Raw genomic sequence first — 123,766 nt, forward strand, 5'->3', positions numbered from 1 at the left:
AGGGTTTCTTTTCCATGCAGCATTTTACCACAATAGGTTAGAGTAGCAACAGAGCAGAAGAAGTCTACAAATCATAGCTTATCGGGCATAATGCCAGTCATTGTGACAGCCTTTTGCCGAGTTCAAAACAAGCCTTCCAGACCGGCCTGGTTGGCTTGTTTTCTTGTGGAAAGCCTGATATGTTTGTTGCATCCTGTCTCAGTGGGTAGCCGGTATGCTCCAGCGTCTTGTGGCCATGTTTATTTATCGCTTGCATATTTCACGGATAAGCTGCATTTTCTTTGCAAAATCCACAAATTGTTTTAAGCAATGTCAGCAAGGAAAAAAAATCATATTATCCAGCTAATGTGATATCACTAAGTTCATCAAAAACTTGATGAGGATTGGAATGCTGAACACATTTTTGGCTGGAAATGCAGTCACACATTCTCTCGCAAACTATAGGCCTTGTGGAACTGATTTCATTCCTTTGTGTCCAGGAGACAGATAAAACATTATCATGTTTTCCTCCACAACATGATTGCACCGGGCCAACCACAATAGACCCAAAACAATCCCTTCAAATCAGATAATGCTGCCATTTTCACAGAGAGAAACTCTTTTCTACCCACAATGCACTGGTCCTGATTATTCTCCGTCCCATACAAACATCTCGGAGTCTCAAGGAACAAGATCAACTCTGAATTTCCACTAAAATGATGTGATCAGTTTAAGGGAAATCAGTTCTTATGCTTTATATACAGGAAGGTTGACAGTTCTATTTCTGGCCATCCAGAACCGTGTTTATTGATGTGCGTCAAGTTAAGCACTTTAAACTTTTGCACGGAGATGCTGTCATTTGAGTCCACACCCTTTTCTTGTCTCCTCTGGATTTCTGGCAGAAGCTTTGCCTTCAGAATTCTCATTTGATTATTTGGGGAAAGTAAAATGGGAGGACAGGAAACATCACTATTGACAGAACACTTGTTCAAATATTAGGATAACACTCTGCTGAACTCAAAATAAGGAAGGTATGGGCTTCATGTTATTTCAACTCAGTATCCTGCCATTGAAAGATGGGATGGGAACAAAACTATTAAAATCACAAATCATGATTTAAATGCCCTGTATTCGGTAATAGCGTATTACAGGATTTCCATTCTTGTAAAACACACACAGCAAGGACATCCCAATGAACACTGATAAACCTGTGATCATCTGAGAGTAAAAGACAGCCCTGTGATCATTGGCAGCTTCGTGTAGATTCGAGCTTGACCCCCAAGTAACAGCTTTAACGATCTCTGCGGTCATTAAGTGTAAATATATACCTTGCATAAAGAATACGGACATTCAAAAGAGCCTTTAGAGGTTTCCTCAGAGGTCAGGAGGTCCATATAGTGATCACCCTATCTTTGTTGGTATCAGGACATACCTTGCATTCACCAGAGGCCCCCACTAGGCCACCTACACAGCTCATATTAGTGGAATTTTGTCGTTTGTTAATGTGCAAGAAGCCGCTTCACATGAATGACGTTTATCATTCATTTGTGCATAAGCTGAACTGGAAAAGCTCAGTCGTCGCCCTCTAGTTTGATGAGCTAGACTTGGCTTTTAAAAAGAGTGAGAACAGAGGAAGAAGATGTCCTTGTTGTTCTCTGGCAGTTTCCTACATCTGAGGTGAATTTGTTTTTTTTAAAATCCTGTTAGCATTTCTGCCTTGATGAAATGGACAATGCCTTTCTTAGGTGAGAACAGGAAAATGGACAACGCCGTGCATTTCACCAGTGCAGATAAAACAAATTCTACGCCTGAAAGAAATCTGAGTGATGAGGATGAGGGAAGAAAAATAATATAGTCAAAAAGAAGGCGATTGTGCAGACAAACATGAAATGCAAGCTTACACAGAACATTTGGGTAAGATATGACAAATAGACAATGTTGTCAAAATTCAATAGGCCTCCTTAATTCCACTAGTTGTGTGTGATATTAAACATGGTGGGAGTATGGGTTGAACATGAAATTTGTTTCCAGCTCTAAATACCTCTCTAGCATGGTCAGATTACCCTGACAAAATTTACTTTTTGTACTGTGTTCTGATATGTTGAAACTTGAACCTTTTCCACTGCTTTTAATGAGCAATGTCATCTGCTAGTACTAGAGCTGGAAGAAGCCTTATGCTGGCTTTGATTGCTATCTTGTGGGAGTCGCTGTGTAATGAATGTGCTCTCCTAACTTATATCTCTCACTGCCCGCATATCTGTCCATGTTTTGGTTTATAAAAGCAAAGTCAGTTGGATTATTAGGGAGTGATGCATAAAATTCTCTTTTGATTTGTTTATTTCTGAGCCTGGAGGAAATGTACAGTTCCTTGACCTTCTGAAATGGCACACTGGGGAATAAGCAGGAGGGATTTGTTCCCCCACCAGATGGTGTAGCCATTGGAGTGTGTGGGGACATTTATAACAACAAGGTGGGGTCTAATGTGCAAACTGCATGGGACTGTTGGGATACAATACTGGTGAAGTCACATACTCGCTCCATGTGACACGGGTCAGATTGACTCCCGTCACCAGTGAAATCAACATAATGCCCCAAACAATTTCTCCTGAATGGATCTTATTGTTTTCTGCAGAGCAAAAACTTTAAATAGCAATGTGCTTGAACTTCCTCTGCATTATGCTTTGTGATTGCATCCGACTTCAAAATATGTCCATGGATAATTGCCAACAGGCTTTTCTTCAATGGGGACAACCCAGTGTAGCAATCACAAGACTCGCTGATTTGAATTCTGCACATTCCAGATATATTCCAAGATTTTAGGATGTGCAGTTTGTTTCTCCAACAGGATTTTAAGGATCAGCGCTTGAACTTCTGGATAGCTGAATCTCATCTTCTAACCTCAGCATTGCCCTCTAGTGAACACGTTTCATCAGTTTGTATGCATTCTAACTCCACAGAAAATGCACACTGCATCTATTCATGCTCAATTTCACCTACTTTTCCCCCCTTATCTTCTCGCTACATGCTCCTGCATTTTCTCGCATTTTTGTAGTTTTGACTTGTGGCCACAGGGGCCACTGTTCAGAAACAAATTACTAAACCTTTTAGGTCTCAGAGTGCCTTCACCCGAGGGCTCTAAAAACTCACTGAGCCACTGAGAGCAAAGATAAAGAAAAGCCCCAGTCATAATTTTATTCTGAATAGCAACTACTTAAAGTCCTAGTCTGGACAGTTCTTCTCCCTTAATGCCCTTCACAGTGCTTCAACAGGTGACACAAATGATAGATATATTTAAGCAAGATTTAAGGTTTTCAATACTTTTTTTTACAAGCATCCATGTTAGTCCTACCACTGTATTGCCTTATTTATTCACCACTGATTGGCCAGTGCACTACAGATTCTGCCCATAATTCTAAAATGCTCATTTCTTTTACACCACATTGTTATGAAATGATCCAATAACTAAACAGATGGGAGAAAATAGATTATGGAATCGCTCATCTCTGCACAGCGCTCAATTCCAGTTTATTTCTCTGTCACAAGTTGAGTCGAATCATTCCAGCAGCACTGCCTTGTGTTGGCTCACTGTGAAATTGATTTCACTTGACTTCAGTCCGTCTGTATAGATTCTAAGTGACTGGGCCTTCGTGTTGTAATGAGACAGAAGGGCTGTGTGGCAGCTGGTGACATGGGGAGCATAAAACAAACAAGCAAAGTGAGATCAGTTTGGGAACCAAAATGTGTGAGCTGCTTGCTGATCCATGATTGCTAAAAACAGTGTTTCGAATGTGTAGCAGTTCACTAACTGTTCAATCTGTCCCAGCACTATCAAAATGTTTTTCAGGGGAGTAATGCTGTGCTGAAGCTCTACATCTCTCAACTGACATTTAATACAATCACTGACTGTAAATAAGGAGGAGAATTGAAACACAACACTTGGTCTAAATGTGAAGTCCATTGAAAGGAATAAAACAATAAATAGGTATACAATCCACTTGGAAATCTTCAGAACTTAAGTATGCAGCTGCATTTGCTGACTGTGAGAGACTGTGATGTTGCCTTTCATGGAGGCTGAGACCATGGTCCAGCAGAGGGCAATAATGGATCAACATTGCCTTTTTGCTAGTCCTTACAGCATTCGAAAAGTCTTTCATACACTTTGCATGAGCTTTGCATGAATGCGCTGCATGCAGCTGTTCTAATTAAACTGTTGCCTGACTGGGAGAAGGAGTTTGAACCTGCCAGTCTGGTTCTGGCTCTCTGTGGAGGTTACAGGTTCTGTCTGTGCCTGTGTGGGCTCCCTTTGGATGCTCCTGCAGTCCTCATACAGGCCAAGAACACACATGTTAGCTTATTTGTGATTCTACTGGCAAACTGTCCAGGTTGTACTTCACCTTTCTCTCAATGTCAGATAGTAGAGGCTCCAGTCCCCCAATGACCCTGAGTGGATGGATGGGCAGAATTATCCCCGTTATTCGTACATTGTTGCATGCCTTTTTGTCTTATACCTGCCTCCTACTTTGTTGTCTTTGTTCCCCAGTTGTTTAAAGGAACCTGCAAGCATTTTTGTCTCTGCTTTTGCTAAGTTTCCCTCCTTAGTTAGGATCTTTTGGTACTTTCAATGAGAACAAAATGTACTATTTAATTGACTTACTTGTTTGAAATGGAGGTTAGATGCACAGTTTTACTCTTCTCTCTGGGATGTAGTAGTCCGAATTTATACAAATATCTTCATACCAACCAATCTCAATATTATGACAGTACAATGATTGATCCAAATCTAATCAACAAGTCTTGGGTCAAGGATTTCTTGAAGGCTTAAATGGGAATCAGCATTTTTGTGTCTTTTGTATAAAAATGAAAGCAAAGTTTCTTGCACTGTAAGCAAATGAAATCTGTCTTTCCAATATGCAGTCCAGACCTGCTTTATCGTATCCTCACTTTAATACCCATATAACCCCACTGTGAAACTGAAGAAGTGGGAGAGCATAAAGTATCAGCCGGAAAATTTGTGAAAAACCTGTGACTATCCAAAAGCAGAAAGAAGTAGATAAACAGCTTGGCTCTCCCTCACCCCTCAAAATGCTATTTAATCTGCTTTTCAGAGCTGAAATGATGCAAAACATTTCCCAAGCTGCGATGCTTCAGCTTTTAATACGGGTCTAAACTATTTTAAATGAAAATAATGTTTATTCATCAGGCTGTCTGAGATCACAGGTGTTGTTGAGGCATGCTGGGTGAACTCGCAATTACTCCAAGCAAAGCAGTGTGTGGCTAATCTGCAAAGGAGAGTGTGAAAATTGTGACATTATAACATGTTGTTACTGCATGAGCACATATGGATGTTCATGCATCTATAAATGTCTTTCATGTGCAGATTGTCACACATCAGCCATTTTTTTCGTTGGTTTTCTGTATGATGGTAATATGTGCTATTGTTATCTAGATTACAGTGGCTTTGCAATAGACTCGGGATCCTTCAAAATGCCAAGTGGGCATCAGGTAAAAGGTTCAGACCAGAGTGCAGTCGGCCTGGCCTCAGTCTGAGGAAGCAAAGGTTAAGTAACGAACTTCTGTGGACGAGGGCAGCAGCAATATGTGTTTTAGTCAAGTAATTAAAACTCCACCTCAAAAAAATGTCAGTATCAGTTAAGTGCACAGCATTTATAACATTTTCTTTGCTTTACATTTCCAGCAGAAAGCCCATTGCAACGAGGAACTGATGGCGTTATATCGCTCTCTTCAAAGACACCACATTCCTCTGACAAAAACAGTATTTTTATCTCACTTAATGCAGGAGTTGCTGGTCTACTGCTGCCTTGATCAGGTAGCTTGAGCCACATAATGGCTTCAGTTGCACGTCAGAAAGGGTTGTTTGATGCCAAGATAGAGCAGTGAATATATTATAAATATAGTATAAAGTGGCACTGATGTTGAGGTTTTGATGTTGATGGGGCTGTTTTAGGTGGCTGCATTACTTACTTTGCTGTTACTGGTACTCATCCATCCATCCATCCATCCATCCATCCATCCATCCATCCATCCATCCATCCATCCATCCATCCATCCATCCATCCATCCATCCATCCATCCATCCATCCATCCATCCATCCATCCATCCATCCATCCATCCATCCATCCATCCATCCATCCATCCATCCATCCATCCATCCATCCATCCATCCATCCATCCATCCATCCATCCATCCATCCATCCATCCATCCATCCATCCATCCCTCCCTCCCTTGGGGGCGGCATGGATCAGTGGGTAGAGTGGCCATCTTGCAACCAGAAGGTTGCCGGTTCGATCCTCGGCCCGTCGTGCTCATGTCGAGGTGTCCCTAAGCAACACACCTAACCCCTAATTGCTCCTGATGGATTGTGGTTAGCGCCTTGGATGGCAGCTTCTGCCATCAGTGGGTGAATGTGATGTATCTTGTAAAGTGCTTTGGGTACCTTGCAGGTATAGTAAATCACTATATAAATACAGACCATTTACCATTTTGTCCTTGCAGTGATTTGTAATTCTTCCTGAGAGATTACACCCGATTAGATATGTGTCTCCAAAAGCAAGTTCCTGGTCTACCCTAGCATCTCCTCACAGCTACCTGAAAACCTCCAAAAGAGGGCACCGAGGAGACATTGGAATCAGATACCCGAATCACCTCATTTGGTTTCGTTTGACGCGAAGGAGCAGCAACTCTACTCCAAGTTCTTCACCCTATCTCTAATACTGAGCCAGCTGCCCTATGGAAGAAACCCATTTCGACCACTTATACGCACAGTCTCATTCTTTCTGATGCTGTCCACAGCTCATGACTATAAATGAGGGTTAGAACATACATCCACTGGTAAATTGAAATCTTTGTCTTCCGGCTCAACTCCTTCTTCACCACAGTGGTCCGGTACAATGCTCACATTACTGCTGGAGCTACAGTAATCTGTCTTTCCCTCTCAAGCTCCGTTTGTCTCTCACTTGTGTACAGGATCCCGAGGCACTACTTTGCTTAGAGCAACAGCTAACCCCTAACAAAGTGGAAGCAATCCACTGGTATCCAGCAGAGAACTATGGCATCAGACTTGAAAGTGCTCATTCTCATCCGCTGCTTCACACTTGGCAGCAAACCGTCCCAGTGCGTGCTGGAGGTCATGATGAAGCCAACAGAACCACATTATCTGCAAAAAGCAGAAGAGCAACGCAAAGAATCCCAAACCTCACACCATCCTCACAACCCCCCCTCAAAAAACCTGGACTAAGTCTTTAAATTACGAGATGTTTCATACATGTGATCTGATGCACCAGCTGGATTACAGTGTCACTAATCTGAGCCCTAACTGTTTAACACTAGAGGAAACACTTCTATTGTGATCATGGGGATAATCTGCAGCACATGTTAATCCAGCTGCCGCCCACTGTTACTCCCCAAGTGTTGCAGGGCGTAGCTAAGCTTTAAAGTTCAATCCCACAGCGTGGGTGCAGTTTGTTGCAGTTCAGCTCTGGTTTATTGTGCCTCTAATCAGTTTGAAATATGTCTGACTCCATCAAACCGTCTGTTGGGTTCTGTCTGCGTGTCAAACATTTTTACACCTTTATGCCTTTGGGGATGACTGGATAATCTGCATCAAATGCTGATCCATATTTTTTTGTGTCATACTTGATGTATTGTACACTACACAGCCAAACAGATGATTTTTCACTACACTTGGCAAATTGCAGGAATGAGACACACACTTGCAAGCACATGCACACAAACGCATTCCCTACAGAATACAAAAACAAATACAAAATCTCAGTTCCTCTGATGGGCAGCAGCAAAATTCTGCACCATCTCTAGAAGATGTGGAGGACAAATACAAAAACAACAATTTTCTTGATGAAACTGCAGGGCATCATTTATTTCGATTCTACTCTCATCGGGAACCTGACTTACCGTCCAGGCAGTTGGAATGATCTCAAAGTCAGATATCTGTACAGACAAAGACATCACACATTGGTTAGCAGAGGTTGCTCAGATATAAAGCATGCAATGTTTGTATTATAAATACAAAAGAACCTGCTCATTCTGAAAAAAAGGGAAAATCACTGCATATGTGTTATGTAATCTGTCAAAATGCAAACATTTCCAGTGAGTTAATGGAAATGTTTTTTTAACATCATTACTTCTTGCCTCTGTCTTTGTTTAGATGTCCTAGTTTCCACTGTAGCCAGTGTCACTAGTGCAGTTGCTAAATAGATCGCTGTCCAGGCTCTCATGGAATGAGTCCAAATGCTTCAGTCCTAATGATCTCCTGACACTGTCACTTTAGTGTCATCATCAGGTCAAAACTTTTGAATATGAATGTAAACTAATGAGATTTCCAATGAGCCTTGGCAGCACACTTTGATGTAGCACAACTGTGTCTAAATGCAGCCTGACTATACAGTATACATATTCACAGTATTGCTGTGAATAATCATTGTCTGTGTACGGGAAGATCCTAAATAAAAGATCACATTATATTGGGACATCCATCCATCCTCTATACACCCTATACACCGCTTTATCCTCACTAGGGTCGCGGGGGTTGCTGGAGCCTATCTCAGCTGACTCGGGTGAAGGCAGGGGACACCCTGGACAGATCGCCAGTCTGTCACAGGGCTACATATACAGACAAACAATCACTCTCACATTCACACCTACGGGCAATTTAGAATCATCAATGAACCTCAGCATACTTTTGGACTGTGGGAGGAAGCCGGAGTACCCAGAGAAAACCCACGCATGCACAGGGAGAACATGCAAACTCCATGCAGAAAGATCCCAGGCCCAGGCCGAGATTCGAACCAGGGATTTTCTTGCTGCAAGGCAAAAGTGCTAGCTACTGTGCAGCCCGATATTGGGACAGTCTTTATCTATTTATCTATTTATTTTCATCTTTATTAAGTTCAGTGTTTTATGTAAAGTAATCGGGTTGGAGTTAACTTTAGAAACAGGGTTTGTAGTTGTGTGCAGTTCTGTCTGTGTCCTAAGTGAATTTCATGGCTGTGAGAGAACACTAAAAAGGTTCCCCAGGTATGTTTTTAAAGGGGACATATTATGCAAACCTCACTTTGTGAAAGTGTTCTTACAGTAATGTGTGTTGCAGTAGCCTCATTATGAGGTTCGAATTTGAAAACTGTCTGTTTCCTCCCTGCCTTGCTACACCACATTTTGTGAAAATGCCTGCTCAAACGTCCGATTTTGATTTGGGTCCACTTATGATTTAACTCCTCCCCCTTACTGCGCACCCCCCACCCCCGCACTGTCCTACCAGCGTGCATTGTCCTGGGTGAGGGAGGGGGTTCTGGAGTGGCAGTTCCCTCACAGCACCACTCTTCTCTTGTTTCCCGGAGCTCGGCTTCTCGGTGCGGGCGCTGGGCAGTCTCGTGCGAAGTGACTAGGCTCATGGCACCGGTAGCAGCTGTCTGGAGAGCGGCGGTGACGTAGGCGGCTCGGTCTCTCGCCCGTCATCTTCCCCGGGCCCGCACTCAGCCATCCTGATGTGCGGCTTGAAGGCGGAAGTCGTGGGGGGCCGGGACGTCTGCTCTCTCGGCTTCTCGTAGTGCCTCGCTGAGTGTTTGTTTTCCGCACAGCAGCAGCGACAGCGGCGCCGAGCGGCTCCCCACTCTTGGCTGGTGGTGGCCGCCGGCTGGCTGCCGGCGGCTGGGGAGATGCTCCGGCAGCTGGGGAGATGCTCCGGCAGCTGGCTGCTGGCAGCCAGCCGACGAGGCACTACGAGAAGCCGAGAGAGCAGAACGCGCGCTCACGTCCTGGCCCCCTACGACTTCCGCGTTCAAGCCGCACATCAGGGATGGCTGAGTGCGGGCCCAGGGAAGAAGGGGAGCGAGAGACCGAGCCGCCTACGTTGCCGCCGCTCTCCAGACGGCTGCTACCGGTGCCATGAGCCTAGTCACTTCGCACGAGACTGCCTGGCGCCCGCACCGAGAAGCCGAGCTCCAGGAAACGAGAGAAGAGTGGCGCTGTGAGGGAACCGCCACTCCAGAACCCCCGAGCTGGCTGCCGGCGACTGGCGAGATGCTCCGGCAGCTGGGGAGATGCTCTGGCAGCTGCCGGAGCATCTCTCCTGCTAGAGGCTGCTGCCTGTGGCGGCCCACCAGTTCTTGGTGTGGTGGAGCTGTTGGGGATTACGGGAGCGAACTCTCCGCTGGCCGGCTCTTTTCCTCTTGGGTTTGCTCCCAAGAGGCGGCTCAGTCCCTCGGTGACAACTTGTTGGAGCTCCCTCAGTTCTTCCTCCATCTGCAGTCGGGTAAGCGCCATCCCACTTCTGACACCAATGTAGCACTGTGCGCGTCCTCTCCCAGAGAGGGGAGGAGGAGTGGACGCAGACAGATGCGTTCATTTGCATACCTGGAAGCAGGCCCAGAAACAGCCTGTTCTGAGGAGAGCTGGTGAGAGTGAATTTTTCGACCGCTGAAACTCCAAACAAAGGATGATTTTGGGGTGAACAAACTTAAATACTATGTTTTTGGGCTTCTGAGACCTATATGACGTGACTGAAAAATAGCATAATATGGGACCTTTAATAGTGAAAATACAATAATTCCCAAATAACTGAAATGGTGCAGCAACAAGTTTGCTGAATTCTGTCCAATCTGACACCGACCGACCCAACAAATATATTCAGACCATCAACATTATTATTAACAAAATGCTACTGAATATCAGAAAAGGGAGTGTTAGCAACATTGAAAAGCTTTCTGTTAAATCTGAACAACACGGTCCCTCTTGTTTTGCATGGAGTTGTACTGCAGGGTTTTATGACAGCCATTCATTGCTGGAAATTATTTCTAATGCTCTCGAAAGAAGCTTTAAAATGGCACTTCAAAGACACATTGGATGTATCCGGTGACGCTAAACAGATGCATAAGAGGTTCTTCACTTACCACGCTGGCGTCAGAAAACACAAGTGGCAGGCATGTTGAATGGTAAATTATCACACATTCATCAAACATTCAACATTAGTCCACAATATGACAGCGAAGATACAGCTATTGTTATGTAAAACCCCTTCTGTTCTTGAGATTTCATATCAGGTCCTTGTTTTGGTAATTGGACTTGTAGAGTAGTCGATAACTGCACAATGACAAAAAAAGCTGACCGGAAGTCGATTATTTATTTTACACCTACAAAGACCAGCTAGCTCACATATATTAGTCATTTACATGTATTACACATCACAGTCAGAGGGGACCACATAGATAACACAAGCTCAATGAAAACAGAAATCCTTTTGTGTGACTGCACCAAAACAGAAAAAGCATATCCTATTTTATTTGCTTAATTATATTGCAAATTGCATCAAAAACAAACATATAGAAAGTTACATTTGAGTGAACTGGTGGGTGAATGCAGGTGGAGAGGAGAATAAATCCTGCAGAGAGAACTGAAAGGGAGTAATTGTAACCCTCAGCTTTGTCCTGAAACCCACATGAACTTGCACTTCTGGCTTTCACCAGTTTTGTAATTATTGTTTTTATCTGCTCTGCATGATTGGACAATCTACATGCAGTGTTGGAGAGGAGGATGTTGTCAAAAATCGTCTCCATCATGGACAGTGCCTCCCACCCTCCTCACAGTGTTCAGGCTGACCAGAGCAGCACATTCAGCCAGAGACCAATAATGACTGAACGGTCCACTGAGCATCACAGGAGGCCCCTAATTCCTGTGGTCATCTAGTTACATAATTTCTCTTCTTTATGCTGATTTGAACTTCATAAAGTCGAATCTAATCTGTATTTTCTACATATTATTTTGCAGTGTCCACAGTGTTAAGCAACCATTACAAAACTGTTTACCTTTAAGGATTAATAACGTTCTTCTGATTCTGATCAGAGATTTGTATTGCGTGGTCACAAAAAGCTTGCATTACATATGCATTAAAGCAATTTATATTCTTAGTCTGCACTTTTTACCATGATAAAAGCAGATTGCTGATTATTAAATGCACAGTAATGGGCATGGGATTAAATAATCATTATTGCATATCCAAAGAAGATTGAGACATCATTTTACATTAGATCAAATTGGGTGATGAAACTCCACTACCTTTATTACTTTTTTTTTTTCACAACACCTCCATAATTGAAAATCAACCTTCTGGCAATTACTTGAAGTGCTATTTGAAATCACACTGAAGCGGATTTTTTAACAGCCTATGCAACTCATCCCTACAGTCAAAAGCAGGTCATAGTTACAGAAATAATTGAAACCATATCTCAACAACAAATTCTCCTTGAACTCACAATGGGCTCAGCTATAGTACTTTTATTATTTTTCTGGGCAAACACATGTATTAGGAAACACAACACAGATAGATCAAAGTAAGTAATTAAAATGAAAGAAGCCAGTGGCAGCTACTGGGTTGGATGGCCTGATCTTGTTCAACAGGTTGTTCCAAAGCCTCAGGGGGCCTTGATGGAGGAATTACATCACAGTTATTATTAACTTCACTTTACTTTACTACAACAATCACTCAGCTGGGCTCGCTGCAGTTTAATTTTGGTACAGCATGGAATAATTAGACTCATTTTACAGTGTCAGCAACTGTAGTTTCACTCATGTACCAGCTTATTTGGAACACTTTACTAAAATACCTTGCAATACCTCAGTGAAGGTTATAAAATTCAGCTCATGTTTTAACTGTTACAGAGAGTAGTTTATTTAACTACTTTAAAAAATATTTTGGAAGATGCTGTTCTGCATTATACACAGTTTTTCTTTTGCAATTAAGTCTACCCTCTCTGATATAAATTAGGTTTAACTAACAGCAGTGTACAAATATAATATACCGTTTTCACAATATTCACGCTGTGTTGACCAGAAGAGCACTGTCAAAGCCTCAAATGTAAAGAGAAGCAGCAGAATGCAGCTTTAAAACATGACCTGATTGTCTAACAAGAGATACAGCCTGTATATGGCCATCCTCAGACACATCAATGGTTGTCTCATTATGTCTCAGCTAGCATCCACTGCCAAACAGCGCGCTGATATTCAGCAGGCTGCTTTTCTTGCTGACAGTTCTTGAGATATTTCATTTAAATTGATGCTAAATTGAAAGCATTATGATTGGTATAAATAGAAATAGTGACTCTTGGATGCTAAAATTATTCCTCCCAAACACGAGTCCCATGAATAATTCCAAAAAGTAGCATGGCAACAATGTAAGCAGGTGAATAATTGAACCTGCTCACTCACTCACATTTAGTGCTCTTGTTGAATCTCAAGTGGAATACATGTGGCCAAAGGGCAAAGCTAATCAGCTGAAGTGTGCTGCACTGTCATCTCCTGGCTGAGCCACAGATTTTTTGTGCTCTGATCAAACACAATCCTGTCTTTGAAGAAACATACAGTACCAGTCAAAGGTTTGGAGACATCTTCTCATTCAATGGTTTTTATTTATTTTCATTTTTTACTACATTGTAGGTTGATGCTGAAGACATCCAAACTATGAAAGAACACATCTGGAATTATGTTATGAACAAAAAGTTTTTAAAAAATCAGAATGTTTTATATTTTAGATTCTTAAAAAAAAAAGCTCCTTTTAGGTTTTGACACTCTTGGACTTCTCTCATTCAGTTTTATGACATCTCCTGAAATGGTTTTCCAACAGTCTTCAAGGAGTTCTCAGAGATGCTGAGCACTTGTTGGCTCTTTTGCCTTCACTCTGTGGTCCATCTCACCCCAAATCATCTGGATTGGGTTTAGGTCAGGTGACTTTGGAGGCAAGGTCACCTGACGCAGCACTCCATCACTCTCCTTCTTGGTCTAATAGCCCTTACACAGCCTGGAGGTGTGTTTGGAGTCATTATCCTGTTGAAAAATAAATGACGGTCCAACTAAACGCAAACTTGATGGCATGTCGCTGCAGGATGTTGTGGTAGACATGTTGGTTCAGTATGCCTTCAATTTTGAATAAATCTCCAGCAGTGTCGCCAGCAAAGCACCCATACACCATCACACCTCCCATTCATCTTTTCTGTGTACCACAAAGCCCCAGTGAGTGGAACCAAAGATCTCAAATTTAGTCATGAGACCAAAGCACAGATTTCCACTGGGCTAATGTCCATTCCTTGTGTTTCTTGGACCAAACAAATCTTTTCTGCTTGTTGCTTTTCCTTAGTAGTGGCTTCTTAGCAGCTATTTGACCATAAAGGCCTGACTGGTCAGTCTCCTCTGAACAGTTGATGTAGAGATGTGTCCGCTACTAGAACTCAGTGTGGCATTTAACTGGGCTCTAATCTGGAGTCCTGGTAACTTGTGATTTCTGAAACTTGTTCTCAGCAGCAGCAGTGACTCTTGGTCTTCCTTTCCTGGGGCAGTCCTCGTGGGAGCCTGTTACGTCATAGTGTTCGATGTTTTTTCTGACTGCACTTGAGGATACATTTAAAGTTTTTGAAATTTTCCAGACTGACTGACCTTTATGTCTTAAAGTAATGATGGGTTGTTGTTTCTCTTTACTTAGTTCATTGTTTCTTGCCATAATACAGATTCTAATAGTTGTCAAACAGAGCTGTCAACTGTGAACCAACCTGACTTCTGCACAAAACAACTGATGGTCCTAACCCCATTAAAGAGGCAGGAAATTCCACAAATTAACCTTGACAAGACACACTTATGAAGTGAACAACATTTCAGGTGACTGCCTCATGAAGCTCATTCAGAGAATGCCAAGAGTGTGCAAAGTAGTAATCAAAGCAAAGGGTGGCTACTTTGAAGAATCTAAAATAGAAAACAATTTAATTTGTTTAACACTTTTTTGTTTACTACATAATTTCGGATGTGTTCATTCATAGTTTTGATGTATATAAGTGTTAATCTACAATGTAGAAAATCATTAAAATAAACCATTGACTGAGAAAGTGTGTCCAGACTTTTGACTGGTACTGTATAGGTACATCCCCAATATAGAATCTAAAGAGTTGAGACGATTGAATGAAATGCAGCTGGTACATTTGCTACCAAATCATCCTGTGGAGTAAACAAAGCAGCTTTATTTGACAAATTAACAGTGATGTTTCAGATCAGCTCCACCAGATCAGCAGGCCTCAGCGCTCATGGGAATTGTAGAAAGCAGTCTTCAGCTGAGGGATCATTTGTCAGAAAGGCTGATTGCTTAACATGAGCTCTGATTATCTCAGAATGAAAACATGCAACATGATTACACATGGTCAGAGGTAATTGCACTCCTGTGATCTAATTTGAAAAGGAAGATAATTAAATGGATCATAACCAGCATCTAATAAAAGATGCGTTTTCTCTAGTGATTGTGCTGACAATAGATTGATAATTGCTTGACACTAGCCAATCTTTCATTTAGAAATCCAATAAAGTCCTTAACAGTACTGCAGAGCTCAAACAGAATCAAAGACTCATCAAGTTTTTCATAAACTGATATGAAACAAGGTGGAAAACATCAGAAAGAATGAAAATATATTTTACAAACAATGTTGTAAAATGCAGTTTGTAGGATAAGTGTGTGTGAATTCCCCTGGATAAAATACAATAATGATAAAATCAAATGCAGTGAAGTCAGTTGGTATGAAAAATTGCCTTGTTTCCAATAAAAATACATTTGAAAAAGTGACAACAAGATGAGATAGAACTCTCACAGTGCAAATTAAAGTTGAATTTGCAAAGCCACCTAGAAAATAAAGATAAATGCGCAATAATAATTTCAGATTTAATCAAGTTAAACCCGATCATCTGCGTATTGCATGTACAAACATGAGGTATCCAAATGGTTGATTTATACGTTTTTGATGCATAGAAAACATGTAAGCTTATTTGAATATGAGAAGACTATTGTACGGAAGATATTACACTCTTCAAACTCATAAGGTAACTGATGTAACAAACTATGAGTATATGAAATCAAGACTAAAACAATGAGGACAGAAAGACACTCTGCTGGATAATGACAAAATCCCACTTCACTACCATCTTACTATAATATGGAGCTTTCAACTGCATCTAACAGTCTTTCTCAGCACATAAATTAAGTAGCTGCTTCTTACAGTTAATATATGGAGCTGAAACAACCTGAAACCCTTTGGTTTCCACTATCAGCGCAGCCCATAAAGAGATAGATTTTCTAATCAAAGCCTGTTAGAATATTAATTAGAGATAAAGCTTATGGAGAAGTGAAGCTTTATTGGGTTTTTAATGCATTTTCACTTTCTCCCTGGCAAAGATATCTCAAACAGCATAATCTCCGGTCATGTCTTCACATACCAGTGCAGCTATAAGGCCAATGTTATCACGCAGGGAGTGAATTATTAGAGAGAATGTCATTATGCTTATCCCCTCATAGTAGTTTTGTTTGGTCTTTGACTATGACAGTGGAATGAGAAGGGTGGTAATGAACTGGCTGCATAATGAAATAGATACGCAGACACACAGGTTTAAAACACTTCCACTAGTCGCACACAGCCAAATATATCATTTACTAATGAGATATTTATTTCTCATTGGGACACATTTCACTGCACCTTCTGTTTCATGTCAAAACTCTGGCTGCAGAGACCTGAAAACACATTGATAATGAAAAAATGCCCACAAGATGTGAGAATTTTAACATTGTGACAGACCTCTGACTGAACCCACTGTCCTATCAGCAAGCATCTAAATAGGAAGTGGAGGAAAATGTATTAGAGGCCACACACAACTCTACTTGGAGAGGTTTATTTTAGCTTTAAAGAGTTCATCTGTTCCATTTTTTTTTCTTTTGGTGGAAGGGAAGATCCATGCCAATCATAGTTGACTCTGGACCGCACAAGAACTCCATCAAGATGTCTGAAAATGTGCTGTCCAGTCACGACATCTTGCAGCTGATGTCTCTAACCTGGCAGACTGACGATGAAGAGCTACAGTATGTGCAAGTTCTCTTCAGTTTCCGCAAATTCCAGTCAGCTTCTGAAGTTTTTACTTGGCTCAAAGTTTGTATATAGTGTGCAGAAAATCTATAATAACCTTCTGGTAAATAAGCAACGCACAAAATTAGTGGTCCAGTGATCCCCTGTGGCTTTCCTTCTGGTTCACCCTCGTGACTCATCTCTGCTTAATTGAATTCAGAAAAGAAATCTGATTGACATGTTGTCTCTTCGAGGCACAAAGATGATTAACAACTCACTTGTGACTTCTACAATCATAGATTTAGCTTATAGAAGCCTGTGCTCTTAATTGAATTGCTGGCGCGAAGTGCGTCTTTGCATACAAAACACGGTCTGGAGGTTTCAAGGGCATCGCTCGTGAATGCATCATCGTGAATGCAAAGCACAATGCACGCTGGTACACATAGGACCAACAAGCTGACAAGATAAATCCGGTTAAACTGTCGCATTGTGTAGAATGTTACTGCAGATATTGTTACAGTGGAATTAGTTTGAGCGAGAAGATCCTCTGAGGAAGGAGCTCGTTTGTGAGAAACAGGCAGCAGGGAGTGACTCGCTTCCTGCTCAACGGGATGCATGCACACGTTGAAGCAAAGTTTTCAGCGGTACAACGAAGGAAAAGGCTGCTTGCCAAGCTGAGTGATAAGTGTAAATAGCCTATGCAAATCAAGCAGCATGTCTACTGATCAAGGCAAACAGGAAACACAAAGCGCTCTCCATTCACCAGCCATATCAGCGAAAGTGGTCCATTTTTTTTAGAACCGGCAAAACAAAATTGATTAAGGTGGATCCATATGTTAAAATTAAAGCCTGCCACTGCAAGGTTCATTGAAATGCACAATAAAGCCGGATGACTGAAAATAATTGGATTTATGTTGCAGTGTGATTAAAGCTTTTACATGGTTTCCAGCAAGCCAATTTTCCCAGTAAGCTTACGTGCTCTGACTTCAAGCAAGAGCACAAGGATGCATAGAGGCCCACAGGAAACATCGTCATCTAATTCTATTAGAAAACAAGATAAAATATGTTGTCAAAATTACTTTAGCACTATTTTGCATCTGATAAGTGTAATCTAATTGGCTGCCCCACTCCTGCATGAGTCACTCTGAATGTCTTTCTTCTTGCTGATTTCTTCTTCTCTGCCACTATCACCTGTCTCCTTTCAGGAAATCACAGTAAAGCAAGGTGACGAAGAGAAGGAGACACAAGGAACAGAACTGGGACAGTTGTTTGCCTACATCTTTGTAAAAGTCCACATCATTCAACGACTAAATGTCTCTAATCTTAGCTTTCGAGATTCTCACATTTGCCAATTTAACATTAAACAGTGAATGAAGCTGCAAAGAAAGAGAAGTAATTTAGACGATAAAGAAACTGATTTGGAATTGAAATTAGATGTTAAGCTGATATTAGCATTCACAGGTTTTGTTTTGTTTTTTTTTTTTTACTGTATCTAATTTCTTGACTTTTTTCTGAAAGTATTCAAATTGGACAGTTAGTCAGCCAGGATCCTCTTACGGCCAAAGAGTAAGGAGTAATTCCTGATCAGCAATTTAGTAAAAGATGCTGCACACATGGAAATAATCCATGTAAAAAAGAATTATGTGAGCTCCTAGTGCATCTAAATGGGTGATTTAGAAATGAAGAAAGAAGTGTATTCCAGGCACTATCACCTTATGAGACAAGCCAACTCAAAACTTAAAACTGTACAGCTGCATGAAGAAATAATATGAACAACTTAGAATTGAGGGATTGTCTCAGTTGTTCAGCAGCCTGCCAGCACTGAAAGTCTGTCATTAAAGACAGGAAAGTCATCGTTTATTTGACTGATTTTGGATGTGATTTCTCGAAATCAGCCAGTGAATCCAACCTGGGAACAGACTTTTTTTTATAATCTTTTTTTGTACCATCAAGTTAGAATACTGAATGAAGCCAATTTCTAAGACATGGGTTTAGATGTGGCGCTTTATAATTTAATCTAGTTTTTCTAGCAGTTTGGAGCTGTTTCGAGCTGAAACCGTGGAAAAACACATTACAGCGCTGTTGAAAACTGCAACCAAATCATTTTACATTCACTCCAGGCATTGCAATCAAAGTCAAAATCTTGTTTTACTCAGTACGATTTTTTCTATAATCAACTTTAGGCATCAGTATCATGGCTCATCATTAATTAATTTAATTCATTATTAATTATATTGGACTGCACATGGCTTGGTGGTTAGCACAATCGCCTTGCACTTAGAAGATCCCTGGTTCACGTTCCGGCCTTCCCAGGATTTTTCTGCATGGAATTTGCATGTTCTCCCTGAGCATGTGTGGGTTTTCTTGCTTCCTCCCACAGTCCAAAAACATGCTCAAGGTTAATTGGTGACCCTAAATTGTCCGTGGGTGTGATTGTTCACCTCTATATGTAGCCCTGTGATAGACTGGTGACCTGTCCAGGGTGTCTCCTGCCTTCACCCTAAGTCAGCTGGGATAGACTCCAGCCCCGCCACAACCCTGATGAGGATTAAGCGGTGTATAGAGAATGGATGGATTAATTATATCATAGCTTCAACAGCAAAATTACAGCAGTTTAATGTCTGTGACGTAGAGCATTAGTACTCTGGATTTGTTACCAGTTTTGACATGAATTATTGGACTAAACTTTAAAAAAATATATACATTTGGGTACATTTTCAAGGGTCATCTCACCATGTGGGATTAAAACAAGTGGCAGCAAATGAAAGGTCTCATTTCACCTATTTTTTCACATTACTTTCATCCTCAAGGCATGACTCCCACTGCGACAAAATCATTTTGTTATTCAGGCATATGTTAGCACTCAATAATGTAGCTTAAGGCTGTGATAAAAGAGAAACATCATTGCTGTTCACCTGTTTTACATAATAATTTGGACAAATGGCGCTGATCAGACAGGTTTGGAACATTCAGTGCTTGTTTGAGAATTTTTCAAATTCTACTCTGACAATTTCCAGTTATTGTTCTTCATTTTCTTCTGGCAGCTTGTTTCCATTGTCGAATTGTGAACAATGTGATAATGTGTAATCTTTGTGTCCAGTGCTTGTATGACAAAGTTGTTTTCACTCAGAAGAATTCATGACTAGAAGATGAAACTGGTATCAAAATGGAGGCAAAATGAGACATTTCCTTTGCTGTAACTTGTTTTTTTCCAACCACATGATGATATGACCCCTCACAAATTTCCGCAAAATTGACTTTCAAAGTTTTCTCTAGTGAATTGTCAAAAACAACTAAGAACTAATAACAAATAGAGAGCCCGGGCTTGTTTTTATTACTCTGTCTGTCAAAGACATTAAAGTGATGCAGTTTTGCTATTGAAGCTAAATATATCCCATAATATTCATGCTCAAAGCTGGTTATAGCAAAAATCATGCTGAACAAAAGCAAGATTTTGGCTTTAAATCATGACACTAATATATTTTCCATCAAAGAAAATGTCATGTGGTGATATCCTGAAAAGTATGAAGTTCTGAGAGCTCAAAAATACTGGAAAAAAATAATAACAGGAAATAAAAAGCGCCAAATTTTGACCCATCTTTATATACTTTTCTTTTATGACCTTGTACCTCTGAAAATATCTCGGAACTTATTCTCATTTCATTCTCTTCAAATGCTGCTGCTCACCATCTCCCAACAAAGAGGCATTGGCCTTTGCGACCACTTCATTATTTCTAAAGTCAGCCATTTCAGAAACTCAAGTTTCTAATTCGCTTTTCAAATCTCTCAGTATTCTGGTTGCATTTTTCTCTACACAGCACCATGTTACTGTTAGTGAAAACAGCACTTTCATTGTGGTTCAGTCCATCAGTTCATCTCAGCAGGGTCAGTAATTGCCACTGCAGGTATTCTACATGACAAACTTCTCTGTGCATATTTGAATGTTAATAATTTGTGTTGTGCTTTGCATATGTGATGGATGGAGGAGGTTCCTCCAAGCCCTGGTGCTGCAGAAAATCATCGGGCAGGATTGCTCGCACCTGGAAAGAAGTGGGTGTGGCCACTGGGCTGGGTCTGCAAAGTGCTGCTCAGGGCAGTCAGTCTGTCTCTGGCTTCCCACCTGGTGTTAGTTTGGGCTTTTTCTTTTGTTTAGAGGAATATGTTTGGTTTTTCTTTCGTTTAGTGGACTATGTTTGATCAATTCTTAATTCTTTGTTTTGTTATATTCATTTATTTGGTTAAATAAATTACTTTATATTCTATTCAGCATAGTCATCCACATGTTGTGTTCTTTGCCACAGAACGTAACAAAATGGGGGCTCGTCCAAAGCCAGTTTGTTGTAGCACTGGTTTTTGTGATAGTGTGATTATTGGTGGAGAGTCACAGATATATGGTAGGACCAGAGTTCATTATATTGTAGATTTGTCTAAATTGGAGACAGACTGGTTGATGTACTGTCGTGAACTTTTCTCTGGTAGGTGTAGCAGCAGTCGGTAATAGAGGGGCTGCTGTAGTTTTTTTTTTTTTTTTTGCCTGCTATGGCTTTGGGTGGTACTCCGGGAGGGCCCCTGGTGAACTCAGCAATGCCACTGAAGACTAGGGTTGAGTTTACTTGGTGTCTTGGATAGGCAGTTAGTAGGGGGGACCCAGTATTTCAGTGACTTGCATTTTTTATCTCCATTGAGTGTTTGAATTACCGGGTTCGGGTTAAGTTATGGCTACTGTTGTTGATGAGTTTGCTGAAGCTCCATCCCATGAAGCTTTAGAATTACTTCCAAAGAAACAGTTGCTCAAACTAGCACAACATTATGCAACTGATGTGGATGCCAGACGCACAAAGCCCACCATCAAAAGCATTCTGAAAGCAAACCTACAAGAGGAAGGAGTTCTGGAAACAGAGGAAGGTAAGAGTGATATTTCTTCACCTGGTTTAACCTTTGAATAACAAAAGGAATTGTTATTGTTAAGGTTAGAAATGAACAAAAGTTGGAGAGAATAAAATTGAAAGTGGAAGAAATGAAATTAGAAGTTGAGCAACAGAAACAGGGGCTGATTAAAGCAGGGGCATTGCCTACTGATACAGGTGAGTGTTTAACACCTACTCATTTTGATGTTACAAAAAAAATGTAAGGTTGATGCCTCAATTTGATGAAAGATGTTGATACTTTTTTTTTGGACTGTTTGAATGTGTGGTTAATGCTAGAGGTTGGCCTGATGAAGAACGAACATTAATGCTAGTGTGTAGTTACAGGAAAAGCACAAGAGGTTTATTCTTCTATGCCAGCAAAGGAATGCAAAAGCTACATAAAGGTAAAAGACGCTATTCTGAAAGCTTATGAGCTTGTCGCTGAAGCGTATCGACAAAAGTTCAGAGGCTGGAAGAAAACAGGAAAATAAACATATGTGGAATTTGCAAGAGATTTGGAACTGCATTTTATTCATTGGTGTAAGGCAGCTGAAGTAGATACCTTTCCAAAGTTATCTTATCTGATGCTGGTAGAACAGTTTAAACAGGCTGTACCAGATAACATTGTCACTTGCATCACTGAAGGTAAGGTTACCACTCTGGGTGAAGCACAGGGCTGGGCGTTATTCAGACATCCTCGAAGATATATAGTGAAATGCAGGATTCTTTCATGCTCACCACTCCAGCCTCGCTTTCTTCACATCGATCTGCATCCTCATCCTCACTTGCTGGCTCAGCCTCTTCATCAACAGGTGGCCCCTGTGCCTGTGATGGACTGGCAGCGGCTACAGCAAACATTTCTGTTATTGTTTTACTTTGTCCGGCCGACGCTTCGAGAGCTTTTCTTCTCTTTTCTCTGAGCTTTTCAGCCCCTCCTTTACGTTTTTTGACGTTCTTCTCCATCTCCAACTGCCTAGCTGGGCTTTACTGTACACACTGCGAAATCAAGTCTAAACTCTACTCAGCCCAGAGCAGGCGTGAACTAACCGTGACGTCACCCATTGGTTTCAATGCCGAGAAAATGAAGCCCAGATATTGCTACTTCCTGGTTGCCATTTTAGATTTTTTTGGAGCCAGTGACGTAAAAAGCGTCATCAAACAGGCTGGACCGGAGAGCAACTAGGGGCAGGACCAGTCTATGGGCAGGCCAGACTGAGAGCTGAAGACTCTCTTACTTGATAGACAAGACTGTCTATCAAGTATAACCACGCCCCCTGGCTCCGCCAACTTTAACGATTTATTTAAAATTGAGTATTGATTTATTTTAAGATTGGCCAGCTGATCTCTCATTTTGACCATGAAAACTAACGGGGGAAAAAATCCTGAGCTGTAGAAAATCAGTCTATCAAATTTTATTTTTTCCGGTGATGAATTGGGGTCTGTGGAGCAAAAGCTTTTTGGAGCCAACCCTAGCGGACGGCGTGATATTGCAAGTTTTTGACACTTCTGGGTAGGCTTCATTTTTGGAGCCAGATGCTACGTCCATCTTTATACACAGTCTATGGCCCAGAGCTGTCACCTGAGGGCGGGGCTGAGCGTGCGTGTGGTGTGACGCATGTGGGCCTGCGGGCCTGCACAGGGCTGATGAATGGTTTGACGCTCATCCCATTCAGCCGCATATGGATAAATAAACAAAATTATTATTTTTTGCCTTTTTATGGTGTTAGTCGCAGTGAAGACTGACAGGAAATGGGGAGAAGACATGCAGCAAAGGGCCACGGGCAGGAATCGAACCCCAGCCCCTGTCCATGGGTCGCCTGCTTAACCCGATGAGCTATACAGGCACTGGGTACCCTATATACAAAATTGTTTAATAAATACCAGCGCACCGGCCCAGATGTGGACCGGCCCTTCGGTCAAACGACCGAATGAAATAACGTTCAATCCGCCCCTGGCGAAGCAGCAGTATTAGCTGAGTATTTATTAACTCACAAGCTTGTCTTTGGGGAGCACTCTCACTGGGACAAACCTCACTCTAATGGGGATAAGAGTCAGAGACAGGGTGGGCCCACAGTTTCCCAGTAAAGATGGGTCTGGTGTGTCATTACTGTCACCAAAAGGGCCACTGGAGAAAAAATTGTCCTGTGCTGGCTGGGAAAGGCAAATTGGTGCAGGTTAAATCCACTTGTTTAGTTGCACCAGTACGCAAAAATGTGCCTTCAGACTTAGTTGAGCCCTTTGAAGTTACAAGCCAATCAAAGAGCATCCCTGAGATTGATTCATGCTATCAGAGCTTCATCTCTGATGGAGTTGTAAGATTAAGGGATGGAGACCAGCAAACCTCAGTCAAAATTCTGAGGGATTCAGGAGCCAATGCACTCTTTTTTAAGGGCAGCTGTTTTGCCTTTTTCTTCACAGTCAGGCACCGGGGGCTGTGTGCCCTGTAGAGGTTTGGCGCTCCAAACGGTGCATAAAGTGTTTTACCATGTGTCAGAAAGACATGGAGATTGCTGTTCAGGAAGAACTTCCAGTCTGGGGAGTTCTTAGGTAATGATCTGGTACCTGATGGTTGTATTTGGCCCGATGATAAATAAATTACTTTATATTCTATTCAGCATAGTCTCCACATGTTGTGTTCTTTGCCACAGAACGTGGCAACAGCATAAATTTGCATTTATTTTCAATTTTTGCATATTTTATTGTTAATATCAGTTAATGCAGTTATCCACATGAAAAGTATTTTTTCCACATTTTCTTGTTGTTCTTATTTAATTCATAGATTTCTATTCATATGTTCCTGCAGATTAGGTTTATCACTTGAATTATGTTCAGTGCTATTCATTTTCCATATTACTGCTTATATTACTTTTGCCGTGCTCTGTCACTAAATTAAAACTCCATCAATTCAGCATCCCTGCAGGGAACATTAAAAATGCATCCTCTCAGTATGTTAATCCAGGATTTGAATGTATATGCACTAATGTCAGGTCTGTGTTGCTGTAGCTACTGTACATGCATACCTATATATTACTGGGGCCTTCATCACTCTGACCCTAAAACAAACAATATATGGGAGGGAAACTTATTACAAGAAACAACAAGTAAGATTTAGAATTACTGATGTTTGTGGGTGTGCATACATGCATGTTTGAGTTGCAGGGGCAGGCCGCACTTGACCCACACAGTAATATCCAGATTAATGTCAGGACCTCTGAGGCATCTGTTGCTAAGGCTGCATGTCAGAGATTAATACAGGATATTAGAGGAGGTGGACTGGTGAAACGGTAATGTTGAAAAGACCTTTTTGCAAATGAAAGGAGATGGCAGTGGGCCAGGGACATAATAAATTGGTGATTCAGTGTGAAGCAGATTAGCTCAAAGACAAACATTTCACATTCGGGGACAGAAGTCTATTGGTAGACGGGGAACAAAAGGGAATTTTAAAACCCGCATGATAAAATTCCAATTAAAACTTTCCACCTTTTTCTTTGGAACACAGTCTTTGTATGCTGTACAAAAGAGATCTTAAATGAATTTAAACTTGCTGAAGTGAAGCCATGGCTGCAAATTGAGCATCTTTCTTTTTTTTGCTGCTCACTGAGAGCCCAGCAGGGATTTCACTTTTCACTCCAAGGAAAGTGCCAGAACAATGCCTGCTGATGTTCGAGACTCTCAGAAATCCTTCCAAAGTGTATTTGTGAACTACTAGAATGCTGTTGCACCCATGGACTGGCAAAGAGACATCCAATTACTGACCCTTTTAAATTTCTTCTTCAAGCTTCACTCAAGGAGAAGTAGCAACTGAAACAGGTGTTGAGATACATCGGAGGGACGACTGCTGAGTGTTAATGGACTCAGGCTCACTCGTAGATCATCCTGGGAGTGTGGGAAGTGCAGGGAGACAGACAGTCTTAAGCATGAGAGTGACATGCAATCGATGTCTAGGGCAAAGTGAAGAATTTCATGGATGTCAAAGCTAAGTTGTGGTGTTACAGAGGGAGGCGGGAAACACTGAGTGCTTCACGTCGTTTAAACTAGTGCCAGGAGCAGCGCAGCATCTAATACTAGCAGACATGCTGGTGGGGTGAATGAGAAAATACATATTTGATTGCAGTATGTTGTCCTTGTGAGGTGAACAACCATGAGAATATGAGGTGTACATAGTACCATACATGCTGATTATATGCCCATACAATGTGATCCATCCCAGGTGCAAAGGAATTAGGAGGTTTCTAAAAGCTGAACTTAAATAAAATATTTTCAGTAGAGGGCTGCACTGTTGCTCAGTGGTTAGCACTTTCGCCTTGCAGCTAGAAGATCCCTGGTTCATGTCCCAGCCTTCAAGGGATGCTTCTGCATGGAGTTGTTCTGCCTGTACATGTGGGTGTTCTCTATTTCCTCCCACAGTCCAAAAGCATGCTCAGGTTAATTGGTGATTCTAAATTGCCTATAGGTGAGATGTTTAATGCTCCACAGGAGAGATGATGTCATACATGTGATGTGTGATTTATTCTTCGTGGAATCAGTGTCTGCCTTTTTGTTCCTTTCTTGACTTAGCTCAGGTCAAATTCAAACTGTCTCAAAATGAAAATCCTTTTTGCACTCAGGTCCAACAATTTCAATGACACAAATAACCTATTTTCTTTTTACACAGCTAACATTTTCATTGCGTTTATAAGGGAAACTGTTGACGGAAAGGGGAAAAAATGTACCAAATGCGGTGCCTTTTTCCTTTATGCAACATTTTCCTTTGCTGTCATTTGAATGTGGTGTCTGTCAGAGGGGAATGGATACGGATGTGTGTAATCTGAGCACACTTTAAATGGGGAAAACCAATTAAAAATGCTCTTTTTAATCTTTCTGATGTTTGTCTCTGTATGTAGTCCTGTGATAGTCTGGTGACCTGTCAAGAGTGTCCCCTGCCTTCACATTAAGTCAGCTGGGATAGACTCCAGCCCCTGCACGACCCTAACAAGGATTACGCGGTGTATAGATAATGGATGGATGGATTTTCAGTAGATTTTATACATTTATGCAACAAAGCACAATGCATGCCGGAGCTTCTTAGGATGCTGTTCTATCAAGTTCGGGATTAATAAGGAAATCTGAATTCTTGGCATTTCTTAACATGAAACCTGCATTACTGGCTTTTGCACTCATTAATTTTGCTTGTTACCAACAGTTTCCTTCACATTTCGTCAGACAAAGGACATTAGCAGTCATCTCAGTCCAATAATTATTCCCTCTGTTCTCCATCAATGACTCTTTAGCCACTAAGAGCTCCACTGCGTTCTCTATCTGGTTGCTAACTGAGTCTATCATTTAGTGCTGAGCAGATTTTTGTTTGAAATAGTTACCTCAGGTGGCTGGAAACAAGACTTGAGAGCATTGAGAGTTAACCAGCTGTTGGTAGTAAAAGCAAAACAAAGAGCTAAATGAAGGAGAAACCTGAGAGGTTCTTGGCACAGCAGGTTTTTAACAATATAGACAAAATGAAAATGGCGTTTATGTTCATTTTAAAAGCATCCAATCAACTGAATATTTAATGTGCTTCTGTACAGATATTCCTCAGAGAAAAGCAACGCAAAAACACTGGTAAACAATAAAAGCACTCAGAGTGCAGTACTCCACCAAGGCTGCGCAGTCATTGTATCATTTCCAATGGATGGCATCTTTAATAAAAAGTTACCTTGCGGTGAGCACAGGCGTGTGTTTTGCATGTGTACATTATGTATGGATGCTGAATTGTGACCTAAATATGTAATGGGCGACTGGAATTGATGGGACTCAGAAACACCTCCACTGTTGAATCAAGTGTTTCTTGTATCACTTCTCACGGAGAAGTCCCAATAAGTTTGCAGCGGTGGATTTCTAGTAGGATCACCATCATGTGATCATCAGCAGACAGCTGACGTAGTGTTCACTTGTCATAGTTACAGTGACGCCGTGCTGCTATCTCACAATGACGCAGAAATCTATAAAAAAAATCCATGGATCCAGACTATAAGCTGCATCACTGCCAAAATCTAATCACTTGGTCCTTGTGTCATTTCTGACCTTCCCTGAAAATTTCATCCAAATCAGTTCATCCGTTTTTGAGTAATATTGCTAACAGACAGACAGACGGGCAAACGTATGAATATTGTCACATAACTTCGCCGCGTTCCTTGGCTGAGCAATGATGCGAATTAAGTTCAGATTATGTTGAATTTAATGGACATGGAAGACTTATGCCCTTCCATCTATTCATCCAGTAATGAAACGCAGACACACGTGGCATGTTACGAAAACAAAAGGTGACCATTTATCAATAATTTTGCAATTGGTATGGTAATGAATTGATGCAAAATTATACAAATACCATTGTGAATAATCTGAATTTTTGTGCTGGCATTCCCAATTTAGGAAATCTTAAAAGCTAGTTTGTAAAATGACAGAATGTATCCCATGTCCTTCAGATTTACCATAAAGATTTAATGGCATTGCAAAGCAGTTTACGCAAATTTTACTACAGATAGTACAGTTATGTATCTTAAATTCTTTAGATTGGATTGAAGCTGCATAAATTTACAACAAAGCACTTTTTTTAAGTGAGTAAATTATTCCTGGAAAGCATTTTACCAGTAATCTCTTTGTGATATGAACTTGACATGACAGGGAGACATTGAGCTTACACTGCAGACAGCAGATTCTCAAAACCCACTGGTATCATGGAGAATAATCTCTATGAAAAATGAGTGCTGGAGTGTATTTGCACAAATTAAAAGAATCAGTCAAAAGCATATATTTTATTTATATCAGCATTTAGAGTTTGAAGTAACTTACTGCCCAACAACTGTTGGACATACATTTTTAAAAGAATGTGACCGTATTTCAGGTTTGCTGAGTATTAACAGAGTCGGATCGTAGATGGCAAAAAAGAGTGTGTACAACAATAGGTTAATGGAGAATTTATTGCAAATGCCCATAAAAATGTGACCGGTCATGGGTTAGGTGAAGCTCTGTGAGATAACCTCCTTTCCGCAGCGAGGAGGGACACTGATTAATGCTTCACTGATGCATCTTTTGATATTACATAACAGAATGTACTGTAAATCTGACGTACTCTATAACCTTGGTTATCACTGGTTCTACCTCTGGTTATTTTTGCAGTGCAGATGATTTCCTGCATCACATGAGGCTACAGCTTTGTGATTTCATTTCAGAAGAAAGACAAAACAGGAAATTAAAGTGTAAAGCTAACAACAAAGGAGGCTACTGTGTATGCGCCCTCAGGATATTGATTCATATTTGACAGACTAATGTTTTCACAAAGGCTGCACAGTGGCATACTGGTTAGCACCTTCACCTCGCAGCAAGAAGATTCCCGGCCTGGGCCTGGGATCTTTCTGCATGGAGTTTGCATGTTCTCCCTGAGCATGCGTGGGTTTTCTCTGGGCACTCCGGCTTCCTCCCACAGTCCAAAAATATGCTGAGGTTAATTGGTAACTCTAAATTGCCCGTAGATGTGAATGTGAATGTGATTGTTTGTCTGTGTATGTGGCCCTGCGACAGACTGGCGACCTGTCCAGGGTGTCCCCTGCCTTCGCCCGAGTCAGCTGGGATAGGCTCCAGCCCCCCCGCGACCCTAATGAGGACAAAGCGGTGTATAGCGAATGGATGGATGGTGCAATTGAAGCAGATCTGAAAAAAAAAAAACTTTCCTTGTGACTGAAATATTTGGGTTGCGATGCAAAATGCAGAATTCCACTTATCAGCTGGCTGCAGTGGCTCATCACAGGTGCAAGCACTGGATGCTAAATTGCTAAATTATGAATCTGAGCAGGGGACCAAAGGCTATTGTGGCTGTCTCCTGTCTTGGAGATGAATCAGTGCTATTACTGCAGTGAGAGGTACAGGAAGACAAATAGAGAGAAAACGAAGAGCATCCTGGCTTGTATAAGTCATCCCAGGCAACATTCCGCCTGCTGTTGAGTCACATTTCTTTAGAAAGCAAAATCCTTTAATTACCATCATTTGGGTGTATAATGTAAAACGTGTAATCCCACTCATAAATAAAGATCTGTGTCATATTACATCTTTTAGCACTTCTGCGCTTATAAATGGGTCTTATAAATATTTGTTCACAGAGCGTCAGGTATCATCATTTAAATGTGAAATATCCAAGAGGTTTGCATTTAGCTACAGGGCATAAAGCTTTAACAACTTAGTATTAATAAACTCCTAAATGCCTTTCCAAGTTCATTTTCAGTTTCTTTGTACACCTTATAATATGCATCCATCTGTTACAACAATTTGTTTCTTTACTGCTCAGAGGTTGATTTCTCGTTCATTGGTACATGCAGACTTAATGGATGGCAATTTGCAGAAGCAGATAACTGCATCGACACTAACAGTCATCCATTAGAGTTGCAGCAGAGGCTGTCGGACACGGCAGTTATCTGGAACTTTTCTCACTTTCCATCAAATAAAATTGTGGCACTGGCAGGTAAATGCAAAGTTGAAGATGAAAGTTAAAAGCAAACACTACGATTACATGATTGCATAACTGTCATGTGCAGAGTCTCGTGAAATTTTAAAACATCCAGAATGTCTCTACTGAGCTAATAGTGTCTCCAGAAATATATTATGGTCTCAATGCCTATTTCCAACTTCACTAATGGGCATTTTTAAGATCTGAAAATAAGTTTTAATTACCAGCTGGAGCGGTATTTTGTTCTGAGAAGAGAATGCGGCATAATAAATTGGCATTTTCATCAATTCTGTCAGTTGGCAAATGATTGAATGGAAGGATCAGAGAGGTTGCGTTGCTGTATGATACAGCAGCTTCAGGCATTTGGTAACTCAGAGGGAACAATGCTACAAACAGCTGTGAGCAACACACTGAACTTCAGCTCATATTAATGTTACAGCAAAAACTGGATTACATGCAGAGGCAGAAGGAGTCACTTCTGATAAGCCTCATTAATCTAACCAGTTACTAAAACTGTCTTCCAAACACATTAAAGCTGTGTTGTCTTATTAGCTTTGTCTGTTTTGTTCTTCATACTGATGCCACATGGAGAAATACCTGATTTTGTCCTGTGTGTCCAGGAGGCCTGTTCAACCCATGCGTTTTTCATGAGGCTGTAGGTTCCTCTGATTTGGTTTGAGATTCGTTCGGGCTGTGTCAGACCATGTGACACAACTTGAGAGCACATCTTGCACCTTTCCCACAACTGTGTAGATATGAAAGTTGGCAGCCCTGCTGAAAAGATATTCCAAGTTGTGACATTTTGGGAAAAAGCGTGTCACTTCCTCGTTGAGAGCTCAGTGAGAAGATTGATCACTCGTGTGTCTGTGAGTCATTAATGGAGCCGCAGCCACGACGGTTAACACGGTTTAGCCTTAGGACTGAGGTAACAGAGTTAGTTTGACAGCTGCCTGCCAGCTCCTCTGAAGTTTGCTAATTAACACGCGGTTGCTTATTTGTTTAATCCACACCAAAAAAAGGGACTGCAGCTGCTACCGCTGTTTCCAGCCTTTATGCTGAGCAAGGTTAACTGTCTCCGGGCTGCAACCTTAAAATAGACAAAGAGAAGAGTGTTCTAGTTTTTTGCTTGACTGACAGCAGTCCTTGTCTTGCATAGCAGATTGAGGTTACCCCCTGCTGCGTTGTTTAGCCATACTTTGAATACTTACCTCTATAGTACCACAGTGCAAACCCACAATAAATATGCAAAATGTCCCCCCAGAACCTCACAAGGAATGTGTTTCTCTACAGTCTGCTCATTGCAATGGATGTTCTACTATTTGTTCAATGCATTTTCAGTTTTCAATGCAGATCACACATAGTAGTATATCAACATTTAATTTTTTCTCATTTTAAAACAAATCTGAAATCCAAGTTCATGCTTAATTTTTGGCCGTTGGCAGAGCGGTTGGTAACACTCCCAATGCAAACTGAATGAAATTAAAGTTAAATGAGAACTTCTGCGAGGTATAGACAGCATGTTTGAATGTTTTCACAGTTGCCCCATGTTGTGCTAAAGTGGTTGTTCACCCCAAAGACAATAAATAGTAATGGACTGTTAAACAAAAAATGTGTTTGGTGTCTAGAACAGCCCCAGGAGCAACTCAAGTCCTGAGAGGATGTCTTATACTATCTTTCTCTTTGAAATGCAGATGAGAAAATTCAAACGCATTACGCCACTAAAGTGGGAAGTCCAAACCATGAATAAAGCTGTCTTTGAAACACTGCCCTGCACTTCCCTCAGACTGCAGATTTGGCACATCTTTGGCACCGTCGTTCCCACAGTCACACATCACTGTTTCTTCAGAGGAAGGATTAGGTTGGACATTTTTCCTATTGTTGTTGTCTTATGTGAAGAAGATTTCTGGTCAGAATAAAAACACTAGCTACAACAAACAGGATTTTCCGCTGCACAGACCAGAACATTTAAGCTAGCTGTTTTAATTTTAAAAATAGAACGGCAGAGCCTGGAAAGGAAAAGAGTTTCAAGTCAACAAATAGATACAAACTTTTGTGTCATCACTTTAGGCTCCTCAGATCGTATTGATTTATAAACATATTCACCAAAAAGTTGTTATTCATTATTAATTATTGACTTAACAGTAATCGTGTTATTCAGTTTATGGGTTAGGGTTAATTTCTAGCTAAATGTGTAGTATGAAAATGTGCACTTTTTAAATGTTTGCTAAAAACAGATCTGATGAGACACATAAAAAGCTTCCTGCCTTGTTGTTCTGTTTAATCAGCGCCAGTATAAATGTGTGGTATATAAGATTGCATTTTCAAGGACACAGTGTGACATGTGGATGTGAATATGGATGTGAAACTGAATCTAAATGTGCTCTGCCGACACTGTATGTGCCTCTGGGAGGGAGAACCTTCTGCTGTCTCTGACTTGTGCCATTCACAAACTGATGACACATTCTTGGTAAAACTCCACTTCTTGTCAGCTAGAGAGAGCAGCTGCCTTGAAAATTGCAAGATCTTCCAGAAAATTTTCTAAAATCAAACGAAAAAATAATAATTTAAATATCACATTAGAAGCGGAATCAGCATAGGCCAGAATGGACGATGAGATGATGTTGAATGTCTACTAATTAGTAAACTTGCAAGAAAAATTACAGATCCTCACTTACTCTTCCAAGGATGTGAGGATAAATACCCCTCAGTGATTTTTGCAGAGCCCCTCAGCTATTTATGATTCATTTCTTATGTACTCTGTGCTTGTTCCAGCTACCATATCAGTAGTATAGTGATGTCTTGGAAGAAGGTCCACTGTGGGTCCAAAGAAAACCCTCACCACCCTGACCCTCCACCACCAGCCACCCTTCTGTGTTTAACCCTAGGATGCATAGGTGGGGTCAAAATTGACCCCAGAGGTTGTTATTCCTTAATATCTTTAAGATTAAAAGTTTTGATATTTTCATATTCCAGGTATTCCTCATAAAACATGTTTGTGACATGATTCCATTTGCATTTTTATTCATTTTTTCATTAATTAAAAAAAAATTCAGTTTTTGTATCAGTACCCCACTCTTCCATGGGCGGGGTCAAAATGACCCCAAGTATTTCCAATGGGATATTTCACTTAACATTGGTTCTTGGCAACTGTTAGTGTAAATAAACATTTACTGTCCCTCATACAACTGATGTCAGCAGTCCCACCACCTAGGAGGTCATTTTTGCACAGCATTATACATGTAAGTATTATCTCCATTTATGAACTTAATTTTCATTGACAGAATATGTGAATTTGATGTGAATGTCTGTGAAATTTGCCTAGTTTGTGGTTAGCTAGCAATACTGCTAGCTAACAATACTGTTAGCTAACATTATTATTAGCAAACAGTATTGTTAGCTAACACAATCACACACACACACACACACGCATGCACGCACGCACGCACGCATACACATACACTCATACACTGTTGTTGCACTGTTATTACACAGTATCTTAGCTAACAGGATTGATAGCTAAAGTATTGTTAGCTAACGCAAACACACACACTCTCTCTCTCTCTCTCTCTCTCTCTCTCACACACACACACACACACACACACACACACACACACACACACACACACATACACCATTGAATAATCGATGATCACATAATAGGCTACCTAATGGGTTAGTGTGTGTGTGTGTGTGCGAAGACCGCAAAGCCACCAACTTCTGTTGGAAATGCAAAAGCCCTGTCTGCAATGGTCACAGCCACAAGAAAATAGTCTGTGAAAGCTGTGAAGAGTGAGAAGAGACATGTTTGTGTCTGAACATGAATGTTGAATGAATGTTATTGAATGTTATGATTGTTATGAATATTATTGATTATTGTTACTGAATGTTAATTTATGTGTCCCTCTGTCTGTTTTAAAATACAGACGAAGATTAAACATGTTTTGATACCGTTTCAGTGATTGTTATGTGATAAAATTTGAATTAAAAGTGAAGAAAGAACATATCAAAACTGAAAATACTCTTTTGTTGAACAAAATATATAATGTCTAACCAACATGAAAGAAATGTCTCAAGTTTATTGCAAAAATGCATTGATTTCAATTGGGGTCATTTTTGACCCCACCCATGGAAGAGTGTAGGTATTGGCTGGCCATGCGTCCAAGGGTTAATTAATATAATGCATTGTTGAATGCAGTTGAGGACGTTTACCAATGCACTGCACTTCTGCTGTATTACGAATTGCTTCCCCACTCTACTTCTTCTTGTATTTTATTGTGGCCAACTTCTGCATCAAAAAAATATTGCATTTTTTATTCAACTACTCTATTTTAAAGCTCTAGTTAGAATTTTCTTCATAGATTAAGATTTTACTGACAAAAACATACAATAAGCTCATAAAATATAAAGCACTCCTATCGATAAGATTGTGTCAGAGTGGATGAAATCTGTAAAACTAGCTCCTTCTTGACCAACTAAAACAGTGAAATGCTGCCTCTAAGGTAAGCAATGTTTAAAGTAGTTTTGTTGACATTTTCAGGTCTTGTAAAGGTGCGTTTTTATGCTGTTGTGTTGCTACTTTCTGATTCAGAATTCTTTGCATTGTCTCCTTTAGTCGATTTATCTTCCTCGAGCTCAAAGCAATGTGTTGGCAGCTGTTCTTTTCTTGAAAACAAAGCAAAGAGGTCCATGTATATGTTTGCATTTTATTTCTTTGAGCTATGCTATTCGGGGGGGGCAACAAGAATAGAGACCCTTGTTCTGTGAGTTTGTCCCTAAGACAGTGCTTGTCACCGGACTTTGTGTATTTGTACCAAAGTACATTGTTTGAGCAGTTACACTGCCATGAAGGCTGAATTCAAGGGACACAAGTGTCTTTCTGCAGTATTAGATAAAAGACTGACTGCAGCTTTATTTTGCAGGTTGCATACTGATATGTATGTGTGACTGTTTTTAGATGAAAACAGGGTAAATGCTCCTGCCTAGAAGCACCGTGTACCTGCATACAGTTTATGCAGCGCCTCAAATCTGTATGCTATTATAGAAGACTGTCTTTTAATGTTTTTGTGCAAGTCATGGCAACGGCAACCCCTGAGGCCAGTGCTGTCTTTCAGCAGGACAGCGTTCCCTACCACACTGTAAACACTGTTCAGGAATGGTTTGAAAAACATGATAAATATGACGCCTGAACAATGACAGAATAGTTTAACATTGAAAATAAAACGTAGCTTTACAAAACCAAAGTTGGCACTGAGAAAAGTTTCTCTGAGAGATAACGCAAAGATATTCAAAGTAGTAATGATTTCATTTTTTCTTCACATTTATCTCTTTATTTTTTGCACTCAATGTGTATTTTGTTTTATTGTCAGTGCTTTCAATTTTAACTTTAAACTTACCGTAGGGCAGATTCTCATATACAGTGCATCCGGAAAGTATTCACAGCGCGTTACCTTTTCCACATTTTGTTATGTTATAGTCTTATACCAAATCGGATTCAATTCATTTTTTCCCTTAAAATTCTACACACAACACCCCATAATGACAACATGAAAAAAGTTTTTTTGAGATTCTTGAAAATTTATTAAAATAAAAAAACTAAGAGACCACATGTACATAAGTATTCACAGCCTTTGCTTAATACTTTGTTGATGCACCTTTGGCAGCAATTACAGCCTCAAGTCTTTTTGAATATGATGCCACAAGCTTGGCACACCTATCTTTGGGCAGTTTTGCCCATTCCTCTTTGCAACACCTCTCAAGCTCCATCAAGTTGGATGGGGAGCGCCGGTGCACAGCCATTTTCAGATCTCTCCAGAGATGCTCAATTGGATTCAAGTCCGGGCTCTGGCTGGGCCACTCAAGGACATTCACAGAGTTGTCCTGAAGCCACTTCTTTGCTATCTTGGCTGTGTGCTTAGGGTCGTTGTCCTGCTGAAAGATGAACCGCCGCCCCAGTTTGAGGTCAAGAGCGCTCTGGAGCAGGTTTTCATCCAGGATGTCTCTGTACATTGCTGCATTCATCTTCCCCTCTATCTTGACTAGTTTCCCAGTTCCTGCTGCTGAAAAACATCCCCACAGCATGATGCTACCGCCACCATGCTTCACTGTAGGGATGGTATTGGCCTGGTGATGAGCAGTGCCTGGTTTCCTCCAAACAAAACGCCTAGCATTCACACCAAAGAGTTCAATCTTTGTCTCATCAGACCAGAGAATTTTTTTGCTGATGGTCTGAGAGTCCTTCAGGTGCCTTTTGGCAAACTCCAGGCGGGCTGCCATGTGCCTTTTACTAAGAAGTGGCTTCCGTCTGGCCACTCTACCAAACAGGCCTGATTTGTGGATTGTTGCAGAGATGGTTGTCCTTCTGGAAGGTTCTCCTCTCTCCACAGAGGAACGCTGGAGCTCTGACAAAGTGACCATGGGGTTCTTAGTCACCTCTCTGACTAAGGCCCTTCTCCCCCGATTGCTCAGTTTAGATGGCCGGCCGGCTCTAGGAAGAGTCCTGGTGGTTCCAAATGTCTTCCATTTACGGATGATGGAGGCCACCGTGCTCATTGGGACCTTCAAAGCAGCAGAAATTTTTCTGTACCCTTCCCCAGACTTGTGCCTCGTCACAATCCTGTTTCGGAGGTCTACAGACAATTCCTTTGACTTCATGCTTGGTTTATGCTCTGACATGCACTGCCAACTGTGGAACCTTATATAGACAGGTGTGTGCCTTTCCAAATCATGTCCAATCAACTGAATTTGCCACAGGTGGACTCCAATTAAGCAGTAGAAGCGTCTCAAGGATGATCAGTGGAAACAGGATGCACATGAGCTCAATTTAGAGCTTCATGGCAAAGGCTGTGAATACTTATGTACATGTAATTTCTTTGTTTTTTATTTTTAATAAATTTGCAAGACTCTCAAAAAAACTTTTTTCATTTTGTCATTATGGGGTGTTGTGTAGAATTTTAAGGGGAAAAAATAATTGAATCCGATTTGGAATAAGGCTGTAACATAACAAAATGTGGAAAAAGTGAAACGCTGTGAATACTTTCTGGATGCACTGTAATTTGTGAACCAAGAAGCCAGTTCTTTTTCTTCTTCTGCCAGTCGGAATTGGACATGAGCAACAAGTGCTTTATTTTACAAACTACAGAATTATACATTGCCGTACGACATTGTTTTCCACTATGGAAAACTAAAGAGGACTAGCTGCTTGGGGTGCAAATTATACGTAAATCACCTTCGCCTTCGTAGACCTCTGCTCTATACCAAAACAATGACACAAAGATGAAACTGAAACCAGTGACATTGGGAAAAAAAACCCATAAATATTAAATATAAATAATAGAATTTTTAAAAATCGCTGTAAAAAGACAGACATGAAGAACAATTCTGACGTTTGGGTTTAAAACTACCAATAAACAAATAAATACATTTTAATTAACAATTAAATAAATACAAAAAAATAATAAGAATACATTTATATCTGGGTTTTAACCTCAGTGCAAATCAAATAATTCTTCAATGCCAGTACAACTTGTTCAAATACAAATACTTCTATTCCAAAGTTTTGTTTGTCATTTCAGGTTTTGTTTTCAATGTCACATTTTATTTTTCATGCCAAACTATACTTTCACTGTGCCCCATAGAAAAAAAAGAAGTTCAGACTGTTGCCTTGGCCTTCAAGTCCCCAATTTGTGACATTTGCTGGAAACGCAAGTCCGATCTCTGGACATTACACCCTGAAACTTCCAGGACTTAAAGGATCTGCAGCTAACATCCCGGTGCCTGATTCCAGAGGACACCTTCAGAGGTCTGAGGAGTCCAGGCCTCATGAGTCAGAGCTGCCATAGAAACACAAAGGGAGCTTACACAATATTTATCAGGTGATTTTAATATCGTGGCTAAATATGAAGTGGTGCATGAATAACTGCAGGAAAATGTCCATGTCTGCTGCCTTATACCCTGAGGTGAGTAATTCAGACTATGTGTCCTTTGCTGCATTCTGTTCACATTTCTCCTCAACATGAGCCTGACATCTCTAGAGGAAACTGGGACCTGAAGGCAGAGAAGTTTCTCCTTCTTCTTTTACCTACAATACATTTAAAACTGCACAGGGCAGCTGGGAAGGGATCGCAATCTAACACACAGAGCGTATCCAAGTCTATTTTGGCTTCCTTTTATGATGTGTTAAAAACGGCTTAACTGAGATATGAGCAGTTTTACAGCCAAACAGAGCCAGGCTAGGTCAATTTCACTGTCCTCGTAGACCACAGTGGTGTTTGTGGGTTTTTTTCTAGCTTGAACTTTACAATGATAAATCTTTGTGGAAATAAATAACACAAACTGCTCCTATCATAAATCTTTAAGGGTGGAAAAGCTTCACTGAAATGCCATCCACGTCCCACACTGAGCCACACCGCGGATTAAGTCCCAGCTGAGAGGTAAAATCAGCTTTGTTAACACGAGGGCTGTCACAGCTTCTTAGAGGGGTTCTGTCAAAACCAGTAATCCAGTGGTGACGTTTAAATGATGTGTCAGATGATCAAACTTGTGCATTGATAACGCTGCACTAAATTTAGCTGCACGTTTGTGTGACAAAGATAATACATTTGGGATGTGGGGTGTGTATTTTATTCAGAAAAGCACCATCCACCGAACGGTCTGAAGGCTGACGGATGAACTATTTCACCATGAATTCCCTGCAGTCTTGGGGCTTTTAAATAAATTAAACAATACCGCAGAGGATGGGACGTAGGGAGCAGGGTATTGACTGAGAGGTATTGTCTGATTCACCCTGAGGATGCAAGAGGAACTATTGAATGAAGCCTCTTTCTGCATGCTTTAAGTGTCATGCATGGCAATCTGGAGAATACTCCTTAAATTGAACACTTAAGAGGACAAAAGCCGGTTAATCAAAGGTCCAACGGCATCAACACAACGAAATTAGGAACACAATGAAAATCACTTACCTGCTCATCAAGTTTGATCACACAATTGTAGTGTAGGAAAGTGAGGACATGTGGCGTCTGAAAGTCGGAGGAAATTCTACGATTTTTACTCTAAACACGTGCTACGTGTGAAATGACTGTGACTTACTGAAGATGTGTTTTTCCTCATTTTTGTGTTTTGGTGGGCTAGAAATCACGCCACTATGCTGCACCGGAGCCGTACTTAGGATGACCCCTTCTCCCAACCCTATAATGGCATAAAAACCGGAGTGCTACAGTGATTCTCCTGCTTGATCGTGAGCTACTAGATCTATTACAGTCAACAGTTTGAGAGCAATGAAAAAGCATCTTAACTGGATGGCAGAATTTGCAGCCACAGCCACGTCTCCTTATCTAAATTTTCTATGACTGATGGGATGAACAGTGTGCAGACTGATTTTGTGAAGGGCCAGGGCCACACTGATGGAGAGCTGAGGACCATTACACACACTTGCCTTTGCAGTTACCATTTTATACTGGGCAGTTTCAAAATCTCATCTTGCTTCCAGGGCTGATCTGTGATTTTGTACCCGACAATAGTGAGAGTAAACACAGCTACTGAAATACTGTCTATTTAACGGGCAACTGTGTTTAGAAATTGCAGCGTGGAAAATACATACACAGTTATATTTTGTGTGAGCATGGCCAAAATTAAACTTTCCGGCCGCAACCTCCACACTTAAAGGTGTGTTGGCACTCCTGACAGGTGCACAAAATTTAAAATTAGGCAGTAATTATCTAGTCTCTCACTTAGGGTTTAGCTTTAGCTCTGGATCAACGTAAGATCGAAAGCAAAGGATTTTAGGTTTACTTCATCTAAGATCAGGTGTGATTATGTCACAAAACCAATTGATTCACATGGGTCACGTAAGCAGAACTTTGCTTGTGGCTCCACAGAAGTCAGAACTAGTCAGCCCAGTCCTTGTTGCACTGACATTTTAAAGCCAGCAGTTGCCTTGCGGTGATTTTAGGATTCACTGTGCAGCCTCGTCTAAAGGTAAGAAGCATGTGGAAAGTGGGGGTGGTGGGATGGCCAGAGGAGGGACGACAGTGACCTTATTTTCAAATCCGTACTTTGACAGGTATTCTGGTGTGCTTTGTTTAATATAGTAATATAGTGTGCTTAGTTTACAGCTGCAAAATGACAAAAACGGTCACCATTGACAGTTTGTATTTGTGATTTTTATATCACACCTGAAAATGTCAGGGAGTGCACATGCCCCCGCAATTTTTATGGTTTTTCAAAAATTTGAAACCCAATTTTATATTACTGTTTAATCATTCAAATTTTTACTGTTTTCTGCAGTGAGGAAAAACTCAGAACATACAACATTTTTACTGCTTCCTGCTGGCTTTAAATTCTGGTCAGATGGCACTTCTGTGTTTTTGTTCTTCCACTTCTTCAGTCTCTCAAATACCCAGAACGGTTTCCATGCACAATCCTCTTTAATCTGCCTCTGCACCCTCACCTGCATGATTTCAATTCTGAGACAAGTGCAAGGAGAAACCTCCTGGATAATGACATCTGGTCAAAAGTATCAGGAACACAGAATTGCTTTGCCTGTCATGCGACAGCTCGTGGCGGAAGGATCACCTCTATTATCCAGTACTCAGATTGTGAAGACCTCCACTTCAGTCTGTCAGCTCTTAATTAAGGTGCTGAAGTAAACCCAGTTGATGAAGAAGACTACGAGTTAAGATTGCATTTTCGTTGTGTACTGTAATTTATATTTCAAAGTGACTGCACTAAATTGTTCCTGCATTTAGTCCGAAGCAATAATTGGTTCATTCAACACAGATACAGCTTTGCCTTATAGAGGTTCCATGTACTGAAAATCCATTTTTGTCGTTTCTTGTGGTTGTTATAAACTCATAGGAAGACAATGTCTTATAAATTCACCATACACATATAGTACCAGTCAAGTGTAGTCGAGAGAAGGCCAAGAGTGTGCAAAGCAGTAATCAGAGCAAAGGGTGGCTATTTTGAAGAAACTAAAATATAAAACAGGTTTGATTTATTTCACACTTTTTGGTTTGCTTCATAATTCAAAATGTGTTCATTCATAGTTCCGATGCCTTCGGTGAGACTCTACAATGTAAACAGTCATGAAAATGAAGAAAAACCATTAAATGAGAAGGTGAGTCCAAACTTTTCACTGGTAGTGTATATTAAAAACAATGACGTTAATTCAGAGATATTTCCATGACAAATAATCGCTCAGAGAGAAAGTTAGGGCTCTCAGTGTCAGCCATGCTGGTTTGCTCTGAGCAACAGATGCAGAGAAAATGTTCTTCCTGGAGGGAGGTGGGGACAGCAGCATCTCATTGGTTTTCCAAGTGAAACAGCCTGTTTAGAACAGCCCTACATAAAGGAGTTTTACAGTCATGGTAAAATGTCTTTGCAGTATTTAGAGCTGAAAATGTAAAAAACACACTGTGGGGACATGTGTGACTGGCATTTATTTGCTGAAGAGGGGCACAATATGGTGCTGTTGAAGCGTTAATTAACTAATTACAGCCAGCAGGTTACACTGTACCCAAATTATTTACCCGGATAATGTACTAGCAAAACTGCAGACAGAGAGACCACGGGCTAGCTGGTGAATACAATGGAGAGTTTAGCAGGGCTTAATGAAGACCAATACAGAGCTGAAATGAGAGAGTGACACTGGGTTCGGGTTCAGCTGGAGGCCAGTGGGAGGTTGCAGTGTGTCTGCTGGGTCTGTAAACCAAAAACAGTTTGCCTACATGCTTACCATGTCAGCTTTACAAAGTAAAATCAATTCAATGTTGCATAGCTTGTTATAGCATGGTTCACTTTCCCCAAGAGGCCAAAACATCAAGTAATGCAACTAAACAATAACGCATCCAACACAAAATACCCTTACATTCCCATAATCACACTTTTACCGCTATTGTGTTTCACAAAATCGTTATGATTCCTTTGTGTTTACGAATCCGCAGAGCAGTTCAGAAAAGAATGACTGCCAAAAGATCATCCTGGTGGCAAATATTTATCATTCATATTTCACTGGTGAGGCATACGCACTATCGTTCAAAAGTTTGGGGTCACTCAGGCAAGTTCATGTTTTCCATGAAAACTCACACTTTTATTCATGTGCTAACATAACTGCACAAGGGTTTTCTAATCATCAATTAGCCTTTCAACACCACTAGCTAACACAATGTAGCATTAGAACACAGGAGTGATGGTTACTGGAAATGTTCCTCTGTACCCCGAGGTAGATATTCCATTAAAAACCAGCTGTTTCCAGCTAGAACAGTCATTTACCACATTAACAATGTCTAGACTGTATTTCTGATTAATTTCATGTTATTGTCATTGCAAAATAAAGCTTTTCTTTTATAAATAAGGACATTTCTAAGTGACCCCGAATTTTTGAACAGTGGCATATAGTCAACTTGACCACGACAAAACATTCTTTTGGAGTTCCCAAGCTACACAGTCTTTAAAAAGAGTATTAATATATCAAACAAGCCAGACTTCTAACTTCGAAAGATGAGCCTAAAATTCACCTCTCCAGTAAAAGCCATGTGAAAATATTCTGCTCTAAAGAATGCTGTTTTATTGCTATAATTATATTTGAAATGCTTTCACTTGCACCCAGGAGCACCACATGACCAGTATCTCCTGGAAACAGAGGTAATTGTTCATGAAAATATTTACATTAGGCATAATTACACAGTTTCACCTCAAACTGCAAAGTGATGAGCAGCGATTATCCGAGGTCCCTGGAGGTCTGAATGAGAGCGCTCTTAGCATTATGGTTTAATCTCGTAGCTTCATGGATCTTGAGCCCCCACGTAGCATCATTAGTTGAACTTCATCTTGAACCTGGGTGGGGTGAGGCAACGCAGTGCTGCTGCGCTGGCACTGAGATCTGCCTGAAAGTGTCTAAATCTGACATCTTATACAACACCTCAGAAAAATGTCAAGCAGTGTGGTGTATATAGTGCAGAACACTGCCTAAAATAAGCCTGAGAAGCATGTCACACAAGGTTAATTTGAGGCAGTGGGAGTCATATCCCGTAAGGCTGTCTTCTTTGTCAAGCGATTACACAAAGGCAACCCGTGCCTGCCCGTCTAGCATGCAATAATATGATGAGAGTCATGGAAGGAATCAGCCTGTGGGAAATAAAGTGGCTGTGATCAACATATTTCTCCTTCTCTATGGGTAGATGCAGTGTCTGACATGCCATCTCTCACAAGCAACCTCACAGAATGACACTTATTCTGTATTATTCTATATGAGGTTTTCCTCACACAGCATCATATCCAGTCAGGGAGGATTTGTTTATTCAGTTACATACTTTAAGACAAGCAAAGAAATATATTTCCCTCACCATGCTGTGTCTCCTCTCGAATTTTAAAAGACACATAGAGGACTCCGTACACAAAATGTCTAATTGCTGTGAAATTAGAAAGCACTGAGTAGCACTCTGCAAATGAGACGGAGCTCTGTTTGTGCTGCCAGCTATGCTTTTAACTTTGTTTGAATATTATTTCTTGAACAAAATTAATTTTGTTGTTCATTCAGGGAAGCTCACCCACTAAACCTGCCTTTTTTATTCTAGTGTTGGGTTGTATTCTCTGCTTCCTTGAGTCTGTAGAAACCATCAGCAGAGCAGCGGCGAACACCAATTTAAATTAACCCTGAAACTAAATGTGTTCACCTTAGCCGTGTGGGTAAAATTTATGAGCAGGTGAAGTCAGATAGGTCTTAAAAAAGTAGAGCGTGTAGCTTCCAGGCATCCTTTCACAAACAAATATAGCAAATTTAGCATGGTGTGAAGTCTATATTAGTATAATAGATATTTCAATATAAAGCTAACCAAATCTGAAAGACGTTCTCACCTGACATCCTGAGAGTCACCTGACTTTTTAATGTACAATAATTGTAGTATATTGAACGAACTCATGCACAATTGTCCCTTTATACCATGAATATTTCTTGACAAGGCACATCTTCTAATCATGATTCTTTCTACATGCCAAAACAGTTTTCTGTTATAGACATATCTTAACAATGATAAGATGTAAAATTTGAGAATCTATCTCCTCAAGGAATTAAAATCATTATTATTCTAAAAGGATGTCTTTTTGGCCCTTTAGAAAAGACACATGTTGGATAACAAGACTACATATTATAAAGGTGGTTCACAATCTGATGACAGAAACAGGCCCACAGAACAAACTGAACAAGAAAAAATAAAACTAAAATCTACCACAGTAGAACCTGAAAAACCCTCAGACAAGCTCTGAATGTTTCAAAGTTGCTTGTTCAATGCAATTTGACCTAACTATTATACAAAACATGCAAATACCAGTTCATTTGTTTTTTTCATTTTAAAGCCCTAAACTACATTCACTACAACAGTGGTAGACCTACACCGAGGGAAAAGCCAAAAAATCCACATTGACCATGATTCAGTGTTAAAATGCAGTGTACTATGACTTATACAAACATTGGATCATCTTTAAACTCTTTTTTAAATTAAAGGACATGATATTTAGGTGTTAGGTAGTCATGATTTTCTTTGACTGAGGGGGAAAAAAACACCATTCATCACGTTGCTTTCATGCAACCCTGTAAAAGGGTCTTTTCAGTGAGCTGATCAGGACTCCTGCTCCACATCACATTCATTCACATCTTCAGCTGGGTTTGCTTTTCACTCCCAGTGTGAAACCTCCAGGCAGATATTCCTGCACAGCTTATAGCCTGACAGCCTTTCTGAAAGGATGACATCATCATGGGCGCTAATTGCCAAAGACTTATTGCACATTTCTACAATTTCCCTGCTATGCTTACATCATCAAATAAACTCTATCAATTACTCCTACAGTCCTTCTTGCTCTCATCTCTCCTGAATGGAACAGATTTGGGGTGACCTTGGCTTGCAAAATGTTCAGCTTTCTTTACTAACCACTTAGTAGCAGAGGAAGCGGTGCACATTTGGCTTTTGTGAGTGCCTGCGTTCCCTGTTCTGTTAGATAAGGAGTTCCGCTAGCGCTATCTGGATTGAGTGGTCTTGAAAACCAAAACAATGAGCAGAAAGCTTCCTCTGGGCTCCTTTTGATTCAGTGCTAATACCAAATATATTTCAGGGACACAGCAAAGATTTCGTTCAAACACCATATTCTACTGTGAAAATGCTTCTTAAACCATGACTTTGCAAAACAAACAAGTGACAAATTCAAGAAAAAAGCAACATAACAAGTGTTTCAGTACAGTGTTGGGCCTCCATGTACCACTAGAACCATTGAGTCGACTCTCCAAGTATGTGGAACTCTACTGGAGGGATGCAACATCAATCTTCCAATAGATATTCTCTCATTTGATGTTTTGATTATGGTAGTTGAGAGTGCTGTCTATACCAATAGATTTCCACCTGGGTTGAGATCTGATGACTGTCGCCATTTTTGTGCTCATCAACCATTCAGTGACCCTTTGTGCCCTATGGGTGGGAGTATTGTCATTCTGGAGGAGACCACTCCCATCGGCTCAGAGATGTTCCATCATATGATTAAGGTGATCAATCAGAACAAATCTGTATTGATTTGCAGTGACCCTTACCTCTGTGGAAACAAGTGAACATGCCACATGCCGGCCAAACAGCCCCTGCAGCATAACCAAGATAACACTAGAGTCCTTTATTGTAGGGGTTAAGAGTTCAGATTCCTACTTTCATTGTCACCAGTGCCTTAGAGACCAGAGCCTTAACTGGAAATGGCAAACTGTGCACTTGGAGGTCTGATAAAATTTGTGTAAGATTTATTCTAAAAAAAAAATTAACAAAAAAAACAGAGTACTGACACGCAAAATGTATTTATTTTGGAAGTACATTCCTGTAAGATGTGCTGTGTACTCCTTGTTCCAAACAGAAAGGAGAAAAATGACCTAATGGAATCCAAAAGATTTAGAAAAGCAAAGACTGTGATTCCCTTTTCTCTTGTACACCTTAATGACTCACTCTTCAGATTCCTCAGAGTCCTGGTAGTAACACAAACTACACGTAGTCATTTCAAATCATTCACTTGAGCTCCATTTTGCAAAAAATGAAAGGATTATCCTCACAGCTGCAAAGGAAAAAGAAACAGATGTGAACAGTGAAACAAAACACATACACAAACAACACGAACACATCTACTTGGATAAAAAAAATTCAAGGCTTGAGCTGAGCTTGAGTGTAAGCATTTGTTACTGTGAAAGCTGAAAGGATATTTTCTCTCCACCTCCAGCTGAAATGGTCTCACAGAGGCTGTTATACCGCGGTGATGTGGACCTACCTGCATTGTTTTCCTTCTTCTTTTGTTCCTTTTCTGTTCTATAAACAGAACTACCTCAGGGTAGTTTCTATTCATTGTATTTTTCTGCTTTTAGGATTGTGATAATGTTTCAGACTTAACAAGAATGCGCTCCCCTTTTATTTTGCACTATACCCTCAAACCCCACATCCACACAACCAGACACACGTTGACACATACTTATGTTGTCAACAACCACAGAATAACGTACCAATTCCACCTCTCCACTTTTCACTCTTTTACTGTATTTCCTAACCTTGTTTTGTTGCCTTTATTGCACCAGTAAAATAGGGATTTTGTAAAACTGTTAACAATTATTGTTCCATTGAATGTAATTCGGCATTCGGTTACTATGGTCCCCGTTTGTGGAACAGTCGTCCGGAGAACCTCAGGGCTGCAGAGACTGTTGATATTTAAAAGAGGCTCAAGACTCATCTTTTTCTTAACCCTTCTTCTTATGCTTTTTATTATTATTATTATTATTATTATTATTATTATTACTCAATTTTTGAACTTTTAGGATTTTATGGTTTTACATATTTTTTTTACATTATTTATTTTACTCTATTTATTTATTTCAGTTCTAGTGTTCCTCGGTGCCTCGACATGTCTTGATGATATCATGTTGTGTGGGTGTGTGAGTCTGTGCATGTGTGTGTGTGTGCTTGCGTGGGAGTGCGCATGTGAATGGCTGTCTATATGTAGGGAGGGTGGAAAGTTGTTTTTTTTAAAATTTATTTTATTTCTAGTTTTAATTGTATTTATTGTTTTATTTTAAATGTATTTATTTATTGCCTTCTTTGTTTTTAATTCCTGTAAAGCACTTTGTGTTGTTCTGCATGAAAAGTGCTATACAAATAAATAAAGTTTGAAGTTTGAAGTTTAATTCTTCTTGTATTCTAACCTCAGAATGAATCCAGCAGTTTAACACAGCCATCCACAATGATTTATTCAGTACTTATCATTCAGAGTCAAGATGAGTGACACACTTTAAAGAAAAATGACATACCACAATGCTTAGGACACGTCAACATTTAAAGCTGCGCTCTTACCCACAGCATGGTAGGTGGAAATTCACGCTACAACAAAGTGATGTGACGCACAAAGCCAATATAAATAGCATATCGCTCTGTGTTGTGCAGCAGTATCTCCGTTTGAGCCTGGCTCACTCTGATGATTTGCGCTTGTAAACAATGTCGAAAAGATCCAGGAGTTCCATTCCCCCTTCATATTGCATGGACAGTTCTCGTGATAATACACAGCATTCGTCACGGCTCTACTTTGATGCAGTGTTTATGGTGCAGTGTAGGCAGATATTTACAAAGATACCAGTGACAGCAACTCATTTAGCTTGGCATATTAACTGTGGTACAGTTGCCTGCCTCAGCCCCCAGGGAGATCATAAAGCATTTTAACATCAAAGTCTTTTTAAATTGTGAACTGAACTGGAGGGTTTAACTGTCGCTTTACGCAGGCGCTGCCACTCAGTTCAGACAGAGAGTGGTCAAAGGTTGTCCTCCGCCAGGCATGTGTTCAACCTGCCGTTCTAGTGTTTTGTGGCACAATGAGTCTGTGTCATGGCTGGGAGCAGCAGGGCATTAAAAAAAAAACCTGGAGTCGACACTGCTCACATCCTCAGCAAAACGAACTGGGAATCAAATAGCTACAACAAGCACTACTCATCACTTATGGCACCTGAGCAGGGCTCAGTATGTGAGTGGTGAGCTGAGCTGTCAAATGGCTTTAAGCTTTGATTGAGTCACCTTAAAGCCAGTACTGTCGTGGATAAGGATATTTATTTAACAGCTATCACTTCTTAGAGTGCAGTAAGTGGTTCATAGTAAACCCTGCAGTCATGGAAAGCTCCTCAGCCTGACTCATGAGTTCAATTTGCCCATTCGTTGTGTGGGGAGTTTGCTAAACTCAATTAAATCCTGCTAGTGCTCTGTATAACCTCCTGAGACCTGGTCCATTCATTTCTGTCCTCTGTAGTGGACATTAGTTTTCGATGTATATCGTTTGAGTCATTTGAGCTACCCTACTAAATAGTGGTGTGCTCAACAGAGGACACCCTGGTCTTTCCAATGGTATCTCAGATGATTGGGTGGGATGAGGGAACTTTGTTTTCATGTTGAGACAAAATGGAGACTGCATCAAAACGCAGGCTTCCTGACTGTTGAGCGTTTGATTCATGTTCATGTTCAGTTTAATTTAGTTTCTTAAAGTTTCACCTGAAAATGGATTGATTTTTACACTGAATGATATCACTTTGACCTTTTGCTGCATTTAGATAACGGTAATGTTTTGTTGTGTCTAACTTCCAATTGTTCTGAACTCAGAAGATTAAGTAGGGGCTCCAAAGTGCACTTTGTGTTCCCCCCTGCTGTTCTCTTTCTGCAGTCGATTTCTCCGTGCCACGTCCTTGCTCTGAGCTATACTTGAACATAGTCAGCCTGTACATTCTGCCATTCACTCTTACATGCTGTAGAATAACATCAATTAGACTTAAAGAGTAACTGACAGCAAACAAAGAGATTTTAAAGTGATTAGTTTGGATTGTAAGCATATTAATAGCCTCAAAAAGCAGATGTGAATGCTAATAATAATCACAAGATGCATCCCTGTAACACAGTCCACTGTACATCTGATTAGTCATCCCCAGCCAGATGAAAAAGGCTTCTTATCTGTTGCCTATGCTTATATCACCAAGTGAAAGCCTGAGTCATCGAACACCCTAAGGCTCAGAATGGCCTGTGAAATCCCACATAAAATCAACAACCTTTTATAAATCAGCACAGAAACTGTGGTAGAGTTGAGTTATGTGGGATTAGGCTTAAATGCCTTTGGGTCTTGAGATACTCAGGCTCCCAGATCTGAGGCTCACAGATGGAAGCAGGGATCCACACAACACTCATGAAATATCCTTCTTCTGCACTCATAGCGAATGCTCTGTTGTTCACAGAAGGATGCCTGAAAACATTTAACATCCTGCATACAGTGATCAGCCACAACATTAAGACTGCCTGCCTAAATTTTTTTAAGACACCATCGGGCTGCCAAAAGAAATTCATCAGGACCCAGACATGAGATTTTGTGTGAGGATGTTGGCAAAGGATCCTTTGAATCCTTTAGTTTCTGGGATTGGACTTCCGTGTGTCAAGCTTGTTCAGTTCGTTGCTTGAACAGATTGGGATCTGTGGAGTCAGAAGGTCTGTCCAACACCTTGCACCCTTTGTAGCGTTTTTACTTTGGTGGAGCTCATTTTCCTGCTGTCAAAGAATGCTGTTCCCATGAGACTGTGCTTTGTCCGGCACAAGATTTGGGCTGGTGGTACATGTCAAAGTGACATCACCATGAATGCCAGGACCCAAGGGTTCTCAGCAGAAAATTGCCTGACAACGAGGTGATTAGTATTATTCACTTCAAAGGTCAATGGCTTTGATGCTGTGGCTTAATGGTGCATAAGCTCTCTTTCTTCTTCAGGCAAATATCTTTGCTGAGCTAAAATCTTAGGCAACATAGCATGTTATATGCAATTTAAATAATGCATTCTTGAAACAGATGCTCATCATTATTCTAATTTAAAATGGAATCGCTTCAGACAGTAATGAAGGTGCAGCTTTGCTAATTTTGCAAAATGAATTTATTAATCAGGACAGATCTATTTAATCACTTGAAGTATGCAGCATCTTTAATGTACATGAATTTTAAATTTGTCGTCAGCGTACTTGAAAACTTGGAAATAATGCAATGAACATTTTGAACTGAATGAGTCAGACATAGAGAAAGATGACATACTTTTTCTTTTTGCTAAAGGGAAACGGTTTGCCTTTTGTGGGCGAACAGGGGAGGTTCTTTTAGCATTTTACCGAGAGGACAACTTTGCAGTTAGTTCCAAGATAATATCGGATTAATAAAATAACAAAACTATGCTGGATCCCAAATGGACATGATGTTTATTACTACTATAGTAGTGATGATTGTTAGTATTTTACTCAGTGTCCTCAAGTGACAAAATTTTGTTCTGCTGCAGTTTGCATAGTTAGGTCTTAATCTTAGACACGTGTGACCACATTCGAGAGGATTAAATATGCAAAGATTTTAATGCTATTACTTGTTTATTCCTCGTCCCATTGCTGAAAGCTGCACAGTGCAGCGTGGGTGCTGTGAGAGAATTAATTAACTTTTTGGACTACTATTAATAGCTGAGCAATTATAACAGTGTTCATCACATGGTTAAGTCAACATTCAGATGCTGGGCTGATCCGTGAATACGTTGATCTGAAAGCACCGGTTGCTAAAATGAGATGGAGCACTGCACGTGGAAGCTTAGAGGGAGCTTAGAGAGAAAGCCTCATGGCGATGAAAAGGTCACATCTCAGATTTAACAGGTAAACAGCCAAGATATTAGATTCGGTTATGAGACACATTTCCTGTCTAGACACTTTTCATTGGACAGGTTTAAATTTTTGAAGACACAACACATTTGACTTTTAGAGTTCTAAATTTATCATGAGCTGCAACATGTGAGGGGGCTGCACAGTGGGTCGGGGGTTAACATTGTCGCCTTGCAGCTAGAAGATTGCAGGTTCGCGTCCCCGCCTTCCCAGGATCTTTCTTCATGGAGTTTGCATGTTCTCACTGTGACTTGCATGTGTTTTCTCTGGGTTCTCTGGCTTTCTCCCACAGTCCAAAAACATGCTTAGGTTAACTGGTGATTCTAAATTGCTGATAGGTGTGAATCCGAGTGGGATCGTTCATCTCTGTGTAGGAAATCAAATGCTTAACAGGAAAGGCGTGGGACTGCAACCTTGTGCCAAATGTAAAGATATTCAATGAAAAAACAGTTTGATATCACCTCCTGCATCAAAATGAAGGAACTGACTCTTACACTCCTTGTGTAACCCAATAACCATAAGGGGGGAATTAAAGATTGTATTACAAAAGTAACTTTGTGCAAAAAAATCAATGTAAAAAAGCATCTTAAAAGAGAATTTCCTATTTTAGTGAAACAAGTATTGCACACGTATTGACCAAACTGTCAAAAATTAATACTGTTTAAGGTGGTTGTCTTTCACATTGTGATTTCATTGGAATCCGGCCCCCTCCGTGACTGTAATGAGGATTAATTGATGTATAAATAATGTTGGATGTGACATGTGAGCTAAAATGTAAGCTAACTAATGCCAAATTATTTAAGACAGGTTTCAACAGAAAAGGCTGTAATAGTGTGAATCCATCAGTTTCTCTGCCATCCTGGATTCAGGACAATTTATTTGTTTATTTTTCAAATAGAACTAGAAAGAACTGGAAGCTATTTCAGAAGGACTGAGCAAAGGTCACTGCTGATGTCATAAAATTCATGGACTGAACCTCCAGTTTAAGCAGCAGATACCTGCCTATGTGTATACTGACCAGCAGTCATGCATTTGATAAACTGACTGATGCCGTGCACATTTTTGAGGTTTCATGTGCTACATATCCCAGCCGTTTAGCTGACATATCTGCACAAATGTCAACACAGCACTCAGTTGTTAGGGAGGAGAGCCACTCAACCTTAATGCAGGGCTTTTTTTGGAGGAAAATGTTAAGTGTTGGGAGTTTTGATTTACATGCTAATTTTAATTGCGTTCATAATTATTTTCACATTTACTAATAGCGCTGTTAAAGAGGAAAGCCAGCAACTCTCACTCTTTCAAAAACTACACTCACCGAAGCGTCAAATCCGGCTCTGCTCCGTGAAAAGTTTAAACAATTTCTATGGAAATTATGTCAAAGAAATTATCTGTTCCACTACAATCAAAGCTATTTTTAAATTTTCCAGTCAGCGAACTGAGACTGATGTTGCTAGATATCCTGAACTGAATGCGAAGAAAAGTATCAAGTCAGTTTTTACATAGTTATCTCAGCTTGAATTTACTTTTAAATCAATTAACTCAGAAATCTTAGTTTAAGTTACACACAATATCAAGTTGATGCAACGTTGTTTTGTCAACAAATTAATGTTTTCAACTTACATAGTTAAATCAGTAAAGTGGAATTTTATTTTGCAAGCACATATTTACATAAGTGGTTGGAACAAATCGCTTTTTAGAGCATAGATTCTGGATTTTTTCAGTAGGGGAAAATACATACATGCCATTTTAAGAATTTTAAATCACACAATTATGATTTATTCATTTTTTAAATAGCTTAACACCATCAAGACAAGTTCATAACCCTTCAACACATGAGTGATTGGACCCTACACTCTTCCACAAATGTCTGAAAAATGAGCCATATAAGAATCAGTGTGTTTCTATACTATTTTTTGTCATTTTGGTTAACAACAATAATTTGTATTATTGCTTGTATTATATTTTTGATCATGCAAGAATGATCTAATTTTTTAAATATGTATATTTTTCACTTTATAACAGATTTTAAACATTTTGATAATTGATAAATATCACACAGAAGAGCAATAGAAGAATGTCTACATCCATTTTGTTGACATTTTCCCACTGGTTTCCTCCAGCTGTTGCTGCTCTCCGTCCCTCATCACCTCTTGTATGATATCATCAGTGATAAAGAGCTTGGGGTAGTAATACAAATATTACAATTTCTTTAAAAGTATTAAAGACAACTTAAAAAATTTAAATGGAATACATCAAAAACATGTTTTATTGAGGAATAACTGGAATATGAAATGATAAAAACATTTCATTAGTAAGACATTGTAAGAAAACGACCTTTTTGACCCACTTATGCATGTGAGGGTTAAGAATTATTTTTGTACACATTTTCTAATTGAAAATGAACCATTTTTTGGGCTCCTTGCTTTTCTCATAGCTGATCTGCTCCATCTAATATCAACCATCAACAGGTATGTGCACGTGTGATTCCGCATCTCTCACCCACACTTCAGACTTTCTGTGTCCCTGCATTGAATTCGACTTTCTCGCCAGAAATAAGACACAGGTGGGGCAGGTGTGAAGTGTCAGAGTGTGACACAGTCCGTGATGTGATCATGTCCGTGTCGACCGTCTCTCATGCGGACGGAGCAGCGGATCCTCGGCTCTGATTGGTCAGCGGAGCTCCCGCACGGAGCGCCGGGCTCTCCGCCTGTCAGTGCTGCTGCTCTTCCTCACATGCCCATGGACACCGCGGGGCGCACGGTGCCCTCCTCCTCCTCTCGCACCTGAATTCATTCTCTGAAATCTGGTCGCACCATGGACGCTACTATTTACGAGATCATTTTTGGAGAGCTCGGGGACGTGAATTGTAGTTTGGTGGAGGCTTTCCAGGACACTTTTTGGAAAACGCTTCAGTGTCGTTGCTGAGCGCTGACGGTAAGATGGAACTGCTGTTGTAAAATTTTGTTCAGCATTTGAAAGATGTTTTTGGTGCGTCTTGGAAAAGGGAAGCTGTTGACGTGTGCATTTTTTCTTTAGCTACTTGTTTTTTTTTTTCTTTTTCTTTTTCTTAACCCAAGGTTTATATTGCAATGCCACCACGGATGAGATTGGAACCTGCTGGCCACGGAGCAGCAGCGGCAGGATGGTGGAGAGACCCTGCCCGGAGTACATCAATGGAGTGAAGTACAACACAACCAGTAAGACATTTTCTCTCGATGGCAAAAGTTTCATAACGCACACTGATTTGGATTATGGTGAGGAATTCTGTTCAAAATTGTTTAATCAATTGTGAAAAAGAAGGAACGTGCCTCTTTAGCAAATGTGCACTGTAATGTGTTGCCAGATTTCAAATAATGGAAAAAAAGGTGAACATATAAGAAGTGCCTCTTCAGTAGGCTATAAGCAGCCACTAACTAATCCATATCTACAATAACCTCACAGTGACTACCCTATGAATTCTCATTTGCAGTGAGTAATTTTCAGCCCTCTGCTTGGTCTGTTGACCCTCCTTCTGTTCTGATCCACAGCAGCAGTGGCTGTGGATCTCAGTGATCATCACACCTCATGTCACTGGAGCAGCTGCAGCAGCATGAGCATGTAGCTGTTCATGCAATACAAAAGCACAAATACAGCTGAAGTCATTTAAACTATTACTTGTGATAATGCTACTTGTGATGTGATGACAGTTCTTGGCTTTATTTATTGCTTGAATCTTGTTTTGTTCCTATAAATAACTTAGCCGATGTGACGATGCACTGAAATTGCGGGGCAGCTACAATAGAGGAGGAGAAAAAAGATGTTTCTGTCAATAAAACTGAGGCTCCTAAGGTATAAAAGCAACCTCAGAGGTGTTTTGTTCAAGTGGCTGGTGGTTACTGTAATGGCACAGTGACTGTAGTGGCCATAGTAGTTACAGGAGGAACAAGGGAGGAGGTGAGGGGATTATTCTGTACTATATGAAGGAGGTGGGGGTGGATGGATGGGTCAGCGAAACATTGGACCTCAACACAGGAGGCTGTTGTTTTGTTTCAAAACGCTGATAGTCGGTGATACTTTAAATCATTTTTGCGATCTTAACCAGGCTGCACAATGACTTGGTGGTCTTTGGGATCTTTCTGCATTGAGTCTGCATGTTCTCCCTGTGTATGCGTGGTTTTTCTGGTACTCCAGCTTCCTCCCACACTCCATAAACATGCTGAGGTTAATTGGTAATTCTAAATTGTTTGTAGTGTGAAGGTGAGTGTGATTGTTTGTCTATCCCTGTAATAGACTGGTGACTTGTCCAGGGTGTCCCCTTCCTTTGTCATAAGTCAGCTGGGATAGACTCCAGTTCCCCGTGACCCTAATGAGGATTATGTGGTGTATAGATGATGGATGGATGGATGGATGGATGGATGATCTTAACCACATGTTTATTTTTGGAACTATAACACTGGTTTCTCCGTGATCTTTCAGGTCAAACAAATTGTTTCTGTGCCTAAACTGTGCTGCTTTGTATTTTCCTCACTACTTAGAGTGAAGGGAGTGTGTGGTCTGTCAGGCTGGAGGACTTGTCAAAATAACTGTTAGTGTTGCACCCCTGTAGCTCACTTGGATGAGCTTGTGTAGTGGCTGTGGCGCTGGCGCAGTGTTTTCAATTACAGTTCATGGTGATTTGCTGCATGTCCTCCCCTCCCTGCATGTCACTATCAATAAAGGCAAAAAATGTCAACAAATAATGCTTGAACTCCCTGTTTGTGGAGTTTTGCACATTGCTCAACATACAACGGGCCACTGTTATAATTTGTAAGTTAACAATACTGATCACTGCAACCCAGTGAAGCTCCCAGTGTGTTTAAAACTTTGTCATTTGACGTCAGTAAGCAGGCGTTTCTGTTATTGTCAGATTCAAACTCAAATTTTCCATCTGTAGTGACAATGAAAACACTTTTCACATGCTTGTTAGCTTCAGCAATATGCTAAAAGGACGGTTTTAATCTGCTGCCTTGAGAGGCTGAGCTATTTAAGAGCCAAACTGCATCAGCCAAAAGTTTTAGTCAGAGCTGAGAACATCATATCACAACTCTGTACAACACCAACACTGTCACATTATGTAACTCCTGTTTTAATCATAATACTGATAAAATTATTGCCACAGTCAGAAAAATATGCATCAATTTCCCAAAGCAGCACTATGTGTTCCCTACTGTAACTCACTGGACATGAGGGTTTATGACGTTGAAGCCTGGATATTTCACCTGACACAGGTGTGTATGATAGTCTCACATGCAGTGTCACCCTCCACACACACCCCTACACTGCCTCTGCTGCTTGCTCAGTCACCTCTTGGTGCATTGATTCACCTTTTGCCCTGCTGGTGCTTTATTTTCGTTAAGTATGCATGGTGGTTTGATGGACGCATGTAGCTATGACAACGGACCTCCTCTCATGTATACCTTCATTTCATCACACTCTTGTCCATCAATATGACACTTTTGCCAGGCGGAGGACCAGATATTACGGCTAAATTGTAGATATTGATTGTAGTATGTGAATATTTTCGCAACACTGATCAAATTGTAGGTCTGCCAGGTGCACTGGAGTATAATGGGATTTTGTAGGGACAGGAGGTTATAATATAAATGCACAAAGAACCGTACTTCTTCTGTTGCTTACTGCTGTTTTACTAGAGAAAATGAGCACATGAATCAAATCAAATCTAAAATCATTTAGGGAAATTAAGTTGTCTTACTGAGCACAATGAAGATCAGGGGTGAAATGAAAAAAAGGTGTGTTTTTTTTTTTTTTTTTTTTGCTGTTGCTACTGGAGTCAATGAATAATTTCATTACAAAAACAGGTTGTTCTAACTGCAGACTGCAGGTTTATTTCTTGTAATTAAAAGAGTCAGTTTTCCACTCGTCTGGCTCTAGATTAGTGCTGATTTAATGTGACTCACCGGATGTAGCATGCAGGTAAAAGCCACCGCTGATTTCAGCTACCATTCTCCCCCCCTACCATTATCTGTGTGTGACTGTTTCCTTCACAACGGGGAATAACAACAAGAAAAAAAAAAAACTCCATCCAGCCACTTACCACACAGACAATTTCAAGTTTTGCAGAGGACATGACTGCTGAGATTGATTTAAAGAAATGCAGACAAGCCAGAATATTCTGATGGCATAATGATAAGATGGTGCAGCAGACCATTATGTACTCCACTACAGAATGGGCTGGCACACTGACACTAGTGTTGATTTGTTACATGTCTATGCTGTCATATGTGTGTAAAAGCTTATGAGTACTTACATGTTTTCAGTGATATGTGAAAAAAATCCTTTTATTTTGTGATTCCATTAGTGTTTCCAATTACGTACACTAATGAACATTATATAAATAGTTTCAGAAGTAAGAGAATATAAGGACATTTCTATTTGCAGCCATAAAACATAAGACAATAAGCATTTTTGGCTTGTGTATTACTTTCATGTGTCCCCCATCGTAAGACCAAACGCAGAGGAAGCGTAGACTCATGGCTCAATAAATTTGTTGTGGCAGGCTTGATCGATTTGGCTCTCTGTGATGAGCTGTTGTGCAAAAACACAGAAATCACACAGGAATCTAATAGGCTGTGAAGAATTCACTGTATGGAGTCATGTAACACAATTTTGATCATGTCAAATTATGGCAGTCGTGCATATGAGCGTGGAATCTTTGCAGGCGGTTGATGGGACTGGAGTGTGACATATCTAAACACCACCTGCTTAACCTTAACTTGTACTTTTGAAGGATCAAAACGGATCTAATTGCGCATTATTTCTGGAGCTCTTCTGCAGGCTATGCAGTTTTGCTTCTTTTATTTTTTGCAATTGAAGTTATTTTTAAATCGTATGGGACATTTTCAAGCGTTCACATCTCCACTTCTCCTCTGTTTGCCACTGAGCGTTTCCACAGTTAAATGGATGAAGTGGATGAAAGTGGTATTATAGCAGTCACCGAGGTAGGATTGATTTTAAAAGCCAATCTGACATCTTGACAAAGATGTTTATCCAGTTTCTTGGCATGACTTGGATGAGGAGATTTCTACCACTTGGATCTCTGTCCAAAGTTAGTTTAACTCGGAGTCAAATGCCGCAAATTAGGGATAAACAGCTTGCCTGGCTCGTTTCTCAAGGGGCTGTGCATCGGAGCGCATCTTGGCCGGCAGCAGTCAATTCTCAACATAACAGGACCCCAGGAAGCCACAGCTCCTGCAAAGCTTGTGCTTGTTAAACTAAGCACCTCCTGGTAGTTATATAATTAATGTCTGACTCCTGACTGAGTCATAGAAGTTTTTTTTTTTTTTTTTAACTTTTGCGTCACCTCTTCTCATGCATCCATGGGCAGTAGCTTTGTATTTATTGTACAGAATATAGAAAAAATTGAGAGTGGACTAACTCACCAAGTAAGTGTAACAAGCCTTTTCTTTATTCTGGAGCCTTCAGATGTTGTTAAGGCAAATGCATGGTTTTCCTATCCCTCAGGGCAGACAGATGTAGATATTGAAAGCAGAAAGGTGACACTCATGCAGTTCTTTTCACTGCAGTCACATTGCCCCTCATATCAACCCAGAAATAGACACAGGTCTTCTATGACTTGGCTGTGACTTTGCATTCTTGTAGATTATAGCAGGTTCTTACAGATTGGTCTGTAGCATGGTAATAATAATTCCATTATTAGTAAGGCATGTAGGGCACAGTGGGCATGCATAGCACAGGATTTCTGGAGAACTTTGGACTTCTTACTGTGTTTGAGCTCCGTCAATGGAAGGTCTGTACAGATCAAAGCACTTCCAAAGTTCTGTGGCAATCACTTCAATTACAGCTCTTTCAACAATTAATTCTAGATATGGATGATGGCACATACCTCACACAGCCTCTCCTCAAGACTAGCATCTGTCTTGATTATGGTTTGTTTTACTGACACATGCAGGCTCTGTTCACTGGTAGAGTTCAGAGTCGGTGTGGTCAAACGTTTTAGGCTGTAAATGGATGTCATGGACTTTAAGTGATGACAAAATGTATCCCATGCTGACACGTGCAGACACTTGAATACAAAAACCACAAATTAGCCTGTATGCCAAAACGTTCAATGCAGATCTGTAGGATTCTGATACAAATCATGAAGGCAAACTACTTAATGGATTTCCCATTCCTCTTCATTGTGTTGTTCCGTGACTTTTGGAATATTTTCAGAAGTTAGAACATTGTAAAGGGCTGCACAGTGACGCCTTGGTTAGTACTTTTGCCTTGCAGCTAGAAGATCTCCTGGCCTTCCTGGGATCTTTCTGCTTGGAGTTTGCATGTTCTCCCTGTGCATGTGTGGGTTTTCTCCGAGTACTCCCACAGTCCAAAAAATACGCTGAGATTGATTATTCTAAATTGCCCGTAGGTGTGAATGCGAGTGTGATTGTTTTTTTCTGTATATGTAGCCCTGTTCGCTGTAGTGCAAAAAGATGGTCTCATAAAACCATTATTGCTATAAAGCTCCTAATTTCATAATTGATAGATGCTGCATGTTTTTACAACAAAGTGACATGCCATTGGAGTATTTTGGTCCCATTAGCAGAACTCATTTGAAATCAGGGATAAATAAAAATTTAAACTCACAAAATAGGTCAGACTAAGAATAGAAGCTCGCCCTAAAATCCCAGAAGCAGGTGGTAATTAACACAATGCAGTAACACAGAGAGGTTGAAAGAAAAAAATGAATTGATATGAAGCTACGCCTCAACATTTTGCAAAACAAAGCTGAGTGAGATCTGTTTTTAAGTCAGTCATTTTGGCAACTTATTCGGTAGCTGGCCTGTGAGACTAACATGAGATTCTCTTCCATTTGCCTGGAATGTCTCTGGGCCAAACATCTTATGCTACTGGACTGTGCATTAGAAATGCATGACCAAGGATGGACTATTGTTGTATTTTAAATGCAGTACCTTGTGCTTTGTACTCCCAGTACAACACTGCTGAACACTGGATAATATAAATGTAGCATTGTATGTGAAACCTTTTAGGTTTTCTGTAGTATTTTCAGTTGAACAGCTGACTATGTCTAATATCAGCAAAATGTTGCTAATCTTTTTGAAAAATTTAAGACTTTCACAGACTTAAGTCTCGCTCAGGTAAGTGGTTGTAAACTCTTTTAAATATTAATGTCTGCACAGAGTGGCTTAAGAGCTTTATGCATTTTTAAACCTTCATGTGTCCTTTTTTTGTGATGCTTTTATTTAACTCTAGTGACATGAAATGAACATCATCCCTGTTGAAGTGTTGTTAGACGTGGTTTAAAGTCATTCACCGTCTCTGTTTTGTCACTTTCACGTGATGTGCGTCCTGTCGTGCCTCAAGCAAGACAAGATGTTCGCAGTGGTATAGATGAATAATATCAATACTGAGGTGTCAGCTTTGCAATTTCGAATCATCTCTCTGTAACCTGTGTGCATTGTCTGTTGAGTGGACCCCAGAAAATAACTCTAATTATATAATGAATAAAAATGAATCATGAATCATGTCCTCTTTTGGTAACTTCACTTTACACTCGTGTGTCTTTGTTCATTGTCACAGAGGAGACAACTTGTCAGCACAGAATTTACTTTTCTAGTCCACACAAGTCAAAGTCAAGACCGCTGTCCCTACAATAGAACTTTATTGATTCCCTTATCAGGATTAATAAAATCTGAGACGTATCAGTGCCACAGTGCGTATCAGATTCAGAGAGGAGAGTGAAGCTAATGCAGTGCTGCATGTCGGGGACACAGCTTGTCGCTTTATTTTAAATCAGAGACAAGTCTGTACAACTTCACCTCGCCTTTCAGAAGCAAACATGGCACCGAAATAAAGCAATGAATAAACAAAGACGAGCATCATCATTAAACATGAAAATGTTAGTTTTGTGCTGCTCTGGCAGTTCACAATAATGCTTTAAAAGGATGCTATGTCTATTTTTGTTGTTTTTTTTCCCTATTCTGTTTGAAAAAGCATCTACACAAAACGGTCATCTCTTTCTAAAAGGGATGCAATAGTTGGAATAATTTAGATGCTAAGAAAACTTTCAGAGATTATTGAAGAGCCACCGGTGTCACAGGAGGACAGGCCTTTGGGCACAAATCTCAAAATGCAATCTAGAGTCTTCAGAGGTGTGGTTGTGTCACTGATTTTTAGAATTTAAAAATATTTACAAGTAGTCTAAAAATGTCCTTACATTTACTGATGACTCCCTGATTACCCCTCAAGTTTAATGATGGTCTGAGTGTAGCACTGCTTCACATAGTCTTGTCAGTGAGCCATCATGTCCCCAGAAATGCACGAATCTGAAACTAATATTTCTACCTTTAAGAAAGCTGTGAAAAAGACTTATGAATGCCTGCATGTCGATGGTCTGGAGTTGTAATTGTATTTATTGATTTGGAAATTTCCGAGCCACAGAACATCTCATTTTAGACATTCGTCCTACTGATGCCGTTGACTTCCCATGTGTAGTTTCTCATGCATAGAATGATGCACTTCTGGCTGCCACAGTTTATTTTTGTCTGCTGAATCCATTGACGGCACTGCAGGTCTCTGTCAAAGAGCTCTCCTGCCGTGAATCTAACCCCTTGAAACCTTTGATCCACTTCTCCACGGTGAGGCTGGGTAAGAGGTTATTCAGTCAGCACATTCTGGTCAGAATGTGTAACAAACATTTCACCAGCTAATGCAAACCAGGTACTGGAGGGGGTCCAGTCAGCACCAGCCTCCTTATTACTGGCCCAGCATCCACATGTGTCACGCGACAGTACAAGAGCTGGACTGACATTTTTACACCAACGTACAATTCACACATCTAGATGGTCACTATTGTTGACATGGGAGCTCTTTTTATTTTTCTTGTGTTATGTTTTTAAGGAAGAGGCGTTTGTCATTTCCCAGCCTGATTGTCTCACTTAACCATTCATCACTAATCTATCCAGCATTGTGCCTTATTTTCCGAGGATTCATATCACCATTAAAATTGTTACACTTCATTTACTTCCTACTTTTTTTTTCATCTCATCATATCAAACATAATCTCTCATTTAGAGCTCCAATGACACTTGATTGCCACATTTATTTCCTAAAAGCTACACTTCTATGGGAGGTGTGTTATGGTAGATGAGTTTGTGTCTTACCTCCCACCTTTTGGATTGTTTTTGGGGCATTTTGAGCCTTTATTGCAATGCAGTTGATTAGAGACAGGAAAGGTGGGGAAATTAAAGGGGAACCAATACAATCTTGCCATGGAATCAATCCACAGCCACAGGGACTAAGCTGGGGCACCCTCACCTCCTTTTTTCCACCCTCACCTCCTTTGTCCACCCTCTCTTCCCCACTCCATCTAGAATTGGCATTTTTACACATCAGAACTAAGAGGATGGAACAGCTTGCTTGTTAAGGAAGCCTTAAAATCGCAGTACCTATGAAGAAAGGTAACAGTTCTCTTGGTCGGATACTACTTAGCCTGCTGTGGTACCGTGATCGCACATGTAATGCTGTCATTTGTCTCTGGAGATGAATGTGCGTCTTGCTCATGACTGTTGTCTGTGTTTTCACTGTCAGCCAGTTTTTAATTCTTGACCAAAGCTACTTCATATTTATAATTGTGCATGCAGATAAGCAAGCGTTAGTGCCTAGTCAGGCTAGCATGCGTATCAATGTTTTTTATTCACCTCCATGAAACTTTTCTTTGCTTTTGTTGCCTGAGATAAAACACTGCCCTGGTGTCTAAAGTCAAGGCGCAGAAGTCTTGTATACCCAGCCACCACAATGTTAAACTCACCTGGCTAATACTGTGCTACCACAACAGCTCTGACCCATCAGGGCATAAACATGGGACCTCAGTGGATCCTGTGGGTTGCTGGGTGGTTCTTCCATGTTCTGAACTTGTTCTGTAACATCTCACAGATGCTTGATTGTATTGTGGGGGTGTCCTTGATCTGCAACAATGATTTGGTGGGGCGGCACATGTAAAACTAACATCTGGATGAATGACAGGACTCAGGTTTTCCCAGCAGAACATTGCATTCCTGTGAAATCCACCCATCCATTTTCTCCAATTACAAGTGTGTCCCCAGCGGCATTTTCCAGTTTTCCTATTCCAAAAGTGATAAGCTATGCAATCCCTTCAGGAACTTTTTGATTTATACCAGGGTCTCCTCCCTGAAACGAATCCAAAATAAGGTACCCAAGAGGCATCCTGATGCCCAAAACACCCCACCTGTTTGGACACTACGCAGCAGTGACTCCAGAGTCTGTTGGGTTCAATCATACCCACTGAACAGAGAAGCCCTTTGGTTGTCCTACAGAGTAAACCCATTATATTCACTTCGGTGCCAAGATGATCAGTGTTCTTTTCGTCACCTGTTGCTGATTTTAATGTTGTGACTGGTCAATATGTGTAGGACAGTAGTTGAGACTTTTGCAATATTTTAGAAAAACCATGACCCTCATAAACCATAACTAGGTATTTTAACCTTTAGCCTTTACGACACTTCACTGCTCTACATCACATGTCTTATGCAACAGTGTTTCCTCCAAAAAAACAATATTTTGGTAGTGAAAAATGGGATTAGGTATAAAGTCAAACAATACAGACCCAATACAAATGAATTCTTAGAGTTTAATAACAATAATTAGACTGAAAAGGGCTTATTGTTGTTGCAGTGACCAACTATAAATTTGAGTAGGTTAAAGTGCTTATGAAGTATGACAATATGTGCATGTTTTTCTGTTGTGCATGTCAGATAATATATTTTCATCATTACCCAGACATGCTATCCTTCATATTTGGTTGCTTGTTGGTTTCGCTGAAGGCTACAGACTTAGCACATGGCCTCTTGCTCATTTTCTCTCAGCAAGTGACTTCGGTATGGCTGTGAGGGGTGAGAGTTTGACAGCAAACATGCAGTCAAATGTTTGCCTCTGCAGTTGTACCTAATATGTCACGAGGGCATGGAGAGAAACGGGAAAGCTTTAGAGACGCAGCTGTGAGCAAAAGATTGCACAGCATCTCTTCCTCAGGCTCCGTTGGCCTGTCTGCTTCACTGGTCATTACTCAAAGCCTTTAAAGAGAGATTCATGTTCTCTGCTAAACAGGAGGAGATAGACTGACAACTACGCACGCTCTCTTTATCATAGCAGTTGCTCATGGTACGATTCTTAAGACATGTGCAGTGAAGCTACTACTTTTACTTTTATCTGAATCTCTGTTTGTTCAACCAAATAGTCCAAATGGATGGAGCGATTCAGACAGTCTGTCGATCTAAATAAAATTCTTGCACATATGACCATATGGCGATTTGATAATTTGGTCCAATTTCTCAGCAACTTGTTAACTTAGACTGGTGTCCTGATGTGCTAATTCGTTATTATTGCATTGCAGTCTTTGCCATGGCATTTGTACATCTTCGGGATGCCTGTCTCTTGCTTTTCTTTTGTAGTGCCACCATCTGAAGCATCTTCTACATGGATTGCCAGAAAATGTATACACGCATCCAAATTAGCAAGCAAGATAGAACTCTAAACTAATATGATAAATGGCAGACATAACTTCTGCTTAGCCTGGTTTCAGTGTTACAGTGAATTTGTCTGTTTCCAGATGTAGTATTTAGATTATTATTTAAGGAATGAGCAGTTGTACGTAAATCTCATTTGGCTAAAAAAAATATGGTGATCCTACACTTAATTTCATGCCAACATTCTGAATGTGCATATTGAGTTCAGAAAAACAAAAGAAAATCTTCACTTGGAGGAATAATAGTGTTTGTATGCTGCTGTCTCCTTCTATTTCCCTTCTTGCATATGTTCAGCTGTTCCAGCCAACTGGCTCTGCAGCCCAAACAAAACCTGCCCCATTCCTTCAAGTTCAACTGAGAAAAGCTGCCTTCCTGCCGCTTTAAATTCTTTTCTTTAAAATACTCAGACATAACGACTAACATATTCATCTCAGGTTTAGTGATGTTTTACTAGAGGGGATTTCCTGATATATAAATGTCTCTAATGAATATACAATGCCAGAGGGCATAACCAAGTAAGATATTAATACTTATGTCACGTACATACATCCTTCTCATTAGTTCGTTTCTTGAAATCAATGAACCATCTAATTTAAAATGAGGGTGTCAATCATAGCTCTCCCTCCCTCCCTTCCTCCCTTAATGGGGATTTATAATTCTTCAATTCTGTCTGTACAATTCATATGTTAAGAGACAGAGAAATAAAATATCCTCAGCAGAAGAGAGAGAGAGAGAGAGAGAGAGATATCTCAGAGAGATGTTTAGTAACCTCCAGCTGTCTGCTGATGTCCTACTCCAAGGTGTTTTTAAATTTGGCCTAAAAACTGGAGGACATATTCTTTGTGCCATAATTACATCCACAGTCTGGATTTTGTCTTTGAAAACAGTGGCCCCTGACCAGATCACTGAGTCACACAGGCAAGTTCTTTGTTCCAAACATCTCAGAAAATATAATATGCTTCTGTCTACACTATGATGTGTGACAGCCCACACAGTCAAAAATAAGTAGCCTATTTGTTCATCCAGTTATTTTATTGATCTCTGAGAAGCTGATTTTAAATGTCAGGGTACCGAGCAATCCTCTGGAGTGCAGGTTAATTTGTAGAATACATTTTAACCTATTGACAAGGAGCAAAAATATCAATAACATCTAATTGCACTTGAGAGAACACTCTGAATTTTGACAAAATTACTGCTCCAGTCAATTTAATTGTAAACAGACTGGCCTTTACTAACAAGACAAAGTTCCTATTGCAGGGATACTGAGCTTTCTTTGCTCAGGGGCTGATCTTGCAAAATGACAGGAGGCCAGGGGCCACCTAAATAATATACACTAGCAGTCAAAAGTTTGGACACACCTTCTCATTTAATGAATTTTCTTCTTTTTCATGACTATTTGCATTGTAAATCCTCACTGAAAGCATCACAACTATGAATGAACTCATATGGAATTATATAGTAAACAAAAAATATGAAATGAATCAAAACATGTTTTATATTTTAGATTCCTCAAAGTAGCCATCCTTTGCTTTGATTACTGCTTTGCACACTTTTGGCAATTTGGCGTTCTCTCTATCATCTATCTATCATCTATCATCCATCTATCTTCTATCATCTATCCATCGAGAGAGAGCCTGTAAGACTGTACTCAGAGATAAATGCTAACTTAAACTTGCTGATTTTCTCACAAAGACAAATACTTATTTGTGGAAAATAAAGAAAAAAATGAAGTTATCACTGTCATAATTAGGTTTTGTCCTCTGGAGTCCATGAATGTCTGCACAAATTCCATAATCATCCATTTAATACTTCATGTTTCGGTTCAGTCAGACATTGTTAACTAACGTCTTTAAAAATGAATGAATTTGAACTTTCTGCTTGCATTTCTGTATTTAATTTTTATTTCATTTTACTGTAAGTCAAAATGAAAAACTGAGACAAAGCGGGGCTACTTTTCATTCTGTCATGGACACTGTAGTAATGGATTACCACAAGTAATTCCATGCTTGACCCACGAGAACACCACTTCAGAACAGCAGTTGAGAATGACTGGCATGCAGCGTGTACTTCAGACTAAGCGTTTTCTACCAATTTATGTTATCTGGACTATAATGAAGCCTATTTTTCAAATTGCTGAAACAAATGGCCTGTGGTTGTACAGACCTTTTGATTTGACTACTTTCCTGTGGCTTGAAGTGATGCAGGTGAAGAAAAAGGCAAATCTGCAGAACATCACTCTTTGTAGCAGACTTTTGAATTTCTTGTTTCGTGTTCCAGGAACATCTCATGACCCCTAACATTCATTTCACAACACACTGTGGGTGTCCAAACTCCAGGTGGGAAGCCTCTGCTCTCCTAAGTCTATGTTAAAAGTGTACAAGTTAAATTTTTCATTTATTTTTGTCAGTTTGCCGTGGAAGATGCTCCTGCACTGTGCATGCAGCATGGATGATGTAGTGAGCCAGCTGCTGCTTGGGTGAGCAACTCTCTCTGCCAAAGCTTTTAGACTAACCTCATGTGTCTTTTGTTGATTGGCTCAGTGGAGGTCCACCAGCGCTTTTGAGGTTAGGTGGTCCATGAGGCTGTTCTAGGACGCAGTCATGCTGGGAATTTTCTCTCTTTAAACCCAGCACAGCTTTTCTTTTTTTTTTACAGCCACATCTCCTACTGCCACCACAATTGTCAGGTGTAGGAGGAAGAGCATGACACCGAGGCTCACAGTCACTCTGAGAAAACATTGAAGGTGCAGTGGGATTTTCTACTCTGGCAGATTTCTTGCTCTAAATACCACCTTCTGTGTTGCTGGCTTTAGTACAAACTATATCTTGTTTGTTATCCAACTAAAAGCAGCGCCCACATTAGTTATGCTCCCAAGATACTGCATATTTTAAACTAACCGAGGCATCTTCGGTGAAAGCGGGTGACTAATTTTGTCTGCAGAAATAAACCAGGAACATTTCTGCAGAAGGCTCTATGCAGAATGACAGTGTCTGACAGAGAAAGAGGCGTGTCTTCCTTTCAAGTTTTACCCTCTGGCTGCTCTTGTCATTGACATCATTAGTGTGAACTGAATTAATGCGGGGGTCAGATTACAGAATAGAGATATTTAGTCCAGTTTGTTGTTCCGCCAAGGAGGTAGAGCCTGGTCAGAGTTATGCAACGACTGGTGTTGGTTTGTCTGTCTGTCCATCTGTTTGTCTGTCTGTTAGCAACATTACTCAAAAATGGAATAACGGATTTTGGATGAAATTTTCAGGGAATGTTAGAAATAACACAAAGACCAAGTGATTAAATTTTGGCAGTGATGCGGCTCATAATCTGAATCCATGGATTTGTTCAAGGTTTCTGTATCATTGCGAGATAGTAGCAAGTCATCACTGTAACTAGGACTTAGGGCTGGGCGATATGGCCAAAAAATAAAATCTCATTTTTTTTTTTTTAGTCATCTTGGATGATTACGATTTTAATTGATTTTTGTTGTTTCTCTGCGGTCTGTGTGCTATGGCTAGTGCTAGCCATGCCGCACTCCCGTAGCTGCGAGCACTCTTCCCATTCTTTAGGATGCCTCTGCTGGAGGTGCTGAAAGAGGTTAGTTGTGCTGCTACTCTTTGTTTTCACAGTACTTTTGCAAACCTTGCACACGACTGTAGTTTGCTCTGTGTCAGTCTTGTCAAAGCCGAACCACTTCCATATAATCGATGTAACATGAGGCCCTTTTCTCGTGACCAACTCTTCGTCTGCTTTTGTGTCCGCCATGACGGGGGCATGAGTGTTTTGGCGGAAGGAGATGAGAGGCGCAAGCAAACGCCAGTGCACAAGTCGTGAAAGGCAGAAGAAGAAACTGTATTGTTATATATTTAAGCTCACCTAAATTTTACGATTTGGCAAATTTTCAAATCGTCGGGTTTTAAAAAGGAGAATTAATCGAATGAATTCGATTTATCGCCCAGCCCTACTAGGACTACAAGTGAACAGTACATTAATGACCTGCTGACAATCACATGATTGTGATCCTACTACAAACTGACCTAGTCCGAGTCACATCAATTCCCTCCGCAAGCTACATATTCAGGTCACGCGATTCGGTATCCGTACATAACGTACACATGCAAACACAGGCTTGTGCTCAACACAAGGTCATTTTGTTTGTGGGTACATCTATATTAAATGGCCACATTCTATAGTGCCGTAATTTCTGATCATCAATAACTGATAAACAAATGCTGCATTTCTGAAAAAAATGGCACATTTCTGACAATGCCGTATGGGGGGAATGAACAGCCTTGGTGGAGTACAGCGCTCTCTGACTGCTTTTCTTGTTTGATTTCTGAACCTTTCTAGATTAAATTTCATGTTGCAGCAACTGTGACAAAATACAGCTCAAATAATATTTGAAAACAACCAGACTCATTTTTATGAAAGAGGTGGCAGGACTTTTTGTATTTTCTGCTAATGTGGTGTCTACAGTACATGTCTGCTGTCAAATATATACAACATATGTGCAAATATCCAAAGCTAGTAGCAGGAACAGTTTCTTTACTTTGTGATGTATGTGTGACTTGTCATCGAACCAGGTTTGGGCTTACAGTATTAACTCGTAATGAACCACCCAGGGATTTGCTTAATGTAATCCAGTCACAGCATGTGCGTTTGATGCCAGAGAGTCAGGGACACTGTTTGCTTTGAAAAGGATTAGCACCTCTGACGCAATGTATAACGGAATGAATGTGACAAGGATGGGACAGTATTATTTTTTTAGTTGTGTAGCTGTCATGTTGTATTTGATCAAACTTGGGTCAATCAAGGTCTTGGGAGCAGTTGCATATTGGTGCGGTCACACTGACATTTTAGTGTTGTCAGGTAGGGCTAACTGGAGACTAATTTTTATGACCTGAACCACAGGTCATCTGGGTTGGAAATACATGATTTCTGGAAACTGGAGGCAGAGATTATCTCTTTCACTTTTCATTCTACTTTCATATGTGGTTAACTTCTGTCTAAGTCAGTCAGTCACAAATGTCCTCTGTTAGGTGTTTTGGGCTCATATATCATCGAGAGCATTTCTTTTAAGGAGACACGTGAGGAAAAGGGAAAAGATTTGCCCTTTGAAAAGGACACTTTTTCATATAAATGAAAAGCGGCAAGGTCAGTCACTGACATATTCAAAACAGCAAGAAGAATAGACTTGAAGATGAGATGTTGGCCCGAAAATGGAACCATTCTGACTGAGTAAAAAGCATAAGCCAAAAACCTACATTATTATAAAACAGCTCCAGACTAATGTCAAAGACTCAGTGCTTCCCATTGAAGTCTCAACTTGAAGAAGAGCTAAATTAAATGGTTGAACTCATTATCTGGGAGACATATTCTCCATTACTGTCTTTTACTGAAAAAGGATTCAAGACAAATAATGACTTTCAGTAAGCAGGGATAGAAGTTTTGTTTTGTGTGAATTCAATTCAAATTGAAAGCCAAAATAATTTAATGAGATGATATGAAACAAAATCAGGACTAAATTTCTTGAGATTTTTCTTGGATATTAGAAGCTAACAGTATTTTTTAACAGGCGTTTCTACTCACATTTCCCAAGACAGCTCTAACGGTAAGGGTGTACATGACATTTGGAGCTTCTTATGGCTGCCTGACATGGCCAAGTGAACGCTGAACGCAAGTAGCTCTAAAGAACATGTCACAAAGTGTAGATGTAAACGTCACAAAGACCACCATACTTGGAATTCCTGAGTGAGAAAATAAGTCTTAGAAAGGGATTCCACTGATTTACCATTGCACTCCACTGGCCTCATAATAGGCAGTCTGGATGGAATTGGATTCAGTGCAGCAGAACCTGCCATATAGCATTTGCACGAAAGGTTAAAAACAAAGCAGTTGCACTCAGTGTTGGTCTGAAGGAGAGATTAGGAGGAGTGTACAGATGTCTGGTTAGCTCACTAAGTCCACGTGCCCAAATAGTTTTTTTTCATTTCCAGACTGTTTTCACCCCAGCTGACACTGCTTCAAGTAAAATCACTTCAGGTAATTTTTCTTATTTTTCACATACACAGTTGTTCCCCCTGAGACCTGCAAACAAACATTCACAAACATTTCACAGATGGTGGTTAAGACTTTCCTCTATGATTCATTACTGGGATGAGGAAGAAAGCCACAATCAATGGCTCCACTGCATGTATGTGGACTGTATATGTGCAGTGGATGCTGAGACTCTATGCTTCTATTATAATCAGTGACTACAGCGGACGTGTGAGCAGCGCGCAATGGTTCATGTCCACAGGGTTGTTTTTGGACGCGAGTTTGTGCTGCTTCCCAACATCGGATGATTGATAGGTGTACAATGAGGCAATGTCACAACGGATGATTGACAGGTGCTCTTCAACAGTTTTTAACAATGAATTTACAACATAGCGACTGGTTTAGAAACTTTTGCTCATATTACATTTGAGGTGAGAAATAGGCCATACAGCTGCTGATATGTAAGATCTTGATCATGAGATGTTCCATCTTGACAGACTTCAAGCTATGAGATCCACAGCTGGTCAGCTCAGTCATAGTCTTAACTAGAAAAGCACTGAGTGCAGTACTCCACCAAGGCTATTTATTCCCCCATATGGCATTGTCAGAAGTGCAGCATTTGTTTATTAGTTATTGATGATCACAAATCACGGCACCATAAAGTGTGGCCATTTAATATAGATGTACTTGCAAACAAAATGGCCTTGCAGTGAGCACAGGCGTGTGTTATGCATGTGTACATTATGTGCGGACACTGAATCGCATGACCTAAATACGTAGTGGGCAGCAATTAATGGGACTTGGAAATGCCCCCACAGTTTAATCACAATTGTTTCTTGTATCATCTCCGACGGATAAATCCCAATAAGTCCACAGCGGTTGATTTGTAGTAGGATTGCAATCATGTGATCATCAGCAGGCAGCTGATGTAGTGTTCACTTGTTGTCATAGTTACAGTGACGCCTTGCTGCTATCTCACAATGGTACAGAAATCTTAGACAAATCCGTGGATCCACACTATAAGCTGCATCATTGCCACAATCTAATCACTTGGTCATTGTCATTTCTGACCTTCCCTGAAAATTTCATCCAAATCTGTCATTCCGTTTTTGAGTAATGTTGCTAACAGACAGACAAACGTACGTCGATCGTCACACTTTCCTTGGCAGAGTAGTAATGTCAGCTACAGGTGTGTTTTAGACATGACTGACAGATGGTTCCTCTCTGGTCAGGTTCAGTAGGAGGCACTCTTTTAAGAGCTTCTTGAATTACAAAGCTTTTGGGGAGCACATCTTTTTCCTACTTGTATCCAAATATCATTCATTTTGATTTTGTGGTTGAATAATTTATTTATTATTGGAATATCCTCTTAATTTTCTACCTTCATGCCTCCCGGTGCCTCCTAACATAGGTGTATGTAAATTGGCAGTTTTTCTCCAGTACCTGCTGTCTAAATGAAGTATGCCACTGCAATTCCCATTTTATGATACTATTTAGTTCTTTATGTCCCCAGCTGGTGAAATTAAATTTCTTATGGCTTGAAGGAAACAGTGTCGTCAGTGGTACAGGTGTGTGGTTCACATCAGTTGCTTTGATCACTCAATATTGAGATAATACAGCCTTTCACCTTTACTACAGTTTGAAACTCATCCAGACAAAAGATTGAAGTTTTACTGGTTATTTCATCAACGAACTGAAACAAGTGGATGATCTGTGATAAGCAGCAGCTTGGTCCTTTGAGGAGGTGTAGCTGTCATGTCATATTTTTTCTCTTTTGTTTGAGCCCCTCCCTCAGGAAACCAGCCTCCTGACACAAAAAAACACACAACTAAAAATAGGCAAGATGACAAAATAAATCCGAGAACAATCAAATACGAGAAAGGGAAAGTCAAGCTTACACAACCTTTAAGTGAAAAGTGTTGTACTGTAATGTTCCTGTTGTGTTATATGCCTCACGGTTGGCATAACAATCAGCTAAGAGAAACGGGTCAAGTTTAGCAGCAATGAAGACAGACGGTCTGGTTTGTTTTTCAGATTACTTCTGAGAATTTACAGATTTAATTCACAGCAGATAACTTCATCTTTAATGTTTTAGATCTTCTAATCTGCCACTTAGGAATAAACAATCCAACAAAAACTCAAATTAAATTCAAAGCTTTCCTCATTTCTCTCAACAGCCTTCAAGTTATAAAACCCATGAGCAATCATATGGTGTTTGTGTGCAAATGTAAATTTGTGCATCCAAGAAAAGCAGGAAAGTTGGCCCAGTGGCTGGCAGAAGAGGTGGGCAATGTTGGCACAGAATAGACCAGTTGGGAATTGCACATTTTTTCTTCCATCTTCGAATGTGTCTTTACATCAGTGGAGTGTGGTCAGCGCTGGGCTGTTTACAGCATTGTTAGCACCTCACATGGCAGCTTTGTTCCTCACCTAAACTTGGAATGAGTCATGAAGTGATTTTATTTTACACAGTAACAATATAATACAGGGAAACTGCACTGAGAATAACCTTATCATGCACAGTGTGCAGATGGTTCATCAGGGATGTGCACTGCCTGCACCACTGCTTTGAATTAGTCCTGCCTCAGTGGAATCGCTCACAGGGGCAAACCTCACGACCTGCTCCCTTCCTTCTGCTCCTGCGCCATCACTGCTTATTTCACAAACACAGTCTGATAATTGCCTGAAGAGACTGAGACCTTTATCTGGAAATGGCTTTGTTCTGCTGCTGTATTATTAGCACTGATTACTTAAACACACACACATACTCACACACAGCATTACAATTAATTATCATTATAAATGAATCAGAAATGCAGTCTAGACATTGGTAATGTGGTAAATGACTATTCTAGCTGGAAATACTTGATTTTTAATGGCATATCTACATATTTCCAGCAACCATTACTCCTGTGCTCTAATGGTACATTGTGTTAGCTAATCATGTCAGGCTAAGTGATGATTAGAGAAGTCTTGTGCAATTATATTAGCACATGAATAAAAGTGTGAGTTCTCATGGAAAACATTAAATTGCCGAGGTGACCCTAAACTTTTGAACGGTAGTTTATATGTATGTGTTTGTAAATGCCAGAATTAATTTGGTGGTGTCATATTAATAACACCAGCTCTATTCCTCAGACCAGTTACAGGGAAACCTCTGCTTGGTATGCTGAAAAAAATCACAATATGATGAAGTGACATAACAGAAACAGTTAACTTAAGAAATGGCAGATACATCCTGTTTACTTGCCGTAAAGATGTCTGAATTATTTCAAGCATGCTGAAGAGAAATACCAAATCGAAAATGCACTTTTGCGTCACTCAATGGACGTTCATGGAACCGCATGCACCTCTGTGTTCTACATTCTCAGTACATTTTGTTGTTTGGTGTTTGTGTGAGAGTTCCCATATGGACACATGTATAGAAACATGATGCCTGGTTGAAATACAGTACATTTAGTACAGTGTATGTGGCATTTAATAAGACAAGGATTTCAAGGATTAGTATTATCCTGAATTTCCCAACTCGCTTATCATTTCAGAAATGAATAAAAGTGACTTTGTCCTGCAAACACAATCAAATTTAAGGCCTTCTCCAGAAACTGTTGATTGCATGAAGAAGTAAAGCAAAAGTCTCATAAAATCTTCACTTTATAGTCAAATCCAAACAAAACAATGCCTAGTCATGTTGAATTCTGTGTATTTAGTTTATAAACGGTATCATTTCCAATTCTGATCTGACGCTTAGTAAATATTGCTTGTTTCTTCAGTAAAGTGGAAGTTAACCTGAAAGTGCCGCATTCAACATTTATCGAAGATATCTGCTGTTGTTAATGCCAATAATATATATCAACAACAGAATGTGAATCCCTTTGGTTTATTCTGTTGTTGTGACAAAGAACTAACGATTCAACTAATTATTTATGTTGTAATCATAGGTAGACAGCAGTTGCTTCAGATTTGTACCCAGCTTTGTAAACAAAGTCCTAAAGAACTGCAGCTTAAAAAAGACCTTCGGCTCATTACCATAGAGTTGAGTCAAGACTTTGCTGATTGTTGTATTGAATTCCCTGCAATTGTACAAGCAATTCTTCTTTCTCCTGTCACTTGGTGTTCACTGCAATCAATGCATAAATGAATCCAATTTGTCACTATTATGAAGTGAGAAGCAGCCGTGCCCCTCTTGATGCCCTTACTGATGGTACAAACAAAGTAGAGCCTGGGTTTCCAGGTTGATTTGCCTTGAAAATCAAAGCATTTGAAATTATCCATTCTATTAAGGCTGCCTTTAACTGCACAGGGACTCTGTGGATGCCACCTGATCAATATGAACATGCTGAGGCAGTTTTTAGACTTGCAGACGTACATTGCGTTTTCAAATTGATTACAATTGGCCGTCTGTGTCTTGGGACATACGCTAATTTAAACGCTTAAGTGACTGAACTGACTTTGATTTATCTTTATGCTTGTGCAAACAACTCTGTCTCAAACAGCTGAGCTAAAAAAAATCACAAGACAGATGTGTTGCCATAAGTCAAATGAAAATCGTAATCGCTTATTTTTTTCCCCTTCCTATTTATTTCTGGCTGCCACAAGCAGTTTTCTGCTCTCAAACAACAAAATGTCACATTATATAACAGTAATGTGAATGCTAAGGATATTACTCGGCTGCTGCCATCGCAGCAAAAGTTGCTGTAGGCATTTCTGAGGTGAATGGTTTCCTCACTTTTTGCCATATTGTTTTGTTGCTTAAAAGAATATTTTATTTCAGAATGTAAGTAAGTATGAACATTGCAGTCTGAGGTTGTGTGAAATTTGTCCAAACCGTTAATCCTCAAGGGGAGGAAAAGCATTATACAACTTTCTGAACACTGGAAGAAACCTATTTATTCATTCATCCATTCATGTTTTTACAAAAAGATCACAGTGGCCTCAGGGGTCAGCTGCTCACAGGAAATATAATTTGATCATTTATTAATAACAACAATAACTCGAGGTGCAAATGAAGAGTGCAGTCTCTTGCCAAGACCAATTTTAAAGAAGGTAATCACAGTTTGCACAAAAACTGAATGTGTCCTTTCTTTGAACACGATCCACTTCTCAACCAACCTTCATGAAAGCTAGTTTGGTTGTTTTTGGGTAATCCAGATATCATACTTCCACTTAGGCAGAGGACTAATTATTGTAAGTGGGAAAGTTATTCTATTCTTTCAGCACCTTTAGAAACAGTTGATGAATCAACGTAAGCATAAGTTTAACAGATTTGGAACTAAACTAATCATACCGTGAGTTAAGGTTAATCTGAGAGGCATTTATTTAAAGTTGAATACACAGTAAATCAACGAGAGTGCTGGAAGTGACAGAGGCAGAATCTGAGTTTTCATTCACAATATGAAAAAACCTAAATGAATTAAGTGTAACTTGGCAGTATGGTAGTTCAGATGATCACCTTAAATGCCAGCCATAAAAAGGAGAAGAAAATAACCTTTACACATTTATTGCTGCTATGTTTCCACCCAGCTCTTTGTACATTTTCCGGTGTTAGAGATAAAGGGCTTGCTGAATGTACACAGGAACTTCAAAATGAAAAATTCAGTTCAAAGTTGATTGTAGAAAGTGGGGTTTTTAAAGATATGCAAATACACTGACAGAGTAAGAGGCTTTGCATTTCCCTCTCGTGAATAAGAATTTGTGTTGCGGAATTGGTATTCTGTGTTTGAGTCCGACAGATAGTGCTCAACTTTGTACTGAGCTCTAAAGAAATATCATGGATGTTTAGCTTACCCACTTGGCAAACACTTCACTAAAACATTGCCACAACAAATTACTGGCTCACACCAGCACTGACGCAGCTGAAGGCAGCGTTGAATGTAGATTTTATAGTCTTTAAAACTCAACTTGTGTTTTAAAACATTAACAATGTTGCAGTTTCCCTGTTTTTTTCAGCTGTGTTCATAACTTTTTTTTCTTGCAGGGAGCGCTTACAGAGAATGCATGGACAATGGGACATGGGCGTTGAAGAGCAATTACTCCAATTGTGAACCCATTCTGGAGGAGAAGGTTAGTGTGGTGATGCAGGAGCAATCCTGCTGCCCTTCATTGTCAGCTTTCCATTCACCATCCCAGATAAATGCTCAACACAGTCTCTTATTATTACCCTCATGCCACACAGAGACATCGCTTTCGGAGCTGAAAATGTGTTATTTTTATAACGCTGAATGTATCTTAGACTGCAATTTTTTAATACGAATGGCGGTTTAACACACAGTTAAACTAAGCATTTGTTTCCTGATGACAAATCCATGAATACAATCTTGTCTGTGTCCCTTAAAGCACAGCCTGAGGCCAAACTGTAACACTGATGTACTGTATGCAATGTGATTTGGCCTGATTGCTCCACATCATGTCTCCTGGTCATGTGTATTTCTGGATCTTGCTCTATTTTCTCAGATAGTTTTAAGCCAAGACAACTGAAGTATGTCAATGCCATTTGCTTTCTTGACTTGCTTTCTCTCACTTTAACTAAACTTCAGAACAATGACCCCTTGATAGATGGAGAACATAAGCAGAGGAGCAGCTGAAAAGATGCAGAAACAGCCCAATTGCACACACATTGATATGTTGTTGTTATCATTGTCTTTCCATTTCAAGTATCCTGGATAGTATTGTGTTGTTAATGCTGTTGCTTTCAACTACAAACAGCTCGAGACAACTGAAAATATATCAAATCTTTTATATTATGTGATTGCAGCCCAAGAAAAATGTGTTTTACAATCTCATCCAAACACAGAATATGTTACTGATTGCTCCATTACAGGCCAGAGTTTAAATGCATTGATAAAGTAAGAGCTTATCTTGAAAACCCTCTGCACGCTTCTGCCTCTTAATTGTTGTACAGAAGCGATGTTGTCATGACCTAAGTATATAATTACTCGTGATGATCCATTAGTTCACTGAATATGTATTAGAATAGAAAATGTGCAAGTAAAAGCAGCTGCTGGCCGTACATTAGATAGGTCCTTTTGAATTAGTGATGTATTTCTACCTGTGTCTCTCTGTTCTATTATCCAACTGTAACATTAAAGACATTATTAATGTGTTATCTTTTCAGAGGAAATATCCAATGCATTATAAAATAGCGCTGATCATCAACTACCTAGGCCACTGTATCTCTGTGGGAGCCCTTGTCGTGGCCTTCATTCTCTTCTTGTGCTTAAGGCAAGTACAGAAATAGTACCTATCTAAAAGTGTCCTGTATTCATGAGACCGCAAAGAAGACAATCAGTGAAATTCATGTCATATCCTCAGACTGCATATCATTAACTTGCTTATGTCAGATGAATACATCTCTGCAGCCCAGTGCAGCTTCAGAAAAGCCTATTATGTATTTCCCAACACTTCTTACTTCTAGGCAGTTGTACTTCTTTTAATGTCCTGGTTTAGATAAACTCACACACACCTACATCTGTTATGACAGAACAGGGCAAATCCCCAAAAAGCCTCAGCTGCTTTGTGTACTGAGGTGTGACTGTCGTGGGTTTCTGAAAGCAAGTACTGATGTTCAGGTTCAAGCCCAAAATAGTTGCTGTTCTGTTCTGAGATTAAATCTCAGCAGATTTCAACAAAAAAAATCTGTAATTGCTGACAATTGGCTGTTGCTTTGAAAACACATTTTGATGAACACCTGCACCCAAAAGTCAATGTTAAAACTTGTATAAATTAAATGATTAGACTTTAGTAGGTCTTTAAATGTGGAGCACCCATCGTGTCTATTTTTTTTAGAAAGTAAAATTTGCATGAACACCTGTCACAACTGATTAAGATGTAAACGCAGAAATACTTTTCTATTCTGACTTACATTTCACATCGATACCTGTTTCTTTGGTGCTTAGAATTTTTCTCAGTATTAAAGCATCATTTGGTCAGTGCTTCCCTCCTGCCCACCTCAGGATCAGCTGATACCTTTAGTATAAAACCATGCAAAACTTAACCTTTTTCAGCATTATTGAGCCCTCGCAACTTCGTATGTAACAGAAGAGCCACACGGAGCTTTAGAGCCGAGAAACAATCTGAGCTCTATTGAAAAATGCACTCGCATCAATTTTACATCCACACTGGTTGCCAATCGAAAGAAAAAAATCTCTTCAGCACTTTTTTCATATGATCAACTTTGAGCATCGATATCATAGTTTCAGTGGCGAAATTGCACCAGTTTAATGCTTATGACAGTATATTATGACAGTCACAGTCATTGGTGCCCTGGATGTGTTTGTGCTTTCTAATATTTCACTGGAGAAAACTGCATTATGGTGATATGATCAAGGAGGATGATATCACCATGTGGGATAGCTAGTTGATCAAAACAAGTTCAAGCAAGTGATGAAAGGTCTCATATTTACTGACATTTTGGTGCCTGGCTCATCTTCTAGTCATGATTCCTTCTGTGTCAAAATGCTGTTTTGTTATTATGAGAAAACCGATATCAGCTCCAAACGCTGGTTATAGAAAAAACATGCTCATAAAATGCAAGATTTGGATTTAGATTGACTTCTAGTACTTAAATGACCTGCACCTTGAATGCACACTAAACATCTGCTGATTCTGAGAGGAGGTTTTTGTAGATTTGGTTGATTTTATAGGTAATCTGGTAATAATTGTCTGTACACCTATGCGCAAAATACAATCTAGCAGCTCATTTGACGTGCCGTTAGTCGTGATAAACAAACTGATTGGTTTAAGATGACTGTATGTCACGTTTTTACAGACTATCAGCACGAACTACTGGAGTCTCAGTCTGAAGTGACACAGCTACCCAAAAACTGATGAACAGCATCAATGCCAATAAGTTAGCAAACAATGACTCAATAAGATGTACTGTAGTTTTAAAACGCCATAATAAAGCATCTCTATCATGATGGTTTAGGAGCATACGATGTCTACGAAACATCATCCACTGGAATCTGATCACCACCTTCATACTGAGGAATGTTATGTGGTTTTTGCTTCAGCTGATTGACCACAATATCCATGAGAGCAATGAGGTAACTGTCATATTGTAGAGTTTACAAAATCTTACTGATTTCTTATGACACAGATTGTTTCTTGACTTTTTGTTTATGTTGAATGATTTAGTCTTTTCTTGTTTCTCTTTCAGCCGTGGTGTCGATTAATTACGACAATATACAACTACTTTGTGGTGACAAACTTTTTCTGGATGTTTGTTGAAGGGTGCTACCTTCACACAGCCATCGTAATGACTTATTCAACTGATAAGTTGAGAAAGTGGGTCTTCCTTTTCATCGGCTGGTGTAAGTATGTAGAAATTAACGCTGCACATGTAATGCTACACACAGTGTGTATCCACAGATTTTTAGAGTTGAATTCTCCCGATTTTGACAGTTTAGAGACAGTTTAACATCACTCAACTATAATTTGATAGTAATAATTAACCACATTGGACCCACTATGGCACCTATCGGAGATATAAAAGTTTCATGGTCTTTCCCACATTGTGATCTGTTAATAGTAATAATAAAAATATATGTTTTATATGTGTAGCACTTTTCAAAATACTCAGACACTTTACATAGTTACGTGATAAAATCAGCAAACATTAAAACAGAGGAACATCATAAAATAAACGAGAGGGAGAGAAGATTTGTGAGAGTTTTATGGGTCAGAAGGAGGACTCTGAACAGGATGGGTTGTGGGACAGGGAGGCAGTGGAGGTTTTGGGGTGACATGTTCGCGGGGGGGTGAGGAGTCTGGATATACTGAAGTTTATTAAGGACTTTTGAAGATGAATCACAGAGAATGCTGTTGCAGTAGTCAATACAGGATGTGATGAATGCGGGGATGAGGGTTTCAGCTGCAGGGACGGAGAGTGAGTTGCAGAGGCAAGCAATGTTTTGAGGTGAAAGAAGGCGGTCCAGGTGATCTGGTTGATGTGTTGTTTGAAGGTGAGGTTGCTGTCAAGAATGATTCCCAGATTATGGATGTTCTGTGATGGGGCCAGAGTGGAGTTGGCAATGGTCAGGGTGAAGCTGTCAGTGTTTGTTTGTTTTTTTTGTGTGAGGAATTTGGGGCTGATGAGTATTATATCCGATTTGTTGCAGTTTATTTGCAGAAAGTTATTTTGCATCCATGTTTTTATTTCAGTTGGTCAGGGTGGAGAAGGTTGTTGGGGTGATGGATTTGGTTGAAGTGTAGATCTGTATGTCATCGGCATAGCAGTGGAGATGGAGACTATGTTGACGTATATTAACAAGAGGGGAGGATGCATTAGATGAACAGGAGAGGTCCAAGCAACGAACCCTGGGTTAAAAAGAAAGCTTTCAAAATGGTAGACTGTGTTTTTTGATAAACCAGTAACTGGATGAGTTTTGCAACTCTGATGAATCTGAAAAACACAGAGAAGCCATTTTTTATTTTTCCAATCACCACCTTTATAAGTGTTTTTTTCAAATAAAACCACAATGACACAAGTCTTTAGACTGATCACACACAAGACTTATTGCAACAAGAAAGAATTTGGAAAATGAGCTGTAATGTGAATGTATTTTACCTAAGTAATATAACAGTACATGGCACGATGGACACCATCATACATTCAAAAGTGTATATATCTGGAGGACACAAATCATATGTCTGCCCAGAGCCTATCGGGTTTTTTAAAATTTGTTGTATCACACACATAATCGTAGGAGCTTCAGTAGAAATCAGCTAGACTTGTCTTGTAGGTTCTTGAAGATGTTTCACCTTCATCCAAGAGACTTCTTCTGTTTTAACTGACTTATGGAGAGTTACAGAATTTATAGTCTCTCCAGCTCACATGGCTGATGGTCCATTGATGACCAGGACTCACAGCCTCAAAGTGTGAATTGTTGTGAAACCAGGTGTTCCACTAACAACAACAACAGCAATCATGGTGGTGGGGCATGCCAGTTCACACAACAAAGGATATGAATCTGCCCAAAGTGGAGTGACTCACGATGTTAACAGTGGCGAAACTTTCTGTGGAGAGACCTTATCACAGCGGTATAGGTGCTTGATAAGTGGTATGGTGGTTACTTTCCTCTGTTTAAAGATGGCTGTTCCAATTTGACGTAGATAGCTTCCTTTACTCCTCTCTCAAACCATCTGTCCAAACGTGGCCATTGCTGTCCTCAAAGGAATGTCCTTCATTCTTCAGATACAGGTGGATGCCAAGTCTTGTGCTGAGAAGCTGCTCTCCTGTGTTGAACCACGTGCTTGTGAATCTGTTTTGTCTCTCCTATGTACAAGTGTGTGCACTCTTTGCTGCACTGACTGCGTATACAATATTGCTCCGCATGTGTATCGATGTTTTGTCCTTTACCCTTTCACACATTTAAAATCAGAATTTAGTTGTTTGTGAAAGCAGTTCCACCATGATGTATTTGACATCATTCAAAGTGAACATTTGTGTGAGAATCAGAGCACTTCAGACATGATGTCTGGTCTGCAGGTGAAGAACCTTTTTGTGTGTCTGACTCATGATGAGGCCTTGATTTAATAAGAGAACAGGGCTGCACTGAAGTGTGGACAGTGTCACTTTTTGTGCTTGACTCGCCGTAACGGAATGAGTTTTCAATTTGTAGAAGAGTTGTCTATGATCATATAAATTATACAGCCTCACCTTGACTGATGATGGAAGCATAACGTATGATGGACAGAGCTAACATTAGTGTCAGAATATTTCATCATCAGACAGAGGAATGCACACAGAAACATGCTTGTATACTTCACTGAGACAGTTTGACATTTTCTTTTTCTCTTTATGTAATGTACATTATGTGGTCTGCAGGAGAAAAAAACAGAGACTTTACTGCATCTAGGTCATGTTAAAATGATTCAACAGAGGTTTATGGACACAAGCATTAAAAATTAATATGTATCAGTAGAATACATGACTAGTAATGACAGAGGAAGATAGATTGGGAATCTTGTGCTGGCTTTAAACTCAAAATTATCAGCACATATAAATCTAGTCCTAAATAGATACAAAGTACTGGCAGCTTTTCTTATTAAGATTATATTATCCGAGTAGTTTTCTCTTGAAGGTCAACTCATCAATCCTCCAAATGTAGATTAAACAAGGTTTCTGTTTCAGTCCAGTATTACTGTTCTCACTGTCTAATGTGTTTGCACTCCCCACAGTAAGTGGAAGAATAGTATTTCTAAAAATAATACTAATATTGAAATAGAACCAGGTACAGCTGCATTGGAAATTGAATAACATATGGAGTTTTTTTTCATTTTACTGCAGCTACATTATGAAAGAGAATGAATTCTTCATTGTGCTGCTGATCTTAGTCTTGAGAGGTTTTTAATTAGAATATAATTAGAAGGTGATGGAAGGAGGGCATATTAAATCTGTCCTCTACCACAGGCCTGGTGTTAGCTGGGATCAAAATAGGTTTTGACGTGTATTCTTTCAGCTCTATTAAAGGTCACTTCACTGATCATTTCAGATGAATGAAAATTATATCCACTGTGTGAAGGTTGTTACCAAACCTGACCATATGCTGTCACTGTGTTTTCAATACATTTGATTTGTGAAGTAGCAAGATAGAAGATAATTTGCTCGATTAGGTTGCCATATCACTGGCTGGGTGAAACGGTGAAAAATCAACTGCTTATGTAAAAGAAACAAACTTCCTCTGAATTGTGCACCTGAGAGTGTTGGAGCAACAATAAAATATTCAAGAGCTTCAGTTTTTTAATTGCTGTAATCTTTACTTGAAGCAAGAAAAAGCAAAAAATCCTTTGATTCTGGACAATGTGAAGACAGTTAATGAAATACGTGTATGCTCCAAAAGAAGACCACATTCATATTTAAAGAAATGAAGGATCGTAGATGAATTGAATTAATCCAATTGTTCCAATGTGAGAAGGTTAAATTGAAATGTTTTTAAAAATGAAATTTTTGCTGCATAGAAACTCCCAGTAAAATAGCTTTTGTCTGTCTGTTTTAAAGAGACGTAGCTCAAATGGTTTCATCTTGTGTCAGATAATTACAGCGTCTTCAAGCATCTTTTTAAATTAGGCATGATAAGACATCAGCCACCAGTCCTTTAAACATATCACAGCTAGGCTTAGCACCACTTTTCTTCAGTGCATACACAGAGATAACTCATGCTAGTTTGACAGATTACTGTTGAATTATGGTCACTGTTCAGCAGCGGGACATCTGAAGGTTAAAATTAAGAAGATTGATTTTTCTTTTAAGCTTGCAGTCACATTCAATAATGATTTTTCAGGCACTGCATTTGTTTTATATAAGATTCATCTTTCTCATATTTTAGTTGTGTGTGTATATACTACTGGTTAAAAGTTTTAGAATGGCCCAATTTTTCCATTTTTTTAAAATTGAAATTCAAGTAGTTCAAGTCCAATGAATAGCTTGAAATTGTACAAAGGCAAGTGGTGAACTACCAGAGGTTTTAAAAAGGTAAGGTTACCCAAAATTGAAATGTACATTTCACAATTACACAAAAGCCTTTTTCAGGGAACAAGAAATGGGTTAGCAACTTAAAGCTGTTCTGCAGCAATGGAGGTTGATCAAGCCTTGAAAGTTGGTGCTGCCAAATCCTACAAGTGTTCCAACTTTTCTTGATTACTTACAACCCCCTCTGTCTGCATGAAAGTAGTGTTGAAACACACCATGGCACCATATCCTTGAGAGCATTATTTGAACAGTATTCTACTGCAGAAAGTAGTAGGTTGCTATAAAAATGGCTAGGAAAAAGCAATTAACAATAGAAGAGAAACAGACCATCATAAGACTTTAAAATGTAGGTCTTTCCTACAGAGAAATTTTCAAAGAAAGTAGAGTTTTCTTCACCATCAAAAGGCACTCAGAAACTGGGAGAAACTCTGACAGGAAGAGGTCTGGAAGACCCAAAGCCACAATAGAATCAGAAGGCAAGTTTCTGAGAGTCAACAGCTTGGTGATTGACTAGGTTGACTGGAGCTTCAAGCACCGCTTAATGGTGGTCATAGTAAGAAGTCTCAATTTAAACTGTGAAGAGAAGACTTGGAGCTGCAGGTTTGACAGGTCGAGTTGCAGCAAGAAAGTCATTGCTAAGACATCAGAATATGAAAAAAGGCTTGCCTCGGCCATGAAACACTGCTAATGGACTACTGAAGACTGGAAGAATGTATTATGGACTGATGAATCAAAATTTGAAGTCTTTAGTTCATCATGCAAGATTTTTGTATGCCATCGAGTGGTGAAAGGACGGTTCCTCAGTATGTGACATCAACTGTCAACCATGGAGGAGGAAGCGTGATGGTCTGGAGCTGTTTTACTGGATCCAGGGTCAGTGACTTGTACAGAGTGAGAGAAACCCTGACCCAAAACAACTACCACAGTATTCTGCAGTGCCATGCAGTACCCTCCAGTATGTTCCTAGTTGGTCAGGAGTTCATCCTACAGCAAAATAATGACCCAAAACATATGTCCAAGCTATGCCAGAACTACCTGACGAAAACGGAACAAGATGGTAAACTTGAAAACATGGAGTGGCAGCACAGTCTCCAGACTTAAACTGCATGGAGCTGGTTTGGGTTGAACTGGACAGAAGAGTGAAAGCAAAGCAGTCTACAAGTGCCACATATTTATGAGAACTTCTGCAACAGAGTTTGGAAGAACTTTCTGAAGAATATTTGATTTCCATTGGAAAGAATGCCACCAGTGTTCAGCTGTTACATTTGCCAAAGGTGGCTACTTTGAGTCAAAAGTTTAGAATACATTTTGGTTTCTAAATAGATCGTTTAAAACTTCATTTATTTATTTGTTCTATGCTTTCATTTCAGAGTACAATGAGACATCAACATGCATTATTTCTAATAGTATTTCTAATGGTTCCTGAATGATGTATTGTGTGTCTCTGAAACCCGTCTGGGCTTAAATGTTGTACTAGATGAGGAAAATTATGTTTTATTCTTTTTGTACTTTTAGCTTTCTACCAGGAGATTGTGGTCTGTGATTTCTCCATAGTTCAGCATGTTAAAAGCAAAACAAAAACATCCTGTGATTCTCATCTTCAATACTGTTTGAAGCTGCTGTATTTTTGTATTCAATTTTTAATACTGTATTCCCTTTATGCTGTAAACATGTTGATAACATATCTCAATTAGATGACTGTTTTTCTTTACTCCAGGTATTCCATGTCCTATAATCGTGGCCTGGGCCATTGGAAAGCTGTATTATGAAAATGAACAGTAAGTATCCCAACCAAAATTAAAGGCTGTGAATGTTTTTTTGAATGTTTTAATAATTTAATGACACTTACCTCCTTTCTTCCATCTACAGATGTTGGTTTGGTAAAGAGCCTGGGAAATATATGGACTACATTTACCAGGGTCCAGTTATTCTTGTGCTTCTGGTGAGCAACAACAAAGAAAGTCATTGCACTTCATCCACTTCCATTATTTTCTCAATATTTGTTAAACTGTAGCACACACGTTAAATTAATCACTGATATCTACTTTTATGTATACTTCTATATGCCAACTAATGGAAACATCAGCCCTGAGATGAAAATGGTTTTACGAAAAAGGCTATTTCTCTGTTGGAGAGGTAGAATTAATCTTCAAAACCTAAGACTCCTGAAAAAAGGAAATTGTATTCATAGAAATGTATTGACTAGTGGCGACGTCCAAGTCCTTACCAGCATACTGCACTCAATACTTTCGATTTGGGTGTCCCTCTAACACTGTCTTGAGAGGGATGTGCTTTGACTCGAGTTTTCCCTCTTCTTCTTTAGCTCAGCATGTACTGAGCTGTCTGTTCACAGCAGATAATCATTCTCTGGGACGCTCTGTGTTCATCGTTACCACCAGGGCTCAAAACTAATTCCTTTTTTGTGTTTTACTTTTCTAGATAAACTTTGTTTTCCTCTTCAACATAGTAAGAATTCTGATGACCAAACTAAGAGCTTCAACCACGTCAGAAACGATACAGTACAGGTAAGTTGATCCTATGTATAATAGTGTATGATGCCGAAATGACATCTTTCTGTTTGTTTGCTTCTCTCAAGAAGAGCATGGAATTTGTTTTAGGCTGTGACGGAGTACATTTTCAAAATTTAATACTCTTTTCGATTAAGCAGCTACCACTGGGGCTAAAAGAAAAATGAAGCCACAGTCCCAAAACTGCAGTTCCTGAAATGGCCACTTAAGACAGATTTGAAAAGTGAGTCAGTCCCCATAGACCTCCATGTTAAAATGCGAAGCTTTACTGAAAAAAATAAACATTTTTACAGTCCGGGACAAAACACTGTTTTGGTCTTTATAGCAGTATTACCAGTTAAAGAAACGGTATGGGGGCTGAATCTACGTATAGCACACTCTTGTAAATGTCACTGTTGTTGAATTCCTTTTTGGATTAGCTAGTAGTTAGAAATTGGCACTGAGCGGGTTCATTCATCGTAATATACAGTCAATGACTTTACCCTTTATAATTAGCGTCGCACTCCATTGCACTCAAACCTAACAGTCTATCTGTGACAAAATATTTGGGGTTTAACTGATTAAGTATTAGTGACAACAAAATTTGGATCAGTTCCAAGTACTGTTGGAGCAGAAATTATTGTTCTTACTGCGTTCGGATCGTCACTTTAAATCCTAACTCTAAGTACTGCAATTATTGTGGTAAATTGAAAAGAATAAATTAAAAACCCTATTTTCTTTCATTGTTATCTCTGAAATGCTGATCCTTCAAGCAAGAAAATGATTTTTTTTTCATAAAATAAGCATAAAATAATGGTAACAATCAGATCCTTTTTAGACATTTGTTGCAATATGCTTCCTTGAGTGTTTCCAGCCTTATCTTCAATTAAGATAAGCTGAATTCTAATTTCTTGTATTTTAGCAATTTTCCCAAAGAGCCTGGTCTGATACTGGCTTATGCATTTACAGGCGCTGTGAAAAGGAAGTCTAGACAAACACCTTTACCCGAGTGGGGTCATGGTTGTTTCAGTTAGTCTCACCAGTAACCATTAGAGATGGAAAAGCTCTCCTGAGTCTGTGTGTGACAGGGCTTGATGAGTGAGCAACAGCAGAGATTTGGTGTGTGCTAGAGTGGGGGCGAGTTGCGGACAGTCCTGCTTTATGTTGCTTCTGATCGCTAAAACGCTGAGCTTGTTTTCTCACCTGCTGTTACCGTGTCAAGTGTATTTTTCTTCTGTAGGGATTATTTCAAGCATGCAGAGTGTTGGCAATGTCACAGCTCAGACAACTTCAATTCAGGCTTTTCAGGCTGGAGCTGGATTTACGGTTGTTGTTGTTGTTATGAGCCATGCAGATTTTAGTGAGCGGAGAGACCGGAGTTTCAAGCATAAACTGTGAAAATAAAATATGTTGGCTCCTTCAAAAGGCTTCTGTTTTGCTAAATTTGCATAAGATAAATAAACAGAAGGCTGATATGGACAAGGAAAGCTTTTCTGTTATCTCTAAATGCTTGTGGTGTCAACTTAATTTTAAATATTTGGGTTCCAAGAATGCTAAAAAAAATTGTCAAGTGTTTATAGCATTCCACTTGCTATGTCTCTTTGGCAAGCCTTCTAATTGAAAAGAGCTGCCAAAATGGATTTTTCACCATTTTTGCTTGCAGTCTATATGGATAAAACCCTTTAATATTGAGCATAATAACAATACCTGCAAACCTAGCAATTTATTGGTGCATCACCAAATAAAAATGATAAAAACTAAAAATGTGTTATTAATGACTTACAACTGATTTTCTTTTTTAAGAATGAAAGAAGCATTAGTTACTTTATATTGGGATTGTCAAACACATTTTAGCTCAGGGGCCACGTTCAGCCCAATTTGATCTCAAAAGGGCCGGACCAGTAAAATCACAGCATAATAAACCTATAAATAACCACAACTCCAGATTTTTCCTTTGTTTTAGTGCAAAAATGTTCACATTCACAATGACAAAACATTATGAAAAATGTGAAATTTCTTAAGAAAAAGAAATTAAATTTCAACACCATTATGCCTCATATCATTTACATATTACAACCCACAGAGCAGTGTGTCTACACATGCACAGAACATTTAGGCCCCATCCACACGAAGACAAAACGCTTAACAGTTTCAAAAACAATCCCCATAAAGACGAAGGCGTCTCAGAAAATGTGTGTGTCTACATGACTGCACTCGATACGCATGGAAACGCTGTAAAACACATGCCAGACCTCTAGGGGCGCTGTAACGATATGACGGAAACACGCGCAAATAAGAAAAAACAGTGGGCATGCGTACTTGCGGCAAAAGTTGTAAACAAAGACCAAGCCGCGAAGTAAATAAAGTGCCGTAATGTGTCCTCGATAATTGTTTGTTCAACTCGGTGGTGATTGAGAAGAAGGAGATTTTGCTGCAACAGGGATAGTAGGGTCACGAGCTTCGTTGCCGTGTGTGGCGCATGCGTGTCAATGAAGATACGAAACTATGACGCAAGCGTATCTGAAAAGTAGCGGATAGCCAGTAAACACAGAGCTGCCTATACAGCGTTTCAAAATCTTTCCACTCTGGAACCTGGTTTCAAAAACGATCATTTACAGACCTCCAAAACGCCGTCTTCGTGTGGATGATACGCAGATTCGGCAAGAAACTTATGCGTTTAGACCTCGTTTTGTCTTCGTGTGGATGGGGCCTTAGTCACAGCTATCTGGAACTGAAGGATATAGTATATTACTTTATGATCAAAACAACAAAGGTCAGGCAAAATATTACAAAAATGAGGCACAAAACAACAAAAGCAGGAAACAAAATGAGTAAAAAATTAAACAAACCACATGAAACAAAACAAAACAAAACAGACAAACTTTGACAAAAAAGCTACAGAGTGACAAAAAAATGGGCAAACGACAAAAACGATGCTCAAAATAACAAATCTAAAAACTAAATGACAAAAATAAGACAAAAACCACAAGTGAGACAAAAAGGAAATTCAAAATGACAAAAACATGAGACAAATGGCAAAAGCCTCACAAAAAAGACAAAAACACCAGACAAAATATTACCAGAATGAGACAAAATGACAAAAGAGCAAAGAACAATCTAGTATTTTCCTTTGTGATCAAAACAACTCGTCATGGTCTCGAATTTTTTTAAAATTCATAGTTGTACAAATTTACAATTTGCACTTCATGTCGTCTCTGTAAGTTTTACACTTTACAAAGTCATCCCATGGTCCAGATTGGGCACTATGTCGGGGCAGTTTGACACGCCTGCTTTAAATAAAGAGTTTCATACAACAAAGGATGCCCATCATGCAGACTACAGGTATCATCTCTTATTATGCATGGATATCATGTTATGGCAGTGCGGTGGTGGGTGTGATTTTTTTTTTTTTTTTTTTTTCCCATTTATTTTTTCTCGATCTGCCACTGACACAGTCATGCATTGCCACAGAATCAACTTGGACGAATCTCAAGTTCCTATTTCTGTAAAGTTATAAATGAGGCTGCTGGCGTTTCATCCCTGTTTTCACAGAAAAGCCGTGAAAGCAACACTAGTCCTGCTACCTCTGCTGGGCATCACCTACATGCTCTTCTTTGTTAATCCGGGGGAGGATGACATCTCACAAATTGTGTTCATCTATTTCAACTCCTTTTTACAGTCTTTTCAGGTGAGTAGAAGAGTAATGATGCAGCGTCACAGTAGCCAAGCCTTGCAAACCCACACACACAGTCTCCCAAGTGAACAATGTCAATTCCACTGATTAATTCAGGCTTTTTACAGAATTGTATCACTGCTTTGAGGAAACTTTTTAGGTTATAAGCCTTCTTGTGGGAGTATGATTTGAAGTAGCACCCTGACTGTGCTTACACAAAATGTCCCAATCCTGTCTCATGTTCAGAGCCTTCAACTGTCATGATTAACAGGGCTATGTGGGCAGGATTTCTTCTCTGTGGCTATTTTTTCTAATCTTACTATCTTCTGGGCTTAAATGTAAGGGTGAGTGGGAGGAAAGGGGGGTTTCAAACAGAGCTTCTTTGCTGTCATGGATTCTTTTGGGCAGTGTGAGATTTTCTCCTTAATTTGTTTTGCCTTTTCTGTTTATGCACCATGTGATTTCTTTCGTGTCTAATTAAGATGCCATTACACAACACCAGCACATTTTCTGCCTCTAATTGTAATGTTTCTTTTTCTGCAGGGGTTCTTTGTGTCAGTGTTTTACTGCTTTCTAAATGGAGAGGTGAGTCTCTAGAGTTTGTCAAAGACGATTTATGATATTAATTAAGCTGTCAATGTGTTTCTTGATATGTGTTCTTAATAAAACCCCAAATTGATTCCTGTAATTGGTTTAATAGTGTTTTCTAACTCATCTCCTAGTTCCAACTTTTCTTAAGTTCAGCCAGGGGTAGGATCAATTAGATTCAATTTTTTTTTAATGCAAAAGGATTGTCTATTCAGTCAGTGAAATTGTAGCATTTAGATGGGGATACTTAAATATGATTGAAAATGTTCACAGAGCTCAGGCATTTTTCTCTAATTAAAATGAAAGCAAATTACCAGAATTCCAGCTGCTTGAAAATCATTAAAGTCATTTTAAAAAATTACAGGTTTGTCAATGATTGTGAAAAATGAAGGACCCTCATGTGAACCCTCAAATAATTGAAACTTGTGGGTGGAGAAGGGGTTAGTTTATTGAGGAATGGTGAAGAATTTGTATAAATATTTAATGCAATTGGAGAATAGTTGTGTGGCATTAAGGAACATGTTTTGATTTTTGCACTCTCCACACACATTTCAAACTTGTCTTGTTTGCACTAAATGCTCCTCTTTCCTCTATTGACTTAAAAGAGACAACATATGGGTTAGCTACTCTTTGGGGAAGTATGCATCTAAATGCCTGAATCTTTTCTCCATATTTTTATCTATCTGACTAGTCAAATTTTAAATAATAAAAAATTGCTTTTCTTTTCAAATTATTTTTCCCTTCTCTGTTGAAGTCAACACTAACAGAGTAGTTTGACATTTTTGCTAAATCTACTTATTTGCCCTCTGGTCAAATGCTGCAGGTGCTGTTAAGTGATTTTTGAAATGTATTTTTAGTCAGGATAGCTGTTTAAACGGAAATACACAGACAGTAAATTTCAATAATATAAAGTCTTAAGATGTCTGCATGTGAGCGGTTGGGTTTGGAGGGGCAAATAATATAACATCTGCTTGGGATTCATTCGGAGTATATTTTGAGACAAAACATAGCAGTAGAAAATATTATTGTGGTTGCGTATCTGACCAAGCTCTATTTATTTTCCTAGACCATTTAAAAGTGTGTTGCGGTCAACGGTGTTGAACAGAGGGCCTTGTTAAAACAGAGCAGGCATGCGTTCCATGTGATGGTTGGCCCAGAATCCAGACTGAAACTGCTCAGAGATATTTTTATGATTCACATGAGAAATTATTTTCAAGGTGACAGACTTTTCTGAAAATGGAAATTGCTCTGAAATCGAAAAGGGAAGGCTTTTTTCCTGTCTCCGAAGTTGTAGGATTTGTGGGGCAACAGCCTGAAATACCCCTTTCAGGAAATGGAATGATGTCTGATTGCATGCAAGTGCATGAATTTAAATGAGACACTATGTTCGCCAAGTCTAAAGGGGACAATTTAGTCGGCGGTAGAGTACACAGGTTTCTATACTAAGGATCAGTTTGGAGCCTTATGCCACCTATTTTTTTATTATTGAAGTGGTGGAGACTTTGCTCACACAGTGGCTCTGGTAATAGAGCTGGTTGTCCACCAATCACTGGTTTGATCACAGAAGTGCAAGATACTGAACTTCGAGTTGCTCCCAATAGTATTGAAGTGTGAATGTAGAAACTACGTGCTGCATACAGTACATGTTGACCATTTACCATTTCTCAGAACGTGTTGACTTGAGGGAGGACTGATCTCAGAGCTGATGGTTTAGAGGTGAGGTTGTGGCAACTCCATGCAACCCAAACAGAGAAATATGTGTGTCTCCTCAACAACATGTTGGTAGTTCATCAGTAAACTTTTAATAAGTTCATTTGTGTGATCACTTAATCCATGCCAGTATGTTTAATAGGATTAATAAGGACGATATTATCCCGAACTACTGTGCAGATTTGATCAAAATTACTCAGTAAATAATTCACAGAAAGACTGTGGTCATGAAAATATTGTCAGTAAAAAGATTTTGGGCAACTTTTAGCTGATTTGAAGTCAAAATAGTGAGTTGGACACTGGTCCTCCAAATTTTTAGCCACAGTTAGGAAAAAGTGCTTCGGGTCGAATGTTCTGTCACTTGATTTTCCTTCGTTCAGTGTTTCTCCATGGAAACAGTTATCCTCAATTCCTCTCTGGCTGACTGCAGTGTAGCGCCCTTGTCGATCCAACATGGCCTCAAGTACCCTGATTTCCCGACAAATTGTCTTGTGTGCCGAGATGATGGTGATGTCTCGTTTTTGAAGCTCAACGGAAAGCGCCAATAATTCTTGCAATGCATCGCACATGATGCCCAAGTTGTTCACTAACGCACGCGACGATATGCGCATTGCAAGTCCACTGTACGTTTGCTTGGTAACACTATCACGGGATGAATCTTCCGATGCAGTTTTGAAATGCTTGTAAAGTGCTGGGTAGTTCTTCCACACTGCTTCAACTGTTCTAAAACTTGATGCCACCCATCTAGTGTCTAAAATCCGACCTATTTTGCATAGCTGGACATCTAGGCTCTCTGCAGACTCTCTCAGCTCCATTCGGTTTTTGTTAGATGTGATATACAGCACATATAATTTGTCCATCAATATTTTCAAGTAACTTACAGCACCCATCTCTTTCACTACGTCTGCGACGGCGAGCTCAAGTCTGTGGGCTGAGCAGTGCCACACAGTAATGTTGGGGAAAATGGCCCGGAGCCTACTTGCTACTCCGCTTTTGCGTCCTAACATGACAGAAGCGCCATCACACCTTATTCCAATTAGGTTTTTAGAGAGGAAATCCTGAGTTAAATGCAGGCTCTCTAACACAGACAATAGTTTATGGACAATACCTTGAGCAGTCAGATCATCTAGCTCTGCGAGATCAGTAAAAATGTTTGTTGGCTTTTCCATATCAGGCAACTGAACTCTGAGGTATATTATCAAGTAACTCTTTTTGCTTAAACTGGTTGACTCATCCAGCATTAGACTAAGTTTGGGTGCGCACTGTACTATTTTTTTCAAAGTTTTTTTTTTCTCATTTCTTCAGAAATGTGTTTCTGTATGTTTGCACACGCAATGTTGGAATGTAAAATCCTTCCCATATCAAGTCCATTTAACTCTTGACAATCAATCTCATGTTCAAAGCCATATGCGGGACGGTGGCATTTAGCCTCCTTGTACGCAGTGCGAAATATGCGAGCTGTAGTGGCTATCTGTTCAGACTGACTATTAATTAAGACCTGTCCTAAAGTGTCTGATTTAGCCTTCTCAAGAATACTTGCTGCGGCGAGGTGAGCCTTGGCACGGGCATGTTCAAATACTTTTTTTCCGAGTGCGCGCTGCTTTTTTAAAATATCCGTAGCAGATGACGTGACTGTGCATGAGACCCATTCTTTTGCAAGTTTCATCCCCCCTGTCGTCTCTGGTCCCAGAGTTCCCACAGCCTTACATGTTGTGCAGCCCAAACCTGAAGTTTCCATAAGAAGCCAGGGGTAGCAAGTCTGCTTCAGCTTGAACTGAGCTTCTGTCCAAATTGTTCTGTAGCCCATCCCTGACACGTTGCTGGATGTCCCACATTCTTCTCCACTCAATGCGCTCTCCTCTGAATCTTCCTGCAGCAAAATTGAGCTAGCTGATGCCGTGGTTCCTGACTCTTGCTCCAGCTCTTCTTCTCGGCTGGGGTTAGCTACGTTAGCCTCCTGAAGCAGTCGGTCTACATGACCGCTACAACTGCCCTCGTCCGGCTCGCCGTCACTTGCTGATGTTTTTCGGACTCGTTTTGAGTCATCATCGCGTACCCCTTCGTTCTTTTTAAAAAATGACATTAAATTTAACTGCCTTTTAGACATGTTTGATTAGCCCTTTGCTTACTCTCTTCATGAATAATCTCAGATGCGACAATTTTCTGTCAGAGGCGGGGTTTGATTCAGTGCGTCAGCAGATCTGTGACTCTTTTAAATGACTTTTATTTTTTAACTTTTAATTTTATTAAACAACGTGAAATTAGTAACATTTGTTCTGTGAATTAATATGTTAAAATATATATATATATATATATATATATATAATTTTATGGAATTAATGTGATTTTTTTATTTTATTTTATTTATTTATTTTTTTCTCCTGTGACGGAGATACCGGATCTGCCCATATAAGTCCCGGAACACAGACAGATCAAAATCAAGAGGTGCCGGATCCTGCCGGAACAGGATCCGGCACAAATTAACCCGTTTCCGACAGATAGTCCTGATAAGTCCACAGCGTTGTTGTAGAAGGATTGCAAACTCGCATGTAGTCATAGTTACAGTGGCGCTCTGCTGCTATCTCGCAATGATACAGAAGTCTTTAACAAATCTGTGGATCCCGATAAGCTGCATCACTGCCAAAATCTCATCAGTTGGTCATTGTGTCATTTCTGACCTTCCCAGAAAATTTCATCCAAATCTATTAATCCATTCTTGAGTAATGTTGCCAACAGACAGACAGACAGATGCTGACGGACACATAACGTCGCTGTTCCTTGACAGAGTAATTACGTATATTCTCATGTTGTCCAAAGGCACACCATGGAAGAACACTAAGTTGATTGTAGTTTAGAGTCAAATTAAAAGACTCAGAAAGGTTGATAAAATAAAGAATAAATGAAATCATATACATTTATATTAAAATTTCCAAGAATAAAGACTACCATATATTGGTTATGATGGAAAGCAAATACAAAGTCAGAACATTCCTGAATAAAAACAGATTTTAGCTCAAATATGTGATACTGAGATTTAAGTGTGTTTCCAGTCTTTGTGCTAAGCTAAACTGACAGTCCCCTGGCTGTAGCCTCATAGTTAATTAACAGCTGTAAGAGTAACATTGATCTTGAATACTTCCCAGGTTTTGCAGTGTAGCAGAATTTTTGCATCAAGGACTGTTTTACCTGTCTGCTTAAACACATTATAGTATGTTGTGCCATGATTTATTTTAGGTCCGTTCAGCAGTAAGGAAACGGTGGCACCGCTGGCAGGACAACCACGCCCTTCGAGTACGAGTGGCACGAGCCATGTCCATCCCCACGTCTCCCACCAGGATCAGCTTTCACAGCATCAAACAGACCACAGCTGTGTGATGGAGGGAGCAGACACATAATCTCAACTGCAGCATCTATTGGGAGCAGACTTATAACTTGCATCCACTACGGACTATGAAATGATTTGCAGAACTGACTAATTCCTCTAACACGGCCACCATATGTCCAGTGTGGCTGAAGAGCCCACAAGATCTATTTTACCTGATGGCAAAGTCTATTTTAAGTGCACATGAACATAAGGTCGTAAGAGGATTCATTTTGTTATAATGTACTATACATGGCCCACAGGATTGGGGATTTTCTGACAAGCGACTATAAAATGCTATCATCTTCATCATCATCGTATCGCGTCTTTTGATGTTCTTATCACTACCATCTTATTGCTCATTAGCGGAGAAAGATAATTCCACGGGCAGCCCACTTGTACGAGCAAGCTCTCCACTGTTTCTTAGAGGCAGGGCCAAGAGAGATACTTGAAATTTGACTAACCATGATGCATTCACATGTTGCCAAATGGCCATTTGTATTTCAAAATTTTAAAAAAAGCTCCTCGACATCAACAGCTTCTTTACTCAGACAGGAAAGAGGCTTTCGGGAAGAAGATGTTTCATCTGAATTAAATGTCAAGAAACTGTACTGAAAAGAACATATTCTGTCAGCGCTCTTTGTAGTGATAAGGGACTTAAAATTGATTGTCAAGTAAACAACTGGTATTCATGAAAACACAATCCTAATGCATATGTCGTGGTCACTGTGAGCTGTGGCTATTTTAAATGAACAAGCAAGGAGCCTTTATATTCTCCTCAAAGGGTCTGAGTCCTTTTTCTGTCAGTCTGTGATCTTTTATGCAACACTGATTCTTTTGATCTTGTACTGTATGGTGGTAAACATTGTTAAAATACTTGGTTACAAGCTAACCTCTGTTCTGGCTATTTGATCTCACCATTTATTTTTACACCCCCTTTGTCCGACTATTCTCTCTTCTGGGAAGGACGGTGTCAACACGAGGAGCTGATGTGTTGTCTGTTTGAACTTCTCTTGTAGATGAGCACAGATAAGATTATATGTATCATTGTATGGACTGACAGCAATTCAGAGACATTTACGGTATGTGACGTATACATATGTTAAGCGCAATGCAGGGATTTATTGTACAGGCGCAGATTACACTCTTTTTGGCTTTATGAAATCCTTCGGGCTTTCTCGTAATCGGTGTCACAACTAAGCTTCTGGTTCTAAACGAGAGAAGCTTGATGAAGTGAGAACCAATTGCTTCCCTGAACACTTGCCCTTGTCAGGCCAACATATACAGGCCACTTGTAATGCCAGCTCTTACGTCTCCTTGGGCTGCTCACGCAACCATAATGGACACAACCATGCATCTGATTTGGCAAGTCCTCAAAATAGTTTTTTCTCCTGAAGGGTAAAAGATGGAGATGAAAATTTTGCTTTAAAAAAAGATTATGAACAATAGAGCAAGTATTAATTACACTGCAAACCCTTGTATCTCCACACAATTAAAGAGGAGTTTTGTTTTTCCAGATTACATGATGAAGAATGTTAAAAGATCTGTTTGACATTTTGGGAAATACTCTTATTGGCTTGCAGAGATGGAGAGTGAAGTAAATGTCATTCTTATGTCTGTTTGGGTTTTTTTTTTTAGTGTTTGTTTTTATGTATAGGTTGAACAAAACATTCCACTTCTACAGATTGCTGTAAGTGAGCAGCAGTGGAGTAGCAGCTTCTCTCTGCCTCTAGTTATATGCTATTTAAGCACATTACCCAAAATACCAAACTAGTCTTGAAATGAATATTGTTGCAATGACTTTGTTATGTATTTATTCATGTGTCATTATTTATTTATATGCAGATTTACTTTGGAAAAAAATGTCTTTTAAAGACTGTGAATAAATGTGTTTGAGGGTGTTGTACAGAACAGAAAATATTTCATCTCTTGATGTAAAATTTAATTTTCATATTTGTATTTTGTAAACTTTTGTTACATTACAGCAGACATTTTTTTTTTATGTGCTGCTTGGCTGGGCCGACGGGGGTCGGTGCATTAAATATTAATCACAAAGCGACTTTGATGTAAATATTTTACCTGCATTTCTGCAGCATCACAACTTGTGCAGCTGTAACATAGCACATCCATCCATAAAATCATGGCACAAAAATGCAAGAGTTTTAAATTCTATTATAGTTGTGAAATATTTCCATATTGAAATTTTAAAAAAAAAACGTATTCAATTCACCAAAGAGACCAATTATGTTTACCAACATACAGATTTTATATTGTCTACTTATTTCTATAGTTGCCACTGGACATTATTGATCAAATCTTGTTGACTTTATTTTGTACATCATTTGCTAATTTACTGTACATGACGTGTATTCAACACAGTTTGATGTCAGACCTACTAATTTTATGGAAACCACCCATGTTGCCTTACAAACAAAAGGAAATAGATTTTTTTGTGGGGGAAAAAAAGCTCTTGTCTCTACAAATGAAGCTTCATTGTGTTACTGACATGACTTGTACATGTACGTGTGAAAGAAAAGCATTAATTTGAATTAAAGTTGTGCTCTTGTTTCTCCGGCTCTTCATATTAAAAGAGTGTTTTAGAGTGAAATGTCAACAACAGTGATCGGTGTAGACGGAGTATACCATGCATTATGTCGACTCATTTATACTGAGCAATCTAACATTAGCCACGGATTGCACTAATAGGATCGCTTTAGCTGATTCACTTACTACTTATCTCTTGCATAGTAGTAATGACTCAAACAAGTATTCCTATTATGTGGAGGATGAGTGCAGCTTCAGTGGCACTCTGACATGCATTGTCTGACTTGTAAATACAGTTTTCAGCCATGGAGAGAAAAGATGCCCTGAGAGAGACCCTGCTAGATAGTTTCATACATATCAGGCTGGGCTGTAGTGAAATGGAGCAGAAACTACTGCCTGTGCCCAGGGCCCCGAGGACTTGATGAGTTGTAAATCCCCAAACAATCAGCCAGGAATCTGATGCAGTCTAATAATGGCTTGTTGTGGTAATTAATGCTTTTGATGGCTGACAGCAGCTTGAATGGCAAATAGTAGATGTCATGTCCCCATGTATGAAGGCCGGAGCCGTGCAGCACATTTGCACTGTATTGTGGATTATTTGCCCTGAGCTTCCTTGTGTCTATATTAAACCGCCTTTCAACAGTCATTTCCTCAGCTAAAAATAAAACATGACAACCTAAGGCTGTTACTGTATCCAAACTACGATATAATAATAATAATAAATCTGTACTGTGTCATTTCTCACATGACTTAAAGGTCCCATATGGTAAAAATACATTTTTATTGTGTTTTATGTGCGTTATAAAGTTGGATGTGTAACGTAAAAGATAACCTTTCAGTTTTACAAGCCTGAACTGCTTCCTACCAGACAACAAACCATTAGATATACAGCACATAATTATTGGCACCCCTGGTTAAGATGTGTTCTTTCATTTTTTTTTCTAAATAATATAGGACCACAATGAAAAAAAGAGAAAAATCCAACCTTTAATTCAAGTGCAGTTATTCAGTAGGGAAAAAATAACTCATTAAGAGATAATTCTTATACATCAAATCGTGTGTGCCAAAATTATTAGCAACCCTGATGTTAATACTTTGTACAACCCCCTTTGCCAACAAAACAGCACCTGATCTTCTCCTATAATACATTTTTCTACATTTTTCAGTGTGAGAGTATGCTTCTGCAATAAAAATTGAATTCAGTTTAAGGCTTTTAACACATCTTAACCAGGAGTGCCAATAATATTGGAGGGCTCTGTATAGCTCAAATTCTCACTGATCCTGCTCCTCACTGGGCCCTGCTTAGAGGTGAACCATCGAGAAAGAGCAGCTGCCTCTCAGTTCCCCCCAGGTCTTTACTATTTGGAGCTTCTTCTGTTAACTCTAAGATGACTCAGCCATGAGCAAAGTACACCAAACGTTCTGCTGTTGGCTGCAAGAGTGAACGCAAGAATCTAAATGAACTTCAAGCATGTGAAGTGCATTTAGTGGCCAATCAGATCACGTGCCCCGTGATCTGATTGGCCACCCCATGTGCCCCGAAAAAGTTTTCGTTGAAAATTTACATTACTGATACTTCGATTTCGTTATCCGACTGCACCTGAATGCACCAATGATGTTAGTCTGATCTTTTGATTGTATTTCGTTTTGATTTGAAGAAGTTTGAAGACGCTTCCTGATGCCAGAGGAGAAGACGAGCAGCTTTGAGCCTTTGCCATAAGACGACTGTGGCTGTTTCTCAGTACGTAACTGTCCGTACTTGGTTCTGACATACACATGAAATGTCATCATGGAGACTGCATCGGACCAGACTAGTGTGCATAGATATGAATCAGTAGATGGATAGATATTTGTGGCTGTAGCTGGCAGTGAACAGGAGGATTTTATGAGAGGAAGTCAGACACAGTCACACCGAGAAACATTAGAGTTCACACTGAAACGGAGCTACAGCTCTGTGTCTTGTAGAAGATTTATTTTCAAAGCTACATGTGTGACGGTAATGATCTGTGCCAGAGCAGACCTCATTAGCACTTTCGCTAGGTCGGCTAACTTCCGGTCACTCCATGGATGCTGTTGTCGGTAATGTAGCGAGAATATGGATTCATTTCTCTTTTGGGCTTGACAAAGACGAGAACAAAAATATTCAGAACAAGTGGAGCAGCTAGCTAACGCCTATTACAGTTTGATTTACATTTTCAAAGTCACATTTTATGAATTATATATATATATATATATATATATATATATATATATATATATATATATATATATATATATACATGCAGAAGGACTTCATATATTTTAGGCTGTATTGGCTGAACGAGATTGCAATTTAGTAGAATTGGCAATTCATATTTGATGGAAATATCAAAAATGGATTTCTGTTTCCTCATAATAATTGAGTTAATGCCATTAAAGGTTCATCAGTTATTTTTCTTTAGTGTGAAACTTTTGCTTTACAGCTGTATTTATTTTTAAAAATGTAGGTCATTTTAAAGTTAGACATTAAAGGATTTTTTTTAGGTAAATGAATTTAAGGGTTAATTGACTAAAATCTTTCATTCAATGCTGTGTTTCTTTCAATTTGAAATATCTCGATTTCAAAATTTTCTGGTCCCCTGTCAACATCCCACACAAACCAAATCTCACTCTAAGGTCTGGTCACAAGTTGGCAGCCCTGTGTAAGGCTAATGTGGCTAACTTACCCACCCATTACCTATACACCACTTAATCCTCATTAGGGTCGCTGGAGTCTATCCCAACTGACTTAGGGGTGAAGGCAGGAGACACCCTGGACAGGTCATCAGTCTATCACAGGGCTACACATAGAGACAAAGAATCACACTCACATTCATACCTACGAGCAGTTTAGAATAATCAACCAACCTCAGAATTTTTGGACTGTGGAAAGAAGCCAGAGGACCCACAGAAAACCCAAGCATGCACAGGGAGAACATGCAAACTCCATGCAGAAAGATCCCAGGTCCAGCCAGGGATACGAACTGGGGACCTTCTAGCTGCAAGGCGAAAGTGCTAACCAGAGAGCCACTTAACATTAGCTTTAAATGAATGCCTGCAGCTCAGAAATACCTGAAAACCGTAAAGGTGAACAACATTTACAGATGGTGGAAACATTAGCAGAAATTCAGAAGCAATAAACATACACTGGGTTGGTTACTGTGTGTTCATGCTACCTTTTGTGCTTCAGTGCAACTTAAACAAATCAAGTGATCAGTTGGTGTCTCTCCTGCTCTCTGATGCAAAGAGAGTCTTCTTCCTGTAGGGGGCATGGGCACCCGCATCCAAGCTGCATTTAAAGCTACAGGCACTGAAGCTTCTCATTTAGGACAGGGCTAAAACCACAGGTTATAAGCGTATGGTAAAATAAAGCCTCTTTGCAATATTTTGAGCCAGGAATTGAAACACACACTAATTTTAACAGACTACAGACATTTAATATCATTCTTTTATAAGGTCACCCAGACAATTTTACATATATAGGTAAGTCCACAGTAATACCCATAGGGAGTTGTTTTTAGCCTGTAAATATGTCATCTGTGGCTCTGGAGGAGCTTTGTCAATCTTTTCCAGTTTGGCTTCAAGGCTGCAAATTTGTCAGGCTAAGCCTGTATCATAAACTGGGAGTGTAGTGTGTGAAATGCATTTACCAGGCTGGAGGGTCTGAGGACTGGATATGGTGTCAGTGGGAGATACAGGATCCAGCATTTCTTCAAAGGAGCAGCAGATGGAGTCTGCTTAGCTGTCTCTAGGTGTTAAAATTCCCATTCCCCACTGCGATCTTCTCATTTCTTTAGGCTTTAATATTCAAAATTATTCTTTACCTTGAAACAGCAATTGAGTAATAGTAATATTTCCTGAGCTTTCAGTCACTGATTGTCTTTATGTTTGTTTGCTTTTAAATATAGCCATCTATTCTCTATGCACCGCTTAATTGTCACTAGAGTCACAGGGGTGCTGGAGCCTATCTCAGCTGACTCGGGTGAAGGCAGGGGACACCCTGGACAGGTCACCAGTCCGTGGCAGGGCTACATACACAGACAAACAATCATCGCATTCACACCTACGGGCAATTTAGAGATTTTCAATTAACCTCAGGGCTGCACAGTGGAATAAGTGGTTAGCACTTTCGCCTTGCAGCAAGAAGATTCCTGGTTCAAATCCCGGGATCTTTCTGCATGGAGTTTGCATGTTCTCCTTGTGCATGCGTGGGTTTTCTCCGAGTACTCCGGCTTCCTCCCACAGTCCAAAAATATGCTGAGGTTAATTTGTTACCTAAATTGCCTGTAGGTGTGAATGTGAGTGTGATTGTTTGTCTGTATATGTAGCCCTGTGACAGACTGGTGACCTGTCCAGGGTGTCCTCTGCCTTCGCCTGAGTCAGCTGGGATAGGCTCCAGCCCCCCGAGACCCTAGTGAGGATAAAGCGGTGTATAGAGAATGAATGGATGGAATTAACCTCAGCATATTTTTGGACAGTGGGAGGAAGCCGGAATGCCCGGAGAAAACCCACGCATGCACAGGGAGAACATGCAAACTCCATGCAGAAAGATCCCGGGAAAGCCGGGACACGAACTAGGGATCTTCTTGCTGCAAGGCGAAAGTGCTAACCACTAGTCCACTGTGCAGCCCTTTTAAATATATATCTTGTAAAATCTTCAGTATTGCACTTCTGCAAGAGAGGGTCACTAGAGTACATTTCGATATTTGTTTCATTAGGATGTATTGCTACATTTAAAATGTTTCAAAAGCTATTCACTGATTGGGGACACAATTATGTTCATGCTCTCAAAAGAGGGAGTTCAGACTGTTTTGTATCATATTTTTGTGTGCAACACTAAAGCTAAACCTCTGACCAATAAATATGCACCATGGATGCAGAATATAGAGTACGTGTCCAAATAACCAAGCTAATCTAAAGAATGAAAAATGTTTTATTTCAACTTTATATTTCCTTAATGGGGGCTGCACAGTGGAATAAGTGGTTAGCACTTTGCCTTGCAGCAAGAAGATCCCTGGTTCGAATCCCAGGGTGGGCCTGGGATCTTTCTGCATGGAGTTTGCATGTTCTCCCTGTGCATGCGTGGGTTTTCTCCGGGCACTCCGGCTTCCTCCCACAGTCAAAAAATATGCTGAGGTTCATTGATGATTCTAAATTGCCCATAGGTGTGAATGTGAGTGTGACTGTTTGTCTGTATATGTAGCCCAGTGACAGACTGGTGACCTGTCCAGGGTGTCCCCTGCCTTCGCCCGAGTCAGCTGGGATAGGGTCCAGCACCCCCCGCGACCCTAGTGAGGATAAAGCGGTGTATAGAGGATGGATGGATGGATTTCCTTAATGGTGAGCCTTTGGGACCTGACAGTGCATATCAATTAAGTGCACTGTGAGAGGAGCGAAAAGGCCCTTTATCAAACTTCACATAAAGGCTATGATTCTGGCAGTTGGTGTGATCTGATAGCTTAGTTATTAGAGAGAAAACCACATGGGTGCAAATAGTTCCTTTCCCACATTTTCTCTTTTGCTCTCTCTCTCTCTCCAGTGCCACCGTCAAGGCATAGGCAAAAAAAATGCCAAGAAGATAACCACAATAAATAAATAAATAAATAAACTTCCACTGATAGTGAAGCTCTGCTGTGTCTTTATGTCCCAAAAACCGTAAAGCACTTCCAGTCTACAAATCCAGTGGAAGGTTGGCTGTGCACACATAACAGGTAAACATGTGGCCTGATGAGACCTGAAGAGGAGAGCTAACTGAAAAAGGTCATGTGGCTTGTAGAAAGTCAGTAGAGCAGAAAAGAAAAGGTGCTTGAAAAAGCAATTTGTAGACGGCAAGGGTCAGACGAATGCTAAAATCAAACTAAAATAGTTTAGGTGGACAAATTAGTTGATTAACTGATAAATTGGTGGTCTGTTCAATACAAACGAATTGTAATTCTGGTGAAACCCCAAAGATACCAAATAAGCATTGATTTGTGGGAATATATGTATAACTCTGTGAGGTCACACTGTTTTTATTTTACTGGAGCCTCACATATTTTGCTGTGCGAGCCATAGAAATAAAATCTGCAATATAAGATACAAGCAAATAACTGACAGAATTTTTGCTTTAAAATCCAGATTTTTCAGCATATTAGGCTATTTAAAAATGCACCATACTGCTGTAATGCCACATCATAAATCAAATCAAATCAAATCAACTTTATTTATATGGCACTTTCCATACAGTCGAGTAACACAAAGTGCCTCACAGAGGATAAAAACAAAAACAACACAATACAAAACACTGTGAAAAACCCGAAACCTTACACCCCCCAACAAATATACACACAGATACGTAATCACATATACATTCACACACATACGTAGACATACGAACAGACATACAGACCCACACACACAAACATACGAACATACACACACCAACATACACCATCTGTCAGTAAGGAGATATAGCGGAGACATGGCTGGGCTCCGAAATCCGAAGTGAGGAAGAAGCTACCTTTGGGGGCCACACACACCGAGTGGAGTCATGGACCATGACTGCAGGGGAGCCGACACAAGGACCACCCCGGCCCAGGCAGACAGGAGGCTCCACACGAAGGTGTAAAGCTCTCCAGCCACCCGGGCCAGGGCCATCCACGGGCCAGCACCCCCATCAGTGGACCAGAATCAACTCCAGGTGTGGTAGGCCCCCAGGAGGAAACACTGGAGAAACGAGGGACTAAAATAGTAAAACAAATAAATAAATAAAAATAAAAATAGTAAAAAATAAATACATCAATAAATAAATAAAAGGTATGAAAGCTAAGACTGAGATAAGAGAAAAGAACGTATAAGTAAAAATGTATACATAAAATAATAATAAAAATTGTAAGAATAAAAGTCAGCTTAAGAAATTATAAAGAATTAAAATCAGTCAGTTAAAAAGCCTGATTAAAAAGATGGGTCTTGAGCCTCTTTTTTAAAAACATCAACATTCTCTGCGGCCCTGAGGTTCTCTGGGAGGGTATTCCACAATCGGGGGCCATAATAACTGAATGCCGCCTCCCCGTGTGTTCTAGTTCTAACTTGTGGTATCGTTAAAAAGCCAGCACCAGAGGACCTCAGGGTCCGCGAGGGTTGATAAAATAAAAGTAGTGCTGACAAATAAGAAGGCCCAAGACCGTTAAGACATTTATAAACTAATAAAAGAACCTTAAAATCGATCCTGAAGCGCACGGGGAGCCAATGCAGCGATTTTAAAATAGGTGTAATATGCTCCCGCCCTCTGGTCCTCAACAGCACTCGTGCGGCTGAATTTTGCAACAATTGTAAGTTATGCATTCTCTTTTTAGGAAGACCAGAGAGCAGGGCATTACAGTAATCTAAACGACAGGAAATAAAAGCATGCATCAGCACCTCCGTACTGGCCTGAGAGAGGAACGGGCGGACTCTGGCTATATTCTTGAGATGGTAAAAACCTATCTTTGTTATGTTTTTGATGTGTGGAATAAAAGTGAGCTCAGAGTCAAAAATCACGCCCAGATTTTTTACTGATTTTGAGGGTTTAAAATCCTGTAACTTTGGTAAAATTTTCTCTCTCTGGCCTTCAGGACCAATAACTAAAACCTCTGTTTTGTCCCGGTTGAGCTGCAGGAAGTTTGCTGCCATCCATGAGTTGATGTCTAAAATACAGTGAAAAAGGGCATCAATTGGCCCTGTGTCATCAGGAGACACGGCGATGTACAGTTGTGTATCATCAGCATAACTGTGGAAGCTGACACCGTGCCTCCTGATGACGTCCCCAAGGGGCAGCATGTAAAGATTAAAAAGAGTTGGACCTAAAATTGACCCTTGGGGAACCCCACACTTTATCTTATGGTTTCCTGAGGAACATGTATCCATACTTACAAAGAAACTTCGGTCAGTGAGGTAGGACGTGAACCAGTTAAAAACAGTACCAGAGAGGCCGACCAGGTTCCTCAGTCTATTTAATAAAATGTGATGGTCTACTGTATCAAAGGCGGCGGTTAGATCTAGCAGAACCAAGACTGTGAGTGTATGGTTATCTAAATTACACCTGATGTCATTTAAAATCTTTAAAAGTGCTGTCTCTGTACTGTGGTTCCTCCTAAAGCCAGAGTCTCTAAAATATGTTTCGAGTTTAAAAATTCATTCATTTGATTAAGAACAAGTTTTTCTAAAATTTTACTTAAAAATGGTAGGTTGGATACCGGCCGGTAGTTATTTAAAACATTGGGGTCTAGATCACTCTTCTTCAGAAGGGGCTTCACCACCGCCGTTTTAAAGGAGGTGGGGAAGACACCCGTCTGAAGAGAGCAATTGACTAAATACAGCAGCTGTTCCTCAAAGGATCCATAGAGTGTTTTAAAAAACGGTGTGGGAATTGGGTCTAAAAGGCAGGTCGTGGGCTTTACCTGGGAGAAAACTCGACCAAGTGTATTCGCATCAACCAGGGTAAAACTCTCCAGGGTTTCCTCAGGTAAAAGCAATGATCCAGGTGTTAAAAGCTGTTGGGATAAGAGACTGGATCTTATGTCATTGATTTTTCTTCTGAAGTGGTCTGCAAAATCCTCACAAAGGGCGTTATCCGGTGTCTTGGCGGATCTTTTAAAGTTTTTGTTTATTAAAACATCAATAGTGGAGAATAAAACTTTAGGATTGTTTTATGGTCATGGATTAGGTTTTGAAAGTGGGAAATTCTTGCTTGTTTGACCGTGTTATTGTAAATTTTGAGGTGTTGACGTAGTATTTCATAGTGAACTGTCAACTTTGATTTCCTCCATCTTCTTTCAGCACTCCTGCATTCCCTTTTAAGTTTTTTAATATCCTCAGTTCTCCACGGAGGTATGGGTCTTGTTTTAATTGTTTTGATAAAAAGTGGAGCCACTGAGTCTAGTATTGACCTTATTTTATAGTTCAAATTTTCGGTGAAAGAATCGCAGGGTGCTGGTAAAATTTCGGCAGGAGTGCTCTGTAAGATCTCAATAAAATTTTCAGCCACTTCAGAAGTTAGGTAGCGCCTCCTCACTGTTCTCACAGAGGCCTCCCGCTGTTTAAAACTGGTGATTGTAAAAAACACACAGAAGTGGTCAGACACAGCCAGGTCCACAACAGAGGGCGCACCAACGGACAGACCATAAGATATAACGAGGTCCAAGGTGCGCCCCCTGCTGTGAGTCGGCTGCGTGACATGTTGCTTAAAATCAAGGAAGTGCAAAAGATTTAAAAAGTCTCTAGACATTATGTCTGAGGAAATGTCGACGTGTAGATTAAAATCACCAGTTATTAAAATTCTGTTAAAAGAGCTATGAATAATTGATAAAAGCTCAGAAAATTCACTAATAAAAGAAGTAGAATACTGGGGTGGTCGGTAGACAGTTATACAGAGGATTGGTGGGCTGCTAAAAACGAAGGCATGGTATTCAAATGATGAGTAGCTGTTAAAATTGACTTCGTTCATTTGCATGTTGTTTTTTGTAATTGAAGCAGTACCGCCCCCTCTTTTGCACCCCCTAGTTGAAAATAAAAAGTTAAAATTGGGTGGAGAAGCCTCGGTGAGAACGACAGGTGCATCAGTGCCAAGCCATGTCTCCGTAAGGAGAATGCTGTCCAGGTTATTATCTAAAATTATGTCATTTATAATAAATGATTTGTTTAAAAGAGAGTGCACGTTCAGCACAGCCATTTTAACATCTGTGCTGAGCGTGCGCTCATCATATTTATCCAATGGGATGTTAAAAACACAGTTTGATCTAAAAGTAGTCCGAGGTCTCGTTTGTCTGTGCGAAATTATGGTTTCGATTGTGTGATTATTGTCCTGTGCCACTGGGGTCACTGAAGGAGGGGCCTGTATGATGTGGGAGGGGGTAGGCGAAGGTGAGTGTGGGTGAGGTGCAGAGGACGCGTGTATGGGTGTAGTGAGTCAGGAGGTGATTGTGGTGCCAGACCGGACTGTCATGTCAATGTTTACTGATAAAAGCCGTGACCCCTCCTGGTTTGGGTGAAGGCCGTCCAGTTTAAAAAGCTGGGGTCTGTTTAAAAAAGTGATAAAATTATCTACATATGGAATACTTTTTCCAAGGCAGTATCCCTTCAGCCATAGGTGCAGCTGGCGGAGGCGACTGGTGATGATGTCACCATAGCGCGGTGGGGGAAGCGGGCCGGAAATAACCAGCCGCTTCCTCTTAAGGAAGCGGCTGGTCTCAGAGACCAGATTGCTGGTCTCTGAGATCGTTGATGCCGGCCTCCAGGACCAGCGTGGAGGCTGAGCTGTGCTGAGCACATAGCTGGAGAGCGGAGGACTTGACCTCCTTGACCCGAGCTCCGGGGCGGCAGAAGGTCAGGCCACCATGCACCTTCACGTGTCTGACCATCGAAGTCCTGACGACCAGCACGGAGGGGGTGCGCTGCTCCACGTGCTGCTTGGAGGTGCGCCGCTGGCGGGGTGAGACCCGGGGTTGGTGGGGCCGGCCCGCGGTTGCTCCTCGCCGTGCCACCAAAGGAGAAGAGGGACCAGGCTGGACACACGGACTCCTGGGTTGGCGAGAGCCATGACCAGCTGGGTGGACAAGTCCCGGGGGCGGGTCGGAACACGCTCCCATGGGAGGAAAATCCTGCAGGCTCAGAATATCGTTTCCGTTCTCCAGCGGTAGAACCGGAGGCGGAGAAGGGGGAGATGGACGAGCCCTGGCGCCTCTGGTCACCGCTGACCAGGATTCCCTGTCGTCCGAGAGAAGTAGCAGTGAGGAGGAGGGTCCCTCCCGCGTTGCCTCAGGGTGAGGAGGTCCACCGGAGCGTCTGCTGACGGCCTCCCTGAGCAGCTTCCGGCGGTGGGAGGAGATGAGCTTCTCTCGCTGTTTGCTCCGCTGTCCCTCGGTGGTCCGTACTGCCCTCCGGACAGCAGCAGTATGACCGGAGGGTGCAGAGGAGACAGCAGCAGGGGCGTCAGATGGTAATGACCCCGCCGGAGGTAGAGTGGAAGTGACAGCGGGAGGTGGAGAGGAGACGCCGGCAGGTGAAGCTGAGGCTGCCGCCGCCGGAGTGGTGACAGCAGCAGTGGCCAGTGGCGGAGAGGCGGTGATAGCGCCCACTGGATCCGGGTGTGGGGACCTGGGAGGGCAGCCCACAGTGTCGGCGTTTAGTCCAGCATTTGGATCTCTGGGGGTATCATCCTGCAACGCCGCGTAATGGTTGCTGAGGAGGAGAGGCGGAGGGGAATGTGACGGCTTCCTTGAGTTTCTGTCTCCACGAACCACGACCTCCGTCCAGGAATCCCGGGGATTAGGTGTTGAGCTGGAGGAAGGACGTGGGCGCACAGGATCCCACAGCAGCGTATCCGAGATTTCGGAGTGGATGGCCAGTAGCCTCTTGGACTCCGATGCAGCCATGTCAATGTAACTTGACAGCATGGATTCCTTCATCCGTAGCTCATCGGACAGCCTCCGGATGTCCTCCCTCAGGTTAGTTACTTCTCTTTTCGTTCGAGAAAGTGTAACACAGCCTTCGCAGTGAGAGGTTCTCCTATGTGCAGTAGACGCCATGTCGTTTAAGGTAAACAACAGTGTTGGCAGTCGAGTTAGCTATCCGCTAACTTCGCCAAACACACCCCAGGTGCTGTTAACGTCCTCAACACAAACCGCTTCGCAGTGAGTCTTGCACTCCGTAAGCTCCCTACGTCCTTGTAGAAGTTATTCTGTGATGTGTCTGTCCACAAGGCAAACCTACAGTTTTAAGCATGTTATCGATTTTTAACGACAAACACAAATGTATGTTCATTTGGTCTCATCAGACTTGTAGCCTCAGGGAACAAATAAATCATCAGTGCTTTTCCAGTCATTAATGACTGAGAGACCACATAGGTATAAATAGGTTTTCATTTGATTGAATGGTACAGTCACAAAAATGAGAACAAAAACAAAAACTTAAAACTATTTTTGGGGAGAAAAGGGAAATGTGTAAGGAGTGAATGTTGAGTCTCTTTAAAAACTTTGATGAAGATTTACGTGAGCTGTAATCTTAGTTAACATATGCAAACTGGTACTTGTTTGCATGTGTAGCTAATTTAGCATAGAAACATGCTATAGCATGCAAATCAAATGCTGGCAACAGGCCAGCAGATGGTAAACCACAGTGAGGTAAACACTGTGACATGAATGGAACTTTGAGCATCAATAATGTACCACAATAATTACAAGAATCTGGATTCCAGTTGTAATAATCATTAGGCTGATCATGAGCCTTTCTTTGAAATGTATGGTTATTCATCGCAACATGAATCCAACCCTCTACTGGTTGGATGAAATGGAAATTTGAATCTAAATGACATTTAATTAAGTGGCCCTAGTGGGATGAATTGACTGACACCTGAATGCTAGAGGTTGATCCTTGGCATGTTTTAAATCAAGGACAGAGACTTTGTTTCTGCACTGAAGGAGTCAAAATTAGAAGCAAGCTTTTAGGATTCTTTCTTCATTTCACAAAAGAGTGGCTGCTGTTCTGTATCCAACAGTTTTGGCAGAAACCCTCTATTTAGAATGAAGAAGGCATTATTTGGGCAACAGCTCACTCTGTTGGCAAAAGAGGAGAAGTACTACTCATCCTAAAACTGAATATACATTATATTTAGATTTTTATATTGTTTTATATGTTACATTTATTATTTTTAATTCATCCATGCCCACATAAAAATTTGTATTTCGTAACATGATCCTGAGAAAAATTGTATTTTTCTGCATTCTATACAGTATGTTGAGACAGAAAGAAATCACTAAGATGTGATTTTCTCTACATCTATGTTTGTATATCTACATCTGTGTCCATTTCTTGTATGTAATATGTTTTTCAGGAAGAGTAATTAATTGCAATAAAGCTCCATGTGTGAGTGATGTGATGTTATTTTTGTCCATACACATTTTCTTCTGTTGATATTTTAGGACTAACAGAGAAAATCATTACTGATGGATATCTTTCCCCCCTCATTTTCTTGTTCCCTCTTTTAACTAGCCTCTTACTTTATCATATTACACAGTATATACCTCTCTAAAAAAAAAAAGTCCCAAACACAGCAGAAGTTTAGACGGTAAACCACTACACCACAAGGCACTGTACACCATTGAAATGAATCTATTTATTAACCATCATCAACAAAATGAACAGGGGAAATGAGCAATGCCTGTACAGCATCAATACAAGAGTGACATATTGATTACTGAATTATAGATCAATTCAAGACACGTGGAAATGAAGAAATATACAAGATGGCATTCACAGGTCTTCTGTGGTCCAGACTTCGCAATCTTGGTTTTCCAGTGAAGGAGCAATAAACTCAACACTCGCTCAAATCGATTTAATTATGTACTGTGTAGCACCAGAATAACAATGAGGCTGAAACAAACATGCCCTTTTTAAGATGCCATGATGTGCTTCACAAAAGCTTCATAATTTATGCATCCGTTGGCATCCTCTTGGTTTTGCATCAGCTGCTCCACCTCATCCTCCCTCATCTTCTCACCTGTAGTACATAACGAAGAAACCAGAGGAACTGTCAGCTTGGTACATATCCTTGTGACCACACATGCATAAAATTAGCTTGCATTAAGGCTGTTCAACTCACCCAGTGTTGCCAGAACGTGCCTGAGCTCAGCACCCATAACTGTGCCGTTTCCTTCCTTGTCAAACACCCTGAGACCCTCCACAAAGTCCTCGAACGTTCCACGGTCCTTCGCTTTGCAAATGTGTTGGTGTATGGGCAGAAATTGGTCAAAGTCAAGCATCTTGGTCTGCATATCTGTGGAAAAATAAACCAAGTGCAGATTTATCCCAAAGACAAAGGAGTGGTGGACAGGTTTGTAGTTATGACCAGTGGTGAACTTTATTTCAACTTTTCTCTGTGTTTTAACTCTGTATTTGAATCCAGATCCGGTTAACACCAATCTGACTGCACACACACAGTGGAGTGACCACATACTGGCCACAGTACCAACCTTCAGCTTTAGGCTTTCCAAGGACATGCATGATCTCTGCATTGGTAGGATTCTGGCCCAAAGCCCTGATTAGGTCACCGCATTGGGCGTACGTGATTTTCATCTCGCTGGTTGGTGTTCTATCAAACAGCTGGAAAGCATCTTTGAAGTCTGTGAACAAAACTAAAACTGGTCATTTCTTCAGAATTCTACGCATGTTATTGTGATCCAAGAGTGCAAACAGAATCTTTGAAGGCTTGGAGATGCCGCCAGGGCAGCATAGTAGTGATCTATAATGGCATACCTCACATAAAAGGGTTCTCTGCTAATGAATCCTGAAAGAGTGAAACCCTGAGATGTTCTACTCTACCTTGACTAACATGCATCTTCAAGTCTTTACAAAGGGACTGACTGAACTAGTTGTGTATATTTTAAAATACCAGCATATGTCTGATCTAGGGTATCAGCAGCTGTTGCTCAACATTTCTCACACACTAATGGAAGGCATGATCACACAAACCATTTATTCCCTCTATAAATAACTAACAGTGCATGCAACACAAATGACAGCAACAGCCACCCTAAGCCTTACCCTCAAGTTGTTCAGGGGTGAATTCCAGCTGAAAACAGGGAAAGCAAACAAAGAGGTTAGAGGCTGCTGATCATTCAGGAGGTTGCAGACAAGACAAGACGAGAATGGTACATATAGCAGACAGAGAGCACATGGAATGCATTACGCTATCACCTCCACCTTCATTATGCCATCCCAGCAGATAGAGTTCTGGTCTGTTCTGGTCATTGTTTATCAGTGACCTTGGATCAAATGCTCCCTTCTCACTGAATGTATACAGATTGCTACTGTCAGCTTCATCTGAGTTTATTTATAGATACATCATGTGGCAAAGAGTCTTTGGTACTTTAAACTCTGGACATAACAGGATGTAACAATGACATTATGTTGCTTGCTTAAACAATAAAGTTCATGAATTCATCATATTTCTGCATTGTTGAGTGAAACAAGTGCTTTAAGACCTTAAAATTATATATTCTTTTCAAATCATCATTATCGTCCAATTATCAAATCGTCTAATTATTACAAGTAAGAGATATATGGTTGTATTTAGCAGTTTTCTGAAACAAGAGGGCACACTACTTGCACAGTTTAACAGTTTAGTAATTAAGTTTTTTTTTAAAAAAGTAGAGATGAATGTTTAACCAGATGTATGACACATTTTTACAGTCTGCTTTGCCCTCCAGTTTAAGCTGTTATTCTAAGTCTAAAAATAAGTCCTTGTTCCTACCCACAACTAATTTTGACTTTTTATACTCCATGTCTACTTTGGACTCCTGTCAGATTGTGCCCTAACTTTCTGTCTGATGTCTGCATATCTGCAAACCCCAGCCTCTCCGAGAAGCTTTGTGAAAATATTATCCAGAACTTATCTAAGCATGTTTAAAGATGGATGGAGATGGCTATAATTATCTATATTTTTCTTCCTCCCGGCTTTTCCACCCTCCTGCCCTCAGTGGAATGGTGTGGGTGGTCCGCTACTCAGAGACATAATGAAAATCATATTTTGTGGCTCTAACCGCGCTTCATTGTAACATGGCGGCTCGCTCGACCAGGAAAACATTTATCCATTGAGAAAGGGCCAAGTCAGCAGAAGACAATCTTTCCATGATGTCTGACACACCAATTAGTTTGCTTCTGAACCTCACCCTAGCACAGAGCTACAGCTTCTTTAACTGTGTTTGGTTGTGCATGTTCTGTAAAGCTGTGAAGTAATAAAGCTACAATGCAGATTACCAGAGAACACAAACTCTTTCAGACAACTGCACTGGCCTGGTTGACTTGCACTGCCAAGTTTAGGTCACATGGGGTCTCTGATGCTCTTTAAACACATGCAAAGCCAGTAACACCGAACAGCTTCTAGGAAATCTCCTTGTTGTTTTATGGTTAGGGCTAGGATTAAGATTATAAGATGATTCTAAGTTTTGCTTCCACATTAAATAATTATTGGTCCGTGATTTTTAAAAAAGGAGACATATTCACTTAGAACACTCTAAATTTAACAGTAGCCTATCTCCATCTTATCGTCTGTCTGCACTGGTACACATGGCTGCTGATGTTTTACCGTCACTGATGCCGGGTCAAACTCCGGAGTCTTGGGGCGCTCAGGCTCTGGGGGTTTAGGGGCCGCTGGTGCAGCAGGTTTTGGCTCTTCCTTCTTCTTAGGGGCCATTTCTAGAAGCACTCAGGAGGCAAAGGGGACACAGCAGATCCTGAACACTGCAGACAGAGGTGGGCGATTAGAGCCCCTTTATCCACAGTCCACAGGTGTCACCCCCCCTTCATGTGCAACCACTCTGCCAACAATAGGGAGAGGACTATAAAAGGATATGCCTTTGTGATTCTATTTAAGACAAAGCCTGTTGTTAAGTGTGTGTGTGTGTGTGTATGTGTGTGTGTGAGAGAGAGAGAGAGAGTGTGTGTGTCTGTGTGTGTTTGTGTTTCTGTACACAATCAGAATATGAATGATGGAAAGCCTGGAACCTTAATCAGGCTACTTTCATTAACACAAATGAGTCCTTGTGTAACCTAACCTATGTTAGACTGCTGACCTTCGTGGGTGAAGTGCGATGGTTATTAGTGAGGAGGGGATGAAGAAAATGATGATTGCAGAACAAGAGGAGCAATTTTTTAAAACTGAAATATGACAATGCTGTATGATGAACAGCAATTATCCTTGATTAAAATTCAAAATCACAACCAATGAGACAGCAGCATTCACCGTGCACATAATGTGCCAGGACAAGCCTTTATCATAACCGTTTATCTGGTATGATCAGAGGGATTTGTGCAGCATTAAACTCAAATCCACCACAAAAAAGCATTCGCAAAATGCTGTCTCTGTCTGATCTGAGATTTTCAACTGTAGTTATATGTGGACAAGCCTCTTTTAAAGCTAAGCATCAAAAACACACAAGTCAGGAAAATAATCTGGAATGACACTCAGTGCCACTTCATAAAACTTCCATCCACGCTTGAAGGGAAAGAGACGTTTCAGTGGCAGCTAGAAGGATGTCTTTGGTGTTCGCATTGTCACTAAATGTCAAATAACTCCAGCAAATTTTCAGTTATATTGTTAAAAAAAAAAAAAGTTTAGTGTCCTCGAAGCTGACATTCACAGTAGTGCCATATTTCATGTAATATTTAGATTTAACAAGTCTTGGTTAAGATGTACATTCACAGAGCTGCTTAATGGCATTTTCTTTCTAATAAATACTGCTGTTTTGCATCCATACTATAACCTGTGTATCCAGCTATAGAACCTCATACATTTTTAAAAAGTCAGTTCTGTAGCTGACGTATCCATGTCAACAGATTTATCCAACTACAGAGGCAATAAAGCCATAAAAGTTTATGTTGATAATGCATAGAATGCCCGCTCTAGAGCCGAGTTTAAAAGACATTTCTGTTTTGATTATATAATTTTGTTTGCCTCTCATGTCTTCTGACATACTCTGCATAGCATCTGAAACTACATTTCATCCCCTCTTCACTCTATAAAGTACTTCAAGCGATTTTTCTGTAAAAACAGTTTTGAACTTCAACAAAATATCTTGAAATGACCGACAGAAAAGTCCTACTTATTATGCCTCTCCAAAGGTGTAACAAGAAATGCAACACTATGGTGGTAATCATTTTTATAAAAAAGCCCACATTAATAAAAGGTTCAGCAGTGTGTCAGGGTCACTAAATCAAAGGATATTGCATTTTATCTCCTGAAGAATGTCCCATTCATTTGCTTCACAGTAGGACACCACATTTAAATGTCATGACAGCAGGTGAGTCTGAGGCCATAAATAATGCTGATTATTATCATAATGATACAGACTGAGTCTTTTAGTTAGCACCTTATTGTGTAGTGTTTGTGTGACCTAAAATTACTGCTATTGGTTTTATTTTGAGCTGCACAAGTCTGTGGTTAGAACTTTCGCCTTGCAGCTAGAAGATCGCTGGTTCATGTCTCGGCCTTCCAGGTATCTTTCTGCATGGAGTTTGCATGTTCTCTCTGTTCATGCATGGGTTTTCTCCCGCTTCTGGATGGTTTTATTTTTGAGGCATTCATTATTTTTGAGGAGCACAGTCTATAGGTGGTGAATAGAATAGGTATGGATTAAGATTGGCACTTTGATATTTGCACTAGCGCTGCTATCTATTATGATTATCTGACTCTTGATATATGGAGGATCAACTATGACTCATTCATAAATAAAGTTTATATATTTTTTGCTTTGTATTCCCCTCAAACATAATTAAATCCCTTTATCTTTGCACTGAAAGATGTCACTCAACAGCTGCTCTGGGATTGTGTTTCAAATATGGGCTCCCACAAAGCTCATGTGACTAAGGTGGCAACTGTTCAAATCAACAGAAAAGCAAATGGTGAGTTTGGCAAATCCACTGTGAGGAAGGGCACCCAATGTATGGCCTTCATCATTTGCTGGGCTTGCAATGCTGAAGCAGAAATGAAAAAGCTTTGAGATTTTCTGTTCATAATGAAAATCCAAGACTTTTAATAAACCGTGAATGTTGAAATATTATTGAGATATGTCCTTTCATCTGCATTTACAGGCTGGAAAAACCAATAATTTTGTAGATGCCTGAATGAATTAAACACCAAGAATTAAATCCATTTCTTTGGAGATGTTGTCAGAAACAAAGCAGACAAATACGGCAGCTCAAAATACTGTAGAGTGACCTGTCAATAACAGTTTGTAAGTGGGATTCAAATGGATGGTTTTTTAATTGTTGGCAGACTTTTTGACATATCATTGCAAGCTGATACTGCAAAGAGAAACCACAATCTATAATCCAGAGGCTATTATCCTATTGCGAAAATTAAGAGAAGCACCCACAGGAAAAAAATCATTTGGCCCGCTCTGCTTCTATTTGCTCGCGCTCACTGCGGCCTGGCCTGGAAGAGATGGGGCATAGAATCATTAGATAATCATCAGATTAGTGCATGCTGGAGAAATAATAAACCATGGCTGCAATTTGTTTCTCATTATTTTCAAACAGAACATGAATAAAGTTGTCAGTCCTGCTTGAGCTAACCTACATAGAGACACAGACAGAAACAGTGTATATCAGAGAGTATAAATGGATCCAGCCCCGTATAGCTCTCTACCAATCCCCCTCTTTCAGATCCCACCAGGTGATTGCATGGACAGGCTCCAGCAACAATTCACAACATGGCAGACTGCGTACAGACTGCATACAGACCAGCTCTTGGAACATCTGAAACCTGGGTGGTTTGCTATTTTGGAGTTAGCCTGTTGTCTGGTTGGTATGTGCCTTGGAAAGGCTCCAATCTGCGGTGCACAATGCCAGTCGTTACTGTGGCCCATCAGACGACCTTCAGTGCAGCTGTAGCCTTTGCAGTGTGATGCTTTGGAAGCCTGGATAAATTATGTAACCACCACAAAGCATAGTAGTCCAATTCAGATGTGTTACTGTTAAACAAGAACTCTTCGTCTGAAAAACAAAACAAATCACAGGCTAAAATCATCAGTTGTGACTGGTCTACCAACTTGCTGTGAGGGAGTGTGCAGTATTTCAACCTGCTGTATGTGTTGTAACAGTAGAGTGTGAAATCCGGTTAAGAAAGATACAGAGAACCTTATTTTCAGAAGAAGGAGGTGGATAATCGGCCACAGTGGCTCCTCTGACAGGAAAGACAAGAGAGTTCATTCAGACATTTGCTCTGACAAATGTTAATGTCGAATATACAAATTTAATCAACTCCAGTGTTTCCATTAATTATGTGAAAAATTATAGTGTATACTACCATTGAAAACTTTGGGGTCACTTAGAGATGTCCTTATTTTTGAAAGAAAAGCCTTTTTTTCCAATTAAAATAACATTAAATTAATGAAAAATGCAGTTTAGACATTAAATTAATGTGGTAAATGACTATTCTAGCTGGAAACGACTGATTTTTAATGGAATATCTACATAGAGGTACAGAGGAGCATTTCCAGCAACCATCACTCCTGTGTTCTATTGCTACATTGTGTTAGCTAATGGTTTTGAAAGGCTAACTGATGATTAAAAAACCCTTGTTCAATTATGTTAGCACATGAATTAAAGTGTGAGTTTTGATGGAAAACATGAAATTACCTGGGAGACCCCAAACTTTCTAACGGTAGTATCGATAAATTAGCATTTGTAGTTCGAAAACCATTTTTAAAATATTTATCTTCAGTGTTTTTACACAAATATTGCATTATTACTCATATAAAGGACATTAAAGTGATATGCACTGACTCATGGATTTGAACTCAGCCTTTGATGTGATTCCTAGATATTAAATTAAGGGTCTGTTCCTTACTATTTAATTATTACCTCAGAAGTTGTCTATCTCCTTCTGTAGTAGCGGGTTCTACGCTTGGGGCAACTCTTTCACTGACATTTAGATTTCTTATAAAGTGCAGTATCAAGTGTATGCAGCACTCTGTAACCGCATTAAGAGACATAAAATCCCCTAAGGCTCAGTACTACGGCCCTGCTGAGGCGACACTGCTCCACTGTGATCATTTACGAGCACTCTGGATACAGTGTGTCCACGCCAATGTTAATACTAATAAGGTGGTTAATACACCAGCTGGATTCCTGGTAGTTGTGACGTGTTCATTATCAGGTCCACAAGGCAGTCAGTGAAGTGAAAGAGCGTGTAATTAAACTGTCCCCTGTCCAACTAGGACCTGATGTGGTATCCAGTTTAGTGTGCTCAAGTGGACGGTGCCAGTCTGTACAGGCTTCCATCCAGCACAGACCCTGTTGCCAAGATGTTTGGCAGAAGTTCCTGTTTAGTAAAGATAATATAAACACTGTTTTTTAGGGACTCTCAGCAGGATTTCCTCTAAAACATATTTATACGAAACATTTATGCTCTTCCTGTTTATATGTATGTGTCTGACAGTGTGCTTTGCCAGAGAGCAACATCTAATTTACAAAGTTTAAATTATTCTTTCACAATCATCTAAGCGGCTCCAACGTCCACCAAATATTTGTAGGATCCCTTCAGTTAAAAATAATCTATTATTTGGGATGTCACTGCGTGAGATGAATGTTCCTCTTGAGGAACTTGAAGCAAACTATAAGCTGAAATAATGGCATTAAAAATGTAGGAGAGATGGGAGAGGTCAATTTCAATGTAAGGAAAGTGACTGAGCTTAAATAAATGTAAGGCAGAGATGAAATGGATATATTATGTTATATTATGATATATGATATATTATGCACTTTTTTTTTTTGCTTTGTTTTCTATGTTCCTCATAAAATGTTAGCTTAGCTTTTGATGCAGGAGGCCTTGGAAATCATTCTTTTGCAGCCTATAGAGCCTTTGTTGTTTGACTATCTGATATGACTTGAGTGTGTTACGCTGAAGAGGTGAGGTTCAGGTGTGCTCCCGCATTTATGTTTCATTTGATGTGATATTTGATGTTTGTTAATGTTGCTTTGTGATTTGGTATTCTCTAATCAAAAAACACCTTTAGCATCAAAAAAGCATCCTCTCAAACCAAAACATCATACATCAAAGATTGCACAGTGAGAAAGAAGGAATCCTTTCTACGGTCAATAAGCCTGCGTTAGATCTTGTCAACATGTGTCCTGTCAAACACCAGCAGCCCAGCCAGCAGCTGAACCACACTGCCCTCCTATGGTCATGGGGTAACTAGCTATAACTGAATATGTCACTTTGAAGTAAATCTTCTTTTGGATCCACAATGATTTGTCCTCTCTCATTTTTCTCATCTCATCTTTGAAATATCTGAATCTAGGATGTTTTAACCTAAGGCTTACATGAGTTATCACACAGAAACTAATGGGATAATCTGACCACCATGGATGCAGCGCCCTGCTGAGCAGCATCATTTCTTAGGTAACCTTGTATAAAAGTGTCCTCACATTAGTTTGATGTCACATCAAAGGCCCCACACTCTCTGTTCTATGAGTAATTATCCATCTCTGCACTATTTCCATACACCAATTATACACTGCTCTCACTTTCATGGCTCCATGGGAAAAGAGAAAAGATTTATTGAGGTGTGATACATGTATAGCTCCTCCTGAGGACAATCATTCTCAGAGTTTTACTCAGCAGAGCAGACAGTCTCTGTGGCTCACAGTAACCACCAGGATCCTCTTTCTGTGAGGTGACAAGGCCAGCACTTCAGGTCACTGTGACAGACTACTTAAAATTGTGTTCTTGGCTGTGGTCTTTGGACAGAAGGTGTTGGCGTTACAGTCCTCCCGCTAAAGCTGTTTTTCACCTAACTTTGACCTATACACTGCTTTTGACTATTGATCAGCTAAGTGTCTTCCTCTACTCTGTCCACATTGCATTTGTTTACCAGCCAGGTCTCTATTCAGGGCAGTGGAGCAAAGTTAGACCTTAACTTGCCTTTTGTCACAAACATAGTACTGAGACTGCATTGTTATGAGTGACCAATGACACAACTTTGCCTGCAGACAAAAGACAATATTCCATTCTCATCTTGTTTACTTCATAGGTTGCATAATTGAACTGACATTTCTTAAATGGTTTCTTATTTATTTGACTAACAGATATTTAATAAGTATAGATCATATTGAAAGAGGAAGACTAAAATGTTACTGAGGAAATGCAAGCATGCTGTAACAAAATATTTTGGTGGTTAGATTTCAGTGGGGAGTAGCATCCTGAAGAAAGCTCTTAGATGAAGATTAAACATGAAGAGAGGACCCATTAGAGTCTAGATGCTGCTGGTGGAGGACAGATAGCAGGTGTCTAATGGATATTGGCTGAGTCTCCCTGGATATCTGAATGAGTGAGAGATGTCGAGGAAGATAAGTGACAGAATTGCAGTGAATTTAAAGAACGGAGATCACAGACTGATCGACTCATGAGGGCGGTGATGTTGAGATTGAGAGTGGAGTGATCGAGATAGCGTGGGAAAACAGAAGAGAGAATAACGCAGTGGAAATAACTCTTATACACCCATAGGAATAGAGGCAGAATATGAGCGAACAGATCTATGTCATGAAACTCATGCTTTAGCATCATTTTAATGTTTCTATCAATAATAATGCTCAGCTCAAAACATCACATCACTGTTGCATCACTGTTATGCTGATGACACCCAAGTCTATTTCTCTGCTCAACCTAGTAACCTGAATCAACTGTCCTCCTTCCATGATAACTTTGCTGCCACCAAAGGCTGGACATTGCTTAATTTTCTCCATCTAAACTCTAATTTTCCCATTTCAATCAAACTTACTACTAGAATCTAGGTGTCACCTTTGGCTGGTACACATATGTTGGCCATCATGGTAGTAAGGCTGTCCTATCCTGTCTTCTTAAGCAAAAAATATTACTAAAATCAGATTAGCTTTACCTCTACAGATGTCACACTTTCAATATATTCCTTTATTTTTCTATGCTCAGTTTAGATCATTGTTAAATCCTCTACACATCTTCCCCTCAAGCTGCTTTAAATCGATTTTAGCTGGTTTGTTCGGAAATAGCCGGCAGACTTGCATTCCTTCTGTTAGCAACTGTAATATTTTCCAGATCCATTTGATTATTCCTGTTTTCTACCCTTTGTCCATCCCTTGCTCCAAGTGCAAATAAATTTGTGATTGTGCCTTTGCAGTTTTAACAAAAACACCTGGAATTATTTGCCTCAGTCTGTTTTTGCTGAACGTTTGGACTGTTTGAAGCAGCTGCTAAAAGCCCATCTTTATATGCAAGAATTTCACCATCCTCCATTCCAATCTAATTCTAATTCTGCTTTTTCTGCTTATTTGTCTAAAAATAATACAGAAATGTTATACATGTACATGATACATGTAAATAATACAATAATTTTTCAAAAATTTCAAATGCTTTTGTTCACTGTTTTAATTGTTAAGACTGAACAGCTGTACCATGTAGTAAACACCACAAATGGGAACAAAAACTATATTTGAATGTTTTTTCTTGCTTTGTATGTAATATAATTGACTGATGAATTTTAGTTTTGTTTATTTTCTTATTTATTTTTGGCAAACTTGATTTGGACTGGCAAAAACTCAAAAAGTCTTCATTAGTTTACGTAGTTATTTAGACAACAACAATATTTTTATCGCCCATGTAAATAAATCTGGCATCTTAGCCTCAGAGCCTTTTTCAATTAGTTTCTCAATTACATGCAGTGAAAAGATAATTGGAGATATAGCAAATCTCATTTTTTGGAGCAATTTTTACACTACCCATCCAAACAAAAGGTCGCACAGTCTAATATTTCATTGGACCCCCTTTAGCTCTGTGGATGACACACATTTGCCGTGGCATCGTTTCGATAAGCTTCTGCAAAGTCACAGCATTTATTTCTGTCCGGAGCTGCATTAATTTTCTACCACGATCTTACATTCATGATGGGAGAGTCAGACCGCTGTGCAAAGTCCCCAAAGATTCTCGGTGGGGCTGAGGTCTGAACTCTGTGGAGACCAATCCATGTGTGAAAATGACGTCTCATGCTCCCTGATCCACTCATTCTCAATGTGAGCCTCATGAATCCTGGCATCGTCATCTTGGAACATGTCCATGCCATCAGGGAAGATAAACTCCATTGATGAAAAGACCTGCATATACATTCTGTATATTCAGGTAGTCAGCTGACTTCATTCTTTGCTGAACCCGACCAACCCCAGATCATAACCCATAACCCCCACAGGCCTTTTAGGCACCAGGCATGATGAGTGCATCACTTCATCTGCCTCTCTTCTTACCCTGATGTGCCCATCACTTTGGAACAGGGTAAATCTGAACTCATCAGACCACATGATATTTGTTTAGTCCCAAACTTTTGTATTCCCTTCACACTATGCATGTGGAAATGATCTTACTTTCACTATTCAACATATCCATGAGTTCTTTGATTTCCTACGATCATCCAAGAGTTTGTTCCGACTACATGTGTTTCCGGAAGATGATGGTTCACCACTGTCTTTCAGATTGTAATAATGCTTTGGATGGTTCTTAACCTGATTTTAGCAGTTTCATCTCCTTAGTTGTTTTCTTTGCTTGATGCAGGCCAATAATTTGACCCTTCTGAAATAGATTAGCATCCTTTCTGTTACATGTAGACTACAATTCCATGACAACAAACTCCATCTACTGAGAAAAGGTCACAGGAGACAATCAAATCTCCAAACAGAAACTCAAGCTGACCTTTCTGAGACTGTTTTGTCAACTGCTACATTCTGGTGCGCAGCTCTTTTTCTTTCTGATGGACTTTGACATGAGTCACACACCCCCATGTCTGTTTTTGTTTTTGGTGGAGCTCTTTTTTTTACCCACCACTTGGAAATTTGTTGAC

At 40.0% G+C, this 123,766-nt stretch overlaps 2 protein-coding genes across 2 annotated transcripts; one reads left to right on the forward strand and one right to left on the reverse strand.

Annotated features, from left to right (window-relative positions):
* The first annotated feature begins 53,503 nt into the window (after positions 1 to 53,503).
* Positions 53,504 to 98,396, forward strand: LOC110968570 (corticotropin-releasing factor receptor 2). The gene is given in 13 exon segments (XM_022218474.2): positions 53,504 to 53,846; positions 53,849 to 53,884; positions 54,028 to 54,147; positions 76,496 to 76,581; positions 77,633 to 77,739; positions 79,445 to 79,562; positions 79,676 to 79,829; positions 85,707 to 85,767; positions 85,859 to 85,931; positions 86,429 to 86,514; positions 90,049 to 90,184; positions 90,713 to 90,754; positions 95,702 to 98,396. Coding segments are annotated over 13 exon segments (1,242 nt in total). The 5' UTR covers positions 53,504 to 53,764; the 3' UTR covers positions 95,843 to 98,396.
* Positions 98,397 to 111,499: 13,103 nt separating this feature from the next.
* myl13 (myosin, light chain 13) lies at positions 111,500 to 114,637 on the reverse strand. The gene is made up of 5 exons (XM_022208091.2): positions 114,490 to 114,637; positions 112,947 to 112,974; positions 112,376 to 112,525; positions 112,006 to 112,179; positions 111,500 to 111,903 (listed from the first exon to the last, which is right to left on the reverse strand). Exons 1-5 carry the CDS (start codon positions 114,595 to 114,597, stop codon positions 111,797 to 111,799), a joined length of 567 nt encoding a protein of 188 aa, XP_022063783.1. The 5' UTR covers positions 114,598 to 114,637; the 3' UTR covers positions 111,500 to 111,796.
* Positions 114,638 to 123,766: the final 9,129 nt, after the last annotated feature.

Source organism: Acanthochromis polyacanthus, chromosome 9 (assembly GCF_021347895.1).
Source record: "Acanthochromis polyacanthus isolate Apoly-LR-REF ecotype Palm Island chromosome 9, KAUST_Apoly_ChrSc, whole genome shotgun sequence".
Taxonomy (NCBI): domain Eukaryota; kingdom Metazoa; phylum Chordata; class Actinopteri; family Pomacentridae; genus Acanthochromis; species Acanthochromis polyacanthus.

Bases quoted from the DNA above. Each gene is read 5' to 3' on its own strand.
- myl13 (XM_022208091.2), bottom strand. From the start codon at position 114,597: ATGGCCCCTAAGAAGAAGGAAGAGCCAAAACCTGCTGCACCAGCGGCC. The intron at 112,975-114,489 runs GTAAAACATCAG...CCCTGTTTTCAG, and splicing joins TTGACCCGGCATCAGTGACG to CTGGAATTCACCCCTGAACA. The intron at 112,526-112,946 runs GTAAGGCTTAGG...TTTTGTTCACAG, and splicing joins CACCCCTGAACAACTTGAGG to ACTTCAAAGATGCTTTCCAG.